The sequence below is a fragment of the Diadema antillarum genome, unplaced genomic scaffold, assembly GCF_040938485.1.
Source record: "Diadema antillarum isolate AM-2024a unplaced genomic scaffold, OU_Dant_1.0 seq00000024_RagTag, whole genome shotgun sequence".
In the NCBI taxonomy this organism is placed as follows: domain Eukaryota; kingdom Metazoa; phylum Echinodermata; class Echinoidea; order Diadematoida; family Diadematidae; genus Diadema; species Diadema antillarum.
This window is the reverse complement of record NW_027271142.1, coordinates 417,501-561,679: the sequence shown is the minus strand read 5'-3', so window position 1 is coordinate 561,679 and position 144,179 is coordinate 417,501. Positions and strand designations below refer to the sequence as shown.

General features: G+C 37.1%; 2 protein-coding genes and 1 long non-coding RNA gene across 3 annotated transcripts; all 3 read left to right on the top strand.

The window, feature by feature from the left end:
• The first annotated feature begins 57,907 nt into the window (after positions 1–57,907).
• LOC139725206 (uncharacterized) lies at positions 57,908–118,220 on the top strand. Its single transcript, XR_011710537.1, has 4 exons — positions 57,908–58,130; positions 82,487–82,561; positions 117,087–117,425; positions 117,878–118,220. It is a non-coding gene; the product is annotated as an uncharacterized lncRNA (long non-coding RNA).
• An 11,475-nt stretch (positions 118,221–129,695) lies between these two features.
• Positions 129,696–132,004, top strand: LOC139725188 (uncharacterized). The gene has a single exon (XM_071636279.1). The coding sequence runs from the start codon at positions 130,046–130,048 to the stop codon at positions 132,002–132,004; it is 1,959 nt and encodes a 652-aa protein (XP_071492380.1). The 5' UTR covers positions 129,696–130,045.
• A 573-nt stretch (positions 132,005–132,577) lies between these two features.
• LOC139725205 (uncharacterized) lies at positions 132,578–134,565 on the top strand. Its single transcript, XM_071636298.1, has one exon. It carries the CDS (start codon positions 132,871–132,873, stop codon positions 134,101–134,103), a length of 1,233 nt encoding a protein of 410 aa, XP_071492399.1. The 5' UTR covers positions 132,578–132,870; the 3' UTR covers positions 134,104–134,565.
• The last annotated feature ends 9,614 nt before the right edge of the window (positions 134,566–144,179 follow it).

Sequence of the window (144,179 nt, the reverse complement as noted above, 5' to 3'; positions counted from 1 at the left end):
CGTAATCAACTAAGATCTAGCAACACGATAATATGTTTGTTTTGAGTTTCTGTCCATCCTTTGTCAAATAGGAAACGAAATTATATTCTTAGACGAACCTCCAAGAAAAAAAGAACGTCCGTGATGATTAAAACGTTTTCGAGTGGGACACCATCTTGCTTTGATGGCGAAGGTGCATTTTACCTTTGGCTCTCTAGCCGAGGAGCTGCATGCCATTTTTGGAGCGGACTGAGGTTCGTCCGCAGTTTTTGGACCATGCAATTCACCAAAAACCAAGCAAATAATTAATATTTTCTCTGAAAATTCACCTCCTGATCCCCCTCTGAGCAATACATATGTTGTAAGGATGTCAAATTTCTTATAATTTGCATTGACAATACATTTTCAAATTTTTGAAAGAGTTAGGAAGGCTAGGTACTCTCTGCCGATTAGTTATCCGTCCTGGAACATGACCCTATAGAACGAACGTCCGTGATAATTCCAGAGAACGTCCGTGACGTATGCAATCCCTCCGATAGGGATAACTTGTCCCGAAAGTGTCCTGTATTCTTTAAAACTTTTGGCTATAATAGCGACAAATAAAGTTTTACAAAGTAGAAAATGAGTTTAGAGCAGTAGTTTCAGAATTTTTAAGGCGTTATGTGATCATGATGAACAAACAATTGAAAATTTACTCACAATTTTACGCTTGTTTTCCCTTTAATTATACAAAAACAGCTAAATGCTTAAAACAAAGTTATAGGAAAATGGAATTTTGCGTAATCTGTAATTTCTGTGCGTTTAAATTTCTTTCTAATGAGGTTCTGGAGACAATTTGTACTGTTACAGGTTCTGAAAGTTTCGCTCACGGACGTTCTGTCGGAGCAAGGAAATTTCTGACAATTACAAATAAATCACTGCACATAAGATTAATGTTAGTTGAAAATATTACCAAATCACCGAGCCGCTCATACCCGAAAGTGAATAGCGTTCAGCACTCAATTTACCTGTAATATCAAACGGAAAACGTTTTTTTTTCACGGATGTTCGTTGGTTGAATAAGTCAGTAGATTACATAGTAGGAGAAAGAGGATCAGTGCCACTTTTTAGTGACAGGTGCTCTAAGTGTTTATCTTTTGAGTACGGTAGCTGCCGTCTCAAACAGAACACATCCAGTTTTGGTCTCCATAACGGACGTTCGCTGTAATTGTCATGATATTAAATGCCTTAAGTCATTCTTATTTTTCTCTTCATGACGATTTTTCTCTCATTCCCTCAATAGCCTGAACATGCTGCGACCAAACTGAAAACAAAAACAAAACAAAACAAACCAAAACAAATCCGAAAAGTGCTACGCAATCACATTCAGGATAATGACGGAAGAAGTCTGTAATGAGCATGTGTTGAATAAGAAACGGAAAAGTTTCAAAAGGACGTGGAAGCAGTTGAATGAAAATGACTGAGAAACAGAGAAGGGATCGAGCTCCAACACACAGAGAAAAGAATTGCCAGTGCACTCCCGTTATACCAAATTCCTCTGGAGAAGTTTTTGTTTGTTTGTTTATGTTTTTATTCATCGAAATGCCGTCACAAGCAAACAAAAATCATGCAGTATACAATTATTGGCTGATGAAAACACACAATTCCTCCCCTTATCATCACATGGTGTTGTTTTATACTCATCAATGAAAAGCAATATTCATTTGTAATTTTTTCCAAGATTTCTTTTTTCATTTTACATTTAAGAGACAGAGAGATCGTCAATTTGTTTGTGCTTTTGTGCTTACTTTGAAAACACATGTTAAAAAAAGTAATTATTAAGAATAGGTTTAAGGTCGCACTTTGATACGTTCGCTCTTCCAAAGATTCGTTTCTCCGATGTCCAAAGGTTTGTTATTCCAAAATGGAAAAAAAAAATGTAGTTAATTCAGGGGGTTTGTTATTAGAAATGTTCTTCGAAAAATAGATATTAAGGATCATTATTTTTAGGTCCGTTCTTCTAAAAGTGGAATGGGCCTGATATTCGTTTAGGTGAAAACGGTTATTATGAGGTTTTGAAATTGGAGGATTTTAGTTGTTAACTTGTTTCTCCACATTTGGATAAGCGAACATAATTTTTCATGTTCCAATTAATAAACCTTTCGGTTAACCTTCGGAGATTCCTATCATTTACCGAATAAAAAAGCTTCATAATTATACGAACTCTATCAATTTTCGTATTGACAAACTGTATGAATAACGAGCCTCCGAAATGACGCGCTACAAAAGGTTTGTTATAACAAACCATATCGTATAATATCGAAGTCACAAACATCCATCCAAGTTATATGGACTTATTGTGTCTTGTTATGACGAAACTTCGCAGTATCGAACCTATTATCATTTCTGACTAATATAATAACACAAATTCTCCTCGGTAACAGTGTGTAACACAAGGAGCAAACACAGAGGGATTTCTTCCTAACGTATTCGTTTGCCCTCCCCAGCTAAACTTCGTATTTCTATAACGGAACACATTTCTGTTGTTTTTCTATATTAATTCTTTGTCATAATTTTAGCTGTGATCATGTTCGTTATATAAAAAGCAAATTTTGCATTGTAGACTTTATATAACAAGGTTAGGACCTGAATATTTACTTAATGATAACGAAATTTTAATAAATATATTCGTTCTCAAGGATGGACTACGTCACTGAGGTTACACGTACGTTTGTACGTTCATTTACGAGAGATGGAAAAACTGTTTTCTTTGATTCCTCAGTATAAGAAGATAAACAAGCTTATATAATTGAGAATTGGTAATATCTATTCAGGATTTTGCAGAGGAGTTTGTTCTCGACATGAAATTGCTGTTTGTTGTGAGTAGAATGCGTTTTCAACTCAAGAGAGCTGCATTGTTCAATATCTTGTTTGTTCCGAACGTCCGTGAGCTACATGCGAACCTCCGTGATGAAAACTATGTTATGTTTGTTGGGTTATAGAGACTGCCCAGATGAGATATATCGTAAAAAGGTATATTATCATTTGGGAGTGAGGATTAAAGTATGGGATAGTGAAATAAGAGGTGAAAATATTGAGTTTCTGTAAAATGCGCGTAAAGTTAAGAAAGTGTTTAGCGGAAGAGCAATATTTCCACAGAAATGACGAATTTAGTTAAATCATCAGTTGTCTACCATTACGTACAGGTTAAGAGTACAAGCTTAATATTCTGCAATCACGTACACATGTCCCTTAAGATATTTCGTTAGGATATTGAACCGAATCAGATCTTCGGAAACTATGTTAAATGGTATTCAAATGTATGTACAGTACTATTCCTCACGGACGTTCGCTGATCTGGACATGGTAAACTTGAGCGGTGAATAAAAACTTGTTCCTCTGGGAAAATCCTAGTATAATTGGGTTCATATTAAAGCTTGAGTTATACTCTTTCAGGTAAGATGAATGACTTGGAGAATTTCCTACTTTTTAAATTTTGCCTTGTTTTGGCTCAATTGTACATCGTTCAAAATTCTGACCCATATATATATATATATATATATATATATACATATAACACAGATATATATATATATGTATATGTATGTATATATACATATATTAATGAAAAGTAGGAAATATAAACGTTCTTGTGAATATCATTTATTTTTGTCAACATTTTAGATAAGGATTAAAGTAAAGACGTGGGTGTCTAAGTACGTAGAACAGAATTATCTCCCTTTTCATAAACGAAGAGAAAATCTTAGGTAAGTATTTTCATATTATCTCAGGAAAAGAACCACATAATATGGATTTTTTAAGATATGAGAAACTTGATCCGCAATTGGAGATATCCCCTTTGTAAGGAAATGATTTCTATCGTCATAACCGGCGCTTCGTTTAATATTCATCGCAGTGACGATATCTATCATTTCATATTTCGAAGTTGGAGCAAAAAAAAAGAGTTTTGAATGGTGTGCACAAGATTGTGGTCCTGCTTTTCCAAATCCTCTCCAATCATTGGAAAATAAGGACTAAAAATATTGGCTATATCACTTGAATCTTCACATGTTTGATAATAAAATCTCATTCTTGTCATATTTGATGAGTTATAATTATCATGTTCATATTTTTCTAACTGATAATTGTATAACATTTCATCTGTTCAAACCGTATGACCTTACTCAAGATATCTTTATACGATGTGTATTTATGTTCGACTCTCGTTTTTTTTCCTTTTATATTTATAATATAACCTGTTCTTCCGAAAATTGCAGAAGAAAATGGACTAGGGTGATGTAATGGAAGAAACTGACCTACAAAGCTGACAATCACCAGAAAATTGTAGCTCTCATGGTTGGACTGCTTTCGTTACATTCGAAGGCGCACTTTTTGAATCCAAAGAAACTGATACTGCAACAAGTAGCTGTTGTTTTCAACAGCACTAAACCATGGTAAATGAGGGTATATAATGGAATGTGTCATATTACGTGGTATGGAACAAAATTTGCAATTCTAAATATCCCTCGTCTCATTTTATAAAATTTAATGTAGACAGGTTACTTTTCCTGCCCATTGTCAAACGATAATTCTTGCTAAAAGACAAAAAAGGTGCGTTGATGATGTACATTACTTTCTAAAGGATTTAGAAGTATTTCTCTTTTTGCAGAAGACTTTACGAGAACTAAGAAGAATGCAATGTCTAAAGAAACTACCAACAAATACCTGGTCTTGCTTGAATGACACAGCCCTTATTCCCTCTATAACACGTTTTATACAAAAATTTGGTATTTTACAATGCCATTATTTCCTGACACAAAATGCACGCACAGACCTTGCAATTTGAAACGTAAACCTAACATGAAACCAAATCTTTAAGAGGAGGAACATATGAAGAGTTTGTTTGCAAAAACCGATAAGTCCATTTTTTTAGATTTTGAAGTATGGTCTCTGTCATAAAGTACAAAATAATACCTTTTAAATGATATATTGGCCACTACATATATGTGACCCGCTACAACAAAATGATCCTAAAGTCGGGCGAGGTCGATTATTTGAAGATTGCATGACAATATTCCCTAATCTTTCTGCTTTAAATTGATATATAACTCATGTTATGAAAATAATCGGCTGCGGAGATATCGATGTTTAAAAGAGAGCATGTCGAGACGTCTGGGAAATCACCGTTTCGAAAAAAAGCGCCCTGAAAGTTTTCCTTGCGACGCGGTCTCGATCAAGGGACACGCAAGTTAGTTTTCACCTACGGACAATAGAAGGTAAACCCTAGCAACCCCCAAAATGCTCATTCAATCACAGCGTCGGCGGTCTCCTCACCGACCAATCAGTGACCAGGATGCCAGGAGAAGCGGCTGGGCATAGCGCACCCCGCCTGCGCGCTCCAGTCGACTTGGCAGTGTGCGAGCTTCACGCTTCGGTTAGCGGCAAGCAGCAAACTGACCAATGAGATCACTCCAGTCGTTGTTAGGGGCGGAGCCTATCTGTGGCGCTCAATCCAAATTTTCGAACCAGTTTCTACTTCATTGAAACGCCAAAAAACATGGCCCAGAAAAACGCTATTTTTGGGTCTTTCCTTTCATCATTTTGCTTCAAAATTTCGACAGATGATAGAAGACATGTCAGACTCCAATAATATGTCAAAATCAGAAAATCGTAAGTTTTGACCAATTGTGATGCTCTGACTTCAAACTCGATTTTCACGGCTTCGACCGTGCGCGACTTTAGGACCTTTTTGTTGTAGCGGGTCACATATAGGTACATTTTTGAAGTTATGGTCAAATGAAGCAAAAGTTTTCTTATCATTTTGTTTATTTTTCTTGACCTTTAATTGCAAATATCTCCATATGGCAAATATGGACTTATCGGTTTTTGCGAACAAACTCTTCATAAATATATTCCGAAGTGACTTTGTCAAACTTACCTCAAGTAGGTCTTGCGTAAGGTAAAAGGGGGCAAATCCACCGCAGAAGGAGTCGGAACTTCTGGGACCTAAGACTCAGTATTGGATTTTAGAAAAAAAAAATATTTTGAGCTAAAACCATGTAAATCATCGAATCCTTCACGAAGTCCTTATCTGCTGCTAATTTTATTTCTTTTTTTTGTGGGGGAGGGGAGAGGACGGTAATAGGACACTTCAAAAATGTGATTTCAAAAGCGAATGGCTTTGTAGGGAACTGAGCGACATACAAGAAGAATAGGAATTAAACATTAACTAATAGGAAAGAAAAAGAATATATCAATCACCACATGTCACATCATATTGGCAATAAAATGGTATCGTTTCGCATACATAACATTCCCGACATATACACCATTTGGATTTAGAATCAGGCTCTTTCCTTCATATGGCCAAGTATTCAGTCTAACGGATATGATCATCTAACATCATGTAAGCTGTGACGGAGAATATCTCCAACGAGCGAACCTACCTTTGAGCTGACTACCGTCACCGGCGATTCCTTCCCTTACTGATGATAAAACTCAAAGCAAGGCTGTAAATGCGATGCTTGTGAGTTTCTGTTCGAAGTAACATGTATTTTTGTTAGTTTTTTCTTTCATTATCATTACTGTTAACTCATATTTGCGTGCCGTTGCAACCATGATATGTGTTTACTATGGTTTGCAATAAAAACCGATCTGAAAGTTGCCAAGAACTTATCATTAGAACTTCATGAGTGCGTACTTTTTGTAGAGTGAGACGCTCCCTCACTTTGAATGTCATGACGTGTAAAATTTTAGGTATTGACTGTACATCATAGTTATTTTTTTCTTGTGCGTAACTCATTGAGCCATTATGGGACTTCACCTACGTGTATCTACTCAACGTGATCGTTGTTTAGAGTGTTATTTTGCTTTTTTTCTTAAGATGGCTGCAATTTTGACCAGCCCAATTATGCAAATTTTGCGAAGTGAAAAAAAAAAATGTGCTAATGTAAGAGACTAAAGAATTCATATTAAAGGTGTTTGAAACTGTAGTATGAGAGCCAGGTGACACCTACTATTGATTATTAAATATGTGACCCTGTATCACAAAACCAACAAAAACGCGCCAGACATGGATTTTTACTTGTTGAGCAGATCCTGTAAGAGCAGAATTTAAGCTTTAAGATGATGTATACTAGTAACTCAATTCAAATGGAAAATCCTAACCTATCCTTATATTTGAAAGAAAGTACACACTCTGGAAAGTAGAAGAAGACTCGATCTTTCCCAAAATTTTTTCTTCTTCCATTCATCGCACATATAGCACGGCTTGGTAAAGATTAAGCACTTGAATAGACCCTATACTTCAGAGCATCTTTTCTCAGTTCGCTCTTTAAGAGAGTATATTCTTTCTTTCCAATATTTAGATAGGTTAGGAGAGTCAATTTGAATTAAATACATCATATCAAAGCTTAGAGAGTGCTCTTTCAGAAAATGAACCTGGCGACTTTTTGTTGGTTTTGTGATACAGGATCACATATAATATACATTCTATATACAATACTATAATATACTGTTTCTGTTATTCGATGCTACTCTGTTTCGTTTATATGGAAAAAAGTCAATTTCATAAACCCTTCCCTACAAGAAGCCAAGTTTCCAGCTATAAAGAAAAGTGATTCATGCAACATAATGTTTCTTATAATTATATGTGACTGTGCACCTCAAAACGAACATAAAGTCGCACACATTGATTTTGCGTGAGGACTAAAAATAAGTGAAATGGGTCAACCTAGCCGAACTTGACTTTTTCATATTTTCTGAAAGAGCGGGGCTTCTTTTACATTATGCTAAAATTTGGTATCATAAAACGGGCAGGAAAGTATGTTTTTTTAGCAGTTTATCTCGAACATTTTTGGTAGAATAGTGTGATTAGGTGTGTCTTTAGAATCCCTTTTTCATTTCTGAAAAACCTTATCCACACTCTTCACTTTCAACTCTAATAGCTTTTGAAAGGATAGTGCTACTGCTTTGAAAGTTGGCATTAATTATGGACAGAATGTGTGAATGAGGCATTCTCAATTTCAGTTTAATTTGATAATCCCTTCATTGTTGTTACTCTGGTGGTTTACTTCCTGTTTTTGTCCCATTCATCACACAGCCAGCACGGTTTGGTAAAGATTAAGCGCTTGAATAGACACTGTACTTCAGAGCCTCTTTTCTCAGTTCACACTTTTCCTGATTTTGTGCTTTCTTTCCAATATTTAGATAGGTTAGAAGAGTCCATTTGATTTGAGTTATACATCATTTTGAAGCTTAAAGTCTGCTCTTTCAGAATATGGTCTTAACTAAAAATTCATATCTGGCGACTTTTTGTTTGTTTTGAGGTGCAGGGTCACATATAGAATAAGTCAGTGTGTAGTCCTGTTAAAGGGGAAGGCTAGTAACTGATCTGTGGGAATCAGTGCGAATGCTGGGGGATGATTGTTCCAATTCTTTTGGGATTCATTTAAGAGTACATTATATATCTATCGTTGTGTGAAAATTATTTGCTTCAGAACGGTCTCATATTCAAGTAATGTGCAGCTTAATGCCCCGTCACTGTACAGGCATGCTAACCTGGAAACATCAAACTGCACATTACTTGAATATGAGACCATTCTGAAGCAAATTATTTTCACACAACAATAGATATATAATGGGTTTTAACGGACTGCAAGGAAGTTAAAACAATTTACTCTTGAAGGACACAGTAGCGATGTTGCCGGGCAGATATAGGGCAGGGGGATTACGCAACAGGTGACCCCTGCTCTTGCTGCCCCTCTCGTTTGCGGGGGTAAGCGCACGCGGCGAAGAAATTGCTTAGGTAGCGTCATTCGATACAAACTCGTAAAGTAGCGGCCCGTCAGTGTTGTGCCATCTGGATTATTGTTCGGCCGTGTACATTCATGTTTCACTATTATAGGTTGTATATATGTTATATGCTAGTCTGGGGGTAGCGGGCATGCTCTAGTAGGGTCTGGATTGGTTGCGTATGAATTTAGGGGATTATAAAGGAGCTGCTCCGTTGAGCTCCTTGGATGATTGGAGATAATGATGTCCGTACTTCTCGGTGACTCTGTTATCCTATGGCGGCGGACCCTGGGGGTCCGTTTGGCCGTATTTTGAAAAAATTAAGCCGCTATAGGATAACATCTGCTTTAAAGTACAGTTTGAATCGTTCATAATTATATTCCTCTCGAGGTAAAGGGGGCTTTGTTCTGGTAACATACTTTTGGATGCAATTCTATTTACCGGCGAGTAGCGAAGCAGGCTGACCTTAGTACCACGAGGATGGATTGTTATCTAAGCCCTCCGTAAATATGCGAGTCTTGGGGCAGTCGCGCTGGTCGGTGACTGCTTCAAGGCGCGGACGCAAGGGATCGGAGTTGGTATATGTGCCCTCGTGAAGCACTTGTTAATGCGACCAGAACAGGTGTTTGGGTTTTATTTCCTGCCAATTTCGCTATCGGTGCGGCGGGGCAGATGGACTTTTACGGGTGGCTTTGCTTTCGCTTGATATACCAGTTGAGTAACATTGGTTTACTATATGAATTAAGGGCCCTTGTCACAGAGGCTATAAACCCCCTTCATCTCGGGATGCATAATGCTGTGAAGTGTATTACTATTGTACGTGTTTGGAATGGTGTAAGAAGTTCTCACTATATCAAAATGTATATGCAAGATCGAACTCGTTATTATGGATAAGCACGTTGTCATTCGATTGTATGGATTATATAACTTATGGCTTCCACGATTAAACCACCATAACCGCAGATTTGGTTTTCCATGTCTTTTTATTGTGTCGTACCAAGGAGTAATGGGTTTTAACGGACTGCAAGGAAGTTAAAACAATTTACTCTTGAAGGACACAGTAGCGATGTTGCCGGGCAGATATAGGGCAGGGGGATTACGCAACAGGTGACCCCTGCTCTTGCTGCCCCTCTCGTTTGCGGGGGTAAGCGCACGCGGCGAAGAAATTGCTTAGGTAGCGTCATTCGATGGTGGTTTGTCGTGGAAGCAGGAAGTAATTGAGGCGGCTCCTAATATTGGATTTCGTGCATTGTCTTACACATTGAACTTCGAAACCCACCTCCTCCCCGTCCGCCTCCTGCAAATCTTGGATTGGTATTTCATTTCTTATGGGTGTTTCGATAATTGATAACAAAGTACATAGGGGGCAAGCTTACCTACGTATTTCCATACGGTCGTCGTAATGGACGTTTCGGTTTGATGGAAACGGATGTGCCGATTAATGATAACATGTCAGGGAGGCATGGGTTGTAAGGTAACAGTGGGATAGTGTGGCCATTCTCAAGAGCGTAGCTCGGTTGCACCGCGCAGGTGGACCGCAGGGGAATTTTCCGGCGACATTTTCCCTTCATAATAAGGGTGGTTGAGAAAGCTGAAGGGTTTTTTGCTGGTTTTTCGCCCCTGCTTGGGGGTTGCCACACTTTGCGGCCGTATTTTGAAAAAATTAAGCCGCTATAGGATAACATCTGCTTTAAAGTACAGTTTGAATCGTTCATAATTATATTCCTCTCGAGGTAAAGGGGGCTTTGTTCTGGTAACATACTTTTGGATGCAATTCTATTTACCGGCGAGTAGCGAAGCAGGCTGACCTTAGTACCACGAGGATGGATTGTTATCTAAGCCCTCCGTAAATATGCGAGTCTTGGGGCAGTCGCGCTGGTCGGTGACTGCTTCAAGGCGCGGACGCAAGGGATCGGAGTTGGTATATGTGCCCTCGTGAAGCACTTGTTAATGCGACCAGAACAGGTGTTTGGGTTTTATTTCCTGCCAATTTCGCTATCGGTGCGGCGGGGCAGATGGACTTTTACGGGTGGCTTTGCTTTCGCTTGATATACCAGTTGAGTAACATTGGTTTACTATATGAATTAAGGGCCCTTGTCACAGAGGCTATAAACCCCCTTCATCTCGGGATGCATAATGCTGTGAAGTGTATTACTATTGTACGTGTTTGGAATGGTGTAAGAAGTTCTCACTATATCAAAATGTATATGCAAGATCGAACTCGTTATTATGGATAAGCACGTTGTCATTCGATTGTATGGATTATATAACTTATGGCTTCCACGATTAAACCACCATAACCGCAGATTTGGTTTTCCATGTCTTTTTATTGTGTCGTACCAAGGAGTAATGTACTCTTGAATGAATCCCATAAGGATTGGAACAATCATCTCACAGCATTTCCACTGATTCCCATTGATCAGTTACTAGCCTTCCCCTTTAATGTTGTAAGCTTTCTTTCTTCACTGATCGCAAAACTCGAAGCAATACGAACTGAAGCCGATGCCACTAGCTGTGCCAAAAGTTGATGCACGTTCTTTTTTGCTTCGATTTGTTTTATTTTTTACCATGTCTAGTTGGTTGTCGATATGGCAACCATGTTTTTGGTGTTGAGTTTTGCATTCACCGCCAACCTGAAAGGCGCCAGGTATTTCTCTTTAACACTTCACGAGCGCGTAAAGTTGATTAGAAGTTTCTCTGCGTAAAGTACTTCTTCAAAGCGTTTGTACAGTTGTTTCTTTATCCATGCCTCCCGAATGGCGCCAAAAACTCTACTAGTGAACTGTACTGTTTCCTCAACGTGATTGTAGTTTTACGGACAAGATTAACACCATAATTTCTATGAGCTCTTGTAGAAAGTAAAACTTGTTAGTTTTCTTCTATCATTATCATTTATCATCACTGCTAATTAATGTTTGCGTGTCGTTGCCACCATGATACGTGTTTACCATGTTTTGCTTACAAAGACGATCTGATGGTAGCCAGGAACTTATCATTAGAACTTCATGAGCGTGTGATTTTGATAGAGTCAAACCCTCCCTCACATTCCGTGTAACCTTTTAGGTGAAGTGCATAAGAATACCCGAATATAAAAACGACCCAAGTTCGAATTTGGGCGTCGTCTTTGAATACCTTGGATTGTAGTTTTGCGGACAAGACCAACACTATAAAATCCCAGTCACACTGCCCAAAAGTCGCGCAAACGCATGAATCACGTAAGAATTTCGAGCCTTACGCGATTCATGCGCGATTTGCGCATTTCATGAGTTGTCCGCCGATGTGCCCCGGATCAGCGCTTTACGCGATTCCAGGTTTTGAGCAGCTCAAAACTCGGCTTCGCGTAAAAGTTTACACAGTACTGCGCTATTTTACGTATTTTGTGTAGTTTGCGTAGTTCTTACGCTAACAATGCACTAAATATGCGTGGAACATCATTGATCGTTCTCAAAGTGTTGCCGCGGTCGCGTTCATTCGCGAGTCATGCGCGAGTCATATGCAGTTCACTAGTGGTAATGCGCAGATTATGCGTACTTTTCCGTGGACCTCAGTCGTCGCGCAACCACGAATTCGCTGTATTTGGGGCCTTTGCATGCCTATGCGCGGAAAGTACGTGGTATATAAGTGATTTTTGCGTGATCTTTCCTTAGTTCTTCCTTAGTTTTCATCGCGTAAATCAGCGAAAATTCTCGACGGACACAAGCACGCACAGTCAAATTTCTTGCGTGATTCATGCGTTTACGCGAGTTTTGGGCAGTGTGACCGGGCCTTAATGGTACGTTCCCACTGCCGATCAGATCAACTCGATCAATCCCGATCAAGCTTTTTTAGCCTGGTCGGGCTGGCTCGGCATTGGTATTCGGGGTCGATCTACCTTGATCGGCATCGCTCCTGCTTCCTTCACGATAATTTTGGACATGTCCAAAATATTCGAGTAGGAAGCCCGAACACCAACAGCTCGGGTAGTGATCGAGAAGAGATCGTGCTGATCGGGAATCGGTCGTATAGAAATCTAGTGTGGTCGGGACGGATTTTTCCCCGAGCTCAGTTTCCGATCATCTCGAGTTATACTCGAATGCTACACGATTGATTTCAGATCATCTCGATCCAGGATTCATCAGTTTCATGAATAACTCGACCGCTACACGACCGATACAGGACTGCTATCGATTGATACTCGATTAAACTCGATCATGCTTCGACCGGCACTCGATCAAATACCGAGCACTTTTTGACAGTGGTTGCAGCAGGTGCAGACGTACTTTCTTAACACTCATTTATTGTTCAGGTATTAAGAAAAAACATATGCAGTCCTTGGTCACGTTAAAAAGTTAGATGTCGTCAGTTTCTTCATCCACTCCTGGCCCACTGAAGAAAAGAAAAGGGCCACGAAAAGAGGGAAAAGAGAACAAACCCTAAACAGCAGACATGACAGAATTAGACTCTCCAGACAAAAATACCAGAAGTAAGAAAAGAAACACAACTGAAACTGAGAAAAAAATCGGTATTCTGGTAATATGACTGTAACGTGAAAGGAAATTTTCTAAGATTATATACTTTACTTATAAACTGAGAAATGTTTCTTGATTTCTTTTGCTAGCTTGTCTGTTTCAAAGTTGAAGTTGGTTACGTTGATATAAAATCTATTCCTTACGCTGACGTGTTAAAACAGTAGTTGTAACGTAGATTCATAAATGCTCAGTGACTTAATTTACTTTTATTTACGTAGATGTTACACTTTTACTTCGCTTAATAAGGTTTTTTTTTTATTGAGAGTTGTATGTACATTGCTTGAAGTCCACCTCGATATCGATTGGCTGGGATGAGTTGACAAAAAAAATAAACAACCAAGATTTTCATCATTTTTTTGCTAGTGTAAAATGTTATATTATTTTATTTTCATGATAATGTACTCTGTTCCACATATCAGCACACTTCATGAATTTAGAAATTAATATGATACATGTATTTTCTTTTACACACTCTTGGGCCTATATAATTTATCAATGAATACATATATATTTTTCATTCACTTTTTCATTCTTTGATAATGAGAACAATAATGACAGAGATAACACGAATCATTTGAGGTGTAGAACAGTTAATTTTTTTTTCCATTTTTCCATGCATTTATGGGCATATAGGCCTATGTTTCATTGTAGACCAAATTAATTTCAGCCCACCTATATGTCATGCACTTATACGAAGCGTGGCGGTGTGACATTTCTTTTTTTTTAATGAGATATCAAACTTAGATTTGCTATTCTTCACATCCAGTGAAAATATCGAATGCATATAAACGAACCTATTATAGGTATTATACATGGTGTCCCGGCAGACAGAGTGCTACAAAATTGTCTCTTATTTAAAAAGATATGAGCGACTGAATGAAATCGTTACATTATTCAATAGAAAGAACACCTCAAATTTTATTTGACACAATGACAATCAATCTTCGTGCAGGCGCTTTGATCTCCATGAAAATTTGTGATTTACAAAATCTGTAACTTTCCGCACTGATATCCTACTTGACTGAGCGATAGTGAAGCCGTAAAAACTGATAATGAATGCGTCAAAAATAGCTACTGAAAACGGATAAAATGAATGAATACAAATGAATGCATTTTTGGTACCTTTTTCAGTGGCTCACAAACAGTAGTGATCAGTCTTTGTCATCGTTTTTTTTTCAGGAAATATGACTACAGAATCGAAACGCCTGCACGAGAATTGATGATTGCGCCTGGTTTCAAAATAGGAAGTGTTCTTCTGTCAACTATAGGTTTTCCCGGCCAATTTCGCACTTTATCAATTTGTCAGTCCAATTCCTAATTGCTGCATTCAATTTAGCAAAATATACCAAAGATGACATGTTCGGTATAGTTTAATTTTATGATCTCTTCATTTAAATTCATATTGGAGCATTCAAATTACCTTTAGCCTCATTCTAAGTAACACTTTTTCTATTGAAATTCGTAACACAAGCACCATTTGGTTATTCGTTTAACACTTTTTCTATTGAAATTCGTAAAACAAGCACCATTTGGTTATTCGTTCATTCAGTTTAGAATGATAGTCACGTGATCACGGACATGCTGCTCTCGTTCATTCCAATTCATTTTTGGGCAATCAATTTAACATCTTTTGCAGTCAATTTAGCACGCATGTTTATGGTTTGCTTCTTTCTTTATTTTCTTAACATAGTTATTGTTTTCCAAGCGTATACATATCATATTTTCGTACTCATTTCAGAGATTTTGGCAACATTTTTTTTTCTTTAAGGTGCTTGGTGACTCTTCAATTCCGAAGATAGTGCAACATGTGCATAGCCACAACTTATCTCGCCGTTGTGCGCTTTATTCCTTGCGTCGGCCAGTTGTAGGAAGTCAAGGTTATGATCATCAAATATTCCTATAATTCGTTTTCTGTCCCCTTGAGAAATACGTCTGTGTCTAACTTGTGCCGTCATGACTATAAGAAGATGAAGTTAAACTAGAGTATTGGTACATGTAGGCCTAAAATGTCACATATGAAAGAAAAGGGGCGTTACAGAACAGCAAAGTTATATAAATTATGGTAAAAAATACGATACTTTTACTGCTTAACAGTGTGTGGATGAAACAATAAGTCACATAGAAATACGCTCTTAAATGTTATCACCTATTCAAAAAAAGAAATGACATGACGTTAATTTCAATGAACATGTTAGGAATTTGACTGCCCATACGCGAAATTGAATGACTGAAATATCCCTTTCGCCAGTGCTGGCGAATTTGAATGACTGAAGAGCACGTTCCAATTTGAATGCCCGTTTTACGAATTCGAAAGGCACATGTGCAAATCTCATTGATCGGAATGCTAAATTGAACGAACAACTTGCAATTTTGAATGACCGAATGTGCAGTGATGAGGATTTTTGCTAAATTGAATGAACCTTTCATCAAATGGACTGACAAAAGGGCGAAATTGGCCGGTAAAACCTATACTAAAGATAATCATTTCTGTCGTTCATTCATGCTTTTGCACTTAATAGTCAGTTTGTAGCACTCTTTTTGGCCACGCCGTATTCAAGCATAAATACTGAGTTGTCTCATATAACCAAACGAATACTGTAACCAATTCTTCCTTCACCGGATCACTGTACGAACCTGCCGACCCGTTCGATGCAAGATCTTACACAGATCGAGTCACGTCGAGCTGGTCTAGGAAGTCTAGTAGAAATCGAGTATTGACCGTGTAGCAATCGTGTATTGATTGTTGGTATATCGGGATGTTCTAGTAGAGATCTGTGTGGCTGTAGAGGAGAGATTCTGGAGATGTCGAGAATGGTCGCATGCGGATCGTAAAAGATCGAATAGCGGTCGGGAAGGGATCGTGTTGAAGGACGATCGAGCATTTGGTCGGGATTGCTCTGGCAAAAATAGATGGTCGGGATTGATCTCGCTTGATCGAGTTGATCTGATCGGCAGTGGGAACGGGGTATAAAGGACAAGCCCACCTTCATATACATAAGGATTGAGAGAATGCAGCAATATTATAAGAACACATCAGTGAAAGTTTGAGGAAAATTGGATAATCCATTCAAAAGTTATGAATGTTTTAGGTATCTGCGCAGTCACTGCTGGAAGAGAAGACTACTACAGTGTGTGATATCATATGTGTACAACTATATAAGGAAAATAAAAAGAGAATTTCACAAAACTGTACTTTTTGAATAAAATGCACATTTCTTCGACTTGCCACTGACGTATGTTAAGGGTAATATCATTCCCCCTGCCTTCTGAAAGAGAGAAGTCGAATGTTCTTTTGTTATGCGAGAAAAATGGAAATATGTTGAATTTTCTCTATTCTTTCTTTATATCGTTGTACTCATGTGACATCACAGGCTATAGTAGTCTTTTCATCCATACGTGACTGAGCAGAAATTTCAAAAATTCATAACTTTTTAACGGATTGTCCGACTTTGCTCAAACTCTCACTGATGTGTTTTACAAATATTGCTGCATTCACTCAAGCCGCATGTCTATGAAGGTGGACTTGTCCTTATAATTGCAATTAAAAGTTCGATTTGCACCAAGTTCTCCTTGTCCTCGACAGCCCAGTTTGCCAGAAACGCAGCTATGCAAGACGCCTTTCCATGGAGTCTATTTGCTCTCTCCAATTCCCTGTCTGTCTGTATTTTCCTTCTACTTCTAGTATAAGACCTTAGGTCGCGTCACATTCCGACATAGTTTCTCCGTCTTCTTTTCTTTTCTTTTTTTTTTTGTCGTACTTCATTGCAGCTGGCTGTTATATCACATAAAGGAATTGTTGGTTCATGTCTTTCATTTTGCAACTCCTTCCCTGTGTATTTTCAAATGGAATCCGTTATGTTTAAACCATAAAATCATGTCACATTCACATCATCACTCCCCTGCCAAAGTTGCTATTAGAGGTACTGCTATATATACAGCATGCGGTTACTTGTTCTCAGTTTATCGTATGTGAGAAAAATCTACTTAACCTGGTAGTATCAATAGTCATTCTCTATGTGTTTATTCTTTAGTTTGGTCTCTAGTTGTACCCGTGCTCATCATCCTGTTCTTCACACTAGGCTTTTGTTGGGACCTACACTCAACAAGCTTTGCTTTCTAGTAGGTTCTATCGTATTTCTCAATAGCATTCTTTTACTTTAAATGACACATTGACCGCTATGTACTGTTTGTAGTTTTTGTATATACATTGTATTATTATATTATGTTATATTTTATGTATTTTCCATCGAGAAATACTAAACTAAAATTGAAATTGAAAATAGATTACATGCACAAGTTTACCTTCGCCTCCCAATCACCCACACGCACCTATATGAATTGTAATTCCCATGGTAGCCGAGATGACGTTGTAAACATAGCTTTACATGAAAAAAAAAAACATGAATTGATGTCAGAATTCATTTATTCATTTTCTTTAGTCACGGTGTTGACATCAGCTACGGATATTTTTCAGTTAGTCCTTACAATGAAATCAAGCATACATAACATAATGTATCATCTATACAGAACAAATGAAAACTACGTAAAAATACACAAACTAATATATGTGACCCTGCACCTCAAAACAAACAAAAAGTCGCCAGACATGAATTTTTAGTTAAGACCATATTCTGAAAGAGCAGACTTTAAGCTTTAAAATGATGTATAACTCAAATCAAATGGACTCTCCTAACCTATCTAAATATTTGGAAGAAAGCACAAACTCAGGAAAAGTGTGAACTGAGAAAAGAGGCTCTGAAGTACAGTGTCTATTCAAGCGCTTAATCTTTACCAAACCGTGCTGGCTGTGTGATGAACGGGACAAAAAAAAAAACAGAAAGTAAACCACCAGAGTAACAACAATGAAGGGATTATCAAATTAAACTGAAATTGAGAATGCCTCATTCACACATTCTGTCCATAATTAATGCCAACTTTCAAAGCAGTAGCACTATCCTTTCAAAAGCTATTAGAGTTGAAAGTGAAGAGTGTGGATAAGGTTTTTCAGAAATGAAAAAGGGATTCTAAAGACACACCTAATCACACTATTCTACCAAAAATGTTCGAGATAAACTGCTAAAAAACACACTTTCCGGCCCGTTTTATGATACCAAATTTTAGCATAATGTAAAAGAAGACCCGCTCTTTCAGAAAATGTGAAAAAGTCAAGCTCGACTAGGTTGACCCATTTCAAATATTTTCAGTCCTCACGCAAAATCAGTGTGTGCGACTTTATGTTCGTTTTGAGGCGCACGGTCACATATTACATATCATAGGCAAGACAGAAAACAGACAAGACAAAATATTAGATTGCACAAAAAACATGACATTACATTTCCATTAAAACTTTAGGTGCAATGTTCGCACGCCCGACTCATTCGATGGTGTGCCAAGTCCTCATATTCAGCCATTGTCAGCTGAAACGCACGAAACCGCAGGAAACTGATCTAAAATCGCCAAATATCATAGTGCAATGAAAGCGTTTGTTGCAATTCCGTTTCTGTTACATGCACCCTCGCATTTTATTTGGTGATTGACTATGAAGCGATGTTCCCTACTGGGTTTACGAGCCGAGTAAATTCTTGGTTTCTGTCACAGCTTTGAGTGCAAAAGTCGTGTCTCTACAATGATATAGCTACTGGCCATTTGAAAGAAAAGTAGTTATAGATTTGTCATACAATCTACGTGAGATTTGTGATGTTATTTTTAAAGATGTACCACTCGAAGTAGCAATATTAATCAATACTTAAGTGTCATATTTCAACTTGTGAAAGCTTAAGATACAATATTTTTAAAGGTGAAATCATTCGTTTTCGTTATTTGGTGTCTGATGATGAGAACGCCTCAAACTACAAAAATGATTTCGCTATCAATCCCTTCTCGTGGGGGCGCTGAGGCATAGTGCATATTTTTATGTTCAAGTACATCAACAATTTACTACCGTTCTTCCATGATACTTTTATCTCTAATAGCAAAGTACACTCCTATCCCACTCGCCATTGCAATGACATTCATCTAAATAACCAGAAGCTACTTATCGCTCACAGATATATCCGACACCATGGACCGGATATATGGAATTCTCTGCCCGAACAAATCAAATCATGCCCATTACTTTTTTCTTTTAAAGCAAACATGAAAAAGTACATTATATCAAGTTATTGGAATTAGCCGATATCCGATCTTTGAAACCAAACACCAAATAGATTATTTTTTAATGTTTTGATACCCCCCCCCCCCCCCCAGTCTCCTTACATCAAACTATCCAATATAACCGGAGGGCCAAACCCCAAAAAGTCGCTTAACTAACGAGTGAGTTGCACTCTCTCTACAAACTAAGTAGACCATGCTTATTTTCAAGTTTTTATTGTAACAAACAACATTCCACTGGTCTACCTCAAAAAATTTGTTGCAAAAGCCTCCAAATCCAAGATGGCGTCCAAGATGGCCGCCATATTTACTGAATTTGTTATTTGAATGATAGAATTTGATTGAAATAGAATTTGATTGAAACATCAGATTTCAACAAATTTGATGTCATATGAAAGAAAATAAAATTTTCTACAAGTTGATACCATTTTTGTGGGTTGTTGTGATAACTGGATTGAGATTTTAAGGAAAAAACACTCATTTTTTGGTATTTTTCTGAAAAAAAGAAAATCATGAAAATGCTTGATTCATCATAAATCAAAGAAAGACTGAAGGATTATCTTGAAACATCTCAAGAATTTTGTTTGACATATAATTGATATTTGGAGAAAATTAGGGGTCAGTACCGTTTTTGGTTCAGGAGTTACAATGTCTCAAACTTGAAAACTCACTATGTAAAAATGACCACTTTAGTTGTGACAAGACTTTATTGGTCGTAAAAAAAGCATGCGCGCGCCTAGACTACTACACGCACCACTGGCACTGACGCCTGTAGCAGTGCCAGTGGTGCGTGTAGTAGTCTTGGCAAACGCAGAATTTTCTTTGACAAACAAGGGTTTGTGCCTGAAACTAACTTTTCATACCAAGTGGTAGCTCAGGTGACGCTGATTGCTATTATTTCAAAGTAGATTGTTCTGAAGCAGATGAGATGAAGCAAAAGATATCTTTCAAATAGAGGTAGAAGCTTGAAATAACCTTGCTATAGAAAGTTTAAAACAAAATTTGGATCAATCACTCAAAAAAATCAAGATTGCAGGCCATCAAAGCTGACATAGTGTATTGCGCCAAAGTAAATGTATCATTTCGATTTTTATACAATTTTGTCTGTTTTGGTGTCTATTTATATAGTTTTTATATATTCTGAACATTTTAATGCTATTTCAAACCATCTTAGGTTTTTATGGAGACATTGTTTTTTTCAGAATGGACCATGAATATTTCTCTAAAAAGTTAAAAAAAATTAAATTAAAAATGTTTATGAAAACCATGCAGAAATTACAATCTTTCCCATATAATCAATATTTGGAGGTCAGTATTGTATTTGGTTCAGGAGTTATAATGTATCAAACTTGAAATCCCATTTTACATAATATGTATTTGCACGCATCTGTTCCCAAAGACGTCACAGAGGGTCAAATCCAAGATCGTGCTTACTTTTCGAGTTCCACTCTCTCTATAAACAAAACCATACATAATATTAAGCATACTAAGCAATGTTCCGTAAGTACACTTCAGTAGATTTGTTGCAAAAACCTCCAAAGTACAGATGCGGTCCAATAGGGCCGCCATTTTTATTGAATTTAACATTTCAAACATAAAATTTGATAGAGACATTGGATTGCAACAAATTTGATGTCATATGAAGGAGAGCAAAACTTCCTAAAAGTTGATACCACTTTAGCTGTGTATTGTGATAAATGGGGGGGGGGGGGTTATTTGCTTCTCTTTTTCGGGGGGGATCCATATTTTTATATTGTTTTGAAAAAAAAGAAGAAATTTAAAAATGCATGATTTAGTATTTATCAAAGAAGAACTGAAGAATTATTTTGACACCTGCGATTGAGATTGAGATTTACTGAGATTGAGGCATAATTCATATTTCTGGAATTACAGGCAATATCATACACTGTTCACAAGTTAACATCTAAAACTTGAAAAAAAAAATATATTCATGCATTATCAATTTTGTATACAATGTGTTTACATGGTCACATGTAATACTGTAATGGTCTAGTGACTTGCAAGTACCTGCATGCAAACTAACTTTTCATGCCAAGTGATAGGTGACGCTGGTCGCTATTACTGTAGCATTTCATCATAGTAGATTGTTCTGAGGCAGATAAGATTGAACAGAAAGTATTTTCCAAAAAGAGATAGGAGCTTGGAATTGGCACAAATTTTTCCAATGTGTAATAATTAGCGATAAAAACAGTATCCACACAAAATTCAAGATGGCGGTAATTAATCGAGGTTGTTGTTCAAGGCATTATTTCCCATTAGTGCACGTAAAACAAAAATCCAGCTTTACTTAATTCCTCAAGCTAGTTCTAAACTGTGAGTTAAGAATAGAACAACTAATGTACAAACTTAAATCAGTATATTGTTAGATGTACTAAATAGATCTGATAAGAATGTTTTTTTTTTACATAATTCAAATTCAAATTCAAATTCAAATACTAAATTGTTAACAGTTATCATGGTTATGGTTTCTTGAAAAGATATGGTGATATCTTCGTATGTTTTAGGCTTTATTATGATTTTTTTACATGGTAGAATGCTTTGTAATACAACTAACCTGCACATATAAATCGAATGTGATATCTCTCCCAATGGCAAACAATACCTTAAGTGTGTTGCGTCAAAGTTAAATCTCAACTTATAACTTATAATTTGATATATATTTCTAATCTTCTTATCTTTCTGTCTATTACATGTTTCTATACATCCGAACGATATTGTACTATTGTAAACCATATTGAGGGTCTTTTTTTTTTTTTTGGGGGGGGGGGTGGAGCTCATTCCAGTGTTTGGGTAAGGCCCAATCTTTCATAAAAAAAAGAAATGCTTCTGTATCAAAGATACTATATGCTTTTTTACTTGTATGTTACTCTGCTGTTGTAGAAACGTGAATGATGATGGTATAATTGTGTAATAATGTCTGATCCGTAGATGTCCTTGAAAGCCCTTCTGTTCCGACCCCCCCCCCGCCAAAAAAAAAAAAAAAAAAAAATCCGACAACTTTGCTCTTAAATGTGTTGTGCGAAATTACTTTTCAGTATATTGTTCGAATAAAATTTTCCGAATTGATTATTCGTGCTGTATATTCCCCATTTACAAATAAGCATGCTGAAACTGTATTTACTGTTATCAGATTGTTTTTGGGCTGATTTCATGTGGGTTATATTGTCACAATTGATCTGAACTTATGCCATTGGTAGATGCTTTCTCATACTAAATATCAGGATCACTCGAGAGTGAAAATGTTCATTTTCATTTATTTCAGAGTGACCTCGAGATCACTCGAAGAGTGACGAGTGATCCCTATTCAAAGGCAGGGCTCGACAGTACGTTGGTCCGGTGGGCCACCAAAATGTCAGAAATGAAGAATTTGGTGGCCTGATCGGGCCACCGAAAAAGGTCGGATATTTGCCTTTGGGCCACCAAAAATAAAAGTTAGTGTGGAGCCCTGCCTAAGGTCACTCTAAAATGAGTGAAAATGAACATTTTCACTCAAAAGTCACTCCAATTTCACTCTAAATTCACCGTTTTCTGTTATTCACTCCTCACATCAAAAGTAAAAACTACCACTCGATTTGTCAGTTTTTTCTTTTTCGGAGAGTAGAATATCACTGGTCTTAAAAATGTGTCCATAAAAACCTAAGACCGTTTAAGATATCACAACAGACAAAATTGTATCAAAATCGAAATAATACATTTAATTTGGCGCAATACACTATGTCAACTTTGATGGTTGTCATCTTGATTTTTTTTTGAGCGGTTGATCTAAATTGTGTCTTAAACTATCTATAACAAGATTGGTGCCAAATTTCAAGCTATTACCTCATTTGAAATTTTGTTTGCTTCATCTCATCTGCTTCAGAACAATCTACTTTGAAATAATAGCGATCAGTATCACCTGAGCTACCACTTGATATGAAAAGTTAGTTTGCAGGCACAAACCCTTGTTTGTCAAAGAAAAGTCTGCATTTGCCAAGACTACTACACGCACTACTGGCGCTGCTACCAGCGCCAGTGCCAGTGGTGCGTGTAGTAGTCTTGGCGCGCACAGACTTTTTTATGACCAACAAGGTCTTGGTTACAACTAAAGTGGCCATTCTTACGTAGTGAGTTTTCAAGTTTGAGACATTATAACTCCTGAACCAAAAATAGTACTGACCCCTAATTTTCTCCAAATATTAATTATATGTCAAACAAAATTCTTGAAACGTTTCAAGATAATCCTTCAGTCTTTCTCTGATTTATGCTGAATCAAGCATTGTCATGATTTTCCTTTTTTCAGAATAATATCAAAAAATGAGTGTTTTTTCCTTAAAATCTCAATCCAGTTATCACAATAACCCACAAAAATGGTATCAACTTGTAGAAAATTTTATTCTCTTTCATATGACGTCACATTTGTTGAAATTTGATGTTTCTATCAAATTCTATCATTCAAATAACAAATTCAGTAAATATGGCGGCCATCTTGGACGCCATCTTGGATTTGGAGGCTTTCGCAACAAATTTTTTGAGGTAGACCAGTGGAATGTTGTTTGTTACAATAAAAACTTGAAAATAAGCATGGTTTACTTAGTTTGTAGAGAGAGTGCAACTCGACCTCTGTTTTTAGCTTTTGGCCCCCCGGTTAATAAACATATGTAAGTTTTCTAATCTTAAAAAGGCACTTAGTATCGCGCGCCTGCTGGGGTCTTCCACTTGCACCAGCACTCATCTCACTCACCTCATTCTCGGTATATATAGTTTCTATTGTATTACATTTTTTGTTGTTGCAATGTGATGCCTGAATGTCGCTGTTTCTTTTTTTCTTGCTTTTTCTTTTCTTTTCAATAAGTATACAAGATGCATGTTTTGCCCATTTCTTTTTCTTCCTTCTCTTTCAAGGCTATCGTATCCTCAAGCTATAAGCATATTTGACGACAGACTTCTGCATTTACACTCTCAATTCATGTGCCATGATTCAGTTAAACAATAATGAATCCCAATTGACGTATTCCCTTACTCTTTTCTTTAATCTGTACACGTATATATCTCAGTTTTATATTCGGATGTACACACTGTATGTTCCATTGTCTTGTAAACAAAAATAATATATATTCGATGCAGAAAATTCCTGTTAAATTCATTTGAACTTGGAAAAAAAATAAGACTCTCGTCTCCAGACTGGAGGAGGCGAGTTCGAATCCCATCTAGTGCTGACGTCCTTGGACATGATCTTACCTACCATGTCCCTCTCGACCCAGGATATAAGAATGGGTACGTTGCCAGGTATCCATGGCAACGCTCATCTAGGGTAATAATAATGGCAGGGCCCTCTAGTAGAGCAGTGACAACGCTGAAGAGGCTACCCTGGGTAAAATAAGACATTATAATTATTATTATTGTTATTATTATTATTACTATTACTATTACTACTATCATTATTATTATTATTATTAATATTATCATTATAATTATTATTGTTATTATTATTATTACTATTACTACTATCATTATTATTATTATTATTATTATCATTATGATTATTATTATTATTATTATTATTATTATTATTATTATTATTATTGTTGTTGTTGTTATTATTATTTGAAGACATGAATATAAGAACGACCCAAGTCCAATTTTTGGCCAAATTCAGTTTGACATGGGAAATGGTAGCTTATGCATGGACTCATCTTGTGTATAAATGATAAATCCTACTTACCCCCAGAAGTGCCTGAAATAAATGAGTTAAATCTTATATGAATGTAAGAATGAAGGACTTGGGTCATTCTTACATTCATATTATAGCGCCCTCTCTCGTCCTTCTCTCATCTCTATAGCAGAATATCATGTATATGAATGAAAGTACGACCCAAGTCCATATGAATGAAAGAACGACCCAAGTCCATCACACAAAATGGCCTTTCCACAATTAATGTGAATATTAATTGTCATAATAATATATGTTCTGATTTGTATATACAATGTTGCCTTCCCACCACAGTTAAATAGAATATTATTAGACAAATAAAAAAGATATGAAGCTTTTTTAAGTTTACTCGAAATGGTCTTCCATGGACTTGGGTCGTTCTTACATTCATATACTCACTCTTGTCTCAGCTTTTCCCTATTCAGGTCTCCTCTTTTATGTCTGGGATAATCGTCGCTGTCTTGTTACATTCCCTTTGTGTAGTTCCACTCTGCCAAACATGATATGAAAAACACAAGAAGTTGTTTTTTTGTTTGTTTGATTGTTTGGCCGCAAAATTTCCAAAACACACACACCCACACACGCATACCTGGATTTCTGGAAACTCTATTATTGCCATCCTCTATTGTATTCTTATATGCATCACTTGCACGACGGAATATTAGAGCTCATTGTTCCCAATGTATACTGTTTATGAGATTCGGTGTGAAGTCACTGGGGATGTCGCAACTGAAGGGAAGTAAGTTATGAATGCGAAAATGTTCCACGACATATTTGCATGGTAAGAGTGACTTCAGAGTCGAGATGCCAACTTACCAAGCATCAGAAAGAATAACCATGGTAACGGTAGATAGATGTAGGCCATGCGCCTTTGGTCTGTGGAGTCTGATAGCGTGTCTTGCTCTTTTTACCGGCTTCTGTCCAGTTCATGTGCTAGGTAAGTAAATGCTATGATCGCAACATTGCACATTTGTACTGCATAAGTGTACCATGTTATTTATAGAAGCTACTGTAGTTTGTCTCTATTGATGACAATGATGCCGTTTACATTTTGGTTTTCATTGTAAATGAATCGGTTTTGTAACTTTTACACTAATCTGTCATCCTGGTCTGCCACAATTTCGAAATGGAATACAATAATTTGGTTTGAAAAGACCACAATTTCGCCGTATTCAGAGATAAAAACTTAATAACTTGTCTAACTGGTAAAACAGAACAGGCAGCAGAGGGAAAGTGGTATTAAACTACACAGCTCCCTGACGTGGGATTGACCTGCCTGGGCTGAAGATCATAGAGGCTTAATTTGGGGTAATAGTCCAGGCTAGGCACCTAACCTTGTTTTCTGGTATATACCATTTTTTTTTTTTTTTTGATGGTTTCTTGTCAATTCGAGGGTGCTGATTCCAGATCCGATTGATGCCACTCCCAAAAAGAAAAAAAAATCCAAAATGGCCGCCAAATATGCTAATTTCGCCGCGGTAATCACAAAATGTACATTCTATGACCAATTATTCCACCAAACTTTTTTTGAACTTTGTACATTTCTGTTCCTAAAGTTACTCCATCTACATTTGCAAGAGAATTTTCATTTCATATATGTTCATTTAGTATTTAAAGCTCATTGTCAATTCAAAATGGCCGCCATTCCTATGCTCATGTGCAATATGAATGGCAAAAAAAAATATGCATCGAAATATATAACAAATTTACAAAACAAAACAAAAATATATGTGGAAATAGAAAACCAATTTGCTGGGTTTTTTTGACATGCAGCTACATTGTTTACTAAGATTTAGTGCCGATCATATATTTGAAGGATGTTCCTCTTTATGTGCCACGGTGGAAACCCCCTGTGTGCCACGTTATTCTGAGACAGGAAGGTAGTCATGCTCTGAGAAAGAATTCTGTTTTTCCAATTTGTATGACTCCTACAAATTTCTGTTAAGACGGGCATGCTAGTAAGCAAAGTTAAAGAGGAATGACTAGCTTTGTTTCGATATAAATAACTATTGTATGACGAATCTATTTTTTTTTTTGAATGACCAGTTGCTACATTACTGTAAAGACATTACTTTTGCACATAAAACCGTGACAAAAACTTAGAATGTACGAGCAAATCTAGTTGGGAACTCCGCTTGATAGTCAATCACCACATAGAATGCAAGCCGTATATATGAGAGGAACAAAAACAGGAGAGACGCTTTCATTGTGCCGCGGGATTAGTGGTGATTAGTGATTTATCGATCGGTTTTGGCGGCTTTGTTTGTTGAGCAGAATATGCGAAGTTGGCACGCCGTCGACTGAGTCGGACGTGCGAACGTGGCACATAAAGAGTTAATAAAAAGATATTCTTTTGTGACGCAAAAGTCCCAATTTTCCACATGAATAAGGATTCTTACTAGCAATTATGAATCTAGTTTTGAGCATTGAATATTCATAAGCCTTACGATTTCATATCTTTTACTTTGTTTCAACAAAGAATAAAAGTGCACTAAACATCACTCAAAAATCAATATACAATCATATTCTACATGCAGGTTAAATATAAAAATGCACTGATAACACAATATCTCAAGAAGCCTTGATGCATGGTGTTTATCAAATAATTTTGAAAATGGAGGGGAAGCTAAAAGCAAAGCTTCTAATATGCATTTCCCATAAACCATCATTAATAATAACCACTGCCTTGTGGTTATCTTCGGGAGAAGTAAAGGCTAAGGAGTAAACCCTACAGAAATCCGGAGTGGAGTCCCTAAGGCGGTCGAGCAACGTATTGCGTTACCTTCCGGCAACTCCTGCAGCTGTGCTGGTGCCAAATTGTATTGGTTCATCCTTTCCTTTGGACTACATCAGCAACGCCGAGAGGGGGAACTTGACGTATGGGCAGCACAAGTTCTCCATTTCACATCAGCCCAGGCTCGTAGCACTCTGGAGAAGACACTCCAGCGACGTCTCAAGACGTCGACACAATGTAAGAAGGAGAAGTTAAGAAGTGAAAATGAAGACTCCAACTCTTCGGCTAGCAACCTGGAACGTTCGAACCATGTGCCCTGGTTTTAATAACGACATCGAACAGATTAATGATGCCCGAAAGACTGCGGTTATCGACAAGGAACTATCAAGACTAAATGTTGACATTGCCTGTCTACAGGAGACCCGTCTGGCAGACAGTGGCTCTATCAAGGAAGCCAATTACACCTTCTTTTGGAAGGGTCTGTCACAGGACGACCCAAGACAGCACGGGGTGGGCTTCGCAGTGAAGAACTCTCTGGTTTCCACCATTGAACCACCAACTGGCGGGACAGAGAGAATACTCACTCTGCGTTTGTCTACAACAGTGGGCTTCATCAACATCTTCAGCATTTATGCACCGACACTCTGCTCCACCTCAGAGACTAAAGACCAGTTCTATGAAGAATTGGATGAGATGATATCCAGGATCCCCAGCACTGAAGGACTTTATCTTCTAGGAGATTTTAATGCTAGAGTGGGAGCTGACTACAACACCTGGTCTTCCTGCCTCGGCCACCAAGGCACGGGAAAGATGAATGATAATGGACAGCGGCTGCTGGAGCTGTGCTGCCATCTTGGTCTGTGTGTGACAAACACCTATTTCAAAGGTAAAGAACGCCACAAAGTCTCCTGGAGACATCCACGGTCTCAACACTGGCACCAACTTGATCTTGTCATCACCAAGCGTACAGACCTTAGCAGTGTTCTCCACACACGGAGCTATCACAGCGCAGACTGCGACTCAGATCACTCCCTCGTCAGTAGCAAAGTGAGATTGATGACAAAGAAAATACATCGAACCAAAACCAAAGGTCTCCCACGCATCAACACCTGCTGTATCAACGACCTCGAGAGATGTCGACGATTTCATGACACGTTCAGTGAGAAAATGATCACTTCAATTCCAAATGACAATGATATTGATAGTAAGTGGTGCCACCTTAGGGATACTATCTACTCCTCAGCCTTCTCTGTGGTCGGGAAGAAGGAACGTCGGAGCGAAGACTGGTACGAAACTCACTGGGATGTGATGCAATCAGATGTTGAAGCCAAGAGGAAAGCCCTGCTGGCCTACAAGCAGAACCCCATCTCTAGCACACACGATGTCCTAAGAACTGCTCGCAACAAGGTTCAACAGACTGCGCGCCGTTGTGCTAATGACTACTGGTTGAACCTTTGCCGCAGGATTCAGACAGCTGCAGTCAGCGGAAATACCAGGGACATGTACGACAGCATTAAAGCTGCAATCGGTCCCACCGCCATCAAGACTGCACCATTGAAGACAAAGACTGGAGAAGCCATCACAGACCAATGTAAGCAGCTTGAACGCTGGGTAGAACATTACCTGGAACTTTATGCAGCCCAAAATAAGGTAACAGATGCTGCCTTGGACACCTTACCTAGCCTTTCAATCATGGAGGAGCTGGATGCCCTGCCTACAAAAGAAGAACTCAGCAAAGCCATTGACCGTCTATCCTGCGGGAAGGCTCCTGGAAATGATGGTATCCCACCAGAAGTTCTAAAGAGCGGCAAGCCAGTACTACTGCAACACCTCCATGAGCTCTTGTGTCTTTGCTGGGAAAAAGGCCACGTACCCCAAGATATGCGTGATGCCAGTATCGTCACTGTCTACAAGAACAGGGGAGACCGCAGCGACTGCAACAACTATAGAGGCATCTCTCTCCTAAGTGTTGTGGGAAAAGTCTTCGCACGTGGAGTTCTGACACGCCTGCAGAGTCTTGCCTCCCGGGTGTATCCAGAGTCACAGTGCGGCTTCAGGGCAGGCCGATCTACAGTAGACATGATCTTTCTCACTACGCCAGCTACAGGAGAAGCAAGGGCGTACCGAGGGGGGTGTTTTGGGTGTTCAAACACCCCCCTTTGCCAAAAGGGGGGTGTTTAAGGTGTTCAAACACCCCCTTGGGCAAAAGGGATGTGTTTGAGCTATTCAACACCCCTCTTCAGCAATGCTTAGATGTTGACAAATGAAACAAAAGCTGTCTTTACGGCTTTTATTTCCGTTTTGAATTCCGCCTTTCATTTCTTTTGCGTTCATTTTCTCTCTCTCTCTCTCTCTTCCTTGTTTTAATGTTTGTGTGGATGATGATACATTATGGAGAACATTACATTATATCATACGCACTAAAGAACTCGTGTACAGTACGTGTTAATACTACGTTACTGCACCGCGCGCGAAGCTGACGCGCAAACAGTAGACATTCCCGATCCCTGCTTTGCTTTCTGACCAAATCGCGAAGATACATTGCGCATAATGTTCACTGTTTACCGGTCAAAGAGATTACAATCTCTTTGTTACCGGTGTTATACCGTACGCGGTACCGTAAATTGTGTATGATGCATAATATTATGTGTGTACAATGCATGCTGCGCTGCAGCCTATTATAGGCACATTGCATGCTAAGTCGGTAGTATCAACTACCAACAGTGGCGTATCTGGGGAGGGGGGGGGCAAGGGGGCACGTGAAAAAAAAAACGAGAAAAAAGAAGAAGAAGAAGAAGAAAAAAAAAAAAAAAAACCTCGCCCGGACGGGGGGAAGGGAATGGGGGGGGGGGGGCAGAAAACCAAATCAACAAGATAAAAACAAAACATGAATTCCATGAATTCCATGTTTTGTAGCGCTGAAATATAAAAATTTTCGGCTCGCTCGCTGCGCCCGCTCGCCAAAATTTATCAAAAAAAAAAAATAAGAAGAACAAAACGTAATGATGACGTGGAAATATAAAAATTTCGGCTCACTCACTCGTAGTAAGTAATTTTCCAAGTCCTTAGTTTGCTGGCATAAATCGTTATCTATGAAACCGTCACTATATCTTGATTAGAATTGTAAGATTTAATAACCAAAAAATGACAAGAATTCCATGTTTTTTAAGGTGAAATACAAAAATTGTCGGCTCGCTCGCTGCGCTCGCTCGCCAAAATTTATCAAAATTTGTCAGATTTTATATCACCCTCAAAAAAACCCTTTTAAGTGCTCGAAAAAGCATATCAAGGGGACTTTTTTTAAGTCCCTACCGGGATGGGATTGGGGTTGAACACTGTTGGTATAAATCGTTATCTATAAGACCGTCACTACATCTTGATTAGAATTGTCATTCGAAGATTTAATAACCAAAAATGACAAGAATTCCACGTTTTGTAAGCTGAAATACAAAAATTTTCGGCTCGCTCGCTGCACTCGCTGGCCAAAATTCTTCAATATCTATTACATTTAAAACACCCTCAAAAGACCCCTTCTATAAGTGCTTGAAAAAGCACATCATGTGGACTTTTTTTAAGTCCCTACCGGGATGGGGTAGGACACTGTTGGTACAAATCGTTATCTATAAGGCCGTCACTATGATTAGAATTGTAATTCGAAGATTTAATAACCAAAAATGACAAGAATTCCATGTTATGTATAAAGCTGAAATAAAAAAAAATTCGGCTCGCTTGCTGCGCTCGCTCGCCAAAATATATCAAAATTTAGGGTTGCCTATTACATTTAAATCACCCTCAAAAGACCCCTCTTAAGTGCATCAAAAACCATATCATGAGGACTCTTTTAAAGTCCCTACCGGGATGGGGTTGGGGTTGAACACTTTTTCAGAAATTAGGGGCGCAATTTTCGCCCTTGCCCCGGGCGCCGTTTTCCCTAGATACGCCACTGACTACCAAGTACAGTCAGTATATTAGTAGCCTACTGGAAGCAGCAAGCTCTGGAAGCTCTGGAAGTAGCAAGTTACTTGCTATACTCAATGTAATTAGTAATAACACATGGACTTGGTAATCGACATGAAAGGATGATCAAGAAAAAAAGATATTTTTCAAAGATTTCTTTTAACCATATAATTAAAGAGGTATAACATTGTTCAAAAAGCCCGGAGACGACAAAAGATTGTGATTCAGCGTGATTCCTGGTTGGCATTTTGAATACAAGCAGGATGTGCGCAGTGTACTCAGAATATCGGAATGGCAAGAAGAGTCGCTGCAATGTTGCGCAATGTTTGATAGGTTGTACACATTTGCTATCAAAGCTTGATCATTGATTTTGCAGTGTTGCTTTACATACTAGTCTATATTAAAATGCCTTGCATTGCCAATAATAAGACTTGACCTTGGCTATTTCCTAACTTTTCCATCTATATGAAACACACACACTCACAAACACAAACAAATTAGGGGATGCTCTATATAAAGTGCAGATTTTGGACATCCTTCTCCCGCTTGGTCACTTCGACGCCCCCTCGCTGGTCATACCTCCCCCAATCATGAACATTAACCGACACCCTTGACTACCAGTGGCGGATCCAGGGGGCGCACCGGGTGCCCCCTCCCTCCAATGCGAAAAAAATATAGCTACAAACGACAGTTTTTGGACGGTAAAATGTCAAAATTTTCAAGCTCGCTCGCATTTAACCGTTATAATATGCCATTCTCCTGATGTTACTGCCAGTAATTACCAGCAGTTGCGCCCGGTGCGCCCCCCCCCCCCCGAATTTCCAAAGCGAAAAAATAAAGCTACAAACGGCAGTTTTGGGACTGTAAAATGTCAAAATTTTCAAGCTCGCTCGCTTCGCTCGCTCGCATTTAATCGTTATGCAATTCTCCTGATGTTGCTGTCAGTAATTGCCAGCAGTTGCGCCTGGTGCGCCCCCTCCCCTTAATTTCTAAAGCGAAAAAATATAGCTACAAACGGCAGTTTTGGGACTGTAAAATGTCAAAATTTTCAAGCTCGCTCGCTTCGCTCGCTCGCATAATCGTTATGCAATTCTCCTGATGTTGCTGTCAGTAATTGCCAGCAGTTGCGCCCGGTGCGCCCCCTCCCCTTAATTTCTAAAGCGAAAAAATATAGCTACAAACGGCAGTTTTGGGACTGTAAAATGTCAAAATTTTCAAGCTCGCTCGCTTCGCTCGCTCGCATAATCGTTATGCAATTCTCCTGATGTTGCTGTCAGTAATTGCCAGCAGTTGCGTCCGGTGCGCCCCCTCCCCTTAATTTCTAAAGCGAAAAAATATAGCTACAAACGGCAGTTTTGGGACTGTAAAATGTCACAATTTTCAAGCTCGCTCGCTTCGCTCGCTCGCATTTAATCGTTATGCAATTCTCCTGATGTTGCTGCCAGTAATTACCAGCAGTTGCGCCTGGTGCGCCCCCTCCCCTTAATTTCTAAAGCGAAAAAATATAGCTGCCAACGGCAGTTTGGGGACTTAAAATGTCAAAAATTTCAAGCTCGCTCGCTTCGCTCGCTCGCATTTAATCGTTATGTCATTCTCCTGATGGTACTGCCAATAACTGCCAGCAGTTGCACCCGGTGCAACCCCCTTAATTTCCAAAGCAAATATATATATATATATATATATATTATATATACATATATTTTCATATATAGCTACAAACGGCAGTTTGGGGACTGAAAAATGTCAAAATTTTCAAGCTCGCTCGCTCCGCTCGCTCGCATTTTATTGTACAGTTATGCAATTCTGATGTTGCTTCCATGAGGTGCGCCCCCCCCCCCCAATGTCTTGACCCACGGTACGCCACTGAACACCCCCCTCTAAAAAATCCTGGGTACGCCTATGAGGAGAAGTGCCGTGAGCAGCAAAAGCCGCTGTACATTGCCTTCATAGACCTGACGAAAGCCTTTGATCTGGTCAGCCGAAGTGGACTCTTTAGTCTCCTGCAGAAGATTGGATGCCCCCCGAGACTGCTCCAAATTATCATTTCCTTTCACGAGAACATGCGAAGTAGAGTCTGCTACAACGGGAGAACTTCTGATGCCTTCCCTGTGAACAGCGGTGTGAAGCAAGGCTGTGTCCTCGCACCGACACTTTTCGGAATCTTCTTCTCCATGCTCCTTCAGTACGCCTTTGTTGACTGCACAGAGGGAATCTACATCCGTACCAGAGCGGATGGGAAGCTATTCAACATCGCCCGACTGCATGCGAGAACCAAAGTTAGAGAGGTTCTTATCCAAGAAATGCTGTTCGCTGACGACGCTGCTCTGGTATCGCACACAGAAGCGGGATTGCAGAGGCTTGTTGATTGTCTGTCCCATGCCTGTAACGAATTTGGACTAACCATCAGCCTGAAAAAGACTAAGATCTTGACCCAAGGCACTGACTCTCCTCCAGACATCTCCATTAATGTCACACACCTGGAAGAAGTGGACTCTTTCACCTACCTTGGTTCAGCAATCTCCAGTTCCCTCTCCCTTGACAATGAGATAAGCAATAGGATAGGGAAAGCTACTGCAGTCATGGCCAAACTGAACAGGCGCGTATGGAACAACAGTCAGCTGACCAAGAACACCAAGCTCCACGTTTACTAAGCCTGCGTCCTCAGCACCCTGCTATACGGCTCTGAGTCCTGGGCAACATATGCTGGCCAGGAGAAGAGGCTCAACACCTTTCACCTCCGTTGCCTCAGACGACTCCTGCACATAAAATGGCAGGATAGGATGACAAATGCAGAGGTCCTCCAGCGTGCCGGCATTCTCAGCATGTTTTCACTCCTCAGCCAGAGACGCCTGAAGTGGTTGGGTCATGTGCGTCGAATGGAACCAGGTCGCATCCCGAAGGACATGCTGTATGGAGAGCTAAGCGAGGGGCCTCGTCCCATGAGAAGGCCGCATCTTCGCTTCAAAGATGTGTGCAAACGTGACATGAAGACGATGGACATCAACACCAACACATGGGAAGGTGTAGCTGAAGATCGTCCGCTATGGAGAGGCACCGTCAGGGAGGGCGTTCAGAGAGCTGAAGCTGTAAGGCACGTACAGCAGACCGACAGGAGAGCTAAGAGAAAGGCACGGGCAGTCTTAGTATTGGCCCCAACAGACTTCATCTGCTGCAAGTGCTCTAAGGATTGCCACTCAAGAGTGGGGCTATACAGCCACTCAAGGCGGTGCAAACTTCTTGCCTAGCTAGTGCTACGCCATCGTTTCTCGAGACGAATGGATGCCAACCAATAAGGTACAGAAAAATCCTACACAGTACTGCAGAGATACATGGTTGAGGACAAAAACACATCGAACATTAATGACAAAACTAAAAAATCCTTAATAATGTAGCTTTTTTCAGCATGGAGAGGGGGTGGGTCCTGAGGCGAGTTTGAAATGGCTCATAACCTCCATTACTTTAATATATGATATAATTTAGGAGTACCGCCTTGATATTATCGAGCAAACTTGATTTTCTTCTTGAATTAAAACAACGAAAACTAGTGAAGGCATAAACGAATCTGTCCAAACGCAATACCGTATAAACTATTCATTAAACATCAACCAAGGAGCAAAGTGAGGTATTTTTTTTAGTTCTTTCACAGTTCCCAGGTGTTGATATATACACCTTAACATCATGAGGTCATTCAGTCTTGTCTTAAAACTAATACTGTCATTTTTATTGTCTTCAATGATCTCTTTAATTGGATATTTGGCAGCAGGCGACATCAGCCCCAAATTTGCAGGATTCTCAGGCTAAAGATGGATATCAGTCCTACAATTGCCTTAATTGCAACCACATCTGATTATGTTCAGCACTTCCTCAAGGGTCGGAGGGTGATTATTTGCCATAGAAGTAGGGTGAAGACATAAAGACTTGATTCATTACCCGTTGAAGCCCTTTGGCTTTGTTGCCAGGCCAGAGACACTATTGTAGGTAACTTGGGTGGTATCAGAGATGGCATCAGACCAAGTCAAAGCTTTCAAGTGATGGGAGGGAAATCTAGGCTGGCTTGTAAGATTTCAGACCCGTTGATGGCAGGTTATTCAGGAGGCATTTCATGAAGCGTTTTGTCAGATATATATATATACATATATAAACTGTTATGAGCTACTAAAATCCTTGCATCTGATTGAATGAGGGCAAATTTGTAAGACAAGTGTTTCAGACAAAACGCTTCATGAAATGCCCCTCGGTTAGCGTGATTGTCATTACACGTATCATGAATCACCTGCATTGTACTAACATTGATAAATATTCCATAATTCCACATTTCATCACTGGAGGAAAGGTGTTAGCAAAGTACTCATCTCCAGACACAAAAATTTTACAGTGGCAAGCACTAAATTATTGAAAGATTACCTGATGTTATTTTGAGCATGTTGGGTGATAATAGGTGCCTACTTATGAGGTCAAATCTGTATCAGTAGGAGTAACTAGGCGCTTCCCACAGTCGTGCGGGGTAAGACAGACTTTTCTCCTGATGGAAGTAGCAATGCTCCTGACAACGACTTACTCTTATAATATGCGAATTTCAGCATCATATGCATCAACTCCATTCAGTGATTGCATTCCTAGACAAAATATAAAATCATTTTTGGATGTTACAAAATAAGACTACTGTGGTGTGATGACTTTCTGTTTACCATTAAAAATGAAAGAAATATGGTGGATATTGTACTATCAATACTTTACCAAACTCTTTGTAATCCTCCAAACACAAGTCCATGCTGTTACATTTCAACCAGCCTTGAGCAAATAGGTGAAAAATCACGCAAACACAAAACCAGTGGTAAACGTAATCTACGATATACAGATAAGACGGAAGGTAATTTGTCATTTGTATTTTCAAGCAAATCATATTCTGGGTTAGCATAAAAAACTTTGGGGCTTTTTTAATCTTATTTCAGAGATTTGACTAGAGGAAGTGAGATGGTCCCTCTTTTCCACTTTTCCCTGCTTCATGTTCTTTGTCGGAAGAGGGGATTTAAAAGTTTGTATAATAATATCGCTTTTAGATAATGTAGAACAAGACAGTTATTTGGACATTGCATTTGTGTCATCATCTAAGATTCAGCTTCAGTAAATCAGAGTGACTAATTTCATATCTAATAATTCCTAATAAACGATCTTGATGTTAGCGTCAATTCAAGTTTTGGGGGGCTTTTCCCCTAATTCCTAGGGAAAAATCCAGTTTGAGATAGCAAATTTGGATGTTTGCGTCACAAGTAAAACAGCTTTTTGTTAGAAACAACCTCCTGATTTCTAATGAACACCCATATTAATAGACTGTGTAGCTGCATGTCAGAAAAAAAAAGGAAAATGTGTTTATTTCCATGTACATTTTGACGTTCATACTGTACAGGGGTATATGAGTGGCATCCATTTTGAAGTTTTGTATTAAGAACAACAAATAAGCCTACAGACAATATATTTTCTGTTTGTTTGTTTGTTTGCTTGCTTGCTTGTTTTGCTAGTGGCACTCATCAGATTTGCATTGCACCTGCAAAACTTGATAACAGAGTAGCTATGTGACTGGAAATACAGCAAATTCGTCTTTTGTTTCTATGCATATTTTTTACCATTCATATAGTACATGAGTACAGGATTGGCGGCCATTTTGAGTTGAAAATTAGCTTAAAATGCTAACTGTACCTACTTCAAATGAAATTTTTCTTGAATGTGTTAATAGAATTACTCAAGGAACTAGAATTCAAAAAGTTTGATGGAATAATCGGTCATAACATTGACATAACTGGGATTATCGTGGCCAAATTAGCATATCTGGCGGCCATTTCGGATTTTTGCATTTTGCCGAAAATGCTGAAGGTTAAGCGAGTGTTATCAATTAGATTTTGAATCAGTACCCTCGAATTGACAAGAAACCTTCAAAAAACATTTTGTATTTAAAAGACAAGGTTAGGTGCACTTCCTGTGGAGCATAGCCTGTACTATAATGACCTGATAGCGAAAAATCACAAAATGCTAATACATGGCTCTATCTATTACATTTTGAAATACAGTATTAAGATAAACAGAGCTTGTAGCTGCGTGTATGTAATATATATATATATATATATATATATATATATATATACAGGGTGGCCCAAAAAGAAACGGAACGCCTAAGATTTTTAATTTCAGCAATATTGTTGCAAATATGTCATTATTTTGCATACTATTCGAAAGGCCATTCTTTTTCCAAAAGAATAACACCAAATTCTTTAATTTTGGTTCTGCATCATGGTGTTACGACCCTTTTGTAAACCCTTGCAATTTTCAAAATGAGATCATTTTGCACTCTCAGAGACACCGAAATCAGCGAGAATTCGGCTTGTCATACTAGCAGTAACGTTCACAATGTGTGGAATGTGGCTGTCATTGTCCGTTACCATTGTGAATGAGACGACCTGACGACAATAACACTGTCCGCCCCACATTCCGCATATTGCGAACGCTACTGGTTCTACGGTAAGCCGAATTCTCGCTGGTTTCTGTATCTCTGAGAGTGCAAAATGATCACATTTTGAAAATTGCAAGGGGTGACAAAAAGCGTCCTAAAACCATGATGCATGAACCAAAACTAAAGAATTCGGTGGTATTCTTTTGGAAAAAGAATGGCCTTTCTAATAGTATGCAACATGATGACATATTTGCAACGATGCTGCTGAAATTAAAGATCTTAAGCGTTCCGTTCTTTTTGGGCCACCCTGTATACTAGGTGTTACATAAAAACATTTCCCACTTTTTATCCTTAATAGTTCAAAAACTATATACAATGTATCAGATTACACTGACATTAATATAAGCAATAGCTGAATATTGTAAAAAATTTGTTGAAGTACTTTAAAACTGAAAGCATAAATCAGTTACATTAAATTCAAGATTTATTTTTAAGTTGCTCTGTTTTCAACCCTCTGTACAAAATTTTAATTTTGCACAGGGGTCAATTGGTGTGTATGGGAGTATATGGTTAACACCGGCCTGACAATGGTCCTGAACAATGGCCAGGATTGGAATTGCTCTTTTACATATTCATTGGAAATTCCACTTTCACAGCTAGTCTTTATTCATCCTGATATGAAGTGTATCCAAGCAAATGAAAACATGTGCTCATTGTTTTCATGTGCATGTATTTTACACTTTACCATATATTCAGACTAGCAGTGCCCTGGGCAATCCATCATGAATTATAGATAAAGCATTCATATGCCTTGGAGAGTCCAGAAGCCTAATCAACAGAGCTCTCAAAATGTGGTATTTGTGGTATTCATGTCTATTGTTCAGGATCGTTGTAAGCACACACTCACATACACATCATTGGTTCTTATGTAAAGTTCAAATTTGTACAGGAGTTCAAATTTGACCAAAATCTGAAACTTAACTTGAAACATGGATAACTTGCTCTCATATCCAAATCACTTCCAACTAAATTGTACACTATTCAGCTATTACTTATATCAATGACAGTGTTTAGTTTTCGAACTATTATGAATCAAAAGTGGGAAATGTTTTTTGTAACACCCAGTATATGTATATGTATATCTATATCTATATGTAGGCCTATATGTATACATGTAGATGTATTAATTTTGTATATGTATATATATATATATATATATATATATATATATGTATATATATATATATATATATATATATGTAGGAACAATTGTGTCTCAATAGAGGAAAGCATTAAATGCCAATTGCCTTACAATAACATTGCACTTTTCACGTCTTTTCATGTCTATTGTTGTCTAAATTGCAGGCTGTGTGTCCATATATCTGTAATCAAAATGCATGAAGATGCAGATGATAACTTAGTCACAGGATTAGGATTGTAAACACCAGCTGACAAAAATGGTAGGAAACAGTACATTGTAGTATTGCAATGTGAACGCAAGGTGATAATAATTACAATATATGTATGTGTGTGTGTGTGTGTGTGTGTGAGTGACTTGTTAAACGTTTGTTCTTGTCTTTTTCTTCAATATTTCTGCAATCACGTGTGGATGAAAATCACCTAAGATTAAGCAGAAATGCACTTCATAGAGGAGCATGGCTAAAATATAATGCGGGTTTCTCTACCCAGTCTGGCCTGATTACTGGTGCCACTGCTCTTCCTAAGGGGATTATCACCAACGGGCATTACCATTATTATTAGCAAGCTTTAGTTCTACGACATGCACGCTAGTACAACACTAATTAGGCAAAAATGGTTTCTGCATATGCGCGGGACAGCTGTTGCCATTGCCCCACCCGGGAAGCTACGTCGTCTTAGTCTTTGCGTCGCAAATATAAAGCTCGCTATTACCCAAGCATAATGCAAATGAACATGGCGTCTATCTCTTATGTCAGATCAGGTGGCGAGCCGATTTCCACACAGGAAGGAATTTGTATTGAAATTTTTGTGTTAAGAGACCGTGATGCCTTGTTATCATAGGAGTAGTGATAGAAGGAGCTTCTAACATGTCACTAGACTTGCGCGTGGGAAGAGGGCCAATAATGCTGCACGGTGGGATGAAGTAACGCGTGGTTTCCTATTCAATAATATCATTATTATCTAAAGTCGTGCATAGGCAGTCAAAAAAAAATGTCAAACAGTGAAACACCATTGCAAGAATTTTAAGGTGGGGTTGTATGTTTGGAGGGGATGTCAACAAAAGCAATAAAAAAAGTCAACAAAAATTTGACAAGTCATCACGACAGAATAATGAGACTTAAAAGCCGAATGCCCACTGTGCGACCTGAGCCTGCGAGCTGTTGTGAGCTGTATGGGGCACCAAGGGTGGTATTCTGAAAATCTTCCTAAGTTTCTTCCTAAGTTTGAAACTTAGGAAGTGGCTAGGAAAGACAGAATTGGTATTCTGAAATTTCTTCCTAGGCACTTCTTAATGCAAATTAGGCCATCCTTATTCCCACCCACGTCCTTTCTTAAGCCAATACGAAATGCCGTATCATATTAAAGGAACCAACCAATGACAATCGCATACTACTATGACGTAGGGTCAAATACACGAAAGCGCGACATGTCCCATAGAGATGTATACTAAGAACACTAGAGGGCGGACTCCGTAAAATCCCTGTGACCGATAGAAGGAGGCGTTCGCCATTTTGGTCCGGGCAAATTTCGACTAGCGACCGTACCGATAACGTGTAGCGCTACGGAGCATGCAGGGAGATCGACGACGGGATGCAACGGCAGTAGGCTGGCATCTATGCCAAGGTCTCCATCGGAGTTTGGAAATCGAAAAATGTTCTTAAATTCGCAAATTCTACTTAAAGTAGCATAGATCTATGTTGCAAAATGCCTGGTTCATGTGCTGCTTTTGGATGTAGAAACAGGAGAAAAGAAGGGGAGCGGAGATTCCTTTCACAAGTAACTAAAATTACATTTATAGTGTGTGTTAAACAGATTGATTCAAGGCAAAAAAAAAGAAGGAAAAAGAAAAGAAAAGGTCTTGCAAAATTCGTCAGGGGCACTCCGCCCTCCCTCAGCTATTCTCGATCTATTGCTACTATAATATAGATAGCTAATACAGTACATAACTATATGCAAGGTCGGCGGAACGGGGGGCATTTAAAAAAAAAAACTCCCCTTTTTAAGTTAAAAAAGTGCTCATTTCTAAGTGTCCTATTTGGCCCTTGAGCCCCCACCCCCCCCCCCCCCAAAAAAAAAAAAAAAATCGTTCCTCCACCCTTTGCTATACCAGCAGTTAATTTCACTAAGATAGTGTGAGAAAAGCTCAGAATACGTAATATATGCCTGGTGACAGGACATATGCTCCGGCATTGATATCTTTCTGAAAGTAGAATTACCATCATGGGTCTGATTGGGCTTTTGGTTCTTGTAAGAAAGGCAGGGTGAGGATTAGGATTAGGGTCACCGTGGGTGTTATGATTTGGGTTAGGGTTTATGTAAGCTTCAACGTTAGCATTTCGAGCTTGAACATCAATATGTCATGGAACCAATATGCCTACACGTACTTATAAAAATTATTTATTTCATTTCCACCACCACCAGAAAAAAAAAAATAGAAATACAATGAAACACTCGTATACACAGATAGGACTATAGAATGCAGTCCCCTCATACAGAAAAAAAAAATATAACTGCAAAAAAAAAAAATACAAAAATTGACGCAGTATACTGTATCACAAGGGGCATCCGGCAGTCTAGAGACCAAGAGAACCCTTTGTATTGCATGGACCATGGTCGTGTTGGTCGGCTTGAAAGTATTACCTCGTTGAGAATAAAGTATTTTTTTTTTCATTTTCTTTACCACTCATAATAAGAGATTGCTAGCAACTTAAATTTTTGAGTTGTTTCCTTCTCTCATCTCCGACCCCCTCATTTTTTTGCTGAAAGGCAATACGTGTTCGAGCGCTTGTTGTATACGTGTTCACGTGTCCACCACTACTGCGCTGCCCGGACCGATGCTTGTTTTTGCCCGGACGCGTTTTTTTTAAAGACGGCACAGATTGGGGCATGGCGCGTGTTAAACCTATGGGAAAAACGTTGGGTTAGGGTTTTTGGTTATGGTTAGGGTTAGGGTTAGGGTTGGAGTTAGGGTTAGGGTTAGGGTTAGGGTTAGGGTTAGGGTTTGATGGTTAGGGTTAGGATTAGGATTAGGGTTAGGTTTAGGGATAGGGTCCCCGATAAATTTTTAGTTTCCCCAATCTGTGCCGTCTAAAAAAAACACGCTGCCCGGACAAAGATGGCGCGCGGCCTCTTCATCTCGGCACACGAGCACTGCGTACGCGCCACACGCAGTCCGCGCTCTAGTATATTATTAGTATACATCTCTATGACATGTCCCCTTTCTCACGCCCATGTAGTACATGTAGCGCGCAGTGAATGACAAGCGCGACTATCACGATGTTTGCAGCTTGCTATTCTTAACAACGTACTTAGGACAGGGGTGGAGCTTTCCTAAATATCTTCCTACATTTCTTTCCTAAGTGTATTCTAGAATACCTACTTCTTCTTATTAAAGTCAGAAATTTGAATACTCCCGCCCCCTTCCTAAGTTTCTTCATATTAAGTCTAGGAAAAAAAAACACTTTGGAACAGGCTTAGGAAGAAACTTAGGAAGATTTTCAGAATACCAGTTAGGTAAAATCCTGACTTAATAGGAAGAAATTTCTTTCTAGGAAGAATTTCTGAATACCACCCGAAGTGTCGCATGGCCTATTGCGTTAACAAATCAGTCATTTCGTACCGACATGTTGTCATTTCGTTACAAAATGATCATTTCCTCAGTCATTTCGTCGACGAAATGACTGATTATACGTAACGAAATAGGCCATGCGACACTTGGGGTGGTATTCTGAAAATCTTCCTAAGTTTCTTCCTAAGTAGACTTAGGAAGAAACTTAGGATGGGGGCGGGAATATGCAAATTTCGGACTTAGGAAGAAGTTGGTATTCTAGAATGCACTTAGAAAAGAATTTTAGGAAAATATTTAGGAAAGCTCCACCCCTGTCCTAACTACGTTGTTAAGAATAGCAAACTGCAAGCATCGTGATAGGCGCTCTTGTCATTTACTGCGCGCACATGTACTTTGATGCGCGAAATGAGCGTGAGAAAGGAGACATGCCGCGCACTCGTGTATTTGACCCTACGTCATAGTAATATGCGATTGTCATTGTCAGGATTTGTTCATTACATTCTGAAAGCCATTGGATAGCCGTTGCCAGGCTTTTGCAGCGGGACGTCGTACACTGCAACACCACCATGCAATGGCTTTCAAAAATAGGCCCACAATAAGACATTATAAAATTGATTATGTGCATTTCGATTATACAATCTTATGAACAGGATGCACATGATTATGTTATTTAGGTAAGCCAGTTTGGCCTCTAAAGTCTCCAGTGAACCTTCAGACAAATGTGTTTGACATGAAATAAATTGTTAAAACAAAAAATTTTATTTTTGTTGTGTTGCAATTATCTAGTGATGACGGCTTTGAAAGGATTTAGTTCTTCAATAATTGACCAAAACATGATTTGTATGATGAAATTGATAATTTTGTATACCCCAACCAATGAAGGTCATTTGTTGTTGGGTCTTTTGTCAATTGATTACATCAACTAATCACAGCAAATATAGTTGCAACACTATGATCTGAGAAAACACAAACACTAAACTTCAAGATGACATGCAGTAAGTTTCATATCGAATGTCAAAATTTTGATACAGTTTCTCGCTCTTGAGTTGTCTGATTGTACTCTATATATCAAAAAGTTGATCTGACTTAATAATGGTGTATAGAATCAGAAAATCATGGCATGAAATTATTGAGGAGTTTTCTACACGTACCTTCACATTTTTAAGACGAGACAATTGATAATGTTTATCAACTTTATTTAATTATTAATGTTTATTAGCAATGTCATTAACATTGGCATTAAAAAATGAAAAGGTATATATTTACGACCTTCGGAATTACGAACCTTATTTTGATTTCGGATAAATGAACCTTCTGACTATCGAACAGTGCAACCGAGAAATTATGGACTATATGATGTCATATCGGCTGAACAAGTGTCTGTAAGTTTTACCAGTTTTTTTACTCCTGTTTCAATGCCCTAAGCTAGAAAATGTATATCGTATTTCCTTTCGGAGTAGAATTTTCAGCCCAAATAGATTCATATGCTACGAGCATGGTCAGCATCTCATGGCCTGTAAGGAAGCAGCAGGCATGCTCATGAGATTTGAAAGTAACGGAATGACAAGTATTCAACCGTTTTAACAATGTGAAACTTTTATCCGGTCTTATAATGTATTGTTCCAGTGCTGTGTAACATGGGTGAAGATCTAAGCTGTAATTTTTGGACAATACCTGTTTTTCTTCTGATTAAATCTCTAGATGTATGATTTGTCGATGTCCAGGTGAACGGGTCCACATCACAGTGCTTTCAGTTGGATTTTCAGACATTGAGAATGCAACCTCCCAGTTGCAATGCTTTCGGAGCTCTCCATCCACGGATGCCTCCCGAGTCTTTGGCAGGACAGCACCAATCCCCAGTGACACTTCACCTGACCCACCTGCAGCTACCTCTGTAGGAGATGTCGCGCGTGTGATCTTCCCATCCACTGCAGAATGGGATGTGGAGGGATTCGGAGCATTTTATTGCCGTGGTTCACAAGAATTATACGACGACCAGACCATATCATCATTCTTTAAACGAAGTGACGGTATGATGACAGAACAATGCATTGTGCTCAGATGACGATGTATGCATAATCAAACTTGTAAAAAAAGCTTACCCCAGGTACTTCTAGCTTTTAATATATAAGATAGTCAAATCCTGAATATTAACACTTAAGGTTGTCAAAAGCTTCGTCTGTAATGCTCACAAAGCTAGCAGGAATATGATTATACTGTCTTATATTATTACAGTAAATATGATCAAAATGACACACACAAAAAGAAAGTATTGGGCCAGAGTTTTTATGATCATAATTTTGAAGATTAGAAATATGGTGAAAAACATTCCTACCAACTAATTTGCAGCTTACATAGAATTTTTTTACATTTTCCATGTTATTGGGCATTAAAAAAAGGTATTTATACGTTATAAAATACTCCTCTGTAATGGGACCGGAAAATGCGCGTATTTTGAAAAATGAGTATAGCTTTTTTTATCAATAAGACATCACAATGCTTCCGCTGATGACGATCTTGGGTCTTGCTTTTCATGAAATTCAAATTATCAGAGCATTTTAGAATTTGAAACCTTCCCTTCTTCTACATTAAAATGGCATCTGTTTTGAATGTACATGTGAATTTTGACTTAGCAATGTAATAACACTATGATCAGCACTTCAGCAGTACACACAGTCCGTTTTTTGTTCATTAGGCTTCAGGTAGGAAAACAATTCCTCATTACTCTAGTGTGACACATCTAATTATGTTGTATTGATGCATTATAAACTACATTATGTTTGTACATTTAGCCTGCTTTGAGCCTGTGGATGGGGTATTCACCCGTACGGTCAATGTAGGTGACACAGGAGTGATGATCGAAATGACAGATACAGGTGATTGTACTCCTGGTACCCCTGTCTGGCGAAAAGATGGAGGAGACCCCGTGACAGGACAGACAAACACAACGTTCATGTTTTCTGATCCAATCGTGGCTGAGGATGAAGGCATCTATGAGATTTACTACAGTGGTATGCGAAGTCAAGGAAGAGGAGCCTTGTAAAGACTTATTGTTCGAAGTAAGTCACAGGAGCCAAAGCTACGTTATGATGTAGAGTTGATATCAAAACAGAAAGCTATAGCTGCCCATTGTTTATGTCTTGACTGTGTCTGTTTCTGTGCTTGGGTTGAATTTAAGATCACTGCATTTGAACATTCAATAAAATATCGAATAATAATCTATGCCTCTCAGAATGTCTTGACGGTTATTATTGATTAACTTTATCAGCCTTCATGATATAGTAGGGATACCATTTATTGTGTGTCTTATTCAGTTTTCTACAAAGTTCAATCAGATGCAACATACTCCCCGTACTCGCACTATTTTTGCAAAGAAAACAATTATATTTACTGGACCCAGATATTGGAATGATCTCCCTCTAGATATCACTTCTTCCTTATCTTTATTCACCTTTAAACGCAAACTAAAACAGTTATTACTTAGGGGATACACACTACCAATATTTTAGCAACCTTTTTATGCTCCCAGTCTTTTGTCCTTGTCCGCAGCACCAAGTCATTCAAGTTATTTCATGGTAACGATACATCTTTTAATAATATAGCATTTTTGTTTTTCAAACACTGCGAGATTTGTATGCAGTCTGGTTTGTGCGATATCTATGTGGTTCATTAGTTTATTACTCATCGATTTTTTGTACTGGTGTAATCTTAGTTGGTCAAGACAAACACATCCGTTCTCCGTGTAAAATTATATGCCTATGAACTCGGGAACCTACAGTTTTACAAGCTTTAAAGCTTTTATGTAGACCCATCATATTTCTTATACTTACTAGTGACATTTTCACACGATATGACCATGTACATTAGTGTCAGGTATATTTTCTTTTTCTTTTTCTTCTACAATCAAAAGACATGATTGTATATATTTTGTATTCTTGTTTTGTTGTCAATAATTTTGTGATCTCATCTTTGAGAAAATGGAAATATGAAATAGAAATTGAACTGAACTGAAATTTGAACTGAACATACCGTACATATTTCTTTTTCTGTTGGTAGATTGTCCAGCTGGTAGATGGGGTCCACCTGACTCCATCAGAATCTGTGACAAATGCTACAACGGTGGGGTCTGTGATGACGAGACTGGCAGGTGTATATGTCCAAACAATTTCAGAGGTCCAAACTGTTTGGAGAGTAAGTACACAGTTGATCATTGAGGTGTCTCACCTCACTATAGTAAACACCTATACAGTTAAATGATATATATATATATATATATATATATATATATATATATGTGTGTGTGTGTGTGTGTGCGAAGAGACTTATTGCAAAATGAGCTAAGCACCATTTTTAAACACTTCAAAGTGAGTCCATCATCAGCAAAATGAAACCTTTTCCAGTAATACCTCACTTGTTACATAACAATTACAAGGAATATTCTAAAAGTTATGATTAAAATTATTCTGTATTTTCTTATTATTTTCTGTTTTTAGCAGCTTTAATCACAAACATCTCAACTTAACAAGAATGGAGTTAGCTTGTTTTGCGCTAAAACTCTTCATAATAAATGTACGATATTGAACGGGATGCATACGATCTTGAAGTTTTAGACGTAAATGGACATGCAGGTCATTTCTTCGTGAATAATCAAACTATTTTTCTAAGGTGGTGCAAATTCAATGGTCAGATTAACTTTACAGTGATAGAAAGAATCAGATTAAGATACAGAGCCATGAAAATTTCATAATAACTAAACAAAGTAGTGGCAATCATTATTTGCATGATCAAGACAGGAATAAATCACGTATGAATATAATGGTAACAGTTAAGAAACGATGCTAATTTTTTTTTCTTCGATATATATAACGTCTATTAATTCATACGATGTATCAATGTACGAGTGTTCATGTATACCAGCTGTATACAGGTAGGAGAATAGAGAATTATTGGGCTTTATTATATATCATTTATATATTAATACCGAGAATTGGGCTTTTAACTTTTTTTTTTCGAGATACCAAGAAAATACTTATGAAATAGCAAAGAGCATACCCTTTTAAGAGAAATTCAAAGCTTGTTTGATGAAAATCGGGTTCGGAATGACTGAAACATCCAAAAGCAAAGTAAAACAAAGCGATCGTAATAAAGTGTGGATCCCACACTTATTAGAATCGCTCTGTTTTAGATATCTCAGCCATTTTCAAACCAATTTTCATCATATAAACATTGAATTGTTCATGGAATTACATGCTCTTTTACGTTTCATGAGAGGTTTCTCGTTATCTCATCAAAAAATGTTAGAAACATGAAATTAGATCTTACCCAAAACTATACGATCCCTTTAACAACATTACAAAATAATTTCAAACAAAATAATAATAATATCTGTTTTGTCATTACAGTACACTGGACTGTAGAAAATGCACATAATTCTACTTGATTTCATTTTTCATAAAACTGCATCTTCCTGCTTTTATATTGAAACAATTGCATGCCATGGCTGAGATGAATGTATGTGCTATTTCTCTTTCACTGATAATATTTTTCACTTATTTCCAAAGGTAATTAAAATAATTTGATACAGAAAATTGAACTGAATGTGCATTTGTGAGAAGGTATTGCATTGCATTGTCCCATCGGTTACAGTTCGTTATTCCGAAGGTTCGTTGTTCCGAAGATTCATTATTCCAAAGGTTCGTTAACCCGAAAATGTGATAAGGTTTGTTATTCCGAAGGTTCATTAATCCGAAAATGAAATAAGGTTCGTTATTCCGAAGGTTCGTTAATCCGAAAATTAAACAAAGCTCGTTACTCCGAAGGTTTGTTACGGACCTTATATTTCACTTCGGATCAACGAACCTTCGGAACATCGAACCCTATTTCATTTTCTGATTGACGAATCTTCGGAATAACGAACCCTATTTCATTTTCGGATAAACAAGCCTTCGGAATAGCGAACCCTATTTCATTTTCTGATCAACGATCCTTCGGAATAACGAACCTTCGGAATAACGCCACAAATGTTCTGATTAACGAAACTCTAGGTATAGGGAATTTGTGTGTTTCGGATTAACGAACCTTCGCAATAACGAACAGCATCCGTCCCATCAGTTCATTCTTATCAAATTTTATATAGGTAGTTGGTGGAATTTTGCCAGCCGAGAGCACTTGCCATGCAAACTACACATTTGTAAATTCATGTAATTCTCCTTTTATTGCCGACAAGTGTTAAAAGGTTTGAAAATGTAATGAAATATCAAGACAATCTTTAATTTTGATTAGAAGACCCCCCCCCATGTTTTCATCAATATTTACCGACGTCAGTGTTTTAAATATCTAACTTTTTCTGGTTCGTGAATACCTTTGGTGAAAATGTGTATTTTGTATGCATCTTTCAAAATCATGCTCAGTGTAGTATTTCAATGGAAACCGCAGGTATGCTTGTCTGCAAATTTTCTGTCATGTAGTGCTCTCATAAAGAGCCACGCTTTTTAATAGGTGGTCCATGGCCACCAGTTGGTCGCAAAGAAATTATTCAAAGTACACATATTTTCCCTAACCTGTGCATGGTGAGCCACTGGCATACAATTGAAATAAATTCCAGTCGTGGTTAACAACTTCACATCCTTCAAAAACTCTGACAGTAAAATTGGGTTTCAAATTAAAATCAAGGCAAGTGCCAAATTGTGTCTCGCCCATTCGCGTACAAGCAATTAATATTTTTCTAACTCCCAGAAGTTCATTGACCCACCTATGACCTTTGACCTTGTGGTGACCTTCAACTCCCCAAGGGACATTTACCATCCAAGTTTGGTCACAAAAAGACAAAGGGATCAAAAGTTATGAGCCATAATAGAAACGCGCCAGAAAAACTTAACAATGGGCCCTAAAAATTTGTTGACCCCTTTCTGTGATGTTTGAACTTGTGATGACCTTGATTCCCCAAGGGACATCTACCGTCCAAGTTTGGTCACAAACGGACATAGGGAGCAAAAGTTCTGAACCACAATCGAAACGCGCACCCTTAAAAACATAACATTGGGCCCTAAAAATTTGTTGACCCCTGTCTGTGACCTTTGACCTTGTGATGACCTTCACCTCCCCAAGGGACATCTACCATCCAAGTTTGGTCACAAAGGGACAAAGGGATAAAAAGTTATGAGCCATAATCAAAACACGCCATAAAAACTTCACATTGGGGGCTAAAAGTTCGTTGACCCCTGTATGACTGTGACCTTTGACCTTGTGATGACCTTCACCTCCCCAAGGGACATCTACAATCCAAGTTTGGTCACAAAGGGACAAAGGGATAAAAAGTTATGAGCCATAATCAAAACACGCCATAAAAACTTCACATTGGGGGCTAAAAGTTCGTTGACCCCTGTATGACTGTGACCTTTGACCTTGTGATGACCTTCACCTCCCCAAGGGACATCTACCATCCAAGTTTGGTCGCAAACAGACAAAGGGATCAAAAGTTATGAGCCATAATCAAAATGCGCCATAAAACTTAACATTGGGCCCTAAAAGTTTGTTGCCCCCTGTCTGTGACAGTCTTGCAAGTAAACTTTAACGTATGACCTCAAATGACCTTTGACCTTATCATGTGACCTCTTACGGCACCACAACATGAAGGTACCCCCAGTGCATCCATCACCCAAGTTTGACTACCATTGTAGCAACATGTGTCGAGTTACGTGTGATAAGAGAGTCTTGCAAGTAAACTTTAACATTTGACCTCAAATGACCTTTGACCTTATCCTGTGACCTCCAACGGCACCATAACATGAAGGTACCCCCAGTGCACCTATGTAATCCAAGCAACGTATGAGAAGTTATTTGTCAAAAGAGAGTCTTGCAGGTAAACTTTAACATAGAAAAGAGAGTTTTGCAGGTAAACTTTAACATAGAAAGGAGAGTCTTGGCACATACTCTTTAATATAATACCTCAAATGACCTTTGACATCATCACATGACCTCCGACAACACCATAACATGAAGATACTCCTAGTGCTTCTATCACCCAAGTGTGGCTTCCATTGCTGTAACAGTTGCCAAGTTATGCATCATAAGAAAGTCTTGCAGGTAAACTTTAACATTTGTGACGGACGACGGACGGGCTAATGTCGATTGTATTTTTCTTTTTTCTGTCAATAAGCATATATCCTTCTTTGAACTGCCCTTTTTCCTGAAGCACGATCTAGCCTATTAGGGAACAAAAATTACGAAAATGTCCTGGAATAACTTTTCACTGTTTTCCAGGTGGTTCAGTGTTCAATCACGTGAATAGGTCTTTCATACATACAAGATTATACGTATTATCATTACTGTGTGTGCACGCATTCATGTCTCAAACCAAGGAGGTTCGAGAGATGGAGTACAAATGACTCTAATTACCCAACCAGCAGTCAGTTTTCTATGGATGGACAAAAGAATTCCACAGGTGCATTTGTGCCTTTGATGTTTGATGCTTGAAGCCGTCATCTTTCTGAGCAATCTGAAGATTCATTTTTAACGCTAACATGATATCGGGTATATGCTGCTCGTTTACATATCAAATGCAATGAAGTTTCATCTAATGATTAAGCATTATCAAACAAAGTCAATTCCGTTCGAAAATATTTGCAAAAGTGTAAATCTAAGCTGTATTTTGTGAAAGTGTTTGAAATTTTACCCTCATGGATAGCCGGTTTTACCACTTTTTTCCTTATTTCCGCAAAATGAAACTACTATTGTATCATCTTCAAGTATAGTTCTTCATAAATTAATATGTCAGATTAGCGTACAGACACGTACAGTCGAGTGATTTTGATATCTATTTCAGCAATATTTGAGCAATTTCTATTCGCGCATCCCCGTGACTTTACCATTGTCTGCCGCCCATCGTTTGTAAGTAGGGATAGCGAAAAGTAGTTACCATCATAAAGACATATTTTCCTTGGAAAGTGGCTGGTGATTACTTAATGAGACACGAGTCAATTGCCTTCTCATCTGAGCGGCAAACTCCAGTTTGGCACATACTTCAAATATTTTTGAATGGCGGCTTCGAGCATGGGATCAAAGCGACCAAGACTCCGTTTACAGTGCGAGGCTCGGCTGCGGCTCGGCCACGGCCGAGCCCACTTTCGTTTCAGTGTAAACGCGCAATGCGAGGCCAAAATTGGCCGCGCATTATTTTGGCCTCGCTCTGGAGGTGGTCTCGGCCGCGGCCGAGCCCGGCCTTTTCTCAGTGTAAGCGCAAACTGGGCCAAATGCGCGGCCAATTTTAGTCTGACTTCCAAACCCTCTGCCTGTACTATTTCGTCATTCAGGATATCAACCCCCTCAACGTCGAAAACTAGTATAATTTAAGGTGTTTTTTTTTTCAAGTCCTGCAAAGGATTTTTTCCTTCGGCAAAGGTCTTTGCCCGAACGGCGACTTCGTCGCCACGGAATTCAGTTGGCAAACGGTCTGAAAAGCAGACAATACCAAATTGAGTTTGTTTACAAGCAGAGCGCCACTACGACAAAATAATAATATTGAAAGGTTTGAATAAAAAGCGCGGCCAAGCCCGGCAGTGTAAACGGACAAAAATTGCGGGGCTCGACCTCGCAATTGAGGTTCGGCTCGGGCCGCGGCCTGGCCCAGCCCCCGCCACTGTAAACGGGGTCTAAAGACCCCGTATAAAGTGCGAGGCTCGGCCCAGCCCCCGCTTCAGTGTAAACGCGCAAAAGCCGAAATGCGAGGCCAAAAATTGGCCCTCGCATTTGGCCCTCGCTCTGGAGGTGGTCTCGGCCGCGGCCGAGCCCGTCTTTTCTCAGTGTAAACGTAAACTGGGCCAAATGCGCGGCCAATTTTTGTCTGACTTCCAAACCCTCTGCCTGTGCTATTTCGCTGTTCAGGATATTAACCCCCTCAACGTCAAAAACTAGTGGTTTTGTCCTGCAAAGGATTTTTTCATTCGGCAAAGGCCTTTGCCCGAACGGCGACTTCGTCGCCACGGAATTCATTTCGCAAAGGGGCTGAAAACCAGACAATACCAAATTGCATTTGTATACAAGCACAGCGCCACTACGACAACATAATTATTGAAAGGTTTAAATCAAAAGCGCGCCGAGCCCGGCAGTGTAAACGGACAAAATTGCGGGGCCCGGCCTCTCAATTGAGGCTGGGCTCGGCCGCTGCTCGGCCCAGCCCCGCACTGTAAACGGGGTCTAGGTCTGCGTTTATCACCTTTCCCCTGTTTAAAACGGCTTTCCAAAGCCCTTTCCAAAGCCCTTTCCAAAGCCCTCTTCAAAGCCCTGTATACTATTTACGTGCCGCTTGTTTTCTAAGAAGGGACGGCGAAAAGCAATTACCATCATAAAGACATATCTTCCTTTGAGAGTGACGAGTTATGATGCAATGCCACATGAATCAATTGTCTTCCTATCTGTGAAGCAGCTCCAGTTTAGCACATCCTTTAAATATTTCTGAGTTTCTGTTAGCTATAACATTTGATGCATGTATGTAAAGTCAGTTGTATAAAAAAAAAATCCTACCATAAAAACATTTTGCAATACAGTATTAAAGGGATCTTATAGTTTTGGTTGAGACCTAATTTCAGATTTCTAACATTTTTTTTGGTGAGATAATGAGAAACCTCTTATGAAATATGAAAGAATGTAATTCTATGAGGAATTCAATGTTTATTTGATGAAAATTGGTTTTGAAATGGCTGAGATATCCAAAAAAAGAGCGATTCTAATAAAATGTGGGACCCACACTTTATTACGATCGCTTTGTTTCACTTTGTTTTTGGATGTTTCAGTCATTCCAAACCCGATTTTCATCAAATAAACTTTGAATACCTCTTCAAATGGTATGCTCTGTACTATATCATCAGTGTTTTCTCGGTATAGGCTCGCAAAAAGTTACAAGCCCAATTTTCATCTCCACCAATACTGTACCATCCCTTTAAGTATAAGAGATCACTATTTTTCTCAATAAACCATAACAGTATAATGATTTGGTCTAGAGACAATTCTATGATAAAGACTGCTCACAATTTGTATATTTAATAACACAACTGCACCTAACATCAATAAAATAGAGATCACATATGCATGTTCTTATATTAAAGACAGTTTCTGTATCCATAACTCACATTTTACAACTATCTTGAAGCACCAAAGATGGGATTTTTGTTTCATCTTTGAATAGTAAATAATGTCATTAGTGAAGTATGTGCTAGGATAGACAGAGTTGCTACAAGGTGAGATAGATATTAATGAAAAGGGTGTCGGCTGGATGGAGATGTGTTAGGCTGGACTGAGCAAGTGCAACGTGAGACATACGCCATATGAGGGTACATTGTACAAAAAGATATTAATGATCTCTTTGTATACATAACAGTATTGACCCTCCCCCCCCCCCCCCCCCGTGTCGCCCATGTGTATCACCAAAAGATATCAATGACATCTTTGTACATTACCGTATTGACTCTCGCCCAAGTGTCGCATCAAAATACTTTTCTGATTGTCCTTTGATTTAGAGACTTCATTCTCACCCCAGTACAAGTGTTGTACCAAAATGAAGTATTTTTTTTTAATAAATTAAGTATCGATTCTCGCCCAAACGTTGTATCAAAACAAATTTCTGATTTTTTTTTTGAGGATCTACGTACTTGTTAATCACCACGATGTTATATTAAACACAATACTAGTACATCAACACTGCTATATTTCTATGATCTATAGAATTAATTCTCGACCCAGTCACTGTGTCGTACCGAAATTGTTTTATCAATGATCTCTTCGTACATTACAGAATTGATTCTCACCCTGGTGTCTCACCGAAACAAAAAAATAACCTTATCGATTTGACTTCCGATCTTCCGATGCCTTGTAGAATTGATTCTAGCCCCTGCGTTGCGCCAAAATATATCCCTCTTTACATTATCGTATTGACTCTCGCCCCCAATGCATCGCACAAAAATGTGCCAATGATCTCCCTGTACATTTCAGAGGTCTCAACGACGATTTGATGTGCTTGTCACAATGGATGGAAATAAACTCTTTTCTGCTTTGAACGTGAACAAGTATGAAGCGATGTTTAAAAGGTTCCAGAAAAAAAAAGGATTAGGAAGGAGGTGTTGTGAGTCAGCATTGATGAATCTTAGGTTCCCCCTTGTTATTTGCTGCAAATACTTAGGAGTTTATCTTGACCAACATCTTAATTGGAGCCAAAATGTGGATCATAGGGTTATAAAAAGCACAGTGAAAATTTGTTTTTATTGAAAAGAATACGATTTTGTATATCTGAATGCTTTTGAATTTTACTAGTCCATTATTCAGTGTAAATTCGATGATTTTTGCGTTGTATGGAGTAATCTGCGAAAAACGGATTCTGAAAAGTTGCAAATTATTCAAAATAGAGTTTTGAAAAATGTCCTTTGGGTACTCTACCTCAGGAATCTACAATCGTTTGTCATTAGAAACTTTAGAAAAACAAAGATATAGATAATTACTACAATGTGCGACATCTCTAAAGGAATGCATCTCGAATAATTATGTATTGCAATATTTGGATTTTTGAAGAACATACACGTTACTTTCTGGGAGACAGTATGAAGAAATTTGTTTTGTGGAAGGCAAAATCAGAAGTTGGAAAGAGAACTCTTTCCTTTAGGGGAGTATGGGGATGGAATCAGTTAGCTTATGACTTGAAACTTAATCTCTCTCTCTTCCAAGCTTCACATAAGCTCTTGAGATATCTGTGTTGTAGCCTAAGCAGCTGCCCAGGATTTTTCCTCTCTCTCTCTGTGATATATACAGTGGAAACTCGATATAACGAGATGGTTGGGACCGAGTCATTTTCCTCGTTATAGCCGATATCTCGTTATCAGTAGGCATAAAAGAAGGCATAAAATAAAGACATTAATTTGCACATGTGGGACTACCCATCATATTTCAATCAATACTGATAACTTGATATTGTGTGTGAGGGAATTACTCACCTTTATGGGTAAGAAGATGTTTTTCGACAAGGAAATCCAATATCAAGAATGTGTTTCTTATTAATTGTAGATGTTTGAATTTGTACATTTATATAGCTTGCGATTGTATCAAGATCGTCTGTGGATTGGTATGTGGTTATCGTATGGGTGTGTGTTGTGTGGAAAGCTTGAATAATGGTCTGCACAATGCTGTGTGTGTATGTGGACACATTATGTATGTACATTATGACTGCGTGTGTGTGAAGACGGGGAATTCCCTAAGTAGAAGGCCAATCACAGCATCAGATTGCCTCACACCTGCTAAACGTCATGATGATGTCATGTACACATATGGCCGTCTCACCACATTTTCTGCATGTATCAGTGTGCCTGCACACACACACTTCACACGTACAACATGCAGTGCTAGCTGGAGTGCACTGAAGAAAATGATTACATATATGTGTGCACAAGACAGTTTTTGGCGCATCAAGCTTTACAATCTCGGAAGATGATAGCACAGGCGAAGTAAAGCTTTACCGAAGGCATTTTGCTTTACCTCGCTATAGCAGGTTTGATTTACTATGTTTTTCTTTGTTTGGAAGTCACAAAATTTATCTCGTTATAGCAGTTATTTCGTTATAGCCGATCTCGCTATAAGAGTAGCATTTTACATAGACTTGTGTGGAAGGAAATTTGGGACCGAGAAAATTTCCTCGTTATAACCGATATCTCGTTATAGCAGTGTTCGTTATACCGAGTTTCCCCTGTATTCTTAAAATTAACATGGTTAACGAAGGTACTTGCCCAGTTTTCATTTATTTTATCATTTTTTAAAAAAATTAAATGTTTCGTTTGTTGTTACCTGACACTTGTTCCTTTCTTTGTTATTGTAAATACAGTTTGTATGCAATTCTGCTGTATTTATGTTTTTACTATTATTGTTATTTATTCGGCAATTCAATATACAATATACAATACAAGCTGTCATAAAATACAAACAGAAAATCGTAAATACATGATATAAAAATTGTGGTGGTTCCAGGTGCATGCTGCTGGTTGCCAGGGGAGGAAAAGGCAAACTTAATCACCGAGGCTCGAGACCTTCCTGTTTGTTTTTCACAGATTGTTTTTCACGGATTTGCAGCAGAACAGCAGCTTTGCTGAAGCAAACTGTCGTGATTGAATGAATTAAAGGACAAGTTCATCTTCATGCATAAACATAAGGATTGAGAGAATGCAATAATATTAGTAGAACACATCAGTGAAAGTTTGAGGAAAATTGAACAATCGATGCAAAAGTTATGAATTTTTAAATTAAATGTTTGTGTTGGAACCGCTGGATGAGGAGACTACCACAGCTTGTGAGTCATTTGCGTACAACAGTATAAAGAAAATGTATAAGAAAATTCAACATATTTTCACTTTTTTTCGCATAATAAAAGAGCACTTGACTTGCCTCTTTCTAAAGGCAGGGGGAATAATATTACCCATAACATTTGTCGGTAACGAGTCAGGGGAATGTGTACTTTTTTTTCAAAAGATGGAATTTTGTAAAATTCTCTTTATATTTTCCTTATATTGTTGTACGCATGTGACATCGTACACTGTGCACAGTAGTCTTCTCATCCAGCGGTTACTGCACAAAAACTTCAAAAATTCATAACTTTTGAACGGATTGTCTGATTTTCCTCAAACTTTCAATGATGTGTTCTACTAATATTGCTACTTTCTCTCAAACCTTATGTTTATTAAGGTGAACTTGTCCTTTAAACTGAAACTGACGTCACCCGCACCCTCCCCCATATGGGAAAAAAAATGTAAACTCGTCCTGGAACCACGATATACCCTTTTGCCAAATGACGCTGACCTTTGTACTTCACCTTTATTCTTCCTCGGCTTTGCTGTGCTTGTCGTTTCAGCAACACTTACGCTCCCGAACTCCGATAAGTGCATTGTGAAACGCTTTCTGAATATTCTGTTCCGCGTTTGTGTTTTGCAATCATTTTGATATTCACTATAATCAACTGGTGTTGTGGTCATGACGGTGCGCAAACATGGATGAAAACCGTCGTTTCCCGCTTTTATTCTGATACTAGTATTCACAACTGAAGTGCTTGCTATCTGTGTTTCGAAAGTAAAAGGCAGCTGGTAAGTAGGCAACTTACGTGTACTTTGGACATCGCACGTAAAACAAAATGATCTTGTTACTTATACTTGCACCTTTTTTTTTTTCAACAGAAGCCATGCGGATTTCAACAAAATGTTACGGATCGGGATATCGTAATTTTTAGGGTTGGAGGGGAACTGTTACTCTAATTCAATGTTATATTTTTTATTTGTGACGTTGCATCGGGGAAAGGAGTGGGCTGATAGACCCTTTTCATAGACAAGCCTTTTTTTCAAAATGGCGACTCTGTGATGTGTGCCAAAATGGGAATCCCCGCCGTTTGTTTGCCTCCATTGATTCTCCACTCAGCAATACGACGCTGCAGCCTGCATTGCTGCGAATGCGTAACGGCATACACGACTGTAGACTGGCTATTTGATAATGAGATAATACGCTAGGAGAGCCTGGAAATGGAGTCTAGCACGACGGGAAGGCCTCAGCAAAAACAGGGAACACAAACAATCCAGCCGGCGGGTCTTCATCGATCACGGCCTCATCTTATAGGATGGCATACTTACAAATTAATAAGGAAAGACCCATGCCCCCATTTTTCTACCGATATTATAATTTTGTTGATGGCTCTAACATGTTCCCTGAATTGTTAACGAGCACTAAAGCTTTTGTTCTTGAGTGATATAAAAATTATGAATTGCATGAAATTAAAAGCTACATTTTGATCCAGATTAATCTAAGCCTAACTCGAACCCCTGTCGCTAACCCTAAATTAAGGCCCATTAATCTAGCGGATATAGAGCACATATAGGGTGAATCATGCCCATTATGGTAAAAGCACCATATTTGGTACACATGTACATGATGCCAATACAAGTCATTTCTGATATGGAAGCCACTCTGATTCTGCCTGTGGCGGCCGTGGCGGCCATTTTTCAAAATGGCCGCCATGTGATATAGCAGTGCTGTGTATTTTGGAAACTATAAGTCCGATTGTCGTGATTCTTGTACCAAAGTATAGGTTTTTTGAGGGCCAAGGATTCCAATAAAATAATTTTTGAGAGGATAAAACCATGGCAACCTACTTATTTGCGGCCATTTTGAAAAAAAAAAATGGCCACCATGCTAGATATAACATATCCTTAAAACGTATGGACAAAGGGTCATGACTCTGGTACCAACTTATATGTTTTGGGGGTCAAGGATTCTGATAAATTCAAGTGTAAGTGAATATGAATCGTTTCATCCTACGTTTTGGCGGCCATTTTAATAAATATGGCTGTCATACAACAGATAATGAATATTGTATATATTCGAACTCAAAAGATACATAATCACGATTCAAGTGTAAAAGTATAGTTTTGGGGTGAAGGTTTTCAATATAATGATGTTTTGGCAAAGTGAAGAGGTTCATCACATCCTTTGTTTTGGCGGCCATTTAATGAATAGTGTACGAGTGTTATGAAAGCAGGATGCCGATTGTGGATTGATTCTGGTGTTAGCGTTTGTTTTAGGGGTCAACAATCACTTGTTCACTTATCTTTAGTATTCTAATGTGGAACATCTGGGCATAGTTAACTTTGCAAGCATTTTGGAAAATGTGCTCAACTTCCTTTTTAGGATTTCTGTATGTACAGTGTATGTGAAAAACATGATCTTCACAATTTCATGTCTGAAGTACATGTTAATCAAGATTATACATTTTTTAGAAATATAGACTCGCTTTCTCTGGTCCTTGGACTATGGAATGAAAATCATAGTTTCCAACCAATATAGTACATCTGTTTTCTTTGGAAACATGACACTACGTATGAGAAAACTTCTAAAACTTCTTGGGTCACTTACATCAAAATGTAAACACACTATATGTATGTCTATAAAATCCATGATTGACCAGGCTGTTGTGATACTTATAACTACACTGGATCTTATACATCAAACGATAAAGTAAATAGTGGCAGTGAGCAGGTCCTTCTGGCCCTGTACGGGTAGAGAGACGTCCCCGTCCTCCACGAGTCTCCCGCTGCCTTGTGGGCAGTTTTTTGGTTAATCAAAGGTTAGAGAGTAAACCTTATCCAAATCTGGAGCGGAACCCCTAAGGCCGTTAGGTATTGTAGTTTATCATCTCTCCGGCAAATACAATAGGTATTATACAATACATCTTTATAGGTTTACATCTAATTGCCATTTGCAGCTCCACATGAGTCTACTAGCAAAATATAAACAACAAGAAAAATTATGCTAATTCATGAATTTAAGGAAAACCTCAAAGAAATATAAATTTTTAGGTTCATAATTATTGGAAGATAAAACTGCAGAATAGAATATTCAGCAAATCGATCTTAATTACCGGCACCAGTAGAAATACTGAAGACGTTCTCTAAAGCGCACCTGCATCTATATATGCATTCACGTTCATCACTGCTCATCAATGGATGATCAGGAACAATATTTCTTGTTTTGGATTGTCAGAGCTAATTCGATTCCTTCGTATGACTCCTTATAATTTTGTGTAACAGTTTTGACAAGGTCATGCTATGAAATAATGAACAAGAACTGAAAAAAAAAAAACCTTTAGAAATCAGTAGGTCTTATGACACTGCAATACTAATGTCTTTGTGGCTGGAAACTATGACAGTATATTAATTGTACTCTCCTGTCTGTGCATCCAAAATTGGGGGGAAAGTCTTCTATTCCATTCTCACAATTTCATTATACCTCTGATATTCAACATAATTATCTTAAGTATTCCAGGTATGCAACAATTGTACTTAGGTGATGTTCAATACCTACTTGAATAATGAATGTGATAGAGGTATGGTCAATCAACAACAATCAATGAACAATAAAGAACTAAACGCCGCAACAACATAGGAGGTTCATTTACCATTAATAGGTGAACGATTCTTGTCAATGGGACAATACATACGGCAAGTGAGGGTGTATATAATATATACAGGGTGGCCCATCAGAAAATGGCAACGAATATTTTTCCAAAACCAAAACGAAATTGTCCAATTTGGTTGAGTACATTTCTTTGTAGACATGTTTTTGTTAATCATTAATTTCTTACTTTATTTTATCAAAGCTCAGCAACGGAGACTACCCAACAATTAAAGGTCAATTTTCGACAATAATCTTATTCAAGCATTCCACATTGTAATGTGCGGCCTCAATTCTTTGTTAGTCTCCCAAGGCAGTGGCTTTTGTTCGATGCTGAAATTTGTTGAATTGAACTAAGAAATTTACGCTTGACCCGTCTTTACAAAAACATCTGCGGAATGAAGACTACTCAACCAAATCGGATGATTTGGTGTCATTTTTCTTCTAGATAAATTTTCTACAACTCTATGTCATCGATTTTGGCATCAAAGTAATGAAAATGTGCAGATATTTGCGAAAACTCGCGTTTCCGTTAATTCTAGGCCACACTGTATATAATGTGTGTGTGTGTGTGTGTCTGTGTGGGTGTGTGTGTGTGTGTGTGTGTGTGTGTGTGCATACCCTATGTAATGCGGCAGTCATATCCATCAATATGGACATGAAAACGAAATGTGTTAGTTCTATTCATCAACAAATGCTTCTTTAAAATCATTGACCCCAATTAGTTTCAAAGACGTACAGTATAGTATATATTGCGGTGTGTTTTAAAAGGGCAACCAAAACATAGGATGTGATGGTTGTATACACGAAAAGATGTATCCATTTAAATAATTGAACCTCAAAAACATATTTTTGTACCAAAATCATGAAGATGCATCCATTGGTTTTAAAGATATATGAATAGAATGTATAGCGGCAGTCATGTTTAACTAGAGGGAGGCCATATTTAGTAATATTCACTTTGCTAAAACATCATTATATTGAAAACCTTCACCCCAAAACTATACTTTTACACTTGAATTGTGATTATATATCTTTTGAGTTCGAAGATATACAATATTCATCATCTGTTGTATGGCAGCCATATTTATCAAAATGGCCGCCAAAACGTATAGATGAAACGATTCGTATTCACTAAAGTTGAATTTATCGGAATCCTTGACGCCAAAAACATATAAGTTGGAAATTGTAAAGATCATGTTTTTCACATACACTGTACACACAAAAATCCTTTACAGGAAGTTGAGCATATTTTCCAAATCGTATTCACTAAAGTTGAATTTATCGGAATCCTTGACGCCAAAAACATATAAGTTGGAAATTGTAAAGATCATGTTTTTCACATACACTGTACACACAAAATCCTTTACAGGAAGTTGAGCATATTTTCCAAAATGCTTACAAAGTTAACTATGCCCAGATGTTCCACATTAAAAAAATAAGTGAACAAGTAATTGTTGACCCCTAAAACAAACGTTTACACCAGAATCAATCCACAATGGGCATCCCGCTTTCATAACACTCGTACGCTATTTATTAAAATTAATGGCCGCCAAAACAAAGGATGTGATGAACCTATTCACTTTGCTGAGACATCGTTATATTGAAAACCTTCACCCCAAAACTATACTTTTACACTTGAATCGTGATTATATATCTTTTGAGTTCGAATATATATAATATTCATTTTCTGTTGTATGGCAGCCATATCTATTAAAATGGCCGCCAAAACGTAGGATGAAACGATTCATATTCACTTACAGTTGAATTTATCAGAATCCTTGACCCCAAAAACATACAAGTAGGTACCAGAATCATGACCCTTTGTCCATACGTTTTAAGGATATGTTATATCTAGCATGGTGGCCATATTTTTTTTCAAAATGGCCGCCAATAATTAGGTTGCCATGTTCTATCCTCTCAAAAATTATTTCATTGGAATCCTTGACCCTCAAAACCTATTCTTTGGTACAAGAATCACAACAATTGGACTCATAGTTTCCAAAATACACAGCATTGCTATATCACATGGCGGCCATTTTTTAAAATGGCCGCCACGGCCGCCAAAGGGAGAATCAGAGTGGCTTCCATATCAGAAATGACTTGTATTGGCATCATGTACATGTGTACCAAGTATGGTGCTTTTACCATTAAGTGCATGATTTTTTTTTCTATATCCGCTGGACTACATAGGAATATCCAGCTGCCATAAAATCTCGACAAAAAAAAGAATAGTATAATGTATGAACAGTAATCCTATGATGTCATCATAATATGAGGCCCGTAGGAATATCTAACTGTCATCAAAGCTCGAATGAACTACTGGTAATACTTCTATACTATATTACTGCTCGTTATTCCGAAGTTTTGCTATAGAATATATATCATTACAAAATATGGTGCTGTAAATTGCACACTTATGCGTTTGTTCATACGCGCGCGTATGTGTGAGTGTGTGTATTAAGGTCAAGAACATAGAGCCTTTGAATTACTGTTTAAAAGCCCATCTTATCCGCTCTCACCTCCATTATCGTCGCCTTATAGCGTCACGTTTATCGTAAGTCTAAAATTCATCATCATCATCATAACAAATCAGGAGAGGCATGTTCACTTTGAAAAGGGGATGTCCGCATAATCATACTCTCTTTACACACATAAACACATACGAGCACACACATGTGAACAGGCACACACAAACACACGCGATTCCATACAAACTTTTATCGTCGACGTAAAGAATGCCGTCGTCATTTTTTATTTCATTTGTTCATGTATACTTATGATGAAAGTATAGGTATTTTCTCCTCCAGAGGATAAGCTCGCCCCGTCCCCCTCCTTCTTCACATCTCTATCATTGTCAGGATAATACATCCATTATTTGAAATAATTACCATATTCTGCGACTCTTACATATCTTAAGCAGGAAAAAACACACAAGCATGGACTTAAGATTAAAGGCTTTTAAACAAATAGATAATCATATACTCAAACAATGAAATTTAAAACGTAACATCTTTGTGATTAAGCTTCACAGTGAATAGTGGAATGTAATCAAACTTGTCCTACTGATCAGTCACTTGGTAAGAAATTATAATTTTTTTAACCATCTAAATCAGAAAGGAAATGGGAAGAATTGTTTTATAAAAACTAAGACTGGACTAAAATATATAATGTTCCTTATACATCTACTTTGAATCAAAGACTTCGTTATTTTCAGTACACATTTTTACATAGAAATATTGGTGTTAACAAACTCCTTTTTGCAATGGGGCTATCTGACACACACCTCTGTACGTTTTGTTCGAGCTCCACAGTAACAATCGCACATCTATTTTGGGAATGTGACGCTACCCAAAGATTTATTGCTCAAATACAAGAAATTATGTTACAGAACAAAATTCCAATTACTAAAAGTTCCTTTATACTTGGTTCGACAGAAAATCCAAAATGTTATGACGTGGTTTATTTGTACGCAAAATACTTTATATTTTCTGTCAGATATAAAAAGAAATCGTTACATTTTAGCCAATTTTGTTAATTCTTAAAACAAGCAAAGAAAGTAGACGAATATGTGTCTGACAAAAACCAAAGGTTTTGTATCTAATATTAGTTGGAATTGTATCTAAATTTACATTGTTTCGCAGTTACCTGTCAAATTTCGATCATTTGTCTTTATGTACTGCATGTGACATTATTTTATTTTGTACTTGAATGTTTATATGACTAAATTTTCTTTGTGAAAAAAAAATTGCGTGAATTCAATGAGAAGTTAGATACAGTTCTCCACTTTTATATGTGACATGGTAACACATGGAACTCATGTCTTTATGGTAACTGACAAAATGTAAACCAGTGCTATATATCATTTTTAGCTCTCGTAAAATTAAGTAAATTGGGTTTACACTCTATTATGATAGCCTTTGCCATGTCACTTGTCGCATTTCGTTCGCAGAATTAAGAAAAACTTACTAAGCAATGTTTGCGTTCGGTTCAAGCCCAGGTTACTAATTGCAATTTACACTGTTGTGTTATTACACCCATCTGAAACAGTAAATCTCTCGTGAAGAGTGGAATTTAATGTAGGCCCACATTGTATTGTAGCTTGTCCACTGTCATTGCTACAGCAATAGCTACAGCTACAGCAATAGCAATAGCTACAGCTATTGTATTTCTTTCATTTTCTTATCTCTTTTAATTTGTTTCTATAAACTTGACTTAATCAGCTCTACACCTTTTACATGTTCGCGTAATTATTTATTTCATAAGAAGAAACGCATGTACAGGACTACCGTATGTGTATATAAAACTTATGTGTACGGAAAGAAACTGCAACTTTTCTGGTGAGTACAACCCGATTTTTGACACATAGTTAGGTGCACTTTTTGGATATTCAAGTTAATACCCATCGTTAGAAGTGGAAAAAAAGAGTTGTCAGCTTGCAGGCATTTCACTTTCTTTAAACATAAGATCTTTTGGGGAGGAGGGAGGTCACCATCTTAGAATAAAGGGAAGGCATTCAAAATTGAAGGGCTGGTATACTATTGACTAAGATGGGATTTCAGGTTTCCAACTTTTTTGTGAGAAGGTTCGACTTAAGTATTTAGTAGCCTGTATCACTGATGATGCTTTGCTCTACTCACACCAAAGGCCCTTGACATATAGCTGTTACAACCATTTGACTGAAGTACTACTTACCAGGTACCAATTACTAACGTATCAGTGGTGTCAGGAGACCCGTAAGCATAATATATTTTTATCTCAGTTCGATTAATGTACCAAAAGCATGTGTAACTGAAACAGACGTAATCATGAGTTCACAGTTTTGTATTATTGATTTATTAGCTATGTCTAGAGGCCAGTGGGCAAGAGTGGACATCTCAGTAACTGTCTCCTGACTTACACGAGAAAACGTATCACCGGCAGTCTTACAATCTCATTACACTAGAGGCCCATATAAATAACGAGCTGTCATTAAAACTCGAATGAATTAGGTAGCAAAATGAATCACCGGCAATACTTACAGGTGAACACACTAGAGACCCGTAGGAATATCCAGCTACCATTATACCTCGTCGAACTGTGATAAGAGCTGGTTCTGTTCTCGGGCTTCTAAACATCATAGTAGGGTACCTATGGGGGGCGGGTCACCATGCACCCCCAGGACTCCTCGAAAGTTACATTTTCAGGATCCCCAGGACATACCAAAAACATAATCAAGATGTTAACAGGAACAAAAAGTGGCTGTTCTAGGTGAAATTTAATGTTGCATCCAAAAAATTAAATTTTCACATAGTTTCAGTTTCAAGGAGGTTGTATGGTGTGCTTTACTAAGTATTCACTCCATATCTTTCGTTCTGATAAACCGAAAGTCACTTCACTTTGGGGGTTCGTTTGACATACCGTGCCCTACATGTACATTGCAAGTCATTTTATTCGAAGAAAGTATGTTGTCATGGCAAGGCACAGTATCTCGCTGTAAATCTATTTTCTTTAAGGAAAGGTTATTTTTGACAAAAAATCAATATATACTAACATAACTATCTCCTGTACAAACATTTAGCATCACCAAGATGCATTAAACATACAGAAAATCTCTGTAAACCATTATAAGCTCAAATGTAAAAGGAAGAAAAATCATCTGTTTCCATGGCAAAAGGATGTGCCTATAATAAACCAGTAACACTGAAATTCAGGTGTTTATCAGCTCTCTTAGGCCCTAAATTGTGTACATTATCACACTACTTGTTATGGTCATACCTTTGCCAATCGTTGTCAAATTTAGAATATATTTTTGTCAAAGTCCCATACCAGTTATGTAAAATAAGCTAACGACATTTGAAACATTGCCAGAATTTCTTTAAGTCACCATATGGGGCGCTGTCAGCACAATTATGATAACATACAAAGAATTTGTGTATGATTGTATGATTGTATTCCTGGGAATCGATGTGGTGTGGATAAGGTCATGGAAGAGAGTAGACTTTCATGAAGTTTGCAAATTCTCGTTGTGGTGCTGGTGGCGCAGGACTTACAGGAATCCTGGAGAACAACAGTTTATAGCAAAGATGGATTCGCACCACTTCTGAACGAAGCAAGTACATGTACTATCAAGCCACCCCGGAGATGTGTGGAATGACAGGTAGTAACGATGGTGCAAAACATGACAAGCATCATGAAGAATCAAAGTCAGAGGTCAAGAAGAGTGAGACTGCAGTGAAGCGGGTACTGAATGCATTTGAAGGGTTTCTGAATCCTTTCGAGGTAGCTGATAAGGACCACCTTCACACCCTTTTATCTGACAATCAAGCCGCTCCTGATGTCGAGAGAGATGTTCTTACCTGTGAAGAAGTTGGTAGAAGAGCAAAAGAACAGTTCATTCGTGAAAGCCTGCAGAAAACATCAGATGATGGAGGTAAAGAATTCTTAGACAAGCTAACAAAACCAAAGCTGAAAACTTTGAAGAGAGCCAACAAGAAAGTCAAACTGTCATCAGACCAGGGCAAAGCTGTTCAATTTCATGAGCAGGGAGACATTGCCTTCCAAATCCTTGTCAAGTCCCAGTTACTGCCCAAACCAATTGACATTGCAGAACTGATGACATATTCTTTCACTCCAGTGCCACATTCACTTGGAACCCTTGATTGTTACATGGCCAATACCAACAAGGGAGCAGCAGTACGCTTTTTGACAAGATATGTTGATGATGCCACACAACCTGAAAGGGAGTCTCAAAAGACATTGTTCATTGAAGACGGCAATGCTCACTTTTATACAACGAAAGACGTGCCATCGACCTTCAAGCAAATATCTCGACCAGATAGGCCACAAGCAAATTGTTTCTACTGACATGTATGTGGAAGACTCTATCAAATCACAAGAACGGCTCCGACGAGGATGTAGTGACAAAATACTCCTTGAAGGTATCAACACACGAAAGCCAGTTGATTTCAAGGCTTTCCTTCAGAATGACGAGAACAAGAAGCAACTTTGCAAACTCATGCTTGACGTTTGAACATGTCCTGAGGCAGCACACAGATTGGTAGGGAGGAAGATCATACTAATAGTTGAGGGTGCAGCATTCCAACTCACTTCTCTAGATGGGCAATCCGTGAACAAACAGGAGTTCAGTGAGTTGAGTAGTAACCAGGAAGAAACCGACACACGGATCAGCTTGTATCTATTGTATGCAAAGGAGCATGGCTACAAACATGCCACTTCTCGTAGCCCAGACAGTGACATATTTTTCATAACACTGTACTACGCCAAGGAGTTGGCTCCAATGGTCATATACGTTGACACGGGAAGCGGAAATAAACGAAGGCTTCTTAACATCACTGAGTTAGCTCGTGATCTTGGCCAAACATATCCAGTATCTCTGCTAGGTTTATACTGCTTTGCCGGGGAAGATTGCAACTGTGCCTTCAAAGGCAAGGGCAAAGTAAATCCGCTGAAAAAAAAAAATGGAACAAAAGAAACGGTATCAAGCTTGCTTTGCAAAACTTGGAGATGACTGGGAGGTGACAGATAAACTTCTAGCTGAACTGGAGGAGTTTGTTTTGCTTCATGTATGGCTTTCCAAGAATAAGAAGGGTTGATGATGTTCGTACCCTGATGCTAAAGAAGATGGTTGGCGAAGGAAAAACTATCAAAGCATCCTCAAAAGTGGACTTGTCTCGCGTGCCGCCATGTAAGAGGTCTCTAGTTCCTCATATTAAACGCGCTAAGTATGGGGCAGGTCAATGGAAACGTTCAAATGAGTTCTTTCCTGAAATCCCACAACCAACAGGGCACGGCTGGACTCACTCAAATGGCTTTTTAGAGCCAGAGTGGCCAAATGGGCCAATTCTGCCCTCACAACTTTATGACTTGTTGAAAGAGGCCACAGAACCCCTCCACTCAGATGATGAATCGTTGGTAGATGATGATATACTGCTCACAGATGAATCTGATCCATCTCATCTCGATAGTAGTTCAGATAGTGACTGAGTATACATGCCTTTTGTCTGAAACTCATGCACAGCAGTTTGTTTAGGCAAGTATTGTGGTGATCAGGCTGATTGATCCAGATTATGATGTCACAACTCACTCTTAAGATAGTCCTGTTGTAGACTTCTTAATTTTTAAGTTCTTTTTATTATTAAATCTTATTTCTTGTATTTTAAACAGGAAAATATGTGATTGAAGTATGGTATTTGAGTTCCAATAAACCTCCTTCCGTTATCATGTCAGTCAGTTAATCATATCATGAAGTGATCATGAAATCATATCAAGTCATATCAAGTTAAATATATCACAAATGGGCATTAATAACATTCGCTAGAAATGTTCTAACTCATTTGGACACAAAGTTTTATGTTTGCACCTCTACTTTTTTTTTCTCTCCTCGGGATTGATCTTCACACCAGTCATACCACTGCCGTGTCCTTGGTCTGTTACTTGAACCAGTTACTGCATTTCTGACAGCATTACAACCAACGAAATATAATTTTACGAATGGAGTGATGATTTCTTATTCGATTGTTTCCCAGTTTCATCTCTTTCGAAGCATTGATTAAAATAGAAAAAATAGCGTTTCGATATTGACTTCTGAAAACATTGAGATTTCGCATATCTACATAATTTCACACAAAATTCACGATAAAGTGAACATAGTTGAATTGAAATTGATTGAATTTTTTTTGGCCACTACTACGGCAGATTATACAGAGTACTTGTCAGAAAAGCAAGTATTGCATCTTCGAATTAAATATTGGCCGACCAAATGCCGTATTTCAGAGCAAATGTCGACAGATCGAATCTGCCCTACGTTGGCAAAAGGAAGGAAGTGACATGTTCATGAAAATTGACTCTTTTATTGGTTTGGTATATTTCAGGCGTGTTCTATTTAACTGAAAAATCCTAAAGTTACAATTTCGGCCCATCTCTGAGATATTCGAGTGGCAAAGGGAAGCAAGTCCACAAAATTGCATTAAAAAAGTAAAAGGAAGCAAGTTACAACCTCATGATATGATTGTCGCTTGCTCCCCTTTGCCAAATCATTTATATTTACACACAACTTTGGCAAAAAGGAACAAGTAATATCCTTATGATATGATTGTCACTTACTTCCTTTTTGCCGATTATTTATGTTTGTAACACATGTATAATAATTTTGCAAAAGGAAGCAAATATAACATTCTCGTGATATGATTGTCACTTCTTTCTTTTTGTCTTTTTTTCATGTTTGCTAAAAACCTGAAATACTATGGCAGAAGAAAGCAAGTTACAACCTCATGATATGATTATTATTTGCTTCCTTTTGCCAAATCATTTATATAGCACACAATCTATAATACTTCGGCAAAAGGAAGCAAGTGACATCCTTATGATATTATTTTCACTTGCTTTCTTTTGCCAATCTTTTTTTTTAAATGCTACAAATCCTACAAATCTATAATACTTTGGCAAAAAGAAGCAAGAAACATACTAATGATAATTACGATTGTCACATGCTTTATTTTGCCAGATTTGTCATGTTTGCTACAAATCTATAATACTTTGACACAAAGGAAGCGAGTTACATAGTAATGAGTTTCTATGGGAATGTCAAAATTCTTCAAATTGTTATGAATACATCATTTTATGACTTGCAAAAATAGCAACATTTTTTCTCATCACAAATTTCAATGTTGGAGGGCCTACTCAAAACGATTTTTTTTTCTTAATTTGTAGCAATAGTACTCGATATGGGTGAAAACGTTGAACGATGTACAATTGGGCAAATCAGGGGTCAAAATTAAAACTTGTGACTCATTGATATAGATATATCTCAGTGAAATGTCATTATTGTCAGCTTTCTTGCAAACCCAATTATACTGGGATATCTCCAAGGGTGTTGTTTTTATTCAAGGTTAAATAGAACTGTGACATAATGGCGAACGTCTCTGACTAAAATAAACATCGTTTTAGTGAAAATTCAAATGAAGGGTGTAAAAACATTCAAATGAAGATAGTTTAATCTTTTTCATACTTTCGAAGACTGTGTTAATTTGTTCCTAAAATATTGTTTACCTCCTGTGAGGTTTACAAAAGCTAATACACATGGAAGTTAAAGAAAAAGTGGAGTTTTTGTCATTTAAGCAGAGATTTTCATATTTTTATCTTCACTTTCATCTCATTTGAACAAAACATGTAGCAGGGGTATCATTTGTTTAAATGTTAATGTTCAGTAGATACTAACAATGAATTTAGTGCATTTCGTTTGATCAAATCACCATAAAAGCCCTATACAGACGCTGGAAGTAAGCCATGTTTTGATCAGAGACGTTCTGGTTTCACTCATAGACGTTCCTCAGACATAGGCAATACAAATGATGTCCTTTGATCCATATGTAAGAGTTTTGTGAGCAAACAACATATTCCTTTATTAAACACATGTTAATCTTTTGTCAACAATTCAGAATGGTAATTTCAACTTGAATTATTTTTCATACTAACTGATTGTAACTACGAATCTCCAAATTGTAAGAGGAATTTCGATTTCTGCACCAAAAATCCACAAGCCTGTTCTTGATATATTATTCAGATCTTACAACACCTTTTAATGACAGACAACAAAATTACATGAAAAATTTGCAATTTCAACTACTTTACCTAATTACTCATTTATATCAGAGACATTTGCTTTTCCATCAGGGACGTTTCGGCTGTAAGTTATCACTAAAATTAAGCATCAAACTCCCTATTTTAAAAGATGCTCGCAACTGGACAATCCACATTCATTGAGAAATCATTTACCTAGGCCTTAATGTCAAGAATTGTTGTTTTTCTAATGATGACCACTTTTTTGCATTTTACCTTCAGGTGTATATGCAGGTGTGCCCACACGCTCTCAATTTTGTATATGTTTGCTTTCAATTGTAATTCAAATCTATAACAAAGGTAAACACAAATTTATTGATACTAATTTAATTTGACCCCTTAGTCTAAAATATGATTGTATGAGTATAAGCCAGTTTGGATTTTCATTAGGGACCTTACCTGGGCCACTGTTATGATGTCGTCTCAGAAAGCTGCAAATTAACCTTTGCTTATCCTAGAAGCATCAAATTTCGCTGCGCTTTTTTTCATACTATGGCAGATATAAATTGTAAACAATGTAATGCACTTGCCACAACACCAAACTCAAAAGAATATCGACAGTATGGTACAGCAACTGTTTGTTGACCAAAAGTGAACTGAAAACCTCTTTCAAGAGGTTGACAATGATAACATAACAATATCACAATTTTTATCTGTCACATCGTTAGGGGATTATTAATCCTTCTTCCTTCAACTCAAAGGCGATGCATTATAGTGTTCATAGTGGAAACTAGGTAAGGGACATTCTTAATAGACGTTTTCTTGTTTCATTACAGACGTTAGTAATTTTCCTTTTCTCATGTATTTGGCTTACAAACCTTAAAAATATCACTAAAATATTTCACCTTACTTCCAGAGGAAAAAGCTTCATTAAAGGGGAAATTCAACCCAAATGTATAAAGTTATTCGCTTATAAGAAAGAAAATCATACGGGCTCCACAAAAATGAGAAGGTTGTGACATTTTGAAGTTTCGCTAGTTCGTCAGTAAACAGTTTTTGAATGGTCATTATGAATCTGCGAATGGCAAAATGAGCATGTCATCCCCTCACAACTTGCCTAAACATTTGAACATAATATTTTGAAATTTCCAGTTTTTCATTCAAACATAATTATGCCCCAGGCTTAAATCCGGGTATATATGTAACTGATCACTATTCCGAAGGTAATCAACCAGGAATAACATTATGTTTCAGATTTCAATGCCAGAAACATTAAATTTTCGCTATTTTTTGTACACGATCAATGGAAAATGGAGAGGTTATGACATGGTTAGCTCACTCATTTGCATATTCTTATCCACTGTACAAAAACCTTATTTGCAGAAATTGGCAAAAATTCAAAAAGGCAGTTAAGTAAGGGTGCAATTAAACATGATTAAGGGTTCAAGTGTGTCCTGCCATTGTTTCAAATTGGGTGCAAATTATTTGAACCTTTACTTCTTAGCGTATAAGCCTCAAATTTCACAGGCTCAAAAGCAAACGTAGTGACGTGCATTAAAAACGGAGTCGGCATTATTACATTGAACTAAATTTCTCCTTCATTTGGTATTCAATGTCCTCAATCAGTGCATAGTATCGACTGTGTCGCTTGCGACACCTGAAACCGGGGTTGGGAAAGTCATTATTGTGTAAACAGATGGCACCTCCAAGATATCCGTCCGGTCTTGCCAGTACACCGTACCACGGCTGTGGTCTGGAACTTGTAGGCTCCATAAACATGACTGAGACTAAAGATCCTAAACAGGATATTCGGAGTGTTTACAATCCATCCGGTCTTCCCATCTTGCTGTAAGAAAAAAAAAATAGAGTAAAAATGATATTAAAGTTAACTTGCCATGCACTGGACCAATGTACGCACAAAATGAACGTCTCTGATCAAAATTATAAAATCAACATTGTTTTTAGATTGCGCAAATTACCTAGAACAATGTATGTATACGAGGGCCATCTACTGTGGAATAATGAAAGATCTACTCCCAATTGTAGTAGTTGAAAATATGTAAAACGTCCCGTATAACGTCTCTGACGTAAACATCTTTGCTTATCAGTACTTAATGGGTTTGATTTTTACAAGATATTAGCACTATATTTGGATTGAGGAACCTATGTGCTACAAACGTAGGCAGCAATTCGCCATGATGGGTCATTAATATTGGTTTGAGAACAGATCTTATTTGTTCAGAGAACGTCCCTGACCTAATCCTGTTTTTCTTACATTTCTGCTTCTCTCACAAAAAAATACGTAATTCAAAGTGACTACTACATTATAATTATAGACTACTGACCTATTACTAGTCATAAAACACAGTTTCTGTCTAGGCAATGTGTTTACACTTGCTCAATCAACAGAAAACCTTAAATTTGAAACTCTTCTACATATTTCCAACATCTTTCAGGAAGCTTCATTTTTTCTTAATATTATAACACGCCCGTGTAAACTTTGTTCTTCTTGTTCCTATAATACTAACCGCACCCATCCAGACCTAATTTTACTTTAATTTTCTCATAATTTGTAGAATGGATGTCTTTATTTCATGAAACAGTAATTATCAGAGACGTTTTTCATTTTGCTCAGAGACGTGCGGTCTTTGATCTTCATGTAGAATCTTACATATTTACTGTCTATCCTTCTTTAATTTATTTCTAATCCAAAGGTTAAAATACATAATTTCACAGATGATACTAATTGGCAAATCTACGGAATGATAACTGCTATAAATCGGCACAAACACCAGGAAAGTTTTTGTTATTACTCACATTTTCAGGATTTGTGGGCATTTCCGTTGTTGAATTATGCCGACTCGATTCCAGGATGGCGCGTCAGTGCGTAATATAAGCGCGCAAATAAAGTATCATGCAGTGTGTAAGTGTCAGGTGAGGGAATATCCCTTTAGAGATTTTCAATCAGAGACATTCGCTTTGATCAGAGACGTTTGCCAATTTGGATTTTCAACCAGAACTCATTTTATGGACAGTATGTTGCTCTTGTTGCCAATCATCATAATCGCCTGGCTCACACTGACGTACTGATCACCAGTTTTTATCCCAAGCATAATCAACTTTCATTAATGACACCAGTAAACAATCGAACATCTCTGACGGTTATTAAGTATAATTTTCTTTAATGAGCCACCACGCGATTATTTTATACAGCTCACTCACAAATTTTGATGGAATGGTAGTATGGATAAGACGCTAAATAAATATGGCCTTACATGTTTTCATATTCATCCTGGAGTTTTTTCGTCAAGGAAAAGATAATTCATTCAGAGACGTTCTTTTTCAGACATGAGTGAATTCAAAAGTTCCTGATAAGATAAATAATAAACACGTTCATGGCAGAAGTACTTGATTAAATAGTTGGAGCATGTGGGCTTACTAACAAGGAAAAACAAAGCTGTAGAATTGGATAAGAACAAAAATTGCGACCTCTGATTCTGGGATTTTTTCATAAAATATGTATTTTTGTCAATTTTTTCAGCTTTAAGGCATTATTTTTTAAGGAAATGCGGTAACAACAATACAAAGTGTATATTTTCTGAAAGGCACAACCCTCCCCTACCAAATGATACATAAAACTATGAAAAACACCCACAGGTGACAATTTTACAAGGGTTTGAATATCGCAAAGCCCGAAAATGGCCAATTGTACATCGTTCAACGTTTTCACCCATATCACTTGCTTCCTTTGCCAAAGTAGGGCAGAAATAATGTCGGCGGATCAACTGTCCGTGAAACAAATACCGACATAGCCAATTTTGGTGAAGCAATCACCCGTTGCCCACCCCCCCCCCCCCCCCGAATCGTGTAGTAAACTAATCAGTGGAAATCAGAGGGAATGCTGGGGGATAATTGTTCCAAATTTTATGGGGTTCATTTGAGAGTACATTACATACCTATTGTTGTGTCAAAATTATATGCTTCAGAATGGTCTCATATTCAAGTAATATTTTCAGTTTACCGATAACAATTGCCCCTTCACTGTACGGGCTAACCTGGAAACATTTAACTATTAAACTGCACAATACTTTAATATAAGATTATTCTGAAGCAAATAATTTTCACACAGCAACAGATATATATATATAATGTACTCTTAAATGAATCCCACAAAAGATTGAAACAACCATCTCCCAGCATTCCCACTGATTCCCACTGATCAGTTACAGCCATCCCCTTTAAAACAAAGTCCGTTTAGAATACAGTGTATTATATCAATGCACGTTATTATCGCGTTTATGAAAATTCTGAGACTTAACTTTCATAATTGATATATCCAACCAAACTCATGCTCATCTTGGACAATGGTGTTGCGATCCCCTTTTCAATATTGTTATTTAAACTGACACGTGTAAGGGCAATATCAATTGTATTATTATTATTTCAATAACGGCATGCAATCAGGGCAGATTTATGGGAAATAGTAAGTTAAGTGCGAACTGACGTGCATTTCAAGCAGAGTAAAGTGTTTATGAATGTTTAGTACAAATATCCTACTGGGTACAAATGTTCCATAGAGGCAATTTAAAAATGTTCATCTATAAAAAGAGACACACTGCATCTATGCAAATAAGACAACATTTGCATAATTTATGCAAAAGACATGTTAAAAAAAATGCAAATATATATATTTGTATCCAGCAAAATACCCAATTTGGTCGAAGTATCTTATAGAGTATATAGAAACAATAGCTACAAGAATTGATTTCATACCAATGTAAATAAACATGAAATTTGCATTAATGCAATGCGAGGTTATTGTGCAAAAAAAAAAAGACATCTGCATTTTTGAAAGAATTTCTAACCTAAGCACTGGATCTTGAAGTATAAAGTTTGAACCTGGGATGGATCTTCCTTGGGTAAATAGCAAATGATTCATCTAATGAGACAAACTGTTTCTATGCATTTCAATACCTATACATCAAAACAAAGAAAAACAATCATGTGACAATGTGTTTAATCGCTTTGAACTTAATATCCAAAAAGCTAATAGAATAAGGCAATATTCTCGCAACAAAACTCTTCAGTTGCTTAAAAAGTTTCCATATGCTCGTGTCAAAGTGTAGTGAGTCAGACGTGAAAGAACAGTGGACAATACCACAGTACTTGATTGTGATTCGCTGCAAGTTTGTAAGTATTGGTGTCAGAGCAGTGCATGTGTACAGAGCACCAGTATGTGATGATCGATGTGTTGACTGATGTGTGAATTGGAAGTGGAATCGGGAGACGGATCGTCGGAAGAGTGGAGTGATTAGAAAGAAGCCCGTGTATCACACATTAAAGCATATAGCAGTCAGTAGTAATAACCAGCAGCTGTTTGCGAGGATGATAAAAGTTACATTCTTCTTGGTTTTGATTGATTTCCCTTGGAATAATGTAACTTCCTGGCGGTCCAAAGAATGTTATATTCCACCACATACTAGCTAATTTCAGTAATGATGATCATGACCTACATGTTATTGAACTTTTTCCAAATATAATTGTTAACTGGTTTTGGGTAAAGATGTCAGAGGTTAAAAAAAAAAAAACAGGTAAAAAATGCAAAAGGTAAGAATGTCGGAAGTTATACTTACGTGCATCGAAATTAACTTTCATGCGACCCCTATACAGTATAAATGCAATGGCAGTGATAACTATACCATGTCACTGAATTTCATACCTTTTCCAACGTATTGAGAGGGGAGGGCTTAACATTTTTTCCGATATTCAACAAGAGAAGCACTGTCAGGTAGAACATGCACAAATATGTACCAAGTTTCATGATGTTTTGATTCACATTCAAGATATGACGGAAAAATGAAATAAAGCACTTTTATTTGAGCTTTGAACTTTTGCTAGGAAAATTCGCGGAGAATCCCCACTAGGTAATAAATGTATATAAAATATGAAGTTTCAAGAAAAATCCTACATGCATTCCGTAGATATGAGGGAAATAGTGAATTTTGAGGGCCCAACTGACCTCGATCTTTGACCCTTGACCACTGATAAATGACCCCTAAATTTCCTAGAAAATCCCTGCCAGTACCAACTTCCGTGAAAATACCGTGAGCTATTTGCGAGATACGAAGAAAAGGTAAAATGTTAACATTTTCACGTGACCTTTGACCTCCTGACCCGAAACTCCTTCAATAATCTTGAAAATCTTTATTCTGTAGTAGGTTGCATGTATGCAGTCACAAAGTTTCAAGAAAATGATTAAATATTCCAGGCTTTGTATAGATATAATTGAAATAATGAAATTTTGAGCATTGAACTTGACCTTTTTTACCTTTGACCTCTTGCCCATTAACTAAAAGAATGCTTAGTTAATTGTCTCATAATACGTCATTCTTGGACCAAGTTCAGTGAAATTTTATAAATCCAATCTTGAGTTGTCGTGTAAATTGATACAATTTCTTTAGTCGACCTTAACCACTGACTTTTAGTATATTCGAGTATTGATATGCACAATATGATAAGGCCTACTATCAGGTTTTGAGCAATCGACTTTAGCACGTGTAACGGCTATGTAGCTGTGCAAACTTCATTTTTCGTTAATGTCAAACATTTTATTGCCATAGTAACAGCACACAAACTAAGTATTGTTAGTTGAGTTAACTCCTTTGAGTGATAGTTTTTAACATTAAACTAAAAGTAGACTTCCCCTAAAACAATTGAATCGCTGTATGAATCAGGAACCTTTGAGGAAATCTAAACACAGGGGCAAGTAGCTGTACTTCCAAGTTACCTAACATTTGGAATTCAGTGTATATCGTCGCATCACGCTACAGTCATTCAGTCATGAAAGGGCTGACGTTATATCAAATATCTGCTTCCCCATACATGAACTGTAAGAACAAAATCTTAAGAGTGGTATAAACTGATGCTGAAATTTAGCACTTGTTATTGTATTGACAGCCTGTATTCATGGTACAGTGAGTTACTGGATAGGCCTATACATATATTTATACCACCAACAAGCAAGCATTTACCACCTAAACTGTTCCTAATGGCAGTTTCACCTCCTTACAAAAATTCTTTTGATAGGCATATTTCTTGTACTCACTGAAGCATAACATAGCGGAATGTTTATCAAAATGAAATTAGACTAATTTCCCATGAAAAATGTTGAAGTCTACACAACACAGAAAACCAAAGATGACATTCAGTTGAAAAAATCAAAGTATATACTACCTTATGCATAATTTCAATATCATTTTCGTTTGCTTTATAATGTGCTCATTCAACCGTGAAATTGACCAACATTGTGTGCAAAAGTCGTTGGTAGCTTTCTAAATCATAAATCCTATATGTTAGAACGAACGAACCATGGGAAACATGACCAAACTGCCATTTTGGCAATTTTTACCCTATAATCACTCATCCGTAATATTTTTGCCCACAAGTCATGGTATGACAGGAAGCACATAAATTTTGAATTGCATATTTTTTTTTATGCTGGGAAATTGAAATTCGTTCCAATATCATTAAAGTGAAAACTAAGTTTCGGTAAGTGCTTGAGAACCCGTCTAGCACCATTTCATTTTTGCTTGCAATATATCGAAAGAGTCCACTAAGAAACTTACCTGGCTGACGCGGTTTGCCGGAATGATGAGTCGGTTTAGAGTATTTTGAGAAAAATAATAATAGTAGGAAAACCGACTTTTATTCCAGAAGGCTCCAGACTAACTCGGTCTCGGGAAAAATTCGACCCTACTTCAGACAATTCACACGCAGTAAGTGATCGCCACATTCTACTGGCCACTGCATAATACCAAATGAGGCCTAACTCAGTGCCGTATATTAAGAGAGTCTGGCCAACTCATGAATTGGACGCCATGTCGTTACCCAGCGGACAGTGCGCTTAAGGTTTTAGCGCGTGCGCTTGGGGAACTAGCGTGTACGCGCAGGCGTCCCAAAGGCGCAAGGGACATACTGTCTGCAATGCTTGACTTTTTTTTTCTTAGAGAGGGAGAGAGAGAAAGGGGGGGGGGGGTAGGTTGGGGGAGGGACATTCTTTCATTCCAACCATGTTGAACAAAGCCAACTGTCATGGCAATCATTCTTACACATTCATATAGACACAAACACAAAGGTACATAAACTTGATGAATAATAGGCATAATTCCTTTATAGGAATATCATGATAAATTGCTGTAAAAAAAAAAGGAAGTTACAATGGCGGGGTCATTATCTGTCACCAGACTGTATGCTATAAATATATTGTATTTAGGAAGTTGTCCAGGTAACAAGATTGTTGTATAACAAAATGATATATAAATTTACAATTCTAGCTGTGCACAGACGATAGACGAATTCCACAATTGTTAATGATTCGCACGTACATAACCATCAATTACCATCCTATTTACTCCCATATGTATGAAACTGGCATGAAGGCCTACTAGTACACATTAGTATGTAATTCAAAAGGAATACACTTATGTACAATGTACAACATGGCAACGTCATCGATAAGTGCGTATTAAGGTATGTAAAATGATCTCAAATTGTTTAAAAATAATTTAAAGAGAAAGATCTGAAATTGAACTAAGCACAAGACAGTACCTGGATTACGTTATGAGGGATATCCTCGGTGGCATCCGCACCAAATTAGAACTACACTGCCATGATCATTGAATAGATATGTAGTAAGTAAAAAAAACAAATGAAAATGTCCTATACAAGATAACGGCGACTGGTAGACCTCCGCCATATTGTTCTCTTAACAGGTCTGGAGTACGTCTTTCCAATGTTACACGAAAGTTTCACATACCTGGTAGAAAAAAAATGGTGTGTTTGTCACAAAATTTAATGCGTCGAGTGTTTACTTTCCTTAAACTAGGTGTGAATGGATGGAATTTTATTGTTAAAGACTCGCAGACTGAGCAAGTATTAAGGAATTTGAGCATTTTTACTTTGACTAATCTATCTTTATGACAATTCAAATACTTTGAGCGGTCATTTTAAAAATATAGGGAAAATCCTGTCATGTTAGTATTTCACTTGACCTTTGACCATCATAGCCAAAACCTTTCCGTACGTGTCAATTTGGAGTGATGGTGGCATGCCAATACTGTTTTTTTTTTTTAATATACATTGGGTAATCCCCAAGGTATGGAGGAACTATGTAATAATATTTCAACAATAGATCACACCTGTAGATAGTAGAATTTCAACATTTTCCTAACTTTGATCCTTTGACCTGTAAAATGAATCTCACCTGGAACAGAAACGAGTTGCTACTCGATGACCAGATTTCTGGTCGCACTCTCATTTCCCACTTTTTCCTTCCTTTTGTGTTTGAATCTGCTTTCTCGTCGCACTCCGATTTCCCACTTTTTCCTTCCTTTTAGATCTGTCGGAAAGCGGTGTGCAATTACACTTGTGCCAGGTTCTTTCATGCAACGCCATGCTGCGCAGGAAGGCATGACGAATCTTCAGTTTATCCAGGGAGTCACCTCCCTAGTTTATCGCGGTAAGATAATAATATCAAAATATCTTTCGTGTATACCTTCTACTTCGATAAAGTAGACAACGGCAATGACAATTATTATACCCACTGCACCGTGACCAATATTGGGGACGTCCTAAAGGCAAGCAACATTAGCGCGTAGCTGCGCGAAATGAACAATGGGCACTGCGTGTGAGCTATGCTCGCGCCCGCGTAATTGACTTTGGTAACGACATGGCGCCTGTAGATCATGGGACCAGCTTTTGACCACTCACAGGCTTCAAATCTCATATGCCGAAAACCGAGTTGGCCAGACTCTCTTTATATACGGCACTGGCCTAACTGAATGGACAGGAAAGTGCGTGCTAACGTACTAGTAATCCTGTACAAAACAAAACAAAAATGACAGCGCGCGGTCCTCAGTTGCTGAGACGCGCGGTCTTTGGAGTTTTTGTTGTTGTTTATCAAGCGCCTTTGATTGTTTTAGAGGTGCTTGATAGGCGCACACTAATTTTGCATGCGCGCAAAAGAGGTTTTTGATGCGCGTGTTGTAACAACTCGGACCATTACTGCGAGTAGCCAGAACACAAAGCGCTAGTTTATACAGGCCGCTCCCATTGGACAACACTGTACAATCAGAGGGACAACCATTACAACTCATCCCCCGCCGTCAAAGCCGAGTTATCCCCGAGTCCGAGTTTAGTCTGACCCCGTTCGGGTAAGTTCTGAGACTGAAGCTTTTTGATTAATATTTCGTATTTTCGTCGTTACCCATCGAATATCTTGTAATAACATCGTTATCCTGCACATTTCCTAAGCATACGTTCACATTTGGGACCGAAATTTGACAACTTTTGTAGGCGTACCAGAACTTTGTTTGGGCTTTAAAATAAAGTTACAAAATACGCCTTATGAACTTCAAAAAGTGACCATTTTGCCTTTAAGGCGTGCTCACTGAAGCGTGACGCGTCGATATACACTGAATTCCAAATGTTAGGTAACTTAGAAGTACAGCTACTTGCCCCTGTGTTTAGATTTCGTCAAAGGTTCCTGATTCAGAAATTACAGCGATTTATTTTAGGGGTAACTTACTTTTCGTTCAGTCTTTAGTTTTGATTTGTACGCATGTGCTACATCTTTTATGCTGGTTATTATGATGTTATTGCTTACGAGGTCAAATGTTTAGGGTTTGAAGTCGGCTGGAAATCCAGGAATTTGCTCGATTAATGTTGAAGTTTGATGTGGGCCATGGCGTTAAAGGTATGAGATCAGAGGTTGAGTGATATTTTTGATTTTTTTTTTAGTTTTGAATGATTGTTATATGTTTCTTTATAGGGGCAACATGTGTGGGTTCACATGTCTAATAGCAATAGTAAATGTCTTTACTTTTGTTTGCCCTGACCCTCACGCTTTGATTTCCATCACCTTTCTTGGTCTTTGACTGCCTAGCTGTGATGGATAGAAAATACGGACCAGTGCTGTTTCTAACATTGGCTGCTTCTGTGTGTGGATTAGCCGAAGAAGGTAAGTGTATCTCTGCATTTAGAAGAGACTACTATGTAATCTTGTGAGATTTTTAGTTCCAATAATGATATTTTTTTGCTTACTTGTTAACTTGGGGGTGCTGAAAAAAAAAAAAACGAAAAATTTGGTTCCATTTTTTCCAATAACATTTTGTGAACATTTCATGTTGAACACAAAATTCTGAAAATAAAAGAGTTGTATTTATTTCAACTTGGTCAATTCATGTTTAACTACAACTGCAACCATCTACCCAAAATATTTTATTCTTTATTTCACCGCAACAGCCACGTATATAATTATCCCACGAGACAATCTAAAGAATTTCATCTTCCTTTTGGTGAGAACTGTACACACTCAAAATACATTTGTTTATACCGGACCCAGATTTTGGAATAGCTTAGATAATGATTTAAAAGAATCTGTGAAGTTAATTACATTTAAGTATTAACTTTAAAAAATATTTGTTTTCTAAATATACCAGTTAATTTTGTTTAGTGAAAAAAACCCGTTATGTTTCACTTGTCCTTGAGATTTTGTAGTGTTTCCACATACCTTTTCCATCTCTCTCCTTTTCCCTCTCCTTTTCCTTCTCTATTCTTTCTTGCTCCTCTTTCCTCGTTCTTCGTTGTCCAGTATCTGTCTGAGTGCATTTCCTCAAGTTCTGTTATTTCTGTGTTTTGTGTTGTTATTGTTGTTGTCATTTCTTGTGGCCGATTGCATATCTTCCTTTCCGTTCAGTTTTCCTGGCATACCTGGCCCCACAGTGTCTGTGCCACAAATGTGATATGTTATATAGTTTATATGTTTGCATTCTAAAATTCTAGTAAGTGTTGTTCTTAGTATCAGCATCCATAAATGAGTAAATGTACAGTAGTATATAGAAGAATTTAAAATGAATATGTTTCATAGGTATAACAAATTGGTGCTGTTGTTCTTATGTTCCAGTATTCCACGTCTTACAAGCTTGGTTTTCTTAGTGGAACCCTGTTTTTTATAAGTGTGATTATTTACTATTTTTGTTGCCATAGCAAAAAGCGTTGTTTCTTTTCTATGACATCATTTCGTGCATATACTTTATATTGTATTTGAAAAATGAAAATCCAAATCACTTTGGATTATGTCAACTTTTTTTTTCTTTTTGATGATGGAAATAGATACACTATTGAATTGAATTGAATTGAATAACGTCCTCAGCCGCCATTTTGAATTTCAAATGGCCACCACAGCAAACTGTATTTTGACCCATTTCTCATAAAGTGAACATTGTAGAAGCTTCAAATTTGGGGCAAAATGCATGGTTTTGATGTTCGACACTGTAATATATCGTTTTCAGATATTTTGGATTGATTTGATAGACTTTATGGGCTGCCATCTTGAAATTCAGAATGGTCGCCATAGCGTTTTTACCATATCTCAGTTTGCAATTATTGTAGAAGCATCAAATTTTCAAGTATGCACATGCTTGTTTTGTCCAACGTTCCAACACAGCTGTGTCCCAATTGTTGATCACTAAATAGGCTATCACGTTGAAATTCAAGATTGACAGCCATAAAAAAAAAACAAAGGCCTATTAATGTGGTAAGCGCCTCAGATGAATTTACCAAAATCGTCTTAGACCAAATTCATTTCCACGATACGCAGAATGACAGCTATCTCTCAATTTAAAATGGCCGCCATGAATTCAAAATGAAAGGACGAGGTTCCAATGACGTCATCAAGTTATGCTGAGGGGGAAAAAACTGCGTATGCGGGCGGGGGGGGGGGGAGAGGAGGAGGACGGATCCCATACCACTGTCCCATAAGTGTGGGCAAGCGTGTAATAGCATTTAACATCCCATCTAGCCAGGCGGGTAGATGAGCTTTAATACACGCGTGGTTTGTTTTTGCCTCTCAGCCAACACTATATTGTAATCTCATTAATGATTACATTCATTCCTAATCATTAAACATTTGTACAAAGCCAAGCATTACATTTGTACAAAAGCAAGCATTGTTATTTAATTGAAGGTGATTTTCAAAAACTTGATGCTGCCATGAGAGAATAAAGACAAACCAGGAAAAGTGTCGCAATGACAAGAAATGCCATGGTCGCCATATCAGGCATCCCATTCACAAGCCTCTTTGTGGGCAATAAACTAAAACAAGGTTTGCTGGACATATTTCTGGAATAACGAAGGAAATGAAATTTGGAATAAGAAATTAGGTATGAGTAGGCTTTTTCCTGATTGCCCTTGTGTGGGTAATCCTCAATTATCAAGATTCCCAAGATGCTTACTGCTATACGGCCAAGGATTCTAAAACTACAAAGGAAGAATATTATCTCAGTTCTGTGGCGCTTTGCATGCATAAGAGTTCCTCCACAATTTACAAGACCATCAAATGAAAGCAATCTCAAGAAATTTTCACTGCATTAAAGCTGATGAATGTTGTGTGTGGCAATCAGGTATCAGAAACATTCAAGGGGGATATTCTAACAAAAATAAAGAAGGGAAGTTTTCATGTTCTGTACTAAGAATTTGTATTTGAAAGAATTACATATTATAGGATAGTATGAGAAAGGCCACTCATTCAGCTCTTGGAATTAGAATGCACCCTGTAAGATCTGATCCAAAGTCATCACGCTTGAGAGGATCACCAACTTCTCATAACATTTGTACTGGTTCTACAGTCTGATAGACCTGTAAATACCCAGTCATTGCTGAAGTTGAGATTTGAGGATGTCTCGAAGAGCAGATGGACCAAGAAGGATTTAAGCCTTGAAACATACAGCATGTGCAATGACACAGTCCATGCCTTCCAGAAGTTGAGCGCGGATGAGTTCAACGAGGAAAATCTCCCGCTTTAGCTTGGTAGAGTCTTGACACAACTCATCAAGAGAGCAAACCTTATACACTTTTCACAAACTAATTTGTGTCGGTACTACAGGAGAATATAATATGGCACATTGTAGATATTTCCTGAAGGTATACATTAACTCTGTAATTGAATGCTAGGAGCTCCCTACACCAACGGTAGCCACAAAATTCATTATCGTGCTCATGTAGCAAAAAATAAATGCAAAAGTCATTGTTTCTAGAAGAATTTAGAACCAATGCTCCCCTGTGTACAGCCTTAGATTTCTGTCACTTTAAAAACATATGCAGGGAATGAGCCTGGAAGACATTAACTAAGTGACTTCCCCATGAAATTAGTAATATATGGCTAATATTGTTTATTTAAATTCTACAACCAAATCGCCAAAATTGGGCATTTAGTCACTAGGAAACGGTTATCAGGAGGCACATTTCAAAGTCATTTGTTTTGACACAAGAATCACATGATTTCCCATTCACAAATTGTATTCAAACGCAATGCCATCAGAGTAATGTTTCCCACGGAAGCCATTTTGCATTTCAACCTGGCAGTGTACCTTCAGTACAAGAAGCATTTCGTGGTCGAAATCCATCTTGAATTTCAAGAGTGGCGACCGATACAAATCCAGTATTACAGAATGTATAGGCCCCATGTGTGTGTTTTTAAAAGAATGTACGCTGTACATAACCATAGACATTGATGTCTAGAAGTTGCTTGCATCCAGAAATATAAGTTGAAAAGCAGCCATTTTGAATGTTAAGATGGTAGCTTCGAAAGTGATCTGCAATATCAAGGAGGGAAAAAGGACGTTTGAATGTATGTTCAACGTCACGAGCCCGGCTTTTGCCCGAAATGTGAACTTTTGTATTACTTATACAACATGAAAAATTGGTCAAAATAAACATTCAAGTATGGTGGCCATTTTGAATTTGAAGATGATCATCAACAATATCAAAATGAGCCATCGTTTCAGAAAAATATGTTTCAGAATGTCTGATAGCATACTCATGCTCTTTACTCCAAATTATAATAATAATAATAATAATAATAATAATAATAATGATAATAATAATAATAATAATAATAATAATAAGGTCTTGTATACCCAGGGTAGCCTCTTCAGTGTTGCCACTGCTCTACCAGAGGGCCCTGCTATCATTATTACCCTAGCGTTGCCAGGTACCCATTTATACACCTGGGTCGAGAGGGACATTGTGGGTAAAAACATCTTGTCCAAGGACGTAAGCACTGGGCGGGATTCGATCTCGCGGTCCTCCGTTCGGGAGTCGTGAGTCTTATCCACTATGCCCCAGCGCCCCCATTACAATCTACACAATGCATGTTTTGTTGTTGTTTTTTTTTTGCCCCAAATTTGTGCTTCCCATAATGCTTTTAACCCGGAATATGGGTAAAAACATATTTAGCTATGGTGACCATTTTGGATATCAAAATGGCTGCCCGAAAATTGAATCAAAAGAATGTACAATATCAGAAAAGGGTGTATCAGAATGTCTGACATCATATAAACATGCTTTTTGCATCAAATTTGAACATTCTATGATGCTACCATTATGAGAATATTGGGTCAAAATACAGTTTTCTATTGCGGCCGATGCAAAACTCAAAATTGTGACTGAAGACGAGGTCGAACAAAAAATGGAACAAAAGGTTTTTTTTTTCATTCAGCCCCCCAAATTGACAAAGTTAGCTACAATATATATATATATATATATATATATAAATTTGGCCAGAAAATCTCACGGGACCCAATATTTCGACATAGTAGACTGTACTAACTTGTGTTAGCTTAACGTTGTTAAACACTACAAGCTAATACTGTCACTAAAAGGTGCCTGCATGACAGAGGAATCTTGAATTCCATCAAATATCAACAATCAATAGCATTTATACATATTTGATTGAGCAGGCAGACTGTGACAACGCGCCATTACATTCATTCATTCATTTATTTCCATATCAAAACATAACATCTACAATTATCAAAGCACAATTGCCTTGGTACATTTAGACATTTTGAATGGAGGGATTATAGAAAGCACACACGAGGCTTGTTGGAAATGATCCCCTACAAACAGATATTAATACATTTCAACTAAACAATTATCATACAAATTCAATTGATAAAACAAAGGTCAAAGATACAATGAAAAGAAAAGAAAAGAGGCAGAGGTGGAAACAATGCATACCTATACTTACAGTTTCAGATACATTTCATCAAAAATATATTTTTTATAAAGCCTTTTAAATTGACGTAAGGTCTTACTACTCTTGACTGTTGGAGGAAGAGTATTCCAAAGAATAGGGCCATGGTAAGAAATGGAGGATTTAGTTTTTGAAATCCGGTTTAATGGTGTGTGAATATTTTTGGCATTCCTGGTATTATAATTGTGTATAGAACAATTCAAAGTGAAATGGTTGTGAAATACTTCAGAAAGAACATAGTTTGAAACTTTAAACATAAAAATCATACTTTCCTTATTGGGAGCTAAATATGAAAAGTGGTTATCAAACGAATGCTGCGTTTCTGTAAGTTATGAATACGATCAATATTTTCCTTTGTAGTAAAACCACAAACAACTCTACAATATTTTATGTGAACTGAAACAAACGAATTAAAAATAAATTAAATTTAAAATATTTTGTGGAAGAAATTGTAATTTGTACAGAACACCAATACTTTTCGATATTGTTGAACATATATGATTCACATGAGAATTCCAGGACAATTTGATTTGATTTGATTTGATTTGATTTATTGGTTTCTGTATCATCATTGTACATATACACATTCATGTACAAACATAAATATGATAATATATATAAGTATTTTCTTGTTCATTGCCTGTGTACAATGTACAGGAAAAGTACAACAAAACATACTACAATAAATAATACAGAGGGGCTACAGCATAAGCGTAGCTTGATTTGCGTGCAGCCCCCGTAGCATAACATAATATTATAATGTACATCGGAAGGAGAATAGGAGGGAGGGATGACTTGCATAGAGATAGGATAGTTAAAAGGAGAAAGGGAAGGGAGAGGCTTGTCTGCTTTCACTAAAGGTTTATACAAAATAAAATCACCTGTATCACTGATTAGCAAGACATGACAAAATATTTCTTCAACGAGGTACAGGTGGACAGTTGATACAGGTCATGGTCGGTTACATAATCATTATTACATAATAGATTAATTGTGTCGATATTTGTACGAAAGAATTTCGTGTATATAACAATGACAATGGAATTACTGATATTCAGATAACAACATCGTTTTTACAGCCTTCCTAAAAGAATACGTGGACTTTAAACTTCGAATTTCAGAAGGAAGAGAATTCCAAATATCGGGTCCGGTGTGTCTGACAGATTTCAGAGCCATCACTGTTTTGGGATTATACAAGTGAAACTTACCAGATTGTCTTGTTGGATAAGAATGTATTTCCTTATTTAATTGAAATAATGAGTAAAAAGAAGATGGCAACTGACCATTATGTGAGCGAAACATAAAGAGTGAGTTTTGCAAAAAATTAATGTCATTTACCTTAAGTGTTCTTAATTCTGCGAATAAAGGATCTGAATGGTCTCGATAACCTGAGTTGGTGCATATACGTATTGCTTTCTTTTGCAAAAGTAATATACTATCAATGTGGCTTTTTTTATGTTGCCCATGCAATGTTGCAATAAGAAATGTGCGATAATATCAATGAATTTTATAACATAAATAAAATATTCTGAGGGACATAATACTTTAACTTTTGAAGTATACCAACATTACGAGATACTTTATCAGAGATGTATTGTACATGAACATTCCATTTCATATTTTCATTTATATATATTCCTAGGAATTTAATACTCTCTTTTTGTTCCAATGATACACCATCCACCATAATATTTAAATGTTGCATTTCATTGTTGTGCTTCTTGTTATAGTAGGCCAGCCAAGACGATTTTTTTTACTTTGGACGGCAAAAATTGTTAATGCTAAGTTTTCCAGCTGAAAGTCTTGCAAAAATACTCAAGTTTAGCGTACGGCCGGATGTCAAGCGCGTTTTTGCCGAAAAATGCCTTTTTTTAGCACAAAATGTGAAAGAATGTCAAAAATCACGATTTTTATTTTTTTACCGAAATAAGTAATGGTTGATAAGTACCTTTCAAACTAGAAACGTGTTATCTTCCATTTCAAGTTTAGAACCTGACTAATATGCATTTGAATGTAGAATATCCATTTTTACACGCACATATATGGCGCAATGAAACATAAAAACTTGATTTATTCAAAAATTGTACTTTGTAAAATCTGCCAATATTTCAAAGTTGTTTTAAACTACCTAAAGCAATCTATTCAAAAGTTTTTATTTTTTCGAAATATAATATATATTCTGATATCTTATGCAGCAAAGAAATTACAAGATAAGGCGAAAGATAGCTCGTTTTATGTTATCCTAAATGGGACGATGTATTTTTACCGGACGCGCATTTTGAATGAAAGATCGAATGTATAGCGTAAGCCCATATATATTGTACATGGTGTAGTGCGTGTAGGTATTTATCTCACATAATTGGCGAAGTCAATGGACAGGTTGGATAGCTTACTGCAAAACCCTTTGTGGCACCTTGATATGACTGAAATGTGCTTCTTCCCCCCCCCCCCCAAAAAAAAAAATAAATAAATAAATAAATAAACAAATAAATAAATAAAAGCAGTAGTGTTGTTACCATGGCAACTGATCATCATTAGGTCACTCCCTGAAAATTTCAAATATTCATAATTGTAAAACGTACGAAAGTGTTGAAACATTTTGTGTGTGTGTGAAAAATGTATCAATCTAACTAATCTATGTTTAACAATGAAACCTAAGAGTTATATATAAATTGTTTACTATGTTCGGAAATGGTTGTCATGGAAACCGTGATAACAAATCACGTGTTACTGGGAAAAATTACGATACCAAATCTCCCATCCTGCATATTCACCCCTTCCCCCGAGAATGCTTTGGAATTCAAAATGCTATATAGTTTGCATTCTCAGGCCCTGAAACGGAGCCCTGCAAGGGATAGGCACGAAATCACTTTTACTTTTGTAATGTTCTAAGGCGAGGTGTTTGCATTTTATTTTGATTTATTCTCCCGCAGAAGACTTACACTAAATGTTTCTTTTATGATGGTTGATTGTTTACATGAACGTTGTTTGGAACTCACACTTAGTCGGCGACATAAAAATGTTATTATGTATCCCGAATTTGTGTGAAAAAGTAAGGCAAATATCACCCTTAATAGAGAAAACAAGAAGTAAAAAGGAAGTAGAAGTGAAATGCGTACAATGCAATAACAGCCTCATTTCCCCTTCCCATCATTAAGTCGGTTATATCATCGAGTCTATATTGCAGATTATATTAATCCTTGGCCAAGTTCTATGTCCTTGGAGCAGACATGTAACAACTTGTTTGCTTGCAATTCGATTTTTTTTTCTATATTATCACAAATTTGTGAAAAAAAAAATCATTTCAGTTATCACCAACACTCTAAATTCCTAGTCAACCAACAAAACGTACTACACATTGTGCACACGCCCGCAACCACCGTGTCAAACAGCGTTCACGAATGAAATACAGTAAACAGTAAACGAGGCAATTTCTCTTTTTTAGAGCAATGATTTGCCATTAGCGTACATTTACTAGAATAGCAGCACGTGACATCTATGTTGCTGGTTACCAAAACGCTAATCATACACAGTAAGAACATGCTTGAATCCTGCAAAATATATATAATTATTTCTCTTCAACAGTATTTCGTTTTGAAAGGTTAAGAACCTCAGTCTCCATTTGTGGACATCTAAAAACAAACAAAAAAATCCATCTGAAAGCAATCTTCTTAAATGATTAAAAGCATTAGAAAAGAATGAGTCCTCAGTGAAAATGTCTTTCATGAACAAATCTCTGACATACATCCAAAGAGTTTGAAAAACAATACAAATTGCGCTGACTACATTAACTGCATTGATAGCCTCAATTCTTTTTTTATGTGACGTATACTATAATGTGTCCAGCATCACAAACGTTACACCAGTTAGAAAAACAAAATGTTCTCTTTAAGCAATATTTCAATATTTAACAATTTGTGGTTACATATCCTAGCTAATTATGACTGTACGCTGTTGCATTGAACTTTCGTCAATGTACAACTAAATTAGAATGGTGACTGCCAAATTTTTAAAAATCTACTATTAGTCTGATATTATTTTTGTGTTCTGCAGACCAGTGTGATAAGATATCTGTACTGAATACTCGTCTCTCGGTGAAGAAAAAAAATCACCTCTCCAAAATGCATGGGTGTTTCCCTCTAATACTTTCCCTTATTCCAAGTACCAGAATACATTGCTGGGGCCCTGAATAGCTAACATACAGTATTACCAACATCATGACAATTATGGCACATGTGAAAGAAACCTGGCAAAACATACATCTTGACCAGTACATTTTCTTTTCACTATACTTCTTGTACTTGGCGTTTCGATTGAAACATTTTACTTATGTTCGTTCCTTTAACCTACATACTATTCTTTTATATCTTAAACTAGAAAAGAAAAAACAAGCTCTATGCTATTTCCCTTCAGATTCACCAACTGTTACTTTGTGAAATTTTCTCTTTTTAAGCACTTCAACGTGCAGTTTTCTTTTTTTTTCTAACATGTCACATACTTTCCTCCATCTGATGAAGGCAAAGTTCACTTCCCTTTTGTTGCCCCCCCCCCAAAAAAAAAAAAACAAAAACAAAAGACATTCCAATCTGACAGGATTGAAATGTTGGCGTTTGGGCTTCAAAGGAAATAACAGGATCAATTTCCATGAACTACTAGTATGCGGCTTGTAACTCTGAGTCTCAAAGGCATGGTATAGTTTTGGTTGAGATGGAGATTCAGACTTTAACTTTTTGCAAGCAAATAAAACAACTTATGAAATATGAAAGAGCATCAAATTCTTAGAGTAATTTGAAGTTTGTTTGATTAAAGTTCTTGGTTCTGAGACGGCCGAGAATTTTTTTTAAAAAGTGACACAGAATGATAATAATTAGAAGTGGGTGCCACCTTTATTAGGACCTCTTTGTTTTTGTACATCTCAGCCTTTTCAAAATCAATTTTTAACAAATAAATTTGGAATTCCTCTTGGTATTGTTTACTCTTTAATATTTCATAACAGGGTTCTCATTATTTTACAAAATCTCCATCTCAGCCCCCATCTCAACCAAAAGTAGACCATCCCTCATCCCTTTAATGCTGCCATCAAAATTGGAAGTAGATCTACATCAAATCATAGTTGTAAATTGCTCTTTGCCAAGTAGTGTTGTAAACATTTTGATATCAGGCCTTGTTTTACTTCATCACTAAGGGAAAAAAAGAAAAAAAAAGATTAGAAACGAAGCATTTAATCTGGATTAGTAGAAAGTTCTAATATACACACATGTCTTTTATATATTCAACTTCTATAATAGTCCTGAAAGCACATTGTGATTATATTTGAGAAGTTTAGATGGATGCATTCCACATGTAAGTTCAGGTTCTGATGACCTCCTTCATACGGAATCTGGATGCGGACCGGATAGCCTGGCAGGGTTGTTTCTGGAGAGAGACAGAGAGAGAGAGAGAGAGAGAGAGAAAAAGAATGGTGTATCTGTCTTTACTTGATGAGGAAAGTGACATGGGCATTTTAATCTTTGGTGAAGACACAGTGACATATACGCTCATAAAGACATACGGTTACTTGATTTCCTCTATATGTAAGTGTTTCCTTGAAACTGTAAAGTATATTATTTTATACAGTAGATCCTAATTGTAGCAATTTAACCGTGAGTACACGATGAAATATAAAATGTAGGAAACTTTCATGATCCAAATATCCAATTCTTTCCATTAAGCTTTCTATTCCATTCAAAAGAATTTCAAGGTAGTGCTTGCCTGATACTGCAACTGGATACATTCAACACTTTCGTGCATATAATGTCCCCGTGACCTTTCACATCAATACCCTCATAAAAAATCAAAGTCAAATTGCTTAGAGGTTATGGTAACTTTGCCATCCGAAGGTAAATATAATGTCATGGTAGCAATGCTCTACAGTCAATAAAAATCAGGGTTTCCCTGTAATTTACAATCAACAGCAAAATCACAACAATAGCTAAAATGCTACTTGTACAAGGCTCAGCAGGTAATCATTTCTTCTGTATAAAACCAAAGTTGAAGATGATCTGCTTAGTAAATGTTAAGTTATTGCAAGATGAGAATAGGACAGATGTGCGTGTGAATGGATGACTGCAACAACATAAAAACTCCTGCAACCATCTTTGACAGAGGCTAAAAAAAAATAATCAGCGTTAATTCATGTAAATCTTCGTTGTTGGAGTGATTGACTACATGCATATGCAGTACTGCATTCATTTAGCCAAACATGCGTTAATTTTCTGCCCAATGAACGATCGACAGTCAAAAATTTGGTCAAGATGTCAAAGGCTTGACAAAATATTCCAACATATTTGGGGTTTACATATTACATGTATTATTGCTTACCTCCCATATTTCCTTTCGAAATAGAGTACAGGATGCACAGACTAGAAGTTGGTAGTCAGGACATCTGTCTCTTTCTTTTTTTTCTCTCTCTTGTTCGTAGTTGGCTGTGGTTTGCAGGGTCCATTTTGTCCACTTTGTGCTAATTCTGGTCGAAAATACAATCAACAAAAACTTAAATAAAACAAAAAACAAACACATTCATCATGAATTAGAATTAATCATCACGATCTCATGAATCCCTTAGTATGAGATTTTGGATCTTCAGGTCACTGTCAACATTAATTTGTCTTACATGTAATACATTAATCATGTCATTGTTATTATCATCTTTGATGCTCTAAAGCCATATCTTACTGAAAATGAGTTATGTAGGATGGAAGTCATCTTGACACCTGTAATTCCTGGACACAAATATTTGATTGTATCATGCTCTCATTTGTATGTGGATTAGGATATGATTTCCTTGCATAAATCGGTTTGTATTCATGAGATGATATTCCTAATTTCAAATCGTTGACACTTACTTCTGAGCTGGAAAGGGCATTCACATCGCAGTCAAGACATCTTTCTATCTCCCCCTCACTCTAGCGGATGTGATCTCAAACTCAGCATGTCCATTTGTTGCTGACACCTTGATAAGAATAAAGAACAATACATCACAGCATATCACCCTTACGTCATACTTAACGCAACATAATAACTATGGAAAGTTAATTGATCTGTGACTACAGACGTATTTTCATCTGTGCACACATTAAACACTTGTGCCAATTGACATGGTTGAGAAATATTTCATTACATATAATATCTTACTTGATGATATCTACGTTTGATTTTTATATGATCTCATCTTCAGTAAATAGAATACCGTTCTTTCATATGATCCTCTACAATAGAACATGCAATGAATTTACAAGAAAACAAGAATACACATTTGATCATAGATTTGCTCCCCTTCTTATATAAATGGAGATACACGTGTATAAGATTATTCTCGTCTCTTTGTTTGCAAAGTACTTGTACACTGCATTGTAATGCAACTGTCAAAGTGAAAACATGCTTGTTACAACTTATTCAAATGGAATAGGAATATTTGATACTCAATGTATTTGGATTTAGATTACCGTTTCTTACCTTCTGGTTGTTCTGCACTTTGTTGCAGGTAGAAAGAGCTCAGTCTTTACAATTAGATTTTGGCAAGTCAGGATAGGCCTATGTCTCTCTCTCTCTGGTGAAGTTTGAAGACAAGACTCAGTCTGTCCACTTGTTGGTACATCTGGCTGAAAACAGAAATCAACATGACTCAAATAATTTCATCTTTAAAGCAGAGCATTATAAGCTAACAGTGAACAAAAAATAAAATCAATTTGAAATTTGATTGTTTTGAAAAGGCATCTTGACATTGACATAATTTTCTTTGTTCCCCAGGCAAATCAATTATAACTAAAAATATATCTCTTTTATTAAGATGATTTTTTTTTAGCTTTTTAAAAAGTTAAAAAAGAAGAAGATATTTAGGTTTCAGTGAGTCGGTATAAATGATCCATTAAAAATGTAATATTTACATTTTTTTTAAATTAACCTTTATTCTTTGAGACATTAACATAAGAACTTGGTACTTATGAGTAAAGACATTTCTAAATAGTTCCTCTTTGACTAGATCTATTTGTAAACTAGAAGAGTACATGTAAATGATTCATAGATTAGGAGAGGTTGGCAGTCAGGACTGAACACTTTCTCTCTCTCTCTCTCTCTCTTTCGGGCATATTCAAATGGCAAGATCACTTGGTTGTAGACTCGCTTTAATATAAAACACGTAGGCCTAAATCCTAGACTCTTTTTCTGAACCCACAGGTCTACAAATACCAGAAAGAGTGGAATCAACCTTAGACCTCTGCTCTAGAGACTAATATTAGTCTAGCTAATTCACGTTAGAGCTAATGTTAGGATCTTCTGTTAGATCTAACATGAACTTTTTGATCAAAGTTAGCCTACATATATAGTATAATTATTATGCATTGATTTTAGAAACTCTAGATGTCTAAACTTAGGTCTAGCTAGGCCTAGTAAGCTGGGTCTTTACAACAAAACTGCCTAGATATGAGTAGAAGGTTAATAGAAACCTCTAACGTTAGGTAGAATCAGTGGCCCAGATCTTGACTAAGGTTGGACCTAGATCCTAATTCCAGTCGCCAGCTATTTATGCTTCAGACCCCGGCCCTAGATTTTATATTGTAGGTCTAGTATATTAGACTCTAAACGTTGGTAGATCTACATCTACATCTTCTGTATAGACTACAGCCCCTTGCCCTGGACCTGGCTCTAGCCCTACACCCTACATCTAACCAGCGCAGTAAGCTCCACGTTTATACTGTACAACTGCTAATGCGCTAACGTTAGGTGTTAAGTTCATTGTGATTATACTATCATAGGGCCTAGCCCGATTGAATTGTTTTGGCATAATAACAGGCGTAGCCGTACATTCTAACACTATTAACACTAACGTTCGTCGTTAGAGTAAACACCACCCCTACTAGCTAAAATGTCTAACACTAACGTTAGTATTAACAGTTAGAGAGAGTGTAACCGTTAGATAGATTAGACCTAACAGTAGACGAGGATTCAGTCCAACTGCATGTGATGAGGCCATAGATTACAAACCTAGATCGAACGAACAAGACACCTAAATCTAGACGTAGACCTAATGTTTGTTAGGCCTCTTTTCGCACCGTGTCAAAGACGTGCTTTACGGAATAATCGGGGTTCCACTAACAAGCACCGCCGGCACGGTCGGGTGGCGGCCCGGGTGTTGGTAGGCATGCCCGCGCCCACGGGATCGGTGCGAAATACAGTAATTAAAGACATCGGCCTAACGTGCGCTTGAACCTTGATATTAACCAAGTCTCAGATCAAAGTTGTGTATCTAACTGTTAGATCAAAACAGATTTTTAAGTTCCGTTATGCAGTGCAATAAAGAACTATGTATTTATTTACTATTAAAAGTTACTTACATTCGAAGGAAATAGTCCCTTTTCCAGTCACCACGTTTCCAACTCAACTACCGAAGCATGCAGCTCTCGCGCGCGAGAGAGATTTTAGCAATTAGCTCGTAGGGGTAGACGTATGCACACGTATTAAGTATTCGCGCGCACACAAGCTGCGCGGGGCTATTGGAAAATGCTCGAAAATGCATTTTCTGAGTTCCTGCAAGTTCAGAGTTTTGATTAAAAGTAAAGATTTCTTCAAGAAAACTAGAAATAATATTGACACATTCAATTAAAGAAGCACTTGTAGTTTTATAAAACATTAAATTACTTTTGGAAGATCATCTAATTAGCTTGGAAAAGCAAACTTTGCAGAACGTTAATCAATCTGTGAATATTATTTCGAGAAAACAACACCCAAACATTTGAGAGCCCCATGTATGGCTGTACAAAATGACTTTTTAAATTGCTAAGGAAACACATTTAAATTGCAATTTCATTAAAAGGGACAATTGAAAGTCATGATCTTTCAAATATCAATTGAATGCAAGCAAAAAATAAAAATCGTGATTTTTGACATGCTTCTGAATTTTGTGCTAAAAATGACATTTTTCGGCAAAAACGCGCGTAACATCCGGCCGTACGCTATTCCTTAGTATTTTTGCAAGACTTTCAGAATGAGAACGGAGCATTAACAAAAAATGCCGTCGAATCCTTATCTAGAGCCTTTTTTGAGGTTTGGCTGGTCTACTATTATAGAAATACATAAAATTTGTCTTTTTCAGATTAAGTGATAATCTAGTACTCTTAAACCACATAGATAATTTCGGTAATTCAGTGTTAAGAGTTCTTAGGAGCGAATGAAAATCAGAATTGGAACAAAATACATTGGTGTCATCAGCAAACATAATATATTGCAGTGACTTAGATGAGTTTGAAATATCATTTACATACACTAGAAATAATAACGGTCCCAATATGGATCCTTGTGGGACTCCACATTGTATAGGTAATACTTCAGAGTTAACAGATTCATAGTACACGTATTGCTTTCTATTTAACAAGTAATCTTTAAACCATTCAAGTGGAATGCCACGAACACCATAAGACTGCAATTTACGTATGAGGATAGTGTGGTCAAGAGTGTCGAATGCCTTGCTTAGGTCCATGAAAACACCGATGACATGTTTTTGTTCAGCTAAGGCAGTCGACACTCTATCTTATAATTGGGCTAGTGCAATATCTGTCGAATGAAATTTCCTGAAACCATACTGGTCTTGGTTAAATATATCATATTGTGTCAAAAAATCATACAATCTGTTATATACAAGCCTTTCTATTACCTTAGAAATACTAGGAAGAATAGAAACAGGACGGTAATTTGATACAAAAGAAGAGTCATCTTTTTTATATATTGGAATAACTTTAGCAATTTTACATGCATTCGGAAATATACCAGTTGAGAGTGACAAATTACAGATGTACACTAAGGGTGTCAGTACACACTAAGAAAAAATGATTCATTCTTGCACCTTTTAAGGGTGCAAAATGATGTCACACTGGTGGCTCCCTATGGGTGTTATCTTGCACCCTCAAGAAATTGGTGCAAAAGTCGCACCATGGTGCAATGGTATAATTTTGCACCCTGTGGGTGCACCTTTGCCCCTCCATAGAGGGTGCAACATTGCACACTTTATTGAGGGTGCGAAGTTCTTCCCTTGGGTGCATATTTCCACCCACACTAAGTGGTGCTAAGTTTCACCCTTTTCTTGAGGGTGCATCTTTCCACCCACACTAATTGGTGCCGAGTTGCACCTTTCTTGAGGGTGCGATCTTTCTCCCTTTAATTTTCGGCGCAACTTTGCACCCTCTCTTGCCTCTACTTTTGGTGCAACTTTACACCTTTCGTGAGGGTGCAAAGAAGCACCCTAAGTTCCAAGATTGTAGCCTCTTTTGAGGGTGCGATTTTGTGCCATATGTATAGGTATAATGTTGCACCTATGTGGTGCTTATTTGATCCATGACTGCAGCAAAATTGCTTCTTTAAAGGAGCCAGTCAGTGTCACTGTCTACGCCTTTAGAGGCGCAATGTTGCCCAGTATAACCTCAAGTGCACCTTGAGATTACTGGGCAATATTGCGTCTCTAGAGGAACAGGCAGTGACACTGATTGGCTCCTTTAAAGAAGCAATTTTGCAGCAGTTATGGATGAAATAAGCACCACATATTTGCAACATTATACCTATAAGGTAAATATACTTAGCATCACATAGCAAGGTACAATTTGGTTACTTAACTACTTTAAACCTTGAATAGTGCGAACTAATGCAAGCCTGTTTGCTCAGTATATCAAACTTATGCTGTTGTTGCACTCTGCAAAGTAAATAAGATTGGTGTAATTTGGAACCTGTGAATCATGAAATGTGTGTGTGGAATTTGTGAGTTTTGAAATGTTAATGTAGAAGTTAACCTATAGTTGTGTTTGAATTACATACTAAAACCAAATACTTACCCAATTACCTTTCCAATGAGGTGAGCACTATCACTATCTATCAAACAAACCCTCTAGGCAAGAGCATACATCTGCATGAAGGAAGAGGTAAAAATATGATATACATTTGTCTGGATACGTTTTATTCAAAACGTACTTGAATACGTACTTATTCACATAATCTATAAGAATAAAATATGCTTTTTACCAGTACACAAAGCCTCAAAAAACAAAAGCATGCTACGTACATTTCGAAAGTATGCACCATATCTATAAAAAAAAAGTAAGAGGATTTAACAAGTTGTTTGTGTGCATTTAAACGAATAGGCCTACATAATTATTTCCATGCGTACAATATTCATGTAACAGTGACGTCATCATGAATCATCAAAAAGATATGTTTCCAGCATAGACATGAATTTATCTAAAATTTAAAACATGTCTTACTAATAAGTAGGAGTTTGTTTTATAATGACGATGCCAATTGTCTTAAAGTCCTTATCACGACATGTCTTGATAAGGTTGACATGTTCACACTTATTCAAATCATGAGATTCTTGGCACTTAGATTACGACTACAATTTATTATGGTTTAGATACTTAACTGACATACGCATACCATATTCAGGTATACGGGCATTTCGATGAAAACATCTAAATCCAAGGTATAATTATAATATGAAAATCGAACTTGATACCAGCCCTTATGGGCTACCAATGGAGACTAGGCAGAATCGCAGTTATCATGGTTATGTATTCAGATTTTGTTTTGGGTGATAGACGCATTCCGACTGATTTGGGATCAATTCGAGTCCCTCGAGCTGAGATTCCGGAACTGCAATGAGCAAATCATCATAATGACTAACAAAGTGACTGAGAATAATACATGCACCAGTTTCTGTTTCGTTGTTCTATACATAGAAAGTTGTTACGTTTTCCAATCCTCTGTAGGCACACAGGGATTTGCAGATCACCTTTGGCTATAACGCCATGGTCGCGTGCAAAATGATTGCAGCTTATCTAACTTGTAGTTTCCGAAAAGGGGACTACCGTGCTTATACATGTACATACTAATCGGATGATAGACCCCGTCAAAGAGTAACTTGCGGATATCGTATACCATTGTCAAATCCACTTTTTGTTCTGTACCCAGTTTCACTGGACTCTTATGAACCACTTAAGCATTACCAAATCATGGAGTATAAGAATAATCTTTTGTCATTTCCTTGAAACGGCTGCATTTGTATGAGCGGGAACAGTTTGGCATCATACATGACTAAATGCATGTATTATACAATGTTTCAGGACACTTTGAACCGTGTCCCCCCCCCCCCCCCCAAAAAAAAAAAAAAAAACACACACACACAAAACAAAACAAAGCAACACAACAACAACGAGTGAAATGTTGTATACCCTAGGCCCATTAGTGTATGATCTTTGTCCTTTGAATACATTGCCCATATTTTTCAACGAATAGGCATCTGGATGCAACGTAGGTATATATAAAATGATTTTTTTTAAAGGAAAATACATTAAACCACTTCAGAAATAACTATGGAACAAATAGCATAATATTGACACGTTCCCTTATTATTAAATGACGTGACAGAAAACTTTCCTCACCGAAATCATTCTGTCGTTATTCAAGTACAAGACATTGATGATTATATACCTAGTTCGATTAAAAGTATACATGGAGTCATTGCAAAAGTATCTAATGTATAGCATGCTTCAGAACTACATCATTGTCATTTATTCTATGACGCTAATAATAGAGTAATTGTTCCGCCATACTGCCTGGCAGGTTGTAGTCCTCCTACGACGTTTGTTCAGCAAATAAGGCACAAAATAAAATTTTGCGAATTTTACACGCTGTTGCCAAAGTATCTAGTCTTCTTTACCACTATTCTCAGACATAAGGTATGCTGATGCTGTATGAATTAGAAACGGAAGCTTCACAAATATTCACCATCTAACAAGGTAAAAGCGAAGTGATGTCTTGCCCACATATCGAATTTGTGATTACACTGATTTTCAAATGTAAGCTCATTGACTTTTTGACTGTTGACGGAGTCGGACTTCACCAATATTAACACTTGACAGCAATCATTAGATGATCTAAGGAGTGAATTTGGTGGTCATATAGCTCAAAAGTGTGGAAAGTTATTAAAAGAACACCACAATACTATGTCGACAGTGCTTACAAGGTGAGATACAAAGAAAGAGCACGAAATGGCATTGTAGAATTTGACAATGACCTACAATATTTGACCTTGAACGCTGGCACCCACAAGGTGGTAGAAGTAACTTCGTCCAATCGTACATACATATGCAAAGTTTCATTTGGATACCTCAAACAGTACTTAAAGGGGAATGAAACCCAAATGTACCCGTGGATTGGAGCAATATCATAAGAACACATAAGTGAACATGGAAAATCGTATGATCCAGTGGAAGTTATGCATTTTTTAAAGTTTCAGTGTCACTTTCATGTATGGAAACGTATATGAAGAAAATATCAAGGGAATTCCATAAAATCTGATTCTAAATGAAAAGTACAAATTGCCTCCACTTATTTGTCGTTGCCATAATGTTAAGGGTAATATTACCCCCACCCCCTTTTGTAATGCTAGAAACGTAAAACTATGCCTATTTTCTTTACATTTCTTTATATAATTTTCCATGGTTGACGTCAAAGATGTAGCTTTCTCATCTCGTAATGGCGGCACTGAAACTCTAAATATATGTGTATATATAGCTCTTCAACGGATTTTCTGATATTCCTCAATTTGTGACGATGTGTTCAACTGCTAAAGTAATCTCCCTGCGTTAACTTGTCCACTTGTACTTTTCGTTTCATTTCCCTGCGTGATACAACGTTGCCATAATCGATAACAGACTGATGTACGAACGGAGGGACAAGCTGAACAACATCATTTCTCTCGTGACAATTCCTTGTAAAAGTATACACCATGAAAACTTAAGGCTGGTAAACTATATCAAGACAATTATTGAACAATATTGTTAATGAAATGCCGTAGGTTTTTCTTCGTGATAGTTGCCTGTTCAGATCAAGGCTTGCAATGTACTGCTGAAGTATGCATCGGGTGTTTCTGCCTTGTCTGGGATACTGAAAGCCACAGAGCACAGAAGGCCGGGAACATTGTAGCGAAGGAAGACACGATTGTATACAGGAATTCGGGCAGATTTCACAACCATCCAGCCAAATAGTGATGTCACTAGTGCGCAGCATTCACAGTGAAGATTGTGGGATTTAGTCCTGCCAGGTTCTGAAAGAGATTTTGGCATGAATAAATAATGACTGAATAAAATTTCGAAGGAAATAGGTCGTTTACACTACGCAGTTTTGTTGCTTACATAAACTAACAGGTTGCAACTATGACCATTGACCAGAAAATGGAAAATTAAATTGATTGCATAGATCTACTTCAGGTTTCTAACGTCTTTTGCTGAAATAATGAGAAATGGTTTTGAAATAACTGCGATATCCGAAACAGAGCAATAATAATATAATATAGGACTCACTTTTTATCACGATCGCTGCGTTTTATTTTGTTTTTGGATGGCTCATCCATTTCAAAACCAATTTTCATCAAATAATCTTTAGAATTCCTCTTAGAATGGTATACTCTCTATTATTTCATAAGTAGGTTCTTGGTATATCACGAAAAGTTAAAAGCCCAAATCCTCACCTCCACCAATACTATACCATCCCTTTGAGCTTTGATATTGGTTTCTAAACAAATCCGGTCGGATAGATTTATTTCAGCTCTTTGTCATATAAGTAAAACATGATAATTTTGCAAAGAAATATTCCTCTTTTATTTCTAGTCACAAAGCAGATGGAATTCCCGTCTCCCATAAAAAAAAATAAAAGTGCAGCACTTACTTTGTCACAGACATACAGCATGTCCTCTCCAGGCAGACGGGGAATTAGGAGACAGCATGCCGACATCACTGAGTTAGAGCTGAAAAAAAAAGAATAGATGTGGAATAGCCTGAGTAAAGTCATGTTGAAAAGAAAAATGCGGCGAATTTGGACTGAGATGAAAATACACACCTTTTATGTAGGCCTGCATACATTTATGACATAGGGCATATTCAAATATTCCCACATTTTTCCTGACCAACTCAAAGTCTTCATAACATAAAATAACAAAGTAAGACAACATCAAATTACATGGCAATTTAACATCAGTTTGCTGTATATTTTACACAGTTGGGAAAGGAGTAGTTGAAGACTTATAGACGTCAGCCATTCAGCCGTTGCTGAGCTTGCCACAGATGATGGTCCGGGTGCTGGCCATGGCAATGGGTGTAATGATGCCCATTATGGTTGACACCTCTTATCCTGCTACCACACACACAAAAAAAAAGTGAAAATATAGCCCCCTCTACTTATTCATAACATTGATTTGATTTACTTTGATATACTGGTTACAGAAAAGAAGATTACCCCCCCCCCCCCCCCCTCCAAAAAAAAAATAGATAAAAGTAATAATAATGAATGAAATGAAATAAAATAAAATAAATAATATATAAAAAAATAAATAAATAAAAAAAATGAAAAAAATGAAGATTCTTGCGGGGTAGAGATGCTGCCTGTATGAGTTACAATCCATCATGGAGTTTTCAGGAAAAGGTCAAAAAAAAAAAAAAAAACTGAGAAGACGTAGAACGGAAAAGGCAAGAATGAATGATCGCAATGGTCCACTTGAGTAACATATCTCTCGATTATAGATGGTATCAAAAATTGCACTATAGTCTTATCAAATTTTCCCCAACCCACTAAACGGTGGCTACGTTATAGTAACTGATAAAACTGCGTTCATGTGTAATAATACGCTTTAATATAATATACTTCATGGATATCACATGCTGAAAATCTAGATGAATCAATAACCTGAAAATACATATGCATGTATTACGGATTAATCCATTAATGAAACTTACATATTCTGTTGAGGAATCACTCTGTCCTTCAGAATTGCATATAGGCCCTAAGTTAACGTGATCAGGAGAATGCGCGCAACTTCATCATATTGTATCTTGCTTGAATACCTGAAAAGGAAAATCAAGTGTCATGAGTTCAAGGCCACTGTTCATGCGTGTGTAATAATTTTGCAGAAGAGCTAACTTATGTAAATGTGACTACATAACTCACTCCATGGCAGCTTAATGTGTAGTTCAATTCTTATGCACTGCCTTGCTGCATACAGGGTGAACTTAAGTCCACCACTAACACTACCTGACTACAGAGAATTATCCCAGCATAAAGATAAGCGTGCAATGTTTGCCATTATAAGTTTAGTTAGTACACTGGTCTATTTATCCATAAGTTTTCATCAACTTCCGTTCCTTTTATTCGTTATTAATCAAATGTGGTATGGCACGACGCGATGTATTATCCTTGGGGATGTGTGTGTGTGGGGGGGGAGGTGGCGTAAAGGTTATGTTAAGGATACACTTCCTATAGGAATATCCGATTCCACGTTTTCTTAACCATTTTGTTTTGTTGTTGATCGGTAAATATAAAGAATTACTTGAAATTTGTGATTATGTACGTGTTCACTGTATTGTGAGTATAAATTATGCTTGTATAATTGTGTATGTGGTGAAAATTGTATCATTTATAATGTGTACATGTACATGAATATATGTGAGTTTATGCATGTATGTAGATATTCCTATGTGCACGCCCATGTACCAACAAAAAGAATTTCCTAAATGAACAATAAATGAATCTGAAATCTGAAATCGGAATGCCATGACGTCTATAGCAAGACATTTTATGGCTAAAGCTGCTCTAATTCCACAGAATGGTTACGAAACAAAACAAAATAGAACAGAAAACAGCACGCATAAAACCAGCCAATTTTAACAGAACTCTAAAATCAACATTTTGATATTACTGCCTGCAAGCCTACATTAAAAGACATGGCTATACAACCAAAAACATAACAGATACAAGAAATTTGATGAAGGGTAATATCGAGAGTAAGGCCTTGGTCGAGAACATTGTGGATATTTCAAATCATGCTTTACGATGATGTTTTAACTCACCATTTTCCACGTCGTAGGAATCTGCGGGGTCCTGATATTATGAAGTGGACAAAATAATTTTGAAGTCAGAGTTGCAGTAAGCCGCTACGAAAAGCCTCAGAAGAGCTGATCTGCTATGGAAATGGAATTTGCGCTAGATGCTCAGCTCAAACACGCATGAACGAGCTGTACAATGAGCCATCTGGGAGTCAACTTATGTGCACATAAGTTTGCACGACTCAACAATTCATTGAATTCATAAATTATGTTCAAGAAAAGAATGAACATGCCCACACCAGGTGACCAAACTACTGGGTCCGTGAATTGACACTTTAGGAAACATCCATGTCATTATTTTGCATCGAATGTATTCTATGGATTAATAGGCGTTAAAAAAAAACACATTTTCCACTTTTGATTCTTAATAATTCAGTAACAATATATTAGATAACACTTTCATTGATATGGGAGATAGTTGTATAGTGTACAATTTCGTTGGAGGTGGTTTAAAACACAAATTAGTTTCATGAAATCCTTGATCAATTTCACAGTTAGGTTACAGATTTTGCTCTATTTCCAACACTCTGTACAAAATTTTCACTTTGCACAGGGGTCAATGGGTGTGTATGGGAGTATGTGGTTAACACCCTGACAGTGGTGTTGAACAATGGCCAGGGTTTGAATGCTTTATTATTTATTCATGAGAAATTCCACTATCACAGCTAGTCTTTATTCATTCTAAGATGTGGTGTTTGCAAGCACACGGAAACATGTGCTTACATTTTTCATGTGCATGAATTTTACCCTTAGGCTTTACCGTGCATGAATCCATGAAAAAAAGGGGAAAAATCAACCCTTACAAATGAATCGTGTAGTTTGCACCCTTATATATCCGCGAGTTTGCTCTCTAAATGATTTTAGTTTATCATTTCCTTTACTTTCACTTAATAAAATATGCATACATAAAATGTGACAATGGTATGAATAAAATGACAATGTGACAAACAAACAAACAAAGCAAACAAACAGCAAAAGATATCAAGTGAAGGGGTGAGTGAGAAGGCAATTGGCCTTATTTAAAACTAATCCCGGAAAAGTAAATACATTGTATATACAGAGAAAAACATTGGCACACACACTCACACACACACACACACTCACACATACACACACATGCACACACAGACAAAAACATGGACCAGCGCATATTAGCAACACACAAGATGTCATTTTCACAAACACACCCTATCTTGCTAGTCTCTTATAAATTCGTAAAATGATATTGGTAACTTCCAGAAAACCTTTCAAGTAAAATACGTTTGAAAGCTTCCTTAAAACTTTGTACCGTTTTCTTACATTTCACATCACAGTGGATGGAATTCCAGATTTGAGGGCCTTGAAAAAATATTGACTTTTTTTTCTGTCCCGAGATCGAGTCGCAACGAAAATCTTTAGCGTGTAGTAGGGTTTGATTCCATCATCGCACAGTAAGCATGCAGGGAATGCTGTGACATATTCCATTTCGATTGGTCAATACCAGACGAGCAGTCAAGTATTCTTCGTTAGCTTGTTCGCAGACCCTTTCATCAAAGACTCAACTTCATTTAAAAATGCTCCGATGAATGATTATGAAATTATGGGAGAACATCAAGTTTTATGATGTCTTAAAAAAAAAACATGTACATAGTAGCACCACGACGGTATGCAATATTGTATTCAAGTGTCGATCAACACCATATGGGTCTTTCTTTGAGACTTGTTATGGGCTCAATATTGCACCTTAGCAAGAATGAACCACAAGCAGGAAGATATGTCTTTGTAATGGTAATTACGTTTCGACATCCCAACCAATAAGAGATAGGTTAGGTGAATGTTAAAGACACGGGGATACACGAATAGAAATTGCTAAAAAAATGAAATAAAACGAACATTATTCTAATAGGCATGCCTGGGCAGTAATCTGATGTTTCTATTGATAAAGAATTCTATTTGACGATTCATATCAGTTTGCTTTGTCAGAATCATGAGGAAAAGTGATAAAATAAACCGGCTATCCAGGGTACAGTTTAAACACTTTCACATGAAACAGCTCTGATTAACACTTTTGCACAATAATATTTCTGTTCAGAATTGACTTTTGTTTTATATGTTTTTATCTTAAAGTATAGGATTTCATTTGAAGCAAAATATAGCTAAAATTATGTAAACGTCCAAAATGAATCTTCTGATTGCTCAGCGAGACGGCGGCATCGAATCCCGATCAGCGAAGGCACAAATGCACCTGTGGAATTGTTTTGTACAGCAATAGAAATCTGACGACTATTTGAATAATTACATCCAGTTGGAACTTCATCTGTTAAACCTCCTAGGTTATGTGTACAATGTGATTGGTCAATACCAGACAAGCAATAAGGTATTCTACGTTTGTTTTTTTAGTAGACCCCTTTCATCATGGACTCAACTTAATTTGAAAATATACTCTCGATGAATGATTACAGAATATGAAAGAAACTTAAGTTTCCTGATATCAAAAAATATATGTTCATAGTATCAGCACAAGGATATGTAATGTTTCATTTTAGTGCCGAGAAACACCATAGGATGGCCTTTGTTTTGAGACTAGTTTGGGGCGTAATATTGCACCGTCAATGACCGTGGCAAGATCGAACCCAAAATGAACCATATAAGAAGCAAAGTTCCACCATTTTCTCAAATCGTGTAGTTTGCACCCATTTTCGCGACTTCGAACCCTTCTAGCTCCCTTATTGAACCTTTTTTTCTTAGTGTGTATACTACTAATAATCTGTTTTAAAAAATACGTACTCATTTCATCTTTACCAGTTGCATAACTTGATTTTAATGAGTGAACAATGTCAAGAATCTCACTTTAATCTGTTGGTTTAAAGAATAATGAATTATCATTTGACGCACCTAAATACTGCGAAAAATCAGTTTGTGTGGGATCTATTTTTGAAGCTTGACTAGGACCTATAGCAACAAAATACTCATTGAAACAACATGCTACATCCCTAGGGTTACAGAGTGTTTGACCGTCACGCATAATTATTTGAAACGTTGACATATTCTTTTGCTTACCAATGACATCATTAATAACTTTCCAAGTGGCTGACATATTTCCAGTAGCATTTTGAAAGGCTTCTGTATAAAACATCCTACGGGAAAGCCTTATAATTTGTGTCAATTTATTTCTATATGATTTATATCGATTAACGTTATCATTATTAGGATAGCGTAAACTGCATTTATATAACATATTTCTTTTCTTTATTGATCGGAAAATTCCTTTTGTTATCCATGGATTTTTAATTTTTCTATTACTTTTCCTTTCAATTGCGGGGATATGTTTGTTAAAATAAGAAAGAAATATATTCCAAAACGTATCATAAGCAATATTTGGGTCTGCGCAAAGCAATACATCATCCCATGTCTCCGAGATTAAATCGTCGTTGAGTAATGATATATTTTCTGATGTGAATTTGCGCTTCTTCTTACTTTCTGTTTGCTTGACATGGGAATGTTGTATCTCGTCACAGATAAAAAATATAGGTAAATGATCAGATATATCACTATACAAAAGACCAGATTTCGAATGATCTGTGTCAATATTAGTAACAATATTATCAATCAGTGTTGATGAGTTAACCGTCATTCTCGAGGGCTTATCTATAGTGACATTACAGAAATTTGCTTGCAAAATATTGCAAAACTTATTCTTAGCATTACTTCCTTGATTCAAAAGATCAATATTGAAATCACCCATCAAGTAAATATTTTTGTTTTCTTGATTCATCAGCTCTAATAAAACATCCAAATTTTCCAAAAATGAATTACTGTCTGTATGAGGGGGCCTGTATACAACACAAAGTATTATATTTCTTCTATTACATATATTAATTTCAACACACATGCAATCAAATTCATTTCCGTTATAATCAAATCAGGTCTTAATTTAAACGATAACGAGTGTGATAAGAACAAAGCAACTCCGCCCCCTCGTCCGCATTTTCTATCAGACCGGACAACAGAATATCCATCAATGTTATATAAAGGGGGAGATTTGTCGTTAAGCCATGTTTCTGTGACACCAATAACTGAAAAATTCATATTTATCGCAGACAACAATAATTGCATATTTTCAAAATTTCTTTGAAGACTGCGAGCATTAACGTGTTTATACTGAGAAAATGTTCATTGCTAGAAAATTCTGAGTTAAACTCGTCAGATAAATAATACCGACATTGGACATTTTTATGTGTACATAGATCTATTTCATCCATATTTTATATAGGAACAACATATTGACCATAACATGATCATAAATACTTGCTTACAAATTACTGAAAGCAGACAAGAAGGGAAGGAAGGAATAGGGCAAGTCAAATGTGCGTGTGAAAGTATGTGTGCTGATTTATCCTCAATAAAAACACCCCAAAATTTTATATCATATACTCGTTTAATTTCCTCATCTCTATACATCAATTTCAAATTACTGTCAATGTTAGTTCTTGTTCCAAATAATATATAATTGGTCTTATCAACATTCAAAATCAATTTGTTTACCGACAACCAATTTCTTATACAATCAAGTTGAACATTCATATTATAAAATATTGTCTTTGGGTCTGTGCCTTTACAAAATACACTTGTGTCGTCTGCAAATAATATATAATCTACATCATATGTTGAATGCGGCAAATCATTTATATACAATAACAAAAAGAAGAGGCCCGAGAATAGACCCTTGTCGTACTCCACATTTTATTTCTATCTTTAAGAGTTTGACTTGCAAAATTGAAGGAAAATTAATGCGCAGTGACACAATCGTCACAGAATGTTAATCGTCATGAGGGTAATGTGAAACTATTGTAAGGCAAATTTGGATAAAGGTATCAAGTGTAATGACTACAGTGTCATTTTGACTCCACTTTTACATGTCATCACCTGTTCATGGCAAAATACATGGACAAGGTTTCACTATATCAACAACGTAGGTAAGAGTAGATCGGACTTAGTGAAAAACAATTTAGGAAAAGCTACTGAATATGATTAAAAAGACAGTGCCTGGCAGTATTCAATCTAGCCCATTCCACTCCCCTCCCATTTTCTATTTCCATAATTACAACACCACACAAACTGAAAACAGAGTTTAACCAAGGAGGTATACCTCCTTGGTTTAACACTGATCAACATATTCCCCATTGTCGACGGAAATAATTTTGAGGATATTCAGTTTCAGTTTCAGTTTAGTTTATTTCCATAAGTTCAGGTAAAATCATATAGATATACAATCAATCAGTTCTAACACATACATATACAAACCAAAAATTATTTTGGATAAGTGCATAATCACAGTTAAAAGTTAAAAAGTGTGTGTTCAAGATTGACATAACAATCAAAATAAATGGTGGAGGAAATCAGCAATAGGCCATTGGCCTTTCGAGGCTGATCCCATGAGCAAATATACAATATTAAAACTGTATGTCGTTATACACTGTTTCATAAATCATAAGTCGCATAAAAAAGAACTGGATTTGCAATAAATAGGGACAAGAAAAAAACAAAACATCCAAAAGGAAGGAACCATGACATACCAAAAACAACCATAAAAGGGTGGGACAAAAAGCTGGGCAAGAATTATCATTGAATTTGAATGCAATTTAAAATATATGTATATATATATATATATATATATATATATATATATATATAATTTGAGCATATAATATTCTATAAAAATCGACAAAGACAAGAAAATTACATATAACAATACTGAGTATCATTGAATATTGTGTGCAGCTGTATAATCGTGAATCTTAACGAGATTCTTAAGTTAATATGTCAAGCCATATCGTGAGCCGCGCCCCGCCACTGAGGGCGCACCACTTCTAGCATGATCCGAACCCTCCATTAGGATACATGTACATACTGTACTGAGTTAGTGTAAAAGAATAATTATTGTAATACAATGAATGTAGAAGGCTCCGATCATGATCACCACAGGCACGCGCGCGATTTCCAACCTGTATCATTCTGCATCCCCCACCCGAGGCGGCCGCCCGGCGACCCCCACCCGGGCGCGCGCACCCCGCCAGCGCGCCAGGATGAAGGTCACCGAGCAGGCGCCCGAATGAAGAACACAGAACAACACATGCCGAGAATCAGCCAGTGCACTGTATACATTGTAGACACAGCACAGTTCTATGACCAATAAGCATTAATCAACTGTAATTTAAACTGTCTTTTGAATGATGAAATGGTGGAGCATAATATTCAAACTGGGCGTAACTGAATTCCATATTTTTGGGCCTGTATACATTATTGACTTTCTTGTCAGGCTAAGACGGTAGAATGGTACATACAAATTATCAGAGTTTCTAGTTCTATACATATTGACTTTGTTATTACAGATAAAATAATCTTTAAAAACATCAGGCAGTAAATCCTTAGAAAATTTGTACATGAAGCATGCTGCCTGCAATGTATACAAATCTAAAACCTTTAAAACCTTCAATTTCTCAAACAAAGGGTTTGTCGGAGCTAAAAAGTGAGAGTTTGAGAGACAACGGACTGCACGTTTCTGTAAAACAATCAATCTGTTCAAAAGATATTTAGAGCAGTTTCCCCATACAACAGTACAATATGAAAGATGTGGCAAAACCAAGGTATTATAAATATTTAACATAATTCGAAGAGGAAGCAAACTCTTCAATCTGTTTAAAATACCCACTGCTTTTGCTATTTTACCTGAAATATTTTGAACTTGTTCTTTCCATGTGAGATGTTCGTCAATTATGACACCAAGAAACTTTGTTTTTTTTTTAATTACTTATTTTTTTTTTGTCATTGATGAATAAATCAAACAAGGTTGTATCTAGCTGTAATTGCTGAGGTCTAAATATCATAAAATTTGTTTTTTTTTTCAAAATTGATAGTGAGTTTGTTGGACAAAAACCAGGAATACACCTTTTCAAGTTCTGCATTGAATACAACATTCATATCATGGATATCCTTGCCTGACAGAAAGATGTTTGTGTCATCAGCATACATAATGGGCCTTAAAACATCACTTACAAAAGCCAGGTCATTAACATAAAGCAAAAAGATTAATGGACCTAACACTATTCCTTGCGGGACACCAACATTGATATATTGAAATTGTGAAGTATGATTGTCAATAGACACATATTGTTTTCTGTTTAACAAATAACTTTCAAACCAGTTTAACACATTGCCTCTAATTCCATAATGATACATTTTACTTATCAGAATTTTGTGATCAATAGTATCAAAGGCTTATGATAAATCTAAGAATAATCCAATAACAATATTTTTTTCTTCAAAAGCCAAAGTAGCATTATTGATGAATTCTAAAAGGGCCATGAATGTGCTATATCCTTGTCTGAAACCAATATTAGCTCAAGACAATAAAACGCAACGTTCAACTGCAGACAACTTGACCTTATCTGTATATATTTTGATCCTTCCAGGCCGGGATGGGGACTCGGGGATGATAGAGTGGCACATTTGGCCATTATGTACATTCTTCATTATTTGATGTATCTTCGTCATGCTGATTACTTAGCGCACGGGTATTATAGGGCAACTCAAATATTACATGACCCTATACTGAAATTTCTTTAGGTCACCTACTGAGTTAGCTATAACAACAATGCAAAGAAGTACAAAGGAAATATGCTTTGATGAAATAATTGTTGTCCCTTTACAAATCCTTCATCTTTAATAGTTAAGATTATTTGCGGCGCATTTTCACTATTTGCTATGTTTGAGATGTCTAAAGGTCATCACGTGGGGGCGCTATTGGTTGAAATAGAAAACTTTGATTCATTGTTTAGGTAAGGTACATTAATTAGAATCACATTTCATATTTCCATAATATTAGAATTGTACATAGATACTATGATAAATAAATTGCTCTATACAACATTTGTGAAAGATTTACAATGGCACAAAATAAAAGGGAAATTTTGAAAATACTGTGTTATTACTAATAAAGTGTACCTCTATATTGTCTACTGTTTGATACGAAGGTCACATGAAAAAAATAAAGAAAATAAAAACAAGACCACTTTTGGCCCATTCACTAACCATGATTACTTTTTTTCTGGGGGGGGGGGGGTTCCTTCACCGAATTAGAGCCAAGAAACTCAATTCGTCCATTATCATATTGCTAACTGAACCTGAAACAGAAAAAAAGGATAAACACACAAAGTCTGACTGACATTCTGTTTGACTGATTTCTTATTGATTTTGAACTATTGGTTTCAGTATTATCATTGTACACTCAGCAAAAAAAAAAAGTAAACACTTCTTTAAGTTTAACTTTTTCACATACTATCTGGCTAAAATGGTGTTTTATATACCATTTAAAGGTAATTTAATTAGCTATCAATCTTGAACGTCCATGAAAATGTTAACTTTACGCATGAGTGAACACATTCGCTTTTCTCTTCCAAGGCACAAACGTTAAAATTGCAGAATGGACAAGTTGTTATTCAAGCGTATTTGCTCTTCCAATGAGAACAAATGACAAATCCAATACAAAAGAAATGCAAATTAATTTGCAAAAATCAACCTATGATCTCAATAATGTCTCTGTAACCCTCAAAAGATTAACAAAAAAGGAAAAATGGAGGAAACTGAAGAATCTTCTGTCACATTCGCAGTCAAAAGACATAAGAGAAAATCATGGTACAGAAGGTTAAATTTGAAACGTTATTTCAAATTCAGAAAATTTGAAATAATAATTGGATCTTGAATTTGTCTCGCGCATTCCTAATTTCTTTAATTAAAAGGTAAAATGGAGAAATTCTGTCGATTTTATCACCTTTACGGCTTATACTCCCTATGTCATTTATAGTTTGAATTGATGGAAAATGCTTATGTTCCACCTTCAGTTTCCCCACTATGTTTTTGTTTTGAATATAAAGGGAAACAAGGGAACGGAATCTTATTTCTGCTGTTTCCTTCATGTCTCTCATTGCTTTAAATTGGTCTTTTGTTATCATTGCTATCTTGGAGGGCATTTGCAAATGAATTTCAATATGTCCAATTCTGCAATTTTTACTTTTCTGCCTCGGAGGACAAAAACAAATGTGTTCACTCATTCGTAACATTTCCCTTTGTATAAACCTACCAGGTTAATAACCAATTAAATAATCTTTGATATGGTATATGACACATTTTGTCTACATCTATGCAAAATATTAACCGGAAAAAGTGTTTACTTTCTTTTTTTCTTTTTTTTTTCTTTTTTTTTTTTTTTGCTGAGTGTACATACATTGTTCGTGTTGCATAAAGATAGGTTGTTAACAAACTATCTTTTCTACATTGCCTTTACACAATGTACAGCAAATCGTATCAGCACTACATCAATGAATACTTTACGGCTGCAACAGGAATCAGAAATATTGGAAATAATCATATCTTCTATCAAAATGATGGCAATATGATTTTTGAGAAAGTCAACAAATTTGATTGAGATTCAGTCAAGGGCGCATGAGTGGCAAATGGAAATAGGATAAGAGCATAATGTGCTAACATTTTGGTTTAATATTGTGAGACAGTTTACAAACAGAGAGTGCTCGCTATAAGCTGAGTAAATTAAACTTTTACGGAGACGTAGAGGAGACACAAGTGCATTGTAGCACACGAGAGTACAGTGCAGTAATTCATTGCAGTACAGATATAAACTAACAATATTCCACAAGACAAGCTCTCCTGGTTTTGTTGTTGTAATCTGCTATTGTAATGACGATCTATTTTTACTGAAATGTTCCTTTTATCTAAAATAAAACACTTCAACTGGTTTAAACTTATCTTTGATGGGGAATCGATGGACATTAAATATGTTCGATTCTTCTTCATTTGATTTTGTAAGTTCTTGTAAAACGAAAAAAAAAAGAATCGAAGATAAGTGAGAAGGTCAAGGCAAAAGTCAACACTGTTATTGTCGTAGCTAAACCATCAAAATGTATACCTTTACTATTTACACAGTGACAGACACTGCCCCCATCCTTAGAGGATGGAAAGGGGGCGAGATCCTGCTGCCATGTACCTTTCAAGGAGAGCCTGAAGCTGTAATCTGGGTCAAGGAGAGTGGGTCACGTGAACAGCGAAGGACGACCAAGGCTAGATTCCTCTATGGTATTTTTAAGAGCTTGGAGAAAGGGTTCGACATCGACAAGAACTTTAGTCTCGTCATTACGGACTTGGAGGTGACAGATGAGGGTCTCTACCTGTGTCAGGTGGTTTTGGCGAATTCGGAGGGGTTAGAGATCTCCACTCGTTTAATGGTTGGCTGTAAGTAATTTATTGTCTGGCTTACAGTTTCAATTAAACTTTACTGAAATGTTCCTTCAAAACCACGCGTAAGAGCATGGTGTCCTTTTAAAATCTAAGAGTAATATGCCTTTTATGTTTTGAAGATCAATTTTCTATGATATTCTGCCTTTTTTCGAAATATTGACGATAAAGATAACCAAACAAATGCGCTAAAGGGACTTCTAAGTCCACAGCAACAAAAACGTGAACGATATCACTATCAATAAAGATGTTTTCTAAATTGATAGATCGAAATATCAATAACAATCACCCTCTACTCTGATAGAGAATGATTCATACGATAAAATGTGAAACGGGCTAATGAAGACTGGATGTATAAACCTATATGCCAATATATGAAGAAGCTTTTCTTCGCAAAATCCATTAAGTTTCCTTTTTATTGTAAATAACTAAACAAGCTTCTAACAAGTAGATAATCACACACATCACAACATGAAAAGAATACACGATCGGCTTTCTCTTAACGTATATAAAATTTTCTTTTACAATAGGCAGCCTGTCATTTCCCACACGCAATCTATGCAAATTCTTCGAAAAAAAAGAATCCTGCATTCATGTAAGGAGCGATAGAGAATCATGTAAAAAGTGATAAAATGGACAGAATTTCTCAAATTTGGGATCGTAAAACGAGTATGGAATTACTACTTTGTAGAAGATCGTGATAAGGAGTGTTATTTTGCATCACGCTGTATATCTCGTATCATAAGTATATGTCATAGTAGACGTGATGCTATAGTTACTCGCATTATACTGTTTATTTCAAACACTTCGAGAAAGAACTGATCTTCGTGTAACAGCAGAGATCAGCATGCGACGTACGAGCTATACCGGCCTCGTTCTTGTCTTTGTTTGCATTTTTCCATATCGTCTCAGGTTGTGAACACTCCATAAACAACGAAGATCGCCAACGAAAGATTAGGGCCTAAATGTAGTGTTGTCATGAACAAACTCGTTGTCAAACTGCGTTATCTTTATGATTATCATTTACTCTCTTTTTATCATAAAATCTACTGATTTCTACACGACTTTAAATGTTCTTCTGTGCAGATTTTCAAATATATTTCTATACAATTCTTTATTGCTTGCTTATTGGAAAAAAAATGCAAAAAAATAACTCAGAGTACAGTATGGAATATAAGTCATTTCATAAATGATTTCTCTTTCCCTAGCAATGGCCTCAAAGCATGCAATCGAGGAATGCGTCGATGAGACTCAGTTCCATCAAAACCAATGTACATACGAGACTCGTAGCACTCTTTCCTTCAACCTTACGTGTGTCGTGAGTGGATTCAAGCCTAACATTTCTATGCTTTGGACTGAGGAGTCGGGAAAGACACTGACTTCTGTGGTTTCAAGACAGAAAATGCTATCTGACAGCACATATGAGAGGATTGAAACGATAACAGTTTCACCTGAACATGAGAGAGAGCAAACTTTCAAATGCATCGCTTTCGGTGACTCGCTTAATGGAACGTCGGCCAAAGAAATCACTCTTCTATCCATATCAGGTTGGATACAACGTTGTCATTTTTTTCTTTGAACAATAGAGCAGATTTTTACCTTTATATAACTATCTGCTGGCACTAATACCATATTATGAAATAAGAGGTAACGATACTGTTATGAATTTGAAATCAGACTTGTCACCGGAGTAATATTAATATGAGTCAATAGTTTTGAATGATGAAATAGCTTCATACAAGAAATATAATTATGTAAGCCTGTTTCCACGAACAAAGGCAATGATACGACTATCCGCTCAGTTCTGCTGAATGATATGATTCTGTCCAAATAATTATTTGTCAGCGAATAGTCATATCAGTGGAGCTGTACATACTCATGGTAATCATGGTAATATGTTGCAGAAACGAAATCCTGTTCCTTATCTCATACATTATTTCGAATGAAACGTGGTGATGAAAGAATGACGTGCTTTCATTGTGTCTATCTCAAATTTCAGGAAAACGTGACAATGTCCGTTTCATGATTAGCGTAGTCATTGGTGTGTCTGTTCCTGTATTCATCCTTTTTCTCATTGTGGGAAAGTGTCTGCAAAAAGGTAAAAGTGTCGATATTTTGTGGTTACATTTATCCTTTTTTTTCAAGCCTGTAGAATAGCTGTATAATCTATGTACGGCCAAGATTATCCTTATGAGCTTGTGCGTCAATTCTTTTTTATATTGTTTTCGTTTACAAATTCAGCATAGAATATTTGAAAGAAGATACGAGCAACGGCTGATGAAATTTTATTGAGAAAACAGATCTTTATATGATAACTTAACAATTTACCGTTTGAATAATTTGTGATACGGTCAAAAATCTAGGAAGTAATAATTTGCAATACACATACACACACATATATATTATATATGTATGATATGATATCATATAATATAATATATATGTATATATATATATGCTATGACCACACGGATCTTTATTCCTTTCTTTCTTTCTTTCTTTCTTTGTTTTTGGCAATTCACATTGTAATTCCTAGCACACTGTGATGCATTAAAAAGTGTCGTGCTTCCAATAATGTTTTTTTTCCTTATTTGCTTGTTATTCCCGGAGAAATTTTTGCATGTATACGCTTAGAACCTAGTTATATAAAATGTCAATGAAATCACCGTAAAAATTAACATAGCTCTCATTTGCTTCCAGACCTCTAATGCTTGTTTCGTTTTATCCCGTAAGGTTTTGTTTTTTAATAAGATACAATCAAATACAAATAAGAGGCACTTTTTCTATAAAAAAGGGGGGAAAAGACAGCACGAACATGTGTTGCATAGTCCAGTTTGCGAGTATAATCTTGACTTGTACGTTGTACATCAATCTAGAAATTCTTAATCGAATTATTGTTTCTCACCCTTTACACACACACACACACACACACATATATATATATATATATATATATATATATATATATATATATATATATATCGTCGCTGGGGTGATAAGACCTTGTATCGGCAATTTTGGTGAAAATGACTTTTTTGGATTATTGGTCAAATAATGGGTTAAGTGATGTCCTGTCCAAATCCCAACTGTCTTACTCCAAAAATGAAGCCACCACGGCATGCCAAAGGAAAGGCTATCCCATTCGCCACAGTGCTTTGGCCGCCATGTTTTTTGGCTCTCCTGAACATTGGACATTTTGTAGATACGAGGTTTTATCGCCCCAGCGACGATATAGATATATATATATATATATATATATATATATATATATATATATATATATATATATTTAGATAGATATAGATAGGTATCATATTGTTGCGGAAAAATATGTGTTGTTGCACTTACTGCTGGGTATTTTGCAGGATGTTTACTGAGCGGGAATCATACCTCCAATAGACAGGCTAATTTTCCGCAGTGGAAGGGAGTTTATTAATACACTGGACAGCAAAAGAAAGTACCCACTTCTGTCAAAGGCTGCACACAAAAATTCACCACCTAAAAATTTTTTTTTAAAAATGTACACAGGTATGCTGTAATAGCCATTAGTAATCACATAGCAAGTGATTATGTTTATTACAAAGAAAAAAAAATAACATGCACAGCATCTTGGTCACTGAATCAAAAGTCACAAAACGTAACAGAATGAGCCTTACAAGCCTTACAAGACGTGGCATATTTTTCCTGGTGGAAGCTTGCTTAGACCAGAGTAAAGTAATGTCTAGTCCAAAGAGCTAACTGATTTTATTCTGAGGATTAGCGTACTCAGGAAGCATAGCATCCCTAAATACAGAATACACTCATTAACATCATTTTGACAAAACAGGTGTTCACTTTGACCTAGTGGTTGTTTAAAAAAATATTATCCATTCAGTGGCCATTTTTGCATGGTGGAGAGTGCTGTTGTGTGGAACTTTTGATTCAATGACCAAGATGCTGTGCATGTCAAGTTATTCTTTTGTTATGAAGACATTCACTTGCTTATGTGCATGTGATAAGTAAGGGTCATTGTAGCACAACTGTGTACAAAAATTGTATATTTCTAGGGGGTGAATATTTGTGTGTGGCCTTTGACAGAAGTGGGTACATTCTTATGCTGTCCAGTGTAGTTATACGGTGCATCAGGTACTTTCATATACAACAAGGTACAATTTTTCTGCATAGTCAGTGGTTTTCTGCTTATCTACATTCGTTACAACATATATCATACAGAAGTTGTTGATATTTCATGTATATATGATATCTCTATGATCAAACACACACACGCACACACATTATGTGACCTTGCATCACAAAACCAACAAAAAGTCGCACGCACTGATTTTGTTTAACGACTGAAAATAGATGAAATGGGTCAACCAAGCAATCTTGAGTTTTCATTTTTTCTGAAAGATCAAGTATTTCATTAACGTTATGCCAAAGTTTGGTATTATAAAAGGAACTGGAAATGCTTTTAGCAGTTTTTGTTGAATAGTTTTCAGAGAATAATGTCATTTAGTGTCTTTAGTGTTCCCTTTTCTTTTCTTCAAAACTCTGTACACACTCTTTACTTTCCATAATACTTTAGAAAGGATAATGATAACGATTTGAAATTTAGCATTCAACATGGACTAAATGTGTTAGTAAAGCATCCTTGATAATTACAGCTTAATCTGATAATCCTTTGTTGTTGTTGCTCCGATGGCTTACTTTATGTTTTTCTTTTTACATTCATTGCACAGCTAGCATGCTTTGGTATAGAATAAGCGCTTTAATAGATCCTGTACTTCAGAGCCTTCACACTTTTCCTGAGTGTTTGCTTTCTTTCCAATATTTAGATACGTTAGGAGAGTTCATTTCAATTAAGCTTTGCGTCATTTTAGCGCTTAGGGTCTGCTCTTTCAAAATCTGCCCTTAACTAAAAGTCCATGTCTGAGACGTTTTGTTGGTATAGCCAGTTTGTGATGCAGATTCACATAATATAATCGCTCACTTAAAAACCCTCAAAAATATACCGGGATGAATTGCCATTACTCTACATTGTTTGAAAGAATGACTTCTGTGCCTTAAAATAGTGTGCAATTTATAAGGAGTTTAGAATCTTAATCCGTTCTTAAAGAGATGAAAATAAAAGGAGATTTAGAAGGTGCAATTTCAAAGGAAAGGAAAAATGGGTTTGAAAGCTTGGCGTTACTCGGGCGTGAAATGAAAGCATTTTCGATTTTACAGTGAAAACAGCGTCTATAATTTATAGAAACCCAACATATTTCGATTTTTGGATTTATATCCAGCAGTAAAATTTTGACAGAAAGTAATGAAAGGATAAATCTGTTAGGTATATATGACAACTTAAGAAAATTGAGTTAGTCAACCCAAATGGCATATTTGGTCCATTACCAGAATCCATTGACGCTCACAGACCACAACTTTGGATAGAGGTAATAACATCGCGCATCTCTTTTTGTCAACTGAAATGCCATGCGATTAATCTCGCAATTGGAAAGGAGTTATATCTCATCAATCAAAAATCAATCAAAAATCTTCATTACTCTTTATTGTAGATTTCTAGTGTTTTCTTAGAACGCATGCAATGTTTCCACTGTACCCAACCACTGTGTATTACCCGCTTAAACCAGTTATAAAATGCAATTGCATCAGTATTGAAACGAATACGTTATGGCATTGAAATTTCTTGTAATGAATGCAAATCAAGAGTACAGAAAGTTACTATTTCTTTTGACTATTCATTCTAAGAGTGGCTATTGGAAAATCTGAGGATTTTGAGTTCATCCTCACCGGCATTGCAAATGATATCGAAGACGATGGCGATGTTGAAAAGCTTGGGAAAGAGCTGGGTTTCTCTGCGGCAGACGTCGCGCGATTCATCAAAGCCAACAGTCGTCACGATACGGTGACATGCAAAGGGACTGTTGATATGCTTCGTGACTGGAGTAAGAGAGTGAGCTCGTCAGAATGCCGGTCGGCCTTGTCAGCAGCTCTAATAAGAGCTGGATTAGTCCGTGTTGCTGAGACTCATCTACCATCGGGTAAGTCATCACACCACTCATGCAACAACCGTTTACAGATCAGCAGAGATAGAAACCGCAATTATTGCGCTACGTAGCCAAGGTGACGGACTTCAATAAATTGTTCTGATTTCCTTTTTTATAAAGATATGCTCAAAGACTCATATTCGATCTTTATGAGTCATTGATTAAATAAAATCATTCACACACATCGGAAACGAAGAAGTTCCGTATACAATCATATAGTAGCTTAAGCTTTGTTCTAAATAAGCCTTTTGAAAACAGAAGTGAAAATGCCTTTTATCTATTTTGTATTTGTCGTGAGAAATTCAAAAGAGGATTAATGACCTAGGTACCTTTGTCCAATGACCTCACCACAATTCTCGAATCCCATCTACACACATTAAAGACAACAAATTTGCAAGCATATACCAGCTAATGAATGATGAATGCTTATACATTTGTAATACCCACGAAAGGCACAATGTGAGTCAGATAAAATCTGACACACAATTAAAGCATAAAGCTCATTTTCAATCCTTGAGAATGAAGCAAAGATGAATAGGCAGGTACTATGATACATCTGCGATGTCATTCTTTTTTCTCCACTATTGAACATTTGAGAAAACTTTGCGATATTATTCTTCGTTACATGGAGATATATAAACTTTATTTGGGGAGAAAGATAATCTTATAATAGTGATTGTGTTACTGTGAAAGCAATTATCTATAAGTGAATTGTTTCACATTTATACCCACGCTATTTCTTTGTGGTTCAGTCTTCGTTTAATTATATAATCTAATCTTCATATCGTCACCGTGTATCGCTAAATTAACAAAAAAGTCGCGTGCGGTGATTTACGTGAGGACTCAAAATATGTGAAACGGTTTGACCTAGTCAATCTTTACTTTCTTTTTTATAATTGCCGAAAGAGTAAGTCTTTCTCTACATTATTCTGATGTTTTGGATCATAAAACTAATGGGAAATTAGCGTTTAAGCAGTTTTTCAAGACCACATTTTTTGTGGAATGATGTCATTATAGGTACGTCTCTTGGGTCCCTTCTCTTTTCTTAAAACCATATACACCCTCTTCAATTTCAAATCTGAAGGTATGATGCTACTGCATGGAAAGCTGATATTAGTCAGGTGTGGAACGTGTAAATAGACCATGCTCAATTTCAGATTGGTATTCTGGTGATCCATTTATTACTGTGGCCGTGGAGATTTATATCTTTTTATAATCCCATTCATTGCACAATGCACGCTTTTGAAGCAATTATTTTCGATACCATTCTGGCTGATATTTTACCTATTCTCTTTAATCTGAAATTGCCGTATAGAGTAAAGCTGAGAGTGTCATATTTTCGAGGGAATCAACGCGGGCCTTTTATTATTTATCCCAGGACATCTTATTGCCATCTTCATTTCGGAGGAGTGTGCCTTTTTTATCACAATCCAGGTATGAGAACTATTTCTTTTGCCAGACAGTGAATACTTTATACCCGATATTTTTGAAATTTCGTCAAGTAACACTGACATGAACGCTTAGTCCCACGCATGGCAAACGGTGTGAGGACAAATAAATATCGTGGTGCACCAGGCTCGTCAGCCTTTGTATACAAATTGCCTAAAGGAACAACAAAGCAAAGCATAGACTACGCCATTGAGTTGATTGTTCGTGCATATAGGAAAGTTCCTGACGGTTTAGCTGTTGGAGATTTCTTCCTTGGTGAACTAACACAGCTATATCCGAACGTAAATCTTGAAATATGTCGCCATTTTGTGTTGACGCGAAAAGAGTCGGCACCAGCGGGCGCTACCCTTGACCCCGCGGATGAAAGCTCGTGCGTGAATATCTCTACAAACAGTGATAATGTGAGTCAACTAGATCATGCCTCAAAAGTGATTAAATCTTGTCTTCTTTGTGACCTAAGGTTAAACAGTGATGAGGAGGGTTGCATTTGCATGCGTTGTAAATGCATCAACAATAGAATCGACCAATTATCCTCTGATCTTCAGAGAGTACAGCATGCAGTCGAGGCTATCCTTGACCGTCCAGGACAAGAGCCTGCATCTACATCTCATCCTCATGCTACTTTTCAAACTGTAGGTGCAAAGGATGGAGCCCAAAGATCATCAACGCCTAATATTCCATCCAAGCCTAAATCATCGGGGCCACCACGTCATCCTCACAACTCACTGTCGACTGATCGCTTTCTCCATCAACAGCCACATCAACAGATTAGACAGCAACCTGCTCGCCAGACCCAGCCTCAGGCTCAACCTCACCCCCGTCAACAGAGCAGAGCCCAATACCATGACCAACGACAAATGGGGCAGCAGTTTTTACCATCATCGCATCAGCCTCAGCCGTCAGTCGCCCCCATTGGAAATCCTCAACCAGCACCACCGGGGATCTCAGACTTCCCCCCTCTTCCAGCACCACCGGGGATCTCAGACTTCCCCCCTCTTCCAGCACCACCGGGGATCTCAGACTTCCCCCCTCTTCCAGCACCACCGGGGATCTCAGACCTCCCCCCTCTTCCACATCAACCTCTGCAAAGGCGGCCATACTCACAGCCTGCAAGAAGCCTAACTTCAAACCAAACCTATGACGCCAGAAACCCAACTTCAAACCAAACCTTTGGCTCCAGATCGCTGAGCTTACCTGTCATTCCACCTGGCCTGCCTCGCTCGTTCAGCAATGAAATCCACACACACCCGAGAATTCCACCTCCATTCCCATTTCAACAGAGTAACTACTTCTCAAATCCGGAGGGAAAGTCGTTTGCATCCGTTGTACAACTTCCACCCTTGTCAAACAACCTGACTGGAACATGCTACTTCTGTAATGAACCAAACCATCGCTCTCATGTGTGCAGGCATGGAATGTATCTACGATGTTATCGCTGTTCACAATACGGTCATAAATCCAAATCTTGTCCGTATTAGCTCTTGGGCCAGGAAGAGAGTGCCAATGAAATCTTTCCTGAAGACCTTCCCCTGATTGAAGCTCTTTCTGACAAATCTTGCCCTGTAGATGAAATAATTCAGAATGATTATGACAAATGTCAAAGTTACTTAGATTCTGTAAGTGGTCTCAAAGTTGGTCATTTAAATGTTAGAAGTTTGGTTGATAAAATTGATGAGATAAGATTTTTATTATATAAATTGGATTTTGATGTGTTTTGTCTTTCAGAAACTTGGCTTAATAATTCTGTTAGTAATGAACAATTATGCACAGAAGAGTATTCAGTTTTCCGCAAGGATAGGAAAGAAGAAAAAAGAGGTGGTGGTGTTTGCATATTTGTAAAAAAATCAATTTCATGTAACCCAAGATGTGATTTAGAACACCCTACACTTGAGTCGATTTGGATTGAAGTGAGTCTAAGTAAAAATGAAAAGATGTTATTGGCATGTTTTTATCGTCCTCCAAACTCAAAGAGTATTTTTCTTAATGAATTTATTGATTGTTTAGAGAAAGTTGTAACTGAAATGAAAGCCATTGTTATCTTGGGCGATTTTAATGTTGATTATATATCCCCCAATTTGTCTGGAAATAATTTCAAGGAAACAGTTGAAAATTTATTCATGTTAACTCAATTGATCACTAAGCCAACTAGAGTCACCACCTCCTCTTCTAAGTGTCTTGATCTTATTTTAAGCTCTATTCCTGAAAAGCACTTATTGAGTGAAGTTGGTCAAATAGCCCTCAGTGATCATTATCTTATTTATACTGTGATAGGTGTGCAGAATCCACCGAGTAAGCATAAAATGGTAATTTATCGTAGTTATAAGAAATTTGATAAGGATTCTTTTCTGTATGATATAGGAAAATCTGATATATTATCTGGGAATGTTCCACCGGAAAAGACCAATCGTTCAGCCAAAGATCAATGGCGTATGTGGAAAGAAGCTTTTTTGAATATATGTAATAAGCATGCCCCATTGAAACAATCTAGAGTAAAAGACAGGTTATCACCATGGATGACTACAGATATTATTGAAATGATCCATAAACGAGATTATCTTAAAAGAGTTGCTATGAGATTGAAATGTAAATCTGATTTAGTGAAATATCGTGAATTAAGAAATGAGATAACAAAATGTATTAGGAAGAAAAAGCAAAGTTATTTTGATGATATTTCAAAGAATCATATAAACAACCCCAAAGTACTTTGGGAAGAACTTCATAAAGTTACTGGCATTACAAAATCTGTTAATACTTTGCCTAGTGAAATAACTGCAGATGAAATGAATGATTATTTCATGAATATTAGCAGAATCATAGCTAATTCATTCCAAAGAAAATCCCCGGTATGGCATAATCCACCTAGCCTGTATAAATTTTCTTTCAGTGATGTTGAAATAGATTATGTATGCAGACAGCTTACAAATCTGAATGAACATAGTAAACTCGATGTACTTTCATTTGATACTAAGCTGTTGCGAATGTCAGCTACGCTTATATCTGAGTCATTAATGCAGATAATTAATATCAGTTTAAAAACAGGTGATGTTTCAACTGACTGGTTACTTTCAAAAATCACACCAGTTTATAAGGGCAAAGGTGACAAATCTGACAAATCTAATTACAGACCTATTGCTGTAGTGTGTCACATTGCCAAAATAATTGAGAAGGTAGTAAACTCCCAATTTTTATCTTATCTTCGAAAACATAATTTTATTACGATTGATCAGCATGCATTTTTAATTAATCATTCCACAAATACTTGCATTCATCAAGTAGCAGATGATTGGTACGAAGCGTTCAATGAGCATGAAATGGTAGCAGCATGTTTTCTAGACATATCAAAATGTTTCGATTGTATTGACCATGATCTTCTATTATTCAAACTGTCTAAATATGGAGTTTCGGATATTGAATTGAAATGGTTTTTAAATTACCTATCGGGTCGAAAACAAGCAGTTTTTTGCAATGGTGTTTTATCAAGTATGAGAGAAATGAAAATAGGTATCCCCCAAGGGAGTACACTTGGCCCCACTATGTTTCTTGTATTCATTAATGATATTATCACAAGTTTGAAATCAGCTCGCTGTTGTATTTTTGCTGATGATGTTGTATTGTACGTTTCCCACAAAAATCTTGATCACGTTACTGTTACATTACAAAATAGTTTAGATGAACTATGCAAGTGGTATGAAAATAATAGATTAAAAATTAATGTTGATAAGACTAAAGTTATGCTTTTGAAATCTTCTTCGTCTGAAAAGCTTAATATATCAATTGAAAATCATCAGATTGAACAAGTTAAAAGTATAAGATATTTGGGTATTGAAGTCGACGAGAACCTGTCGTGGAAACAGCATGTCAACAAACTTTGTAAATCTCTTTCATTTAAGATTCATTCTCTTGGTATGTTACGTAAATTTCTGAATGCTCAATTGCTGAATATCCTTTACAAAACGATCATTCAGTCTTGTACTGATTATTGTTGCTCTGTATGGGGAAATTGTTGTGTTGGCTATAAATCCGGACTTGTTCGATTGCAAAAGAGAGCAGCCCGTTTTGTTACCGGGAATTTTGACTTTCTTACTACTCATGGTTTAGATTTAGTGAAAGAGCTTTTCTGGCAATCTTTTGAACAAAGACGGGATTATTTCTTGGCTACTTTGATGTTCAAGTGTATTCATGGTCTTGCCCCTAATCGACTTTGTCAAGACATTGAAATGGTGTTTGATCGACATGAACTGAACACTCGCTATGCAAATTCTTTAAAAGTGACGGTTCCAAAACCAAATCTGGAATGTTTTAAAAGATCTTTTAGATATGCAGGTGCACAAGTCTGGAACAATTTATCTGAAGATTTACAAAATGCTCAGTCGTTAACCAGTTTTAAAGTGTTATATAAAAAGAAATATTTTAATCAGTTGCCCAAACAAATTAGCGTTCTTAACTGACCATTCGGTGAATAGTCAGCTTACTGACTGTTACATTTAACTATCTCTGTATGGTCAGAATTATATATAATTTGACCATTTTTCTTTGACTGATTATATTTTTTGTGCGCGTAGTATTGTTTTGATTTGTTATTATTCTCTATGTAAACATCTCAGCTACAGGGAATTATTCTTTTTGATTCTTGTTTTTAATTTATATGCCTTATTTATAGCATTAATCATTGTTTGGTGATTATTTGAAAGGTTTCCCCTCTTTTTCAGTGTATGTATATGTGTTCTGAATTTTATGTATCAATTTGTGTGACTGTGTGTGTTTGTGTGTTTTATGTGTGTGTGTGTATGTCTGTGTATGGGTATGTGTGTTGTGTGTGTATGTGTGTGTGTGTTATGTCTGTGTATGCGTATGTGTGTTGTGTGTGTGTGTGTGTGTGTCTGTGTTGTGTCTGTGTGTGTGCGTATGTGTGTGCGTATGTGTGTGTTGTGTGTGTGTGTGTGTGTACATGAGTGCTTGTACGTGTGTTGTGTGTAGGTATGTGTGGTATTTTTTATCTCAACTGAAAAAGAGTTTCCCCTTTCAAGTGCAAAAATTTTTGATTTGTTTTTAATTGTAAATTAATAAAATGAAATTTTTTTTATTATGTATTTAATTCGCATTTTCCTTATTCTGATGAAACTGTAGCTGATTTGGAACTTTTTCAGTATGTATCTGTATATATCGTAAATGATTTTATATAACATTTGTATCTCAGGACCTTGATGAAAATCAGTACATTTGCTGATCATGTAATCCTGAATAAAGATGTTTTAATAAATAAATAATAAATAAAAAATAAATGTATCAAAACCAATAAAAAATACAAAATTTCTATCTATTCATTTCGGATTTATCACCTTCAAGATAGAACAAAATCAGGCACTTTTAAAAGGATTTTTTTTTCAATTTACAAGAAAATACATGAAAATGTAAATATTTTGCAGCTATATGAGAGTTCAAATCCTGTTGCATTATAGAGATAATTGTTCCACATCCTCGAAATAAGGTAAAACTATCAATAAAGGTACGGACTGATCCTCTGGGAACCAGGGGCCGTATTCTGAGAGCTAATTAAGTGTCTGATTAGCACTTAATTACCGAATTGGTATTCTGAGAGCATGATTAAGTAGGGGGTATATCAACTACCATAGCAACAAGCGTTTTGGCGGGAAGGACTTACGCGTTTGCGCGTATCAATGCGCGTGCACCTCTGAGAGGACTTAATCACAGAGTTAATTACGAATCGGTATTCTGAGGGTGTAATTAAGTATGAAAGTTAATGGAAAACTTAATGATACCAAAGAGTGTCATTAACTACTCCGATATCACGCAATACATCGTGTTTTCTCTGCCACAACGATGCTTACCGTCTTCGGTAACCGAGGAGCGGTTGAATGTTGTTATCGTGGTATCCGTAGAATTCAGAGAAAAAAAGAAATATAGCCGATCTTCGAGGAATTTTGTCATTTTATGTGAGCAAAGAGGTTGAGATCTTCGCGTGCGTAGGTGAGGGGTTGTAATCAAATACCGGAGTGTGCGCACGGAGCTCTTGGGTTGTAATTACAGGGGGCGTGGAGGAGCGCGCATTGAGGGCATATTTGCGCGTGTAATCATCATTTTGGCTTCTAACAACGCGTCTGATTGGATGGAATAACAATTAGATGGGAGGGACCTAAGATAATCACAGGGGACTTAATCATACCTTAATTACGTCCTCAGAATACCGATTTTGCCCATGATTAAGGGGTAATTAACTTCACGACTTAATCACGAAGTTAATTACAGACTTAATTACGACCTCAGAATACCACCCCAGAATAAAGGCTGTATATTGATGTTAGCCTACATCTTTTATCAACTGCCTTTATTTTGCAGATAGAGAATATATTGATATAGAACGCCTGCATACAAGCAAAGACTCTGCCAAATCATGTTTCAGTTACAAAGAGACAATGGTCCTGAAATCACATCCTTTTCCCAGTGTTGCTCACATCAATGTCTGTGATGTAACCATGTGGCGGAAATAAGGAAGCTATAATATGAGAACAGAAAACACTGGGCTTACAAATAACCCTTAAATTGGAGATGTGAAAACTGCTAATTTTCAATTAATACATGTCCTAACACTTGTATCTTTGACTGCATACCTAGACGTGGAATCCTATCTAATTGCTCAGGAGACTAATGTGACGACTACTACAAAGATGGATGATTCAAGACCGCTGCTACTCGCATGTCATAAGGAATTTCATGAAAGTCAAACACTCTCAACTGACAATGAAGCCAATGTAACTTCTTTAAAAAAAAGTGATGATTCATCATGTGAAAGCAGGCAACTTCAAGCTGAATGCCATCTACTAAAACAAGGAGCTGATGTACATGCAGCTGATGAAAATTGTTTAAATGCCCTCGTCGCTGCATCTATGAAAGGGCACCTAAACATTGTTTCTTTCCTTTTGAACCACGGAGCTGATTTGAACGCAGCAGATGATAATGGTGACAGTTCGTTGCATCATGCAAGTTTGAATGGACATCTTTTGGTTGCCGAAACCCTTGTCGACAGTGGAGCAGACGTGAATACTAGCAGTAAAGTTGGTATTACACCTTTACATCGGGCAAGTGAAAATGGACATCTAGAAGTCGTAAATTATCTTGTTGAACAAGGAGCTTATGTAAATGCAGCTGATGAAAATGGTTTAAATGCCTTCATTCTTGCATCCATGAAAGGGCACCAAAACGTTATTTCTTTCCTTTTGAACCATGGAGCTGATTTGAACGCAGTAGATCATAACGGTGAGAGTTCGTTGCATTTTGCATGTGCGAATGGACATCTTTTGGTTGCCGAAACCCTTGTCGACAGTGGAGCAGACGTGAATACTAGCAGTAAAGTTGGTATTACACCTTTACATCGGGCAAGTGAAAATGGACATCTAGAAGTCGTAAATTATCTTGTTGAACAAGGAGCTTATGTAAATGCAGCTGATGAAAATGGTTTAAATGCCTTCATCCTTGCATCCATGAAAGGGCACCAAAACGTTATTTCTTTCCTTTTGAACCATGGAGCTGATTTGAACGCAGTAGATCATAACGGTGAGAGTTCGTTGCATTTTGCATGTGCGAATGGACATCTTTTGGTTGCCGAAACCCTTGTCGACAGTGGAGCAGACGTGAATACTAGCAGTAAAGTTGGTATTACACCTTTACATCGGGCAAGTGAAAATGGACATCTAGAAGTCGTAAATTATCTTGTTGAACAAGGAGCTTATGTAAATGCAGCTGATGAAAATGGTTTAAATGCCTTCATTCTTGCATCCATGAAAGGGCACCAAAACGTTATTTCTTTCCTTTTGAACCATCGAGCTGATTTGAACGCAGTAGATCATAACGGTGAGAGTTCGTTGCATTTTGCATGTGCGAATGGACATCTTTTGGTTGCCGAAACCCTTGTCGACAGTGGAGCAGACGTGAATACTAGCAGTAAAGTTGGTATTACACCTTTACATCGGGCAAGTGAAAATGGACATCTAGAAGTCGTAAATTATCTTGTTGAACAAGGAGCTTATGTAAATGCAGCTGATGAAAATGGTTTAAATGCCTTCATCCTTGCATCCATGAAAGGGCACCAAAACGTTATTTCTTTCCTTTTGAACCATGGAGCTGATTTGAACGCAGTAGATCATAACGGTGAGAGTTCGTTGCATTTTGCATGTGCGAATGGACATCTTTTGGTTGCCGAAACCCTTGTCGACAGTGGAGCAGACGTGAATACTAGCAGTAAAGTTGGTATTACACCTTTACATCGGGCAAGTGAAAATGGACATCTAGAAGTCGTAAATTATCTTGTTGAACAAGGAGCTTATGTAAATGCAGCTGATGAAAATGGTTTAAATGCCTTCATTCTTGCATCCATGAAAGGGCACCAAAACGTTATTTCTTTCCTTTTGAACCATGGAGCTGATTTGAACGCAGTAGATCATAACGGTGAGAGTTCGTTGCATTTTGCATGTGCGAATGGACATCTTTTGGTTGCCGAAACCCTTGTCGACAGTGGAGCAGACGTGAATACTAGCAGTAAAGTTGGTATTACACCTTTACATCGGGCAAGTGAAAATGGACATCTAGAAGTCGTAAATTATCTTGTTGAACAAGGAGCTGATGTATAGCCAGGTGCCCGCACCTCGTCAGGGGCCCGAATACCGTCACCCCGCTCAAAATCGTTTTGAGCGCACTGAACAAAAATGTATGCCCGGGACTGTGTTCTGTACGCTTGAAACTTGGCAGGACTACCACAACCAAGCAAATTGTGGTGAAAACCGAACAGTTTTTCGCGAAAATCTGAAATTTTAATAGGGCTATAGGAATACGTGTTATATCACCCGCACGCATCTTTTACGTGTATGTCTATGGGTACATCACGGTCACCCGCACACGTCTTTTACGTGCTAAGTCTATGGGAGAGCGGGTGACGAGTTGCGGGCCCCTTCCTTAGCGCGCAACTTTTACGCATCGTTCGCCTTTGACAACGATAGCTGCAAATTTTCAATATCGATCAGTGAACTTGTGATTCCATTGGAATTTTCAGCATTTTTCCTGTATGTGAGCTGGATTTCAAAGAATTTCAGTGGCGAAATGTGATTCAATCATGGGCAAGCATTAACTATGACGAGGTGCGGGTCACCCAAGTATACATGCAGCTAATGAAAATGGTTTAAATGCCCTCGTCGCTGCATCTATGAAAGGGCACCTAAACATTGTTTCTTTCCTTTTGAACCACTGAGCTGATTTGAACGCAGCAGATAATAATGGTGACAGTTCGTTGCATTATGCAAGTGGGAATGGACATCTTTTGGTTGCCGAAACCCTTGTCGACAGTGGAGCAGACGTGAATACTAGCAGTAAAGTTGGTATTACACCTTTACATCGGGCAAGTGAAAATGGACATCTAGAAGTCGTAAATTATCTTGTTGAACAAGGAGCTTATGTAAATGCAGCTGATGAAAATGGTTTAAATGCCTTCATCCTTGCATCTATGAAAGGGCACTTAAACGTTGTTTCTTTCCTTTTGAACCACGTGGCTCTTTTGAACGCAGCAGATAATAATGGTGACAGTTCGTTGCATTATGCAAGTGGGAATGGACATCTTTTGGTTGCCGAAACCCTTGTCGACAGTGGAGCAGACGTGAATACTAGCAGTAAAGATGGTATTACACCTTTACATCGGGCAAGTGGAAATGGACATCTAGAAGTCGTAAATCATCTTGTTGAACAAGGAGCTGATGTACATGCAGCTAATGAAAATGGTTTAAATGCCCTCGTCGCTGCATCTATGAAAGGGCACCTAAACATTGTTTCTTTCCTTTTGAACCACGGAGCTGATTTGAACGCAGCAGATAATAATGGTGACAGTTCGTTGCATTATGCAAGTGGGAATGGACATCTTTTGGTTGCCGAAACCCTTGTCGACAGTGGAGCAGACGTGAATACTAGCAGTAAAGTTGGTATTACACCTTTACATCGGGCAAGTGGAAATGGACATGTAGAAGTCGTAAATTATCTTGTTGAACAAGGAGCTGATATACATGCAGCTAATGAAAATGGTTTAAATGCCCTTGTCGCTGCATCTATGAAAGGGCACCTAAACATTGTTTCTTTCCTTTTGAACCACGGAGCTGATTTGAACGCAGCAGATAATAATGGTGACAGTTCGTTGCATTATGCAAGTGGGAATGGACATCTCTTGGTTGCCAAAACCCTTGTCGACAGTGGAGCAGACATAAATACTAGCAGTAAATCTGGTGTTACACCCTTATATCGTGCAAGTGAAAATGGACGTCTTGAAGTCGTAATCTTTCTTGTTGAACAAGGAGCTGATGTACATGCAGCTGATAAAAATGGTTTAAATGCCTTCATCCTTGCATCCATGAAAGGGCACCAAAACGTTATTTCTTTCCTTTTGAACCATGGAGCTGATTTGAACGCAGTAGATCATAACGGTGAGAGTTCGTTGCATTTTGCATGTGCGAATGGACGTCTATTGGCTGCCAAATTCCTTGTCGACAGTGGAGCAGACGTGAATACTAGCAGTAAAGTTGGTGTTACACCCTTATATCGTGCAAGTCAAAATGGACATCTAGAAGTCGTAAGCTATCTTGTTGAACAAGGAGCTGATGTACATGCAGCTAATGAAAATGGTTTAAATGCCCTCATCCTTGTATCTGCGAAGGGACACCAAAACGTTGTTTCTTTCCTTTTGAACCACTGAGCTGATTTGAACGCAGTAGATATTAACGGTGACAGTTCGTTGCATCATGCAAGGTGGAATGGACATCACTTCGTTGCCAAAATCCTTGTTGACAGGGGAGTAGCCGTGAATACTAACAGTAAAATTGGTGGTACACCATTATATCGTACAAGTCAAAATGGACATCTAGAAATCGTAAGCTATCTTGTTGAACAAGGAGCTGAAGTACATGCAGCTCATGAAAATGGTTTAAATGCCTTGATACTTGCATCTATGGAGGGACACCAAAACGTTGTTGTTTTCCTTTTAACCCACGGAGCTCGACTGTGATATCGCAAAGGAACGTAACCCAAAAATTTGGCATTTTCAGTTATAAACATATGGTTGCCCAATGAAATGCGCTCTTTTTAATGTTGATTGTCTCAAATCTCAAATTTTAACAATTTCAGAGATTTAATAAAAAAACGTATCTCTCACATCTTTTCCACAATAAACTTTGCAGTTTCCAGTTAGGCAAAACAAAGTAACCTGAATTTCGAATTCCATATAGAAATGACAAAGAAAGCATTTTCGCTGTTACTGTTACGTATCTTTACATACACTGTTTTTTTATGGTGGTTCGGAAAGAAAAAGAAGGAAATCGCGACGCCAAAAGAACGTATGCCAGCATAAAGCGCTTTGCCAGCACAGTAATAAAGAACGTATCATATTCTGGGTCATCGCAACATACACCGCAATGTGCATGACTCCGATGAAGAGTTTAGGCGCAAGGCCTACATGCTGCATATCCATTTCAGCTGCCGCAGTGCCGCCTGCAACAGAGCTGCTGCACAGCTGCAGCAGAGTAACGGCGCTTAAAAGCTTAGCTGCAGTAGTAAAGCCATGAAGCCATGCCCATCGTGGTACTTTGCAGGGGAATGGATATCCTCCAGATAACGGCACTACCATAAAGGAAATCAGCGGTGAAACTGGTCTAAGTTTGATCAAGGTACCTTGGAAATTGACGTTTTGAAAGTAATGTGTCCAGTAGGTTCAGTACTAACACTAAAAGTTCGTACGCCATGATACTGAATTTTAAGAAAACACTGAGTAAAACAGTTCAGAAAGAAACCGAGAAAAGCTAAGAAAACTGGAGCACTCGCATAGGAAACCTGTTCGAGCACATGTATCCCCCGGACCCGTCTCCCATACCCCATCTGGATTACTTTTTTGGCAAGAATGTGGTAAAACATGACATGATCACGGTGATCTTTTACCCTGTAAAAGTTAGAACAGTGAGGGGAGCATTATCAGTAGGTGTAGATATATATATATATATATATATATATATATATATTTGACTATGATACATTTACATACCAAATTTGAAAAAAAAAAAGAATATGTCAAGAAACAAGGCCAGCGTCGCACACACAAACAGACCCGATTAAGTTTATCTTTTCATGTATAAAGATGGAACAAGCATGGGCACCATCACCAAAAACAATAGCCGTCTTTATTTTACCATAATACACCATCATGCCAAATTTGAAGATGATCGAAGAAGAACTGCAGCCAGTAAAACGCTCAAAATAAAATGACTGCGGCGGACGCGGACGCAGCGAGGCCAAATCTATTGTATTCTCCAAACTCTGTTCGGGGGATACAATAAAGAGCAAGCTTAGAGCTATGACAGCCTTGCCTTAAGATGTACTTAAAAGGCAAAACGTGGCGCATAACGTTAGTAATAATGGAAGGCTAGTAGCGTAGTTGTAGGAAAACGGCAGACAGAAAGATGGGTCTGTCCGAAGGAGTCTTTAATCTTATTGACAATATAGCCTTCCTCCGGAGACGAGAGGGTTTAGTGAAGCCAGACGCAGTCTCCGCGGAATATATCCCCAACGACCAGATACAGACTGATCTTTCGGTCAAGGAAAACGAACAAACTGCATTACAGTTTGCAGATACTTCTACTACTACTACTATTCTTTTGTAGTACTAAGTACATCAACACTGACTCTCGTTAGTATATTTACAAACATCAAATCAAGAACGCCCTATTAAAGGAAGGATTGATGTTAATCGAGTTGATGTCTTCAACTGTAAATTCAGCCTACAATAAGTCATCTAAAAGTCTAGAGAGTAACACAGCTCTAGTAGACAGTAGAATCGTCCACAAACTAATGACAGTAAAGGTCGATACTGATGAATTCAATTTAGCCTAAAGTGATAAGATAAACTGAAGGCAGACAGTACCGGGTCTCCCCCCCCCCCCCCCCAAAAAAAAAAAGCGCAACGGTGGATTTTCATTACCTTGCGTTCTAAAAGTGATATATTTTATGACATCATTAGAAAGAGCATTTTCTGGAAAAGGCAAAGATACCAAAATCATTAAATTTGGTTCAGTACTTTTTAATCTACGCTAATATCTATAAATGCAGTCATTTGCAACTTTCGCCGGATTTTGCAACTTATGAGATAATAATTTGGGAGCGACACGCGATCCGTAAGGTGAATATTGTGTAAGCTTGGTGATCCGTGTCAACGAAAGATACAGCTTTCACATTGGGCTCGGGCAAGTGTGTGTGTGTATGTGTGTTTGTTTCTGTGTGTGTGTGTGTGTGCGCGCGCACATACACAGAAATTTCTAATGATGTTAAAAAATATATATCACTTTTAGAACGCGAGGTACTGAAAATCCACCGTTCCGCTTTTTTGGGGGGACGCCCGGTATAGTCTCTTATACCGACATTGATACCATGGCAAGGTAGCGGAAGGACAAAGTAATCCTTGGTTTACAACTTTGGTTCAACACAGGTATCTTTTTTTTCCTTTGATTTTGTTTGATAGTTCATTAAAAGGATTAAGAATATGATTGTCAAGTTTTATACACACGGGAGTTTAGTCACTTCAAATTTTCCTAAAAATTATTCACATTCAATTGGACTGTAACTGTTAACTGTGGAGGCCTGATTTTTGTTTTTTTCTTATTTACAATTTCAGTCAGTTGTGGATATCCCTTAAAACCATAATTTCAAATTTCCGTTGACTTTTTTATTCGGATACGATATTATGCAATGTAGACCCTATAGTTTTCTATTACACATTCTTAACACTTGAAAAATAATCGAATGATCTCTGTAAATGCTGTTGTCTTGAGAAATAGATATGCACACATATTGTATTTGCCTATAAAATTTTCAACAGATGTAAATCAGTGTCTGCGTCATAATTTCTGTCGTGTCTTTCTCAAAGTTATTCTATAGGGAGAATGTTTGTTCGTCTGACAAGTCTGTGGTTTTTTTTTTTAAGTACTTGTGTGTTTATGTGTATGTGTACATCTAAAAACGTTTAAACTTGGATTCTAAATCATCTGTATTTATTTCTTCAAAGAATTAAGGTGCATTATTGTTAGAGGTTTTGACCAATCAACCAAACATTATCAACATTATAACAACATAACAAAGCACACAGAATTATTCTTTCTGTCTGAATTCTGCAATCTCAATGAAAACTGTTCAGATGAACCAAATCGAAAAAGAAGGAAGAAAGTACTAGAATAGGAGTCTCAGTTTTAACATACATATGATTTAAAATGCGTGTATGCCTCTGTGAGATGAGGTGCGTGTACAGATGTGTATTAAAAAATATCTATCCCATTTCATCTTTTTTTTGATTAGACCAATTCTCATACAGTCATATATTTATGGTGCCACTCATGCAACAGATTGATACCTTAAATTGTCAAACAAAAGAAATATATATATATATATATATATATATATATATATATATTTCAATTTCATCTCCCTTTCATGAAAAAAAAAGAATGTAATAAAATATATTTCCAAGACTTTACCCAAACTCGTAGGTTAGTCATCAATATTGATCCAAACAATAACAACTAAATGAATAATGAACTAAATATAATCATGTTTCCAGCGAGAACTCATAAATGAAGAAAAAAATAAGTAAGGAAAACCAAAAAGAATAAAATCAATATTTATTTTGAACTATACTTTTATTACATTCCGATTATTTATTAGAAAAAAAAATAAAATTTTCAAGTGCATCAATGATTTTGCAGTCGACTATATATTGATATTCTTTATAAATGTATTTTCAAAAGCATACAACCGGACTTTTATCACCATATTAACGAAATGGTTAAACTATATGAGTGATAAAGATTGTTGCTGTCGAGTCGAGATACCTCGTTCTGCCTTACAGCTTCAGATAGGTGATAGAGTTGCAGCGCCGGTATTTGTAAGTCAAGATACGTTCTTTTGGCATACTGAAGTGGTTTCGCGGGAGAATGCTTTCGCATCATAAGCCGGGTTACGTTTTTTGCCTTATTGATAAGTTGCCGCGTGAGGATGATAGCGCAACGTAAAGAAAGGATACTCTTTTTGGCAAACTAGAATTACTCATCAGTACAGTGCTCTGCTTTGGTAAAAGGCTGTATCTATTCTAAACACGTCAATTGCTCTGAAACAACAAGTTCTTTTTCTGAAATTTTGTGGAGATATTCTTTATCAGCACCTTACAGAGTCTGCTGCTTATAAATTGCCATACTCCGATGACGGAAAAATAGGGACAAATTAAATTTTCAAACTCGTTTTTGTCACGTTTTTTGCCTTATCACGGCCGAGCTGATTTGAACTCAGTAGATAATGACGGCTATAGTCTGTTGCATTCTGCACGTGGTAATTGGACATCTCTTGGTTGCCAAGATCCTTGTCGACAAAGGAGCAGACGTGAATTCTACCACTAAAGTTGGTATTACACCCTTACCCAAATCTCTGCTTTTGAGTGTTTTGTGTGTGTGTTTCTTTTTTCTCATGTTCTTTCAAGTGGGCCATAAAATGTGTTGTGATTCGGTACAGAAGTTATTTTTAGAAAAGTCCTTTTGGCAAAATTTCTAAGGAGAGAGAGGGCGATTAATCTCTGAGAGGGTCAGAGGATGTCAATCGTAGAGGATCTACCAGCACGGAACCAGAAACGCCTCAAGGGCAAATGACAAAGTTGAACAGGCATGGAGCAGAGACGGTCGCATCTACGTGCTGCTGAAAGGAACAAGCGCCCAAACAAGACTGGTCCACAATACAAATGACATCAAAAAGCTGTGACTTTTAACATGCATGATGTAACTATCAAGTCTCAAACATCGTATCTCCTGATGGAATTCTTACTTTATCTTCTGCATACTCAAAGACTTTTGAACTCTTTCTGACGCTTAAACTGATGTGCTTTTTGTGTTTTACTAAATTTTACTAAAAATGTGCTTGATTTTTTCCCCTTTATTTCAGCAGTGTTCTTGAAAGAATCCTAATGTGTATGTTTCTTGTGATGTATGTGTTTATGTCATTTTCATCCATGCTTTTCTCAAAACTTGCAGAATTAATCAAGACATGATAAATTATGTGCAAATACAATATTCATCAGTGCTGATTATAATGAATTCCATCGACGCTGAATATTTGACATATAATTGTGTTTACATTCAAAATGAGTGATACACTTGAAAGCATAGATCCAGATATTCACCTCTTAGAAATATCCAATTTATACAAATGTTATACTCCATGTGAATTTAATCTGAAATTTGATGACAGATCTAGTCTTAGCTTAACACATATCCTTCAAACTGAAGAAGAGAAGACTTGTTGTGAATATCTTTTTGTTGATTTTGAGTGCAGAAACAACAACTCCACTGTGGGTGTGATATAAAGAAAACCAGGAGATAACATAGATGTGTTATTTGATTTTAATAACAGAGTTTTTCGTATCATTTCAAATGAACGCAGAAATGTATATATATCTTAGGTGATTTTAATATAAATCTATTGGGAGTTTCGTAAAGCTCAAGAAGCCAGTTGTTTTATAAATCCCAACTCATCTTATGGTTTGATCCCTTTAATTGATACCCCTACACGTATAACGATGAATAGTGAGACACTTATTGATCATATTTTGACCAATGTTATTTGTTCTGAGTTGGATTGTGGCAGTTTTTTATGCTAATGTCACTTATCATTTACCAATTTTTATGTTTGCAAATACAACAAAATTAAAACATGAGAAAGACCTAAGGAGAAAATTAATCGGAAAATGTCAGATGAAGGTTTGACAAAGGTAAAACAAGAACTGAATAATTTAGATTCGTCTTCTGTATATCCAACTCCTGATGCAAATGAATCTTACGATATATTTTTGTTTATGTTAATTTCAGTTGTAGATAGAATTTTGCCTTTGCAGAAAAGTCATTCCGTAAGAGTAAAATAATGAAACCATCGATTACCCCAAAGTTATGATATATAAAGAAAAAACATAAATTGTATAAGATTTTATTTGAATGATTAAACACTTATAAATGAAAGGAAATAGAAAATTTATAGAAATAAAGGGAACAGTTGTTTACGTCATGCTAAAACAAAAATTATCATTGCAGAATGTCAAATAATAAAAATGATAATAAAGGTACTTGGTCAATGATTAATGATATTTTAGATTTCAGCATAAGGTTCATTTTTTAATGCAATTAATTATGGTGTCCCTCCAGGTTTTATTTTGGGTCCTCTGCTTTTCTTTTATTTACATTAATGATATAATCAATTCTTCTGCAAATTTTGATTGTAGATGATACCACTTTATGTTACACCAAATCTGGAATTGCAAATTTGAAGGATGATATTGAGTTTGAGTAAGAAAAAGTTAGTAACCGATTTAGAAATAATAAGTTAATTGTTATTCTTTAGAAAACTTGTTTTGTAATGTTTTATGATAAATTTAGTAAGGTTGATGATGTAATTGAGAATATTGAAATTTCGGTTGATTCACTTTGTAGTGAAAGGTTAGAGTGTTAAACTTCTTGGTGTTTATATCGATAAACATTTACAATGGCATACACATGTACATTATGTTATTAGTAAAATTTCCAGGTGTGTCGGTATATTTCGTAAAGTAATTATTTGCCATTACGTGCTCATATCATTTTGTATAATTCATTGATATTACCTGATTCAACTTATTGTGTAGTTGTTTGGAGAAATTGTAGTCAGTCTAAAGTACATGCATTGATAAAGTTGCAGAAGAAGGCAGTTCGTATTTGCACTGGTAGTGATTATTTTGCTCATTCAGCCCCTTTATTTAAAAAGTTGAATCAATTTTGAATTTTCATGATGTTTTATATCATACAACAATAATTGGATATCTGCATTTTCAGAATATGTTGCCTCCTCACATTTCTCAAATGTTTTGCGTATATAACAGGATACATCATTATGATTCTCGTAAGAGTAATTTATTTCATATGTTTAAGGTAAATACAACTTTTGCTTTAAAAAAGAAATTGTCCGTTTTAATCTCTCCATTGTTTGAAATTCTTTGTAAAATGATAATATACGCTTCAAAACAAATCTGTCAATAAGGGCTTTTTACAAATTCTAAACCATATCTTTTTCTGCACATTTTTATATAATTGTTATTAATGTGTGTGTATATATATATATATATATATGTATATACATTTATATATATGTTTTCGTTTTGTACTGTCCTTGTCTTGAAACTGTGAAACACTTAGTTTGCATCCATATTCTAGTACTCATACATACCCGAGGGAACTTATTTCATACAAGGCCTCAAGGCTTTTCTTTAGTTCTCTTTTTCATTTCCACTGAACTGTCTGATTTGGAAAATATATAAAGTTCAACTTTGCTTGTCTGCATTTTGTCATTTATTTACTTTTGATTGAATATTGTTTTCTATTTTTTTAAACTCCGATTTTATTGGAATGAATAAACGAAACGAATCTGGCAGAACTGCGTAAGGCGAGATACGACAAGGCTTGAACGAAGGTGTTTCTGCGGGTGCACGTCACGAGACCGACACCCAAGAGTCATACAGCTCACAAGTCATACAGCCCATGAGTTATACAGCTCATGAGTCATACAGCCCATCAGTTCGATACTAATCCAACAAGGCCCACTGTTGCGACACGGATTGTCGCCTCCTGCTCGGGACGACAATCCGTGACGGGCGCTGGCGGCACGGATTGTCGCCCCCGTCACGGATTGTCGCCTAGCGACAATCCGTGACGCTCGTGCAGTTCCCAGTTTTTGACCTCGAAGGCGACAATCCGTGTTGGCAAAAAATTTGTTGCGACACGGATTGTCGCCCCGTCACGGATTGTCGCCCCGGGCTCAATGTGGTTCCTCCGGTGTTAAGCTTTGGTGGGATGGGTATGACTGGTAATAAGTTATGCGTATGTGTGTGTGTGTGTGTGTGTGTGTGTGTGTGTGAGTGTGTGTGCGTGTGTGTGTGTGTGTATTGTGAGCTGCATGATATGTGATGTGTATGATTTGTTGTGTGTGTGTGTGTGTGTGTGTGTGTGTGTGTGTGTTTGGAGTATAATAATACAATACATGTATGTAGAAACTGTGCATGTGTGGTGGTTGTATAGTGGTAGTGGTTTGTTTGTCTGTGTGTATACGTGTGCCTGTATGCTTACGTGTGTATGTGGAATATAGTGGCGCTACTGTGGCAATACAAACGCCTTCAGAGTGTATGAGCACGTGTTAAAAGAATTCACACCAGCGTTGATCTAAAAATAGTATGGGTGTGTCAACCAATATCAGCGGTGAGGCGGGCTAGGCGAGAGAGAGACCGAGAGAAAATACATACGAGGAAGGTACCCTCCCCAAATGTTATTTGCCTTTGTTCATTTTTCACTGCAGTCATTTTCTTCCATCAGTCTTATAAACTAGAACGTCCATACCACTATTCTTTGTCCCAGAATAGGTTTGGCATGCTTTATGCATGAGCGAATAATTTCCACACACCGTAAAAAAATTGTCAATCGTTAGTTGATTTTAGCACAAACGAACTGCCATTGCATACCGCTAATACATACGTAATACAAACAAACACCAACAAACACTCAAACAAATCCTCATAATGCAAATAAACCAACTCAACACTTTTTTCCCTCGATATTTATTGATTTCATTTCAATCATTCATAAATCGACCCATTCTGAGTGTAACATGAACAAAAAAAGTTACAAATGGCAATTCGAAACACAAACAAATCCATTTGTCAATTTATACCACAAATAATCTCACTTCAACATAGATAACTCGATTATAGACCAACCCTACTAATAATTTCTTCACGAGAAAGTTTTGACATGTAGGGCCCTACCAAACCTATATTCCTTGAATATATTGGTTTGGATCATGTAACACCTTCTTTATACTTGCAAGGGCATCATATACATTAAAAAAACCACACAAATACATTACACAAATCTAGAATGAAATCAGTCATAAAAAAACCCGACCAACCCCTCCCCTCCCCAACCGAAACAAATCTAGGGCCTATATCTATCCTAAATATTAAATCCTACCAACATCTGTTATACCATTTATAACTATCCTTCTTCAAATCCAATCCCCAACCCACCAACCCTTGATTAAACAAAACCTAAATCATCCCACACCCAAATTCACCAACCCAAATACATACACACACACACACACACACACACACACACACACGAAGGTTCGTTATTCCGAAGTTTCGTTTTTTCCGAGGTTTCATTTATCCGAAACACACAATTCCCTATACCTAGATGTTCGTTGATCCAAAAATGAAATTCGGAATAACGAACTTTCGGAATAATGAGCCTTCGGACGAATGAGCCTTCGGACGAACGAGCCTTCAGAATAACAAACTTTTGCAATAACGAAATGTAACCCCCTTCCCACATTCCGACGCACACCCGAACCGATACCACATTCCTTCCTGTTGAAACGATTTCCCAATGTTGATAAATAAGACATAGGGGAGACCCAGGAGAGTTGAGCCACTTTTTACATAATTTGTCATATTTCCCCCTAATTGTATTTTGGGCTGAAGACTTTCTTATGATTGGAAGTTAAGGTCATATGTTATAATCCAGTTTTGTTAATTACACGGAAGGTGATTGCATTTCAGAATAAGAGCCCGTTCAAAAAAAGATGTCAAATGGCACAAGTCTCCTGTAGGACGAGGAGAGTTGAGCATACCCGCAATGAGAGTTGAGCCACCCATGGGAGAGTTGTGCCACACTGTAC

What these genes read in the sequence shown, in the direction of transcription:
- LOC139725188 (XM_071636279.1), top strand. Translation starts at nt 130,046, where the DNA reads ATGGATGATTCAAGACCGCTGCTACTCGCATGTCATAAGGAATTTCAT.
- LOC139725205 (XM_071636298.1), top strand. Translation starts at nt 132,871, where the DNA reads ATGAAAGGGCACTTAAACGTTGTTTCTTTCCTTTTGAACCACGTGGCT.